Here is a 142,834-nt window from a genome sequence, read left to right on the forward strand (position 1 = left end):
CATGTGGCTGTTGGTGGCTGGCTTCTTAGCATAACATTTTCAAGGTTCATCCATGCTGTAGTGTGAACAGGTAAAAATCAGTAATGAATCAGTAAAAAGGAACTTCATTCTTTTTTCATGGCTGAATATCCCATTGTATGGCTATCCCACATTTTGTATATTCATCAGTTAATGGACATTTGGGCTTTTCCCACTTTTTGTATATAATGATTAATGCTAATGTGAATAAGTTTTTGTGAGGACGTATGTTCTGAGTTCTCTTCCTTGTATACTTAGGAGTGGAATTGCTGGGTTATATGGTGACTTTACGTTTTACCTTTTGAGGAACTGCCAAGAGTGTTTCCCAAAGCAGCTTTACCATTTTACATTCCCACCAGAATATATATGGAGGAGGGGTTCTGATTTCTTCACAACCTCACCAATAATTATTTTTGTCTGTCGTTTTTATCATAAACATCCTGGTGGGTGTGAAGTGATACCTCACTGTGGTTTTGATTTTCCTTTCCCTGGTGGGTAACGTTGAGCACCTTTTCATGTGCTGATTGGTTATTTATGTATCTTCTTTGGAAGATACTGAAATTGACGACACTGAAGCTCTCCCAGAACGTTCTTTGTGGAGGACAAGGGCCTGGAGCAATCCAGAATAAGGACATCGAGACAGTTTACATAGGCTAACTTCAAAAAATCCAAATGAAGACACCAAAATAGTGGATTTTTAACAGAGAACATAGTGAAGGCAGCAGGAGCTTGTGACTAGAAATTGACAGTTTGGCTGGAGGAAGTGTAGCAGTCCACACACACAAGATGTAAACCAAGGGGAATTTAAAGCCATCTGCTAGACCTCAAATGAACGTGAATTAAATAAAACATAAAAAATATATATGTATAATATATGTATGTGTAATATATATATTATATGTGTATGTATAATATATTATATTTAATATATGTATATAATATATACTTGTATATATGTGTATATATGTATATAATATATATGTATTATATATATACACACAATGGAATATTACTCAAGCATAGAAAAGGAGGGGATCTTGCCATTTGCAATAGCATGCATGGACCTGGAGGGTATGATGCTAAGTGAAATAAGTCAGACAAAGAAAGACAAATACCATATGATTTCACTTATATGTGGAATCGAAAAAACAAAACAAACAAAAAGCAGAATCAGACTTATAAATACAGAGAACAAACAGTTGCCTGGGGCGCCTGGGTTGCTCAGTCATTAAGCGTCTGCCTTTGGCCAGGGCGTGATCCCAGGGTTCTGGGATCGAGCCCAGCATCAGGCTCCCTGCTCCCCTGGGAGCCTGCTTCTTCCTCTCCCACTCCCTTTGCTTGTGTTCCCTCTCTCGTTGTCTGTCAAATAAATAAATAAAATCTTAAAAAAAAAAACCACACACAGTTGCCAGATGGAAGGGGGGTGGAAGAATGGGCAAAATGGGTGAAAGGGAGTAGGAGATACAGACTTCCAGTTATGGAATGAAGAAGTCATGGAAATAGAAGGTACAGCATAGGGAATACAGTCAATGCCATTGTGTTAGTATTGCATGGTGATGGATGGGAGCTACACTTGTGGTGAGCATAGCATAATGTATAGAGTAATTGAATCACTATGTTGCACACCTGAAACTAACGTAACATCATGTGTCAACTACCATCAGATTTTTAAAAAATCAATTCAAATCTTAAGGAACCACAGTGTTTGTTCCTTAGGTCTTACTCCAATGTCTTCTCTATGATTTCATGTTATTCAGTATTTATTGATCTTCTACTCTGTGTTAGGCACAGCACTATATACTAGTTGTATAATGATCAACTATAAATTATCTCACCCCTCATGTGCCTTAGTCTGGTGCAGGGGTGAGTAAACTTTTTCTGTAAAGGGCCAGAGAGTAAATATTTTAGGCTTTGAGGGACAGGAAGCCAAATCAAGAAAATTATGTGGGTACCTATATAACAAGAGAGAAAACAAGTTTTCACAAGTGTTTTATTGATGAAATTCAAGATATAATAGTAATTATATTTTTGTAAGACAGGTCTGCTAATGAGAAGAATAGCATTCTTTTATGGAGGGGGATAATATTTCACTTAATTAGGGTTCAAAGTGAGTGTTCTCTATCATCAGAATCATTTGCAATCTCAATACACCTTTACAGGTTTTTAAATTGCTTCATATTTGGTCAAGCTGAGTTTTTTAAGAACCTCATTTTTGGGGGCGCCTGGGTGGCTCAGTCGTTAAGCATCTGCCTTCGGCTCAGGGCGTGATCCCAGAGTCCCGGGATCAAGCCCTGCATCAGGCTCCTCCGCTGGGAGTCTGCTTCTTCCTCTCCCACTCCCCCTGCTTGTGTTCCCTCTCTCTCTCTGGCTGTCTCTCTCTCAGTCAAATAAATAAATAAAATCTTAAAAAAAAAAGAATCTCATTTTTTATTTATAATAAGTTTACAATTTTTTTCAAGAGTCAACAAAATGAAAGCACCTGTTAATAAAGGTCTTCTTAAAAAGATTTATTTATTTATTTTTAGAGAGGTGGGAGAGGCAGAGGGAGAGAGAATCTTAAGCAGACTCTGTGCTGAGCATGGAACCCAAGGCAGGGCTCAATGTCATGACCCTGAAATCACGACCTGAACCAAAACCAAGAGTCAGACGCTTAACCAACTATGCCACCAGCACCTGTTAATAAAGGTCTTAATGAAATAAATCAGTTGCAAATATTCATCCGTTAATACTTATCTGTAATGAGATTTTACATATATCATCTTTGAAACAAATTTTTAACACAGATAAGTACTGCCAAATACTGATAGCAAATACCTGATTTTAATTGAGCATATTCATCTTTTAGAAGGCATTTATGAAATTCAATTAGATTCTTCTCTCTCAAATATCAATTAGATATTTGCTTTTTAGCATGTCATTGCATACAGAATAATCACGTCCAATTGAAACAGGTGGAAGCTTGTGAATTGCACAGTGAAAATGATTTTTTTTCAATCAGAGAGATCACAAGCAGGGGGAGCGGCAAGCAGAGGGAGAAACAGGCTTCCTGCTGAGCAAGGAGACCTAAGCAGGACTCAATCCCAGGACCTTAGGATCATGACCTGAGCCAAAGGCAGCCGCTTAACCGGTTGAGCCACCCAGGTGTCCCTGAAATTTTTTTTAAAGATTTTATTCATTTATTTGAGGGGGGGGACAAGCAGGGAGACTGGGAGCAGGAAAGGGAGAAGCAGGCTCCCCCGATACGGGGCAGGGGCTCAATCCCAAGACTCTCGGATCATGAGCTGAGCTGAAGGCAGAGGCTTAACCGACTGAGCCACCCAGGCACCCCCGGTGAAATTGATGTTTAAATATTGAAATTTCCTTTGCACTTTGCATCAAGTTCCGAAAAAACACCACTGGAATTGTAATTTGAGCTCAGAAAAGATATTCATTGCAAATTGGTGTGGGAATGTAAATCTTGATTTTTGTTTTCATTTTTGACAGCACAGGAAGAGATTAAAGTAATGACATTACTTCCAATTCAAACAATGTTAGTTGTCATTGAAATGAATTTACTGAAATGTAAGTTTCACATATAAGCAGTGTTTTGCCTTGTAATTTTAGTTTAAATGCATCAACATTAAGTCTACAGCAAAAGTTAATTTTAAAAACCATCCAGTGTTCAATAATAGTGGTTGCAGGTGGTTCTCATTCAGAAAACTTTCAATCTCAGCCCTAAGCTCAAAAAAAATTTTTTTTAACTTAGAAAAACTTCTCCACTGCCAAGCTATTGAACTGCTGTTGGTTGGGCAAGTCAGAATCTTCAGCTTCTATATCTGACAAAAATTCACGTGACAGCGGTCTAGTCCATGAATAAACGCAGTGTTGGCACTAATGGTTGAAATACACAAGATAGACTCAAATATTTTCCTGCAAAATACCTGCAGTTTAATAATACAATGAATAACCAGAGAATTTAAACAACTCACGTTCTCACAAGCTTTGTAAACTAAGCTTTGTTCTGCTCCATACATATTTGTAACACAGCCTAGCAGGGTCTACTTGAGGTTGTACTGAATTAGTATTTTCTTGACTTCTTTGAAAATATTCTCATCTGGGGCGCCTGGGTGGCTCGGTCAGTGGGGAGTTGGCTTCTCCCGCTACTCATGAGCTCACTCTCTCTTTCTCTCTGCCTCTCAAATAAATAAATAAGGGTTATGGTTAGAAGATTTTACTTATTTATTTGAGAGGGGGAGAGAAAGAGAGAGAGCATGAGTGGGAGCAGGTGCAGAGGGAAAGGGAGAAGCAGACTCCCCACTGAGCAGGGAGCAGAGAGCCAGACATGGGACTCGATCCCACGACCCTGAGATCATAACCTGAGCCGAAGACAGACTCTTAACGGACTGAGCCACCCAGGAGCCCCAAGTAAATAAAATCTTTAAAAAAAAAAAAGAAAGAAAGAAAATATTCTCATCTGAGTTATTCCACACAGGCCAATTCTTCCATCACTTTGAACTCAGCATTGGCTCTTTGAGTAAAGTACAACTGAGTAGTATCGGTAACATCTGTCACCTCATTGCGAGCCGGGGAAAATCACTTGAAATCATTTTCCCTGTTTTATTTTTTTAAGATTTACTTATTTATTTGAGAAAGGGGGGATGGGCAGAGAGAAACTTAAGCATACTCGGTGCCGAGTACAGAGCCAGACATGGTGCTCAACCTCACGACCCTGAGATCAGGGCCTGAGCTGAAGTCGAGTCAGTCGCTCAACCAACTGCGTCACCCAGGTGTCCCTGCACTGTTCTTTTTTTAATGACTGTTGGTGTTGCTTCCAAAGTCCTCAACTCTTTGAGTCACTATTCTTGCCGAAAGGCATTAAAATAGTCTTTGAAAAGTTTATTCTCCCTGGACACATTTCTTTGGCTTCTGCAATCAAACACGATTTAATTAACTCATCATCAGTAAATGGCTTTCCTTGCTTGGCTAACAAAGGAGCCACTCAGAAAATTACTGTGGTTGCAGCCTCATTTTCATTTTTGTATTTTTGTGAAGAATTTTGCTATGATAAGATATTCCATTTTAAACTTTCTAGTTTTTCTAACCACTGCTTTTCTGGGAATCAGGAACATTGCAATGAGCACTTATTTTGGTAATGTTGTTGCATAGTGTATTCTTTTAGCAACACTACAGTGCCATTGTGTAATAAACACAGTGCTTTGACATCTAATGTGATAACCAGGTAATCTACATTTCACTGTGCCTTAAAAGCATGACATGATAGTAATGCACGTGCAATAAAACAAACACGGAAATGCCATAATCTGGTGATACACATGGCATTCAAAATGCTGTCGAGTTATAACCACATCACTGCGATGCATGGTACACCCACCAACAGTGTGTAGTGGTGACAGCACCACATACAGTCACAGGAGCTGTCACAGCTCCTCAACTCGGCTCCCAGAGCACAGAAACAGGCACAGACAACCCATGATGGAAATAGCATGGCTGTGTCCTGGTGAAACTTTATGGACGTTGAAAATCTGAGTTTCATATTATCCTCACATGTCCTGAAATATTAAATACTCTTCTTTTGATTTTTGCAACCATTTAAAAATACAGAAAATCACTTTGGGTTTGCAGGCCCTAGGAGAAAAGATGGTGGGCTGGATTTGGGTGTAGTTTGCTGGTGGATGTGGCCAGTTTGATTGAATTCCTGTACCCGACGTCGAAACCATGTGTATTTGTTTTCTGTTGCTGCTGTAACATGCTACCACAGACTTAGTGGCTTAAGGAAACACAAATGTATTATCTTACAGTTCTGGAGATCAGAAGTCCAGAATCAATCTCACTGCTTTAAAGTCAAGATGTCAGCAGGGCTGGCTGCTCCTAGAAACTCCAGGGGAAGACCCATTTTTGCCTCATGCGGCATCTAGAAGCTACCGGCATCCCTTGGCTCCTTGGCTGATGGTTGTATTGCTCGAATAGCTGCTTCCATGGTCACGTGACCTTCTTTCTGACTCCAGACTTCCTTCCCTCTTATAAGGACTCCTGTGATTACATCAGGCCCCCTGGTTTTATCCTGGATAATCTCCCCATCTCAAGATTCTTAATTTAACTACATCTGCAAAGTCTCTTTCACCATATAAGGTAACATATCCACAAGTTCCAGAGATGAGGATGAGAAGATCCTGGGGAAGGGGTGCATTAGTCAGCCTACCACGCCACGCCTTTGTTTATGATTCTGCAACGTAGCAGGTAGTGAAAGTCTATGTTCATGGCCCTCATGTCCCTATTTCTCTAAACTTCTCTCTCCCTCTCTTTCTCTCCTTGTGTGCTAGGGTCTACAGATGGGCAGCTTACTACTGTTACTGCTGAGAATACATATTGTGACAACTGTTGTTTCCTACAAACAATTCTCTTGACTTGGCTTCTGAGGCTATTGGAGTAGAGAAAGACCTCTGTAGTTTCTTGGTGGCCATTTGTACTCAATGTTAGCGATAGAAGCGGGAACTATAGGAAAATAAAATTCCTTGCCTTCTCTGGCTAACAGAAATACAAACTCACAGCCTCATAAGGCAGGAAATGATAGTTTATTCAGTCTCTCTCTCTCCGATCCAAAATAGTTCAGGAAAATCACAATCCAGTGTGCATTTCGAAAGCCTCATGAATGAAATCCCACAATTTCCCTAGTTATATATTCCCGTACCTCGCAGTCCTCCCTTTTAGGAAAATTCTCAAGTCCTTGCCTGGGGATGGTTTGGAACTTTTTACCTTCCCGGCAGCTGCATCTCTAACACACTTTTCTTTCCACTGAAAAGGGCTTCTATTCTGGACCCCCTGCTTTTGGGGAGGGGAGTGGTGCTTGGCTGTGAAGAGGGTATTTCTTCAAGATGTTAAGGTGAAGGGGCGCCTGGGTGGCACAGCGGTTAAGCGTCTGCCCTCGGCTCAGGGCGTGATCCCGGCGTTATGGGATCGAGCCCCACATCAGGCTCCTCTGCTATGAGCCTGCTTCTTCCTCTCCCACTCCCCCTGCTTGTGTTCCCTCTCTCGCTGGCTGTCTCTATCTCTGTCGAATAAAAAAAAAAAAAAAAAAAAAGATGTTAAGGTGAAAAGGGGATGGAAGGAATGCTTGGCCAGCTATGCTATAGTTAGCATGTTCTAGCCTGGTCCTCGTCTATGCTAGAGAACAATCTTCCGTGTTGCCGCTTGCTATGACAACGCTGCTTCCGGGGAGGAATGTGGGGGCACAGTATTTCTGCAGCGTGATTCCACCATGCAGTCAGGGCATGCTCTCCCCATCCCCTGCTGCCACAGGGCTTCCAAACTGCTGTGGTTCATGTCCCCGAGGTTTCTTGATCAGACGGTGAGAGAGCTACTCGTGAGCTAAGGCGAATGAATTTCATAAAATCAACAAGCCCACAGCAAACTCAGATACATCTCTGGCCTTCAGTGAGTTTCAGACGTTTCTATCCAATGGCAGGAGCTTCCCCTCCCAGCCCCTTCCCTGCTTTCCAGTGCGGTATAGGCAGCTTCTCAGCACCTATGCGAGCTAGGCCTGGAAAACCTATAAAAGCTGCCTGTCAAGGGGCGCCTGGGTGACTCAGTTGGTTAAGCGACTGCCTTTGGCTCAGGTCATGATCCTGGAGTCCCAGGATCGAGTCCCAATTTGGCCTCCCTGCTCAGTGGGGAGTCTGCTTCTCCCTCTGATTCTCATAAATAAATAAATAAATAAATAAATAAAATCTTTTTAAAAAAAAAAGCCGCCTATCAAGCCTAAAGCCCTCATCCTTGCGTTTGAGGGCATCTAACCAACTTCTCCCGCCAGTCTGCCCAGTATCCCCAGAACATGCTTGAGCTCCACGTGCTCCTTCCTTTCCTGCTGGTGCGCTCATAGAAACTGCTTGACTTCTCTCCCAGGAAGTCGCTCCCTGCTGTCACTTCTGTTTGAAACAAAACTGAAACAAACCCATTCCAGGAAGCTCATTCTAACCCCCACCAGACTGAGGGTTTCCCCCGCTGTGCAGCCGGCCCTCTGCCTGTGTAGACTCACACACTTCTGCTCTGGCAGAAAGAATTCGAAAACCCCTGGCCACGGATGTACACACACCTTTCTCCCAGTTATTCAATCAAACACTGGTCTACGTTCTGCTGTGAGGGAATTTTGCGGATGTGATTAAGGTCCCAGATCAGATAATATTAGGAGATGGGGGGGGTTACCCAGGGTGGGCCTGACCTAATTAGATAAGCCCTTAAAGTGAACTGGGCTGTTCCTGAAGAAAGAGTCCAAGTGTGAGGGGGATTTCATGAGAGAGAAGTTCTCTGATGCTGGCTTGAAAATGGAGCAGGCCACATGGCAAGGAATGTAGGTGACCTCTAGGAGCTGAGAATGGTCCCCGGCTGGTAGCCAGTGAGCAAATGGGGGCCTCAGTCCTTACAACTGCAAGAAACTGAACTTGGCCTACAGCTTGTGGTAATTTGTTAAAGAGCAATTGAAAACAAATGCACTTGCTTTTGTAGATTACATATGTGTGTATTAGCAGACTGCCAGTCACTAGATGAGAGGGAAAGGAGGTTTTAAACTCATTTTTGTACCCCCCGCCCACCACAGTCACAATGTGATGCTATTAGGAAGACCTGCTTTAACTCCTGGTATGTTGGAATCAATGCGAGATAGAAATCCTTTCCCACGAAAGTTCCTGTTAAGCAGTGGCTAGAATCACGGCCATTGTCAAGGGTCTCCCGCCTCCCACCTTAGAAACAAATTTCTGCACGACTGATATCTTACAGACATCTTTGCTCGGATGCCTCACCAGTCCCATGCACTCAGTAAGTTCCCAAACTTCCTGTCCCCAAACGGCCTCCTCCCCACTCTGAACCCGAGTCCTGTCCGTGGCACCTTCAAAGCCCCAGTTATCTTAGGGCTTAGAACTCCAGCCATTGTTGACTCCTTCCTCTCTCTTGCCTCCAAGTTCAATCTGTTGCCGAGTCCTCTCCCTTCATGCCATCCTCTCCATTTTGGTTGTCACTGCCTGGTTCAGTATTTCCCACCTGGACTATTTCAAGGTTCTCCTGGCTGCCCTCCGGGGACCCATCTGTGACAAGCACGGCTCTAATTACATGCAGGCTCCTTGCAAGGACGCTGTTAGCTTGACATTCAAAACTCTGGGTGCTGCGATAACCAACGCTAGACTCCTCTCCTTGCCTAGTTCTTAAAAGGTCTGATTCTCCTTTTTTCTTGGTAAAGGGACTGACCTGCACCCTCCCATCCTGCCAGACCCCTTGTACAAATACTTCCACTTGAAGGGTCCCTTCCCCTTGTCCAGAAAATAAACAACACCCACCCACATCCGCCCCATTGTCACAAACACCTAGCAAGCAAACACAAAAGCCAGCGGGTCTCCTTCTGCGGCGTGACTCAACCCAACCTTACCTTTCTCACATTTTCAGAAATTCTTAAAATGAGTGTTTTGCCTACCTTCTGAGTTATTTGGGGATGACCTTTACAAATTATCCTTTAAAACTGTTATTGCTTTTGCAGGTCCACATACTAACTGTGACTCTTCTCTGCAACCTGCAGCTTTTTCGCGTGCATCTTACCGTTACTTTTACTTCAGACTCTCTGCCCTTCCAATTCTCCGCAGTCGGATATTCTCATACCTTGGACTCTTCTGAATATATAGTAGCCGCTTGGCTTGTTGAACTGCCAAGGGGAAATGTGGTTCCAGAGCCAAATTGTGAGTGTCCAGAGCAAAAACCTCATTGTGCTTCCCTTAAGCTCTCATTCCCTCCCCCAGGACACACACCACCATTTTATCCTGCTTGGGGGTGATCACTGGCCTAAACATTGCGACCCGAATCCCGCACGTTCATCTCATAGACGAGGGACCCACAGCTCCCTGTTATAGCCGAGGCCGATTTATTCTTTGGATTTTCGGTGATTTGAACCCGTCACATGCCCTCCTCCCCAGCCTCCAGGGTCCCTAGAGTTCCCGCTTTCTGAGAACCAGATTTGCCTCCACCCACTCTCTCCTCCCTTCTACTTAGGGACTTCCACCTTTCTTCTCTCCACCCCCCCCCCCCCCCCCGGCCACAGTGCGCACCGTCATAAGTGATCTGATCTCCAAAAAAAAAAAAAAAAAGAGAGAGAAAAAAAAAAAAAAAAAGAGAGAGAGAGAGAGAGAGACGTGCTCTNGCATGTGGAGACGGACCCCGTTCCAGCGCTCCTTCTCAGTGAATTACAGGCTCCCGCTCGGCCGGGCAGCTGGCCTCTCCCTCGCGCGCGAGCCCGGCGCTCCCCGCCTCCCGCTGGGGTTTAATGACCTAAGCAACTTTCCTTGCCACCCCCCCGCCCTGTCTTGGTACGGCCCGTCCGGCGTTCGGCGTTCGGCGTTCCACACCCCCCATCTCCTTCCAGGTTGGTTCAGCCCCCGTCTACTCCGGGGTGGTGCTTAGCCGGCGCCAGACCGACCCTCGACTTCGGAGGGGCAGTGCCGTTCCTCTGGGCGCCTCCTCCGCGGTCGCTTCGGCTCCTTCAGCCTCCTCGGCCTCCTCAGCCTCCGCCGGGACCCGAGACCTCGGTGTATGCCCCACCCCTGACCCCGCTAGAGATATGTCTACCCCGGCTCGGCGGCGCCTCATGCGGGACTTCAAGAGGTAAAGCGACGGCAGCGCCGAGGCCGGGGGCTGCCAGGCGGGGCGCAGGGCGGGTCCCGAGGCGGGCCGGGCGCGGGGGTGGGGGCGGNCTGAAGGTTGCAGGAGGACCCTCCAGCCGGAGTCAGCGGGGCTCCGTCCGAGAACAACATATTGGTTTGGAACGCGGTCATTTTTGGGTGAGTCTGCGTTCCGGGAGATGGCGGGAGGTGGGGGACTCGAGCCGGCCCAGCCTGCCGTCGGGGACCGGCCCCTGGCGGGACCGAGAGGGAGAGGGGGAATGTTTGGGTCCGGCCGGGCCTAGGCGCCTCCCCGGAGCCTGTGCCTCGATTAGCTCAGTTCCCGCTGCCAGGGGAACCGTTTGGGGTTCTGAGGGGGGCGGAGCGGGGAGTGGTGGCGGTTAGGCGCGGCGGCCTGCGCCGGGTTGCTGAGCCCGAAACATCTCTTGGTAGTGGCTTTCTGACCCAGGAAGCGGTGGTTTACCAGAGGTAGAGTGGGCAGAGCTGGGAATAGCCGAGTCTTAGGGTGAACCTCTTAAGGGAGCAGGGAGCCCCCGAAGCGGGAACTGACTGTTTTTCTGTGTGTTGCAGGCCTGAAGGGACCCCGTTTGAGGATGGTAAGAGCGTTTCTTTACCCACCTTTCAGCAGCCTGACCATCTGGGGGAGAGGGTTCCCAGTCATCCTGGAAGTGCTTCCTATTTAAGAACCCGCTTCTCCCTAGCCTCTGCCTGCTAAAGGCTTGAGTGGACTCCCATATGTGGCAAGTTGTTCTGGCCATTGTCCACTTGACTAGACCTGCACCTTCTTGCTTGCCTCTTTAAAAAAAAAAAAAAAAAAGATCCTGGTAAGGCAATCCCTTTTTAGAAGGAGCATCATAGACAGCATTGGTGTTGAGGATTTTTGAGGTTTGGGCTGTGAGCCTGCTAAATTCAGCACCCATACTGACTTAGTATCAGCCCAGCCACTTGCTGATAGACTCAGAGACCCCAGAGACCGCCTAGTTCAGAATTCTGCCACCAGGGCAGGGACTCTGTTCAGCAGGTGCTTAATATGTGTGTTGATGTTGGGTGGGTGCGAGAGTCGCTTGTGCAGAACAATCTGGTTTCTACAATCTGGTGTTGAATGCCTGTCAGCCTCACTGCTCTAAGGTGGTCTTTAATGGCACCTTTAATGGCCCGTTTGAATATAACAGCGTTTCTTATTTTTAAGTAAGTTTTCAGTGTGTTTTTAGCAAGACTTGATGGTCACTGTTCTCAAAGCAGCTTCAGAATTGAGGGGAGCCTTAATGTACTCTCTTGACAAATGTCCAGCCTTCTTAAAGGTACTATATGTGTTGCAGTTACAGGATCTTTAATGGATTTAGGCTTGACTTTTAAAAACACGTTACTTGCTTTTTAAGTTGTTTTTTAAACTTTCTATTTTGAGATAATTAGAGATTCATGTGCGGTTGTAATTAATAATAATAATAATAATAATAATGCAGAGAGACCTTGTATACCTTTCACCCATTCCCCCACCCCTTTGGTAACATCTTGAATGACTGCTATAACATCACAACCAGGAAATTGACATCAGTATAGTTTCATGTGCATTCAGTTGCGTGCATGCGTGCGTAGTCGTTTTTGGAAAGCTTAATACATTTCAAACACAATTAAAAGCATTTGAACTACCGATTGACATCTTTAATATCTGAGGTATTTAAAAAAGAAAAGGACCTTTGTTATTTTCTTCAGTGACCAACTTCGTTCCTCATTGAGCATTTGATACACACACATGCACACACACATACACAGCACTCCGTCTGAAGGTGGGAACCCAAACACTTTTGCAGACAACTAAGCAGGTACTTACATGGCCGAGTCGGATTGCTTTCTGACGCTACCCGTCCGCAGGGTATGATGAAGGAGGGCGACTGCAACCAACTCTCTAATTTGTCTGAAATACTCCGATTTCCCTAGGAGACGGTGGACGGTCACCCGAATACTTTTAGCTTCCTCCCTGTCTCCACCCCCTGGGTAAATGTCACCCCTTCTCAGTGCCGCCATAAAAAGAATGACAGCAAGGGAGTGATTCTAAAGGCATATAGTACTTTGGTGCAGTAAATCATTTGAACTGATCCATAGCAAAGAGCTGGTTCGACTTCATTTTCCTACGCTAGGCTGGTGCTAGTTGTTTATGCCTCAGCACTGTGTGCACATTAGCTGTGTGTTTGCTTCAGCTCTGGTAGGCTTTATTTTCATTGGCTTCTTCTTTTCCTCCCGACTTTGCTCAGATGGCTTTATGCTGGACACAGCTTTATTAATAGTACATCACTTTGCTGGAGGACTGGCTACTTAAATATTTCAAGGGTGCTTCACTCGTTTTAAGTGGTATGAATTGAGAAGGTACTTACGGAATCCATTATCTACCTGGATCTTCCCCGTTGACATCACCGGTTCTATTTTTGATGATGTGTATCTCAATACCGGCTTTACTGAAAGGAGCTACTCCGGCTAAATGGCAATACCCTTTTCTGATTCATTCTCTTGAGCAGTCTGCTATCCATGGATGCTTCCTCGGGTGTCTAGAACATGGGCTGTGGCTACCAAAAAATATTTTGACCATTTTTTAATACCCTTTATTTACACTTAGGGAATTCACTAGAAAAGACTGATTTAGGGACAAGTGGCATCATTGATCCTGCTGTTCGCAACGTGTTATATAAATCAGCAACCCCAAAACTACTTTTGCTGTTTCCTTGTAAATCATTTGTGGTGGACATTTCTGGAACAGCCAGGCCCCAGTTAAAGAGATGAAGACTTAAGGAACTCTTGAAGGTATTTTGATTTAACTTCACAAACTTAAAGCGAGAGGAACATGTTCTCAAGAACTTACACTACCAGACAGAACACTGGGGGGCAATGCTTCCTCATCAAAATACCTTGGCATGTAATGCTAGTACAAAGACTATGGAATAAAGTATTCCCCGACACATCAGCTAAAAATTGTTAATACACACAGTAAGATACTAGTATTTGCTTTTTGTAAGAATTTGGTTGTAAGTCTTTTAAAAATTCATCACTTAAACTCCACTGAGGGTGTTCTTAAGGTAAATACATCCTATGATGAAGAGTATTTGGGTATTATCTTAAAAATTAGAATTTCCAGTCATCAAAAAAAATTTTTTTAGGTGCACGTACTTTGTTTTCTCCTCCAGGGTCACAAGCTGGTGGCCAAATGGCAGAAAACACACAGGTGTTTTCTTTGGCCAACACAGTATTTTCAAAAATTTGAATTTGTGAATGTCTTTAGCAGAACATACACTCTCTAGTCTAACCATATCACTCCTTATTGCCATCCCCCTGCCATTGAACGCATAGAATTTTCCCAGTCCCCGTGTATGGATGGATGGATTGATACTTTCCTTACAATGCTTTGGTCTCCTCAGAAGGATGAACAAAAGCAGTACAGTTGGTGTACAACGATGGTGAGGCTTAAGCGCTCTGTTATTTTAAAGCCTAACCTAAATATCCAGCGGATTAACTCTGGTCTCAACTGCATAATATTCTAGGATTTTTAATTTCCTTAACGTTTGTTTTGGGTCTCAGAAATTGCATTGAGGGTGGTATTAAAAAGGTTCCAATAGTACAATGTGGCTAAAAGTATGAACTCTCCCCTTCTAAATATGCATTTGAAATAAGATTTGGGGTAAGCCCTAATTGATATTCAAGCAGACATAAGCATGTTGTTTCACTTCCCAAGATAGTAAAGGAGCTGTTCGAGAAGACTTGATTCACTTATCTGGTAGCTAGCGTTGAACTTCTGGGCAAGTACTAGGCAGAAAGTTCAAGTCAAGGGTTTCGAGAGCCACCAGCCTACATACTCAGCTTGAATTCAGCTGTGAGCATTTGATGTCGCTCAGAAAGAGTCGTATTTCATATTTAAATTCATTAATTGTATATTTCTTACAGATAGTCAAGTTGGGATGTGTGGTTTTTGCCTCCTTCGGTTGGGTCTAGGGATGTGAAACTTTAGGGTTATTATAGCTACCGTGTTTCTGGAGCACTGACTTTGTGTCACTGTGCACATTTCCCTCATTTAACCCTCACGACAGTGTAATGTGGTGGCTGCTACTATTAACCCCATTTGACAGACGAGGAACTTGAGGTTTAGTCGAGTCGAGTGGCTTCCGCAAGGTCTCGCAGCTAGTAAGCAGCAAAGCAGGGAATGGAGTCCGGGTCTGACGGCAAGGCTTGTGCTCTACCGTTTCCACTTAGGCCTGTCTTACTGTTGCTTTGCCACTTTGGGATATCATACTGAATGATGGTCTTGATTTAAGGTGCCCGGGACTAGTACCTGTGTGCTATTAAATCCACCCACTTTTAGAGCAATGCCGTGATGATAAATGTCTTACCTGTAATTTAATCAGATTTCAGCATTGAGCCCAATGTGTTTATACTTGAGATGCATAAGGAAGCTCAAAGTTTTGAACTCTCTGACACTCAACCCCACTTTTTCCTGCGTATTATAATACCAGCGGCACTGAAGACGAAGAACCAATATTTCTTCCTCAAAAAATAGGAAGATTCATGACCAGGTGGTAATAAGGCGAAGTATGTTTTGATAGACTGTAGCGTGTTTGTCCATTCCAAAATATTTCACTCTTGGCCCTGAGTTATACAGTGTCTTCAGATCTGGCTTTCACGCAGTTAAGGGAGTAACAATAGTTTGGGGACTGTGTTTTTATATGTTGCCCTTTAAATTATTCTGCAACTTGAACATAGGTTCACCGTACTAAGGGCAACTGTGTTAGCAAATGGTTTCCTGCGCGTTTGCCCATAGGAAACAAACTTCGGTGTTGATATGTAAGGGATCCAGCAGTAGAATGTGGTCCCTTTTTCTTAAGTGGCAATAAACCTGTTGATGGAAGGAGGAGATTGCCAGCTCTGAAGGAACCAGTAACAAAGTATCCTCGACCTCAGGCGTGGGCTATAGCATTAGAATAAATTTATTAAATGGACCAGAGTAATGCAGTGGGACGTCCATTACCTTAGGCCGGACAGTGATTCCCTAAGTTTATCTGAAGAGATTTCAGTCAGGAAAAAACAATTGCCCGATTGTTTTCTTGGATTTATTAAACCCAATTTTAAAAAATATTTTGAAGGAAACAGTCTCCCCAAATCAGAACATCCTACAGTCCTCGAATGAGATCCAGTTCGTTCATTCCTTATAAATAAGTCTATAACCTAGTATACGTCAGAGCCTTCTGCTACCTGAGTTGACACGTATTCAGGGAAAGTAAATTCATTTCAGTAGTAGCCTAAACAAACATCATTAGAAAGATAAATTTGTTGGAGACACGAACGCAATCTAATGTGATTTTTAAATTATTTCTGCCATTAATTCCCTCCATTAGTGTGAATGAGTTGATTTTATAGTGAAGTGCCTTGTGAGTCATCCTTAAGGATTTTTGAGAGAGACTATAAAGTTTTTTCTGGCTTACATTCAATTATGTTTTCATTATAGAGTCGCTATTCTATGAAAAGGAGCCAGTGAACACTTTTATACTTATTCCCTTCCATTTTTAAAGATAATTTGGTTATCGATTTGTATTTCTAGCATTGATTTTGGAACCTTTGTACTCTCGTTGTCTCTAGCCCACGTCAAAATCACTGGAGAGTTTAAGATGGCGGCTGGTTAAAACAGGCCTCTGAGGTCTCTCAGTCTTCTGAGGCATGAGTGCCAAATTTTGGCTCTAGTTTCTTGTCATTTTAAGGACATCTTCAAAGTGGACAGTGGCTCAAGTTATCCTGCACGCAGTATTTTTGAGTTTAAGACAACTGTATTTAAGTTCAGGGGAGAATGATGGCAAAACAAAAGAACAAATCCCCTTTGGAAGTGGCGGTTCTTGTAATATCTGCTAATTTTTAGAGCCGTTCCTGGAGCTCTTACCTTACCTTGTCTCTTACCTGGTCTTTCTTTCCTCTCTACCCTGTATCTTTGCATTATTTCATTTACTACTGGGGAAAAAATGTCATGAAGCATTAAAAAGAAAGTACTACTGAACAAAGTGATAAATCTGTTTCTTAAACCTTTCTTTTCTAACTCCAGGAACATTTAAGCTTATAATAGAATTCACTGAAGAATATCCAAATAAACCACCTACGGTTAGATTTGTCTCTAAGATGTTTCATCCAAATGGCAAGTATCACTTTTAATGCAATATTTGAAACCACACTGTTAGTTACGGGAGGTGGTCCACATTGCCTGTGTATGTGTCCATAGTACCTGAGTATTTGTCGGGCATCTTGCCGTTCCCTGAAAACAGCGTGTTCACGATGGCCCCCTTGCTGTCTTGATCTCTAGTCCTAGACCGCAAGCGGTGAAGGCCCTCTGCCTTGGCTGGGGGTCTGCGGGCCGCCTGGTTTGGGTGACCTTTAGCATTTACCTACTGCACAAAAACAAGGACGCTCTTGACGTTTCCTTTTAATGTCTTGTGTTGTGACTATGTTCACAATTTGGAACTATTTCGAACAGTAGTTTTCAACCCCAGGTGCAGATCACAACGACCGTGGAACACTTTAAAAAGAGAGAGGCCTTGGCCCCGCTCCAGACCTCCTGAGTGGGAGACTGCGTGGCTGAGGGCTACGGTGTATTGGAAAAGCAGCGCAGGCGATTCTAACTTACATTCTGCTTTTTTGGCTAGTAGTAAGCCTAGAACAGCTTGCTTTTTTATTCAGGTTAATAAAGTATTTTCCGGGATATCAGACATTTTTTCGTCTTCGTGCCGAAATGAGACCTCGTGAACTCCGAGCTCTCTTTTGTTATTTCAGATAGGAGATAAGAGTTTGCAAATTTAGTGGAATAAATTTCCCACGTGTCTGGATGGCTAGGGGCCCTGGTGGAAAACGTGTACGATTTCCTGGTTAATAGGGCAGTCTTTTCAGAAGAGCGAGCCCTGAGTATCTCCTAGTTTTATACCAATTATATTTGACGGTCTTTGATTATTTCGCTGGCAATGATTAGGACTCTTAGGAAGGTAACTGAGAAGCAGTTTAGGAATCTTTTTAAACCTCACAAGCCAAGTATGCTTGACTCTGTTTGTCTCGACTGTGATGTTAAACATCTTAATGGTTTTATTACACGTAACGTACCTTCTTCTGTGCCCTTAGTCTATGCAGATGGTAGTATATGTCTGGACATACTTCAGAACCGCTGGAGTCCAACCTATGATGTGTCTTCCATTCTAACATCCATACAGGTGAATTTCCTTCATGTGACCAACTATGGCCTTTGATACGTTTCTGTTAGCACTTGAATTGTTTCTGAAAGTCCTAACTTAAGGTAAAGGGCAGGTCACTAAGACCCAAGCCCCCAGAAAACATGCGTTTGCCTGGCTACTAGCAGATCGATGTTACTCTAGGTTAGTATGCTAAGAGATCAACTTTTGTTTTACTGAGGACCATTCAGTTGAGTGTTTTGAATATATATGTATATGTATATTTTACATTGAGGAACTGACCTTTTACAAATTGTCTCTATAGTCCCTATTGGATGAACCCAATCCCAATAGTCCAGCAAACAGCCAGGCTGCTCAGCTGTACCAGGAGAACAAGCGGGAATATGAAAAACGTGTTTCTGCGATAGTAGAACAGAGCTGGCGTGACTGTTGACCTGGGTGCAGCAAAAGAAGAAGCCGGTCATAAGAAAAATATATATTGATGTGTTTGTCACCTTCCTGTTCCTCAGTGTCATTACATTACTTTATTAAAAGCAAAATAGCTGTTGTGCTGTTTCCATCTTCCCTTGCCGAGCTTTTCTGACCCCTTCTCCCCTCTCCTTGAACATCAGAAAACACCCTCTACGAGATCAAATGTACTGTACCTGGGTTACGTGCGAAAATTACTAATGCTTCGTTCCTTTTCTGTTGTGTCTCATCTCCAGTTTTAGGGCAGTATTGTGTTACTGTACTTTACACTAAGCTTTTAAAGTGAATTGTTATACAAGTGGTGCTTATGCATAGCTTGATGACCAGGATGTTATTTTTAACAAAAGGATCGCTAAAGTGTTTCATCCTGGCTGGTCCTTCACTTGTGTTGGATTTAGAAGTGAATGTTTGGGATATGGCCTATGGAAAACGGGGACAAACCCATATAAACACCCATTCTGAAAGAGCACTGGAGGCTAAAAATGCTATTATACTAAGATCTAACCAATGTGAATTACAAGACAGTTTCTACTGGTACAAGGAAAAAGTTAAACAACTCAGCCAAAGGAACGCAGCAGTAATTTTAACTGACACATCCTCTCCTTGCAAGATACTCACTGGGCTCATCTATGCTAAGTTTCAGAATACTGAAGTCTTCTGGGTTTTGGCTTTTTAAAGAGGTGTGGGAGCAGAGGATTGGAAACAATCACTAGTTTTTAAGCTAGGGAAGGTGGGAGTTCCTTTAATCTTTTCGAGGGAGCGGTGCCCCCCTAGATAAACTACAATCCCCCATCGTTTCTTTAGTTTTCATTCACCCAAGGAAGGGAGCGTATCTGTGGCAAACTATTTTCCACTCAAACCCTGAGTTAATGCTGCATGCTTTAGTTTCGTCTTCCCTTTCAGTATTATAAGAACCTCGAAGTCACATTTGTGATTTTTCTTTGGCTATTTATACTTTAGATAGACAGTACCTTTAGTAGCCGTGTGGGACAAGCTTGTACATGTTTTGTCTAATGTTCCATCGTCACCTTTTGTGCATTTGTCACTCTTCTAAATCTAACTTTGCACAAGTAACCCATGTAAAAAATGTACATTTTTCAAAACTTGTAAATAAAAATAACCTTAAAATTTTGTAGTCAAGGTATAATTATATTTTAGCTCACTATGAACTTTTAGTATTAACTTATTGGAATCTCACATCTACTCACTTTCCCCCTTGAAGCAAACATGGTTAAAGAAAAATACACACGCTGGGAGAGGAAAAAGAGTAGATACTGTTGGAGAGGACCTCCTTTCTTGTCATAAGTGTTAATGCTTTGTCTTTTTTTAACATTTTAACAAGAATGTAAAACTTAAATAAAACAAAGTTCCTTCAGCACATAGTATGGTCAATCAAGCGAATGAAATGGCTTTGGGAAGGGGGGCGATAAACACACCTGGCTATTTACTGGTGCCCCCAGAGACCAAGATCGCCCTTGTTGATCCTGACATTCCACCCCTTGAAGAAGCCCTAGCTTAAAAACAAACAGTACCAAACTATTACAAAACGGTATTTTAACTCCCGAGTGAAGTTTGAGAATACAGGTACCCTCAATCTTAAACAAAACTGCTTTCTTCTGGGGAGCAACCTGTCTCATTTTAAAGAGCCAAGAACAGTGACTTTGTAGAAATTTTCACCTCTCGTTTGGGGTAGGGTCTAAATGAAATTAAGTTTTTATATGGGGTGCCTGGGGAGCTCAGGTCATGATCTCGGGGTCCCTGGGATCGAGCCCCCACATCGGGCTGTCTGCTCGGCAGGGAGCCTGCTTCTCCTTCGCCCTCTGTGCGCGCTCTCAAATCTTAAAGATAAAAATGAAACTAAGTCTTTATGGTGTATGTACTCCACTCATCCTCTAAGACATGGCGCTTGAAGGAACCTCAATGTGGCAGAGTTCATTTAACGCATTGATTGGTTGGTTCCACCTAGAAGCATCATCCCGAAATGTGCTTAATATTTTCCCTCAAGTCCATTTCTGCTTCCAAGTAGAACCACATTAAATTGGTCTTTATGTGGTAGATTAGTTTTACATTAACTTTTTCATCCTGCTGTGGCTGGGTACCTTAAATAGTGACACTGTTAGTCACACTTTAAAAAATTAAAGTGAGATTGGTAACAAGTGCAGATTTAATTTTTTCTTTTTATACACCGCCTGAGAAACACCATTCCATCTTTTTCATGGGATAATCCCTTTAAAACCTTACAACAAAGTCAACAAGCTGATATCTAAAAGCATCATATCCACAGTCAAGGCACTACAAAATCCATTCATTCAAACATTTAATGCTAATTTGCCTTTTTTTTTCTTTACAATGTTTTTTACAAATGCCACAGGCTGCCTGCAGATAATTAGATCGATAAAGTTAAAACAGATTTGTGAGGTCCCCTTACAAACGGCAGTCTGATTTGAACTGGAGTCTTCAATTCTGCACCTGCTGATACGGGAAAGGGGGCATGGGGGAGAACCATGAGAATTGTAACCAAGTTATAATCAAGAGTCCTTTAGTTAGGACTCCTCTCCAGCTTCAGGGTACTCAGCAAAGTGAATGCACTATATCCTACTAAAAAAAAAAAGTATCCCAACAGAATGCATGAAATTCCCATTCATTTGGCCATGAAAGGAGAGGGAAAAAATCTAAAAAGTACATCTGTGAGATTCGAGGCTACATATGTAACTGAAAGAGTTACTTCCGCAGTGTAACTTTTTAAATTCAAATAAAACTTGAAGCGGCTCATTTATCTGTGGTTTTATAGCAAAGTTACTGGGTTACAAATGACTGCTCTTTAGAAGAAAAGGAAAATACAGGAGCCAACAGAATGGGGACAAATAGAACAGCGAGGCTGTCAGCAGCTCATTCTCAACATATTTTATTGTCAAGCAGAGTTAAGTGATTTCACTCTAATTCCACATCGATACCAAAGCCGATCTAAGAAGTCAGGAAATCTGGACCCTCAAATCCAGAACCAAATATATAGTTGGCCCAATTATTTGGGAGCCTTAATTAACTGTGACTACGTTAATATTCTGTTCTGTTAAACTTAGCTAAGAAAACCAGATTTACGTGTTAACGTGTCCCTACTCCCCACCTCCCTCCCCCTGCCCAGTCATTTTGGGAAGATAAAAAAAATGTAAAGAGAGAAATGAGTTTTCACCCCGCCTTGATCCGCAACGCCGCTCGTACTCCAGAGAACTGAAGGCTGCCTTTTCTGACTTGCTAAATGAACCACAGCTTCTCAAGGCTGGCACGAGCCCTGTAGGTCTTTTTTTTTTTTTTAAATCCTATAAAATCTATAAACATCCTAGCTTACGTTCCCTTTGCCACTGTTAAAACATTAAGTGCCAAAATAAAACGCACACCTCATTTCTCTTCCTACCAACAATAGGAAAGGCCACACACTGTAGGAAGAAAGGCAGTTAGTGAAAGACAAACATCACACAGTTAATCACTGCAGGTGACTAAAACTTACAGATCCAGGTATAAAAGCCAATCCCTTTTTGTTTTTAAAATACTGATTTAGCGACAACGGACAGCTTCTTTCATGCAAAATATAGAAGAGAGGGGAAAGGGAGTTACTGATTATCGTGGGCCAATGACGTGTCAAGCATGGTGCTGAATGTTGGCAGACACTCTCGGCAACCTAATTGTTCTATCATTTCACTGGCGTGTTTAACTATCGATATTACTATTTGTCTCTGAATATTGATACTTGATTTATCAGAGCTACAAAACCGAAGTCATGTCAAAGCACACAGCTGCAGACGGGGCTGCAGCATGCTGGCCCCCGGGAGACAACCTGGCGGGTGACCGACCAGCTGCTCGCATCCGCTCCATCGTTACGTCCACCTCCATGTGCTCTGGTGGTGAAATCTCTCGGGCAAACACCACTTCCCCTCTTCAAATACGCCGAAGTGTCGCTACCAGGCTGCTGCCCAGAAATAAGCACACTGCCGTTCTGACCAACGTCAGCTCCTTTTTATTCAGGAAGCATACACTAATTCTTTTTTATACATTTTTTTTACATTCCAGAAATAAGCGAAAATAGCAGTTTTAAATATGTTACAAAGTTGGCTTTGGGGGCTTAATAAGCTTTTTGAGAGAGGGACCAGCCAACTGACCTTTTCCTCAAAGCACCAATGTGTCTTCAGTCTCTTACCGAGCTGTGCCCCAGCTGTGGCCGCCCTGGATGTGCTGTACCCCAAACCACGTGAAAGCTGTAACGGAGAGTCACTGTGAGTCTCTCTGCAAGGCACCAAGAACAAGCAGCTCCAGCTTCCTTTCTTCACATCGAATCAAAGTTTTTGAAACTTTTCAACTGCTCTCTCAAGTAGTGCTCTCTCAGCATGAAGACTAGAATTTGTTAAAACTCATATATATCACAAGATAACAGTAAATCACTTCCAATATTCCAGAAACCACATGGTAGAAGTTATAAATAAATGAACACTAAAATCACTTTAAGAAAGTTTTACATCATTTAGTCGGTAAGGACATTTACACGTACAGCACAATTTATTGTTAAACATTCTTCAACTGGCTTCACACAAAGATGAAAATAGTAATACAAAATGATCTGACATTTTCAGGAAGTCTGAAATTAAGACTGTAGTTTATCATAATCAATATCAACTTTACATATTGTTGCAGATTGCTGTGCTATGCCCTTTAAAATGGGAATTTCTTCTCGGGGTGAAATTCCATTTGGATAGGTGTTCTTGCTTTGTACAAACTACTAAAATCGGAGGGGCACAGCAATACCAAAGACACAAACAGTAACTGCACGATATCATCTGCTGGATTTAAGCTAATACAAGTGGACAGAATTCTTCAGGTTCCAATATCCAATATCTAATAAAGTACTATATGAAATGAACAAGGTGAAACATCTTAAGAATGAATATACTCTGCAACCAGGACATGTGGCATTTCTTTAATTCACAAATCTGCCTCACTGGGCATTTACAAAATAAATTAGTTAAGAGCTCAGTTTGCTTGAGGCATCACAAGCTCGTAATGCCCCACTTGGCCTTCCTGCTTGAGCTGATCCAGTAGGTCTTCCTTCCGTCTCTTTCTACCTACCACCAAGTACCTATCGTGGCCTACCCCATGTGACTTACTCTTAAGACCGTACTTCTGGGCAATCTGGTGTATTTGCTTCCGCTCGTCGTTAGTCAGCTCCGTGGAGAAAGTCAAATCCGTGTGGCTCTCCGAGCGGGCGTAGTTTCTGATGATCTGTTCAATATCTTTCTTGGCGATTTTGTTTACCCTCTCTACATCAAGACCGAGCCCTTCTCGCTTATGCTGTTCTTTGACAGAGATCGGCTCCCGAATGCCCTCGCCAGATTTACCTAAGCCACCACCCGTCCAGCCCATCTTTCTCAGCAGCTGGTTTCCTATGTTATCTTCTTTGATCTGTTGTTTGTAAGCCTCCTCTGCTGAGCGGCCCTGAATCTCATTTCTGGAAATCACATCTTCGATAGCTCCTTTCTTCAAATTGTTAATGACGGTCGGCTGGGTCTTTTTGAGGGTTTTTACAGCTTCCCCAGCAGCTTCGTACTTGACCGTTTTCTTCACCCCGACTGCTTCTGCGATCACTTCACTCTCTAGGATCACCTTGCATTTCCATCGGAGGCCTGTCATTCTTTCGTAGACGTATTCGACAGTCATGCGGTTAAACTGAGCTGTGTCGTTCAGGGTGCACACTGGATTGGAAGAATTCTCGTAAACTACAAGATCCTTTATATCTTTCTTCTTTCCAGATCCCCTGGGTGAAGAGCCTGTCTGGCATTGTGAGCTTTTGACCGAGGGGTAAGTGGGCTGTGTTTTTTGAAGGATTTTCAAAGCCTCATCGGCAGCTGCGTGTTTACTGGTTTTTTTGGTTCCATAACCTTCAGCTAAGCAGTGATCTTGCAGAAACACTCGGCACCGCCACGTGCGATTTGGCATCATCTCGTATTTGTATTCGACTGACATTTTGTTGTATGAGGCAGAATTGTTGAGGATGCCGATTGCATCGTTTGCATTCTCTGTAAGGACAAAATTGGTCCAGTGTTTGGCGGAAGCGTTAAAAATCGGCTGCCCGGAAGCATCTTTAGCCAGCACCACCAGCTCTTCCGGCGGCTTCAGAGCCGGAGGAAACTCATACGCGGGCATGCCAATCTGACACACCACCAGGTCCTCTCCAATCGTGTGCTTGAATTTCCGCCGCACAACGCGAACTTCGATACGTTTCTGCAAGAGTTTTACAGCTAGCTCAGTAGCTCGATCCCTGGACCCATTCTTGCTGCCAGCATAACCTGTGGTTAAGTAGATATTTTGGCATCTAACTTCACACGCATAGCCGTCTGTTAGAAGTTTTTTATTTTTGGGGATGTCGGCAGGAGGGATCTCTTTTAAAGGAGCGTATATGTACTCAGGATTTGTCTTACACGCCTGAATACACCGAGTTAACATATATGTATAATTAATTTTATCAGAGCCAGAAGTCATCTCTGGGTTAGAAAGGTTCTTCCAGATAGTCGCTGTTAATTTTTCAATAAAATACTGCTTCTCGGCTACCACTGACTCAGGAAATGTCTGTGACGGTGAAGGCTCAGGAGCTGACTGAGAGTTTGCCTGCTGTGACGTGCTGCTTGGGGCGGGGTTCCCACTGTCAAAATACATGTTGACTGTTACGGGCTGGTCTTTTGTGAAAATAAATCCTGACGAATCACAATACTGAGAATCCCCATCTTGCACGCTGAAAGAGTCTTGAGTATAATCTTGGTAGCTGTCTCTTGGCGTGCTGGCTAAATGTGCTTGTTCATTTACTTCTTTTGTCTGAGGGCCGTAAGGGTCTTCCTGTCTTTCATCTTTTGAACTACTAGCTACAAAATGTACAGGCTCAAAACGAGGTCTCGCATGGAATTTGGAACCGGCTTGCTTTTTAGGAGGATTTTGACCTACAGAATGAGTGAAATTTACAATTCATTAAAAAGGGAGTATTTCAAAAGAAGCAAACAGGAAAACAGTACCGACCATATGACTCGCAAGTTGCACTGTTGGTACAAGATACTTCCCATCACAAAAACTGCAGGTCATTTAGGTGAAGGGACTCAAATATCAACGTAGGATTCCAGTATAAGAAGGGATGTTCCCTGTCCCACGTGTAAGGGAAGAAACTTGACAGAAAATATGCCACTGAATCGGGTATGCAGGTCAGCACCACACGTGACTGGCAGGTGCTTTTGTATGGAATGAGCTGAAGCGCAGGGAAGTGTACGGAGTAAGAGGCTGTCCGGTGTAATCTCATAGCACCTGTGCTGGAAAGCGCCCTTCTTAAAAAACTGCAAATGGAAGAGATGGCTCTAATGCAAAAGAGGTGATGGCCAGGGGCGTTTACACAGCCCCTCTCTCTCTGGTAGCAGAGGTAACTCTGTCACAGTTCTTTATGGGGTTGGGACAAAAAATCAAATAAAAATAATTACCAAAAGATCCCACAGGTTTTCAACTTCAAAATCTTAGTTCTGACCTATTCTGCACAAAAGGGTGGTTTGCTGTATTTTATCTCTAGAACAAATAGCAGCTGGAAACTAATGACTTATGGGGGATATTGACTTGAATGCTGTGAAGAACTCTCTGTTGAGGTTAGACCAGACACTAGAGCTCCCTCCCTACAGCACTGTTCAGTAGAAAGCTGGTCCATCTTGGGCCCATCCAAGAGGATTTAGTTACTTAGATGTTCAAATGATCAGAGTATAAGGTTGTTCTATTTAGAGGGAGGTTCCATGGCATGGACTTCAAGGATGGCATTATCGTGTGACATCAGTATTCTCAGTTTTCAGTTCTATTTAGCATCCTCAAAAAAAAAAAACCTGTACATAACTAAAAGTTAAAACTCTTTTATATTTGTTTAAGATCTAATGTTACCAATGTTATTTAAGACCACATACCACACTCATATCATTTTTTAAAAAGTCATGTTGTTTCTTCAAATCCCACCTTCCAGAAATAAGTATACTCACCATCACATCCTGAGAGGTGACGTTTTTGACCTTTGGAAGGTTTGGACAGCATCAGATCATATGAAGGCATCTCCCCAATATCAATACCTTCAGCCATTTGGAGAATTTTTTCCATCAGGCGTGGGCTGTACCTATATAAATTAATATAACCCACAGTTAAAACAGGTAAGAATACAGGTTTTATAAAAGCTTCTAAATGAGCTAATCTTCTAATTGCTCCCACAGGACTTTATCAACAGAGTATCTTGGCTATAAAACTGAAGAATGTGCCCTATAATACTTACCTATCAAATGAGTAATTATGTTACTGTCACTAGAAGACATACGAACATAAAACCAAGACATTTAAGTGAAGATCTTATCTTTAATTTGAATTAAAAGCAGCCATATAAACTCATGATTTTTCTCTATCATATATGTATATTATATGTAAATAATTACATCTGTATATTTACAGAGTACTAAGAATGTTAAGAGTGTCTGCATTGTTAACATCCAGACTGTGGTTTTTACCATTTCCCACAGAAAGGAATCAGGCTCCTTAGAGAAATGGCTGAATCCAAGTCTGGGGGAGGAAATGTACAAGATGAACTTGGGAGATATTCCTGTGCTTGGAAACAAAGAAGCTGTGAAAGGCCTCAGGGGTTGTGTCAAATGGACTCAGAAGCCAGTCTGAACACACTCCTACTGGCAAAGTGAGCCAAATGGAGTATCACTAAGAATAAATAACCTGCGGTGGATTCAGACACAGCAAAGACGCTAACAATCCAATAGTCTGTAATGATACTTACAAACTCCTTCTTGGAAGATGGTAGGGAGTCAAGTCAGTATTCCAAAACCAGGTAATATTAAAGGAAGAAAGCAAGCATTTATCTGGCATTTTCCTGTACAAACTGTATGTCAGAGCAACTACGAGTTGATGAGAAAAATCTCTTTTACAGAAGCATTCCAGCTAATAAGTGAAGGACAGACTACTGCCATTTTGCAACCCATCATAAAATAATAAATAACCATCGATGGATGCTAAGCCTATGAGGTGAAAAGTTGATGGGGAAGAACCCAGAAAGAGACCCCCACAAATATGTTCGAGCTGCGAAAGCAACTCAATAGAGGAAGACATCCTTTTCAATGAACGGTGCTGGAGGAAGTGGGCATCCATCAGCAACAAACAAAACCTCAACCTCACTTCTCATAGATGGACCTAAATGTAAAATGTAAAACTATACATTTTTTAAAAACACACAGGAGAAAATCTTCAGGATCTAGAGCTAGGCCAACAGTTCTCATACTTGACCCAAAAACTAGACCCATAAAAGGAAACATTGATAAAACGGACTTCATCAAAATTAAAAACTTTTGCTCTCAAAAGCCCCCGTGAGGAGGACAAAAAGACAGGCTACAGACTGGGAGAGACAGTTACAAACCAAACATCTGACCAAAAAAAAAGAGCAACTAGCATCCAGTATAAATGTCTTTCGAAATACAACAGAAAAAAATATATATATATTTAAAAATGAACAAAAAGACATGAACAGAACACATAAGCAAACAGGACAGACATTGCAAACAAGCACACGAAAAGATGGTCAACATCACTAACTACCAGAGAAATGTAATTTAAAACCATAACGAGGTATCATTATGCACCCTCAGAATGGCTAAAGTAAAAAAGAGCGACAACATCAAATGCTGACAAGGACACAGACAAACCGGATCATTCATCAGCGGCTGGAGGGAATTAAAAAAATGGTATGGCCACTCTGGAAGACAACTTGGAAGTGTCTTATAAAATTAAACATGCAATTACCACACGACCTAGCAATGGCCAACCCCCTTTTTTTGGCCATTTATCTCAGAGAAACCAAAACTTACATTCACACAAAAACCTGTACATGAATATTCATAGCAGTTTTATTTGTAACAACCAAACACCGCAATCAGCTCAGAAGTCCTTCAACAGGCGGATGGTTAAACTCTGGTATGTACGCACCTCAGAACACTACTCAGCAATACAAAGGAATAAACTGCTGATACACACAATATCGTGTATGACTGGGAAGGAAATGGAGGTGTTTGGTTTTTGGGTTTTTTTTTTTTTAAGATTTTATTTGTCAGAGAGAGGGAGCGAGCACAAAGCAGGGGGAACAGCAGGCTGAGGGAGAAGGAGGCTCCCTGCTGAGCAAGGAGCCCATGTGGGACTCAATCCCAGGACCCTGGGATCACGACTTGAGCCGAAAAGAGATGCTTAACTAACTGAGCCACCCATGCATCCCCGGATGTGGTTATAAAAGGGTCATATGAGGGATCCTTGTAGTACTGGAACTGTTCGATATCTTGACTGTGGTAGTGGATACACAAATCTATACATGTAAAAAGCTGTATTCAACTAAATACACACACGCACGCACACACACACACACACACACGAGTACTAGTAAAACCGGGAGACTGAATAAAATCAGTGGATTGTTAACAATGTCATTGTCCTGGTTTTGACATTATACAATAATTTTGCAAAATGTTATCACTGGGGGAACTGGATAAAGAATGCGGGGCATCTCTTTGTGTTATTTCCTACAACTCTATGTGAATCTATAATTGTTTCAATAAAAATTTTGATTAAAAAAAGTTGATGGGAACTTTATAATCTTACTATCACTAAAAGATGAAATAAGCAGACATGTGCCCCCTTATATGATACGACAGGAAATACAAAGCACTATTTATAAAGTATTGTCCTTCAAGTAATTGAATCTAAGCAAGCGCCTCGCTCCCAGAAGTAAACATCACCATAAGAACCTAGACAGCCAAATCGAGAATGAAGGAGACACTATGTGACAATCCAATTTCTTCATCAAATTAACAGCATGAAAATAAAAGGATAGGGGAATGGGGTTATAGATTAAAGAAGACAGACCAATCAAATACAATGCATGGACCAGGTTTGGATCATGAATCAAACAAACCAACTGTAAAAATACACATGAGGGGCGCCTGGCTGGCTCAGTCCATAGAGCATGCATCTCTTGATCTCAGAGTTGTGAGTTTGAGCCCCATGTTGGGGGTAAGAGATTACTTAAAAATAAAATTTAAAAAAATACACTTTGAGACAAATGGAGAAAACTGAACATGGATTTTAAGAAATTACTGTTAATTTTGTTGAGTGTAAATAATGGCATTATGACTCCATTTGTTAAGTAGGTTCCACACTCAGCATGGAGCCCAACATGGGGCTTAAACCCACGTCCCTGAGATCAAGACCTGAGTTCTGAGCTGAGATCAAGAGTCGGATGCTTAACTGACTTAGCCACCCAGGCACCCCTATTATGACTCTATTTGTAAAAATTCTTACCTGTGGGGCACCTGGATGACTCTGTCCGTTAAGCATCCAACTCCTAATTTTGGCTCAGGATATGGTCTCAGGGTTGTGAGACAGAGCCCCATGATGGGCCCAACGCTCAGTGGAGCCTGCTTAAGATTCTCTCTCTTCCTCTCCCTCTGCCCCTCCCCCCACTAAAAACATAAAAATAAAAATTCTTGTCTGCTACAGATACATACTGAAGTATTCGCAGGTGAAATGACGTCAAGATTTTCTTTAATATACTCCAGACCATCTCCCACAAAAAAACTAGGGGCACAATAGAAGAAATGAGAAGGGCAGCATGACAAACTGTTGATATTGCTGAAGTCGACTGATGGGTACATGGAGGTCCACTAAACTCCTCTACCTTTGTGTGTTTGATTTTTTCCATAATAAAAAGCTTCAAAACACACAATTTTTAAAAGGGTTCCTTATAAACTAGATTGGCTCCTTGACAGAATATCTTATAACTGCAGAGAAACAAACATACAGGCTCAAGCAAGTTTTTGTTACCATGGGGACTACTCATCCTTCCTACCTTGAGAGCCTTTCCTGGCCTATGACCAAAAAAGAGACTCCTGGTGGCATTGGGAAGAAAGTTCTGAATACGAGTAACCATCACACCTTGACATGTATAGGTTCTGAACCTGAAGGTCACATTCTCCATTTTTGCACAACTGGTTCCACACCCATCAGACGTCTTTCCTTGCAGAGCAGGGAAGGCAAGACATGGCGGCCTTCCCTGACAGATTCGCACAAGCTAGCTCGGCTGTAACCTGCTCTTCCCACTGATAATTATTCCCACTGCTGCTGCTGCTGCTAACATCAGCATCTAAATGCCAAGAGTAATTTTATCTTCATTTATTCTTACCTGAACATCAGCAAGTATAGCCTTAAAAAATGCAGCCTAAAAAAAAAAAGGAAGTACAGCCTAAAACACTGTACTTTTTATATATCACTTCCATTCAGATTTGGAAGTCCAATTTCCAAGGTACAGGATGAAAACAAAAGATTATGAAAATGAAAGTCTATAAATCTTAAACTGCTGATGCCACTTTGGCCACCTGAATGCCACTTTGGCCACCTGAATTGGTACTACACTCAAGCCACTCACCTTGAGTTCCAGTCAAAATTCTCCAGACTTCAGTTCCAGCCTGATTCCAAATCTGGCACACAACTGTAAACGGCATGTATGCCATACACACAACGTGCATAAATGATGCATTTGGGGCTCATTCCGCTCATTTTTCTCTCACGTTTCTTCCAGCATTAGTAATGATTATACCTACTTACTCTTCCCTATTCATCGTATCTGCCACAAAATTCAACATCACCCATGGGCTATAAAAATCAACCTTTGCGTAGGTTGTGAACACAGTCAGCTTCTCAATTCTTTATTAGGAAGTCGTAATACTGAGGAAACGCATCCAACCTGCTCAAACAATAATGGAAAAGACTGTATAGTACCTAACTCTTGACTATTCAGAGAACAATACAAATATTAATCTAGAGTCTTTAATAAGACCACTAGGATTACATTCCTATTTCTAAAATTCTTCAGAGAGTAGCTATCCAAGAACAAAGAAGTGGTTCCACAAATTTTAAATAAGCCAAGCCAGTAAAACTTTCATTACTGGTTTCCATTATGTATTTTTTCGTCGTAGATTTATTTATTTTTAAAAGATTTATTTATTTTAGAGAAAGAGAGATGGCGCATCAGCGGGAGGGGCAGAGGGAGAGGGAGAGAAAACCCCAGGCAGACTCCATCCTAAACACAGAGGCTGAGGCGGGGTTCGATCTCACGACCCTGAGATCAGGACCTGAGATGAGGACAGGGCCAAAATCAAGAGTCATTCACTTAACCGACTGCACCACCCAGGTGCCCCTAAAGGTGTTACTTTAAAATCTACCATGAGGGGCACCTGGGTGGCACAGTCGGTTAAGCAGTTAAGCATCTGACTCTTCATTTCCCCTCAGGTCCTGATCTCAGGGTCATGAGATCGAGCCCTGCCTCCGGCTCTGTGCTTGGCGCTGAGCCTGCTTGAAATTCTCTCTCTCTTTCTCTCTCTCTGCCCCCCCCCGCCCTGCTCTCTCTCAAATAAACAAATAAATCTTAAAAAGATAAAGTATCACCTTTACTCCAGAAATTTTAGAGAACCCACCAAGAAAAGCACCTACAAACCCAACCACTGATAACTTCCTCAATCTTCTATAGATCGTCTATGTTAATTCGCAATCTGGTAGGGTGGGGGGTTGTTCTCAATTTATGAGATCATAAGTTTTTTCTGTCATTACCACGTGAGTTTTAATGGCTACACAATATTTTACCTTATGGAGAGACCATGATGCAAAGTATCATTAAGGTAAATCTAATACAGGAATTTTAAGATGCATGCATATTATATATTTAAGTCTGTTAATTTACCCATTTGATCACAAATGCTTAAAAAAAGAAAAACCTCAGCAGGCCTTCAGGGTTTTCAAAGATAGCTTATTATGTACCAAGCTTTTGGAAATCAGGATGCTATTCAACCGTCCCACCATGCCTGGCATACATAAAGATGATTTATAATGGACGAAGACATATGACTTCATGAATCTTACATTCTTGAAAAAAGATAGGCGCATACTTATGATCTACAATGGCACATGAAATTTACCAAACATTTAGTAATGCTTCCAAAATTTTAAAAAATTTATTAAACTGCTCTACTCGGTCCAAAAACAGCTGAGGTTTGAAAACTAAACAAAGATCAGGATTTCCAAGTATAAAATTATTTATTCAAAAGTAGTAATAAGACTCTTAACATCATAAATGACTAACACACAACCAGATTATTGATAAATCTTTTGAAAGCTCCCACTCCCATTTCTTCAGCAGGTGACTGATGCAGGCTACCTATGTGCAAAGTTAGTTTCACAACATGAGCTCCACTGGCATCTACTTTCCAAAAATCAGTCTCATAGCAACAAGGAAGAGACAATAATCAAGGCAGCAAACCTGGTTTCATTTTAAGATACATTTTTCCTATAACTATCTCACCAAAAATCAATAGGCCAGGATTCTGCTTCCAATCCTATTGATGAAGCATAATCGAAAACCTGAATGCTCTAGTTAACCAAACATTCTGCTTTATTAAATATAGGCACATTATCTACAGTTTTTAAGTAAAATTCGCAGTTCCCCAGGCATTCATATGAACAATTATGTGAGCGCTATAGTTGATTAGAAGACTGCACTAACTTCTCTTTTTTTATTGTTTCAGAGATAGAGTTCAGTGATTCATCAGTTGTAATATCACACCCAGTGCTCATTCCATCAAGTGCCCTCCTTAACACCCATCACCCAGTCACCCCATCCCCCACTTACCTGCACTAACTTTTCATTAGTCACAAGACATATCTTAGAAATCGCTTGCAGAAAGAATTCTTTTGACAGGTTTACTCTTATGAAGCAGACAAAACAATGAAAAGAAATAATTTCAGCTATTTGAGCTTCCTGGTTGCCTGGACCATGAGGGAAAGTGATCAAAAAGCAGATTGGAAAAACACTGCTTTATTTTATCCTACAAAGCAGTGGTTCTCAGGGTGTAATCACTGGACCAGCATCACCTGATCATCAGTATCACCCGGGAACTTGTTAGAAATTCAAATTCGGGGGCGCCTGGGTGGCTCAGCCGTTAAGCGTCTGCCTTCGGCGCAGGTCACGATCCCAGGGTCCTGGGATCGAGCCCCGCATCAGGCTCCCTGCTCAGCGAGAAGCCTGCTTCTCCCTCTCACGCTCCCCCTGCTTGTGTTCCCTCTCTCGCTGTCTCTCTCTGTCAAACTAATAAATAAATGAAATCTTAAAAAAAAAAGAAAAGAAATTCAAAATCAGGGGTCCTGCCTGAGACCGACTGAATCAGAAAGCCTGGGGTGGGGCCCAGCAATCTGTGTTTTAACAAAACTGAAAGTTGATTCTAATGCTTGCTTAAGTTTGAGAACACTTGCAGAATCAAGATAGTCAAGCTTGTTCCATGAAAATTGCTACTATCACCAAAAGGAATGAAACATGGTTACCTCCCTGCGCATGTGAGCTCCTCCTGGCTTGGTCTTATGATCAAGGAGTTTTCAAAGATACCCTTGACCTAGGAGTTATTTCAGCCCTAACTAAAACAGAACACAGAAAGCCCTTCATTGGGGGGAAAAAAAAGTGCTACTACTTACAACCTGTTCCCAAAGTCAAGGGATGAACAACAAATTAACAATTTAAATTTAGAATAGGCCGTTACACCACGTATTCTGCAGTTCCCTTGAGAGAACAATCTTCTGTCATAGAACAGACCAGAAAATGAGCTCTGGCAACATGAACCTTAGGAAGCACTGGAATGTAGATTTTACCCCCCGAAGCTGACAGCTAACATAAAGCCTGACTAGCGTGGAACACTGCACTTGGTCCCTAGCTTCCAAGATTCTTTATTGCCCCTTCCCTTTCTCCTGTATCTGTTATTAGATACAATGTAAACATTATTTTTCAGTTAAGCTATTTGATGTTATAGCAATTCATGTAGTGATGGAACTGACTTAACTAAAATGTGACATGATGACATGTAAGTGTGTGTGCGTGTGTGTGTATCTCCATTCATCTTGTTACACACAGACACACACACACAACACACAGATGTGCTTGGGTGAGTGCATACACACACAAAATGTCCTGGATGCTTGAGCTTTTAACACCAACTACCATTGGCCTGCTTTGTGTTGGTTAATGCCTTAGTTATATAAAGGGCTGTTGTTCTCAGAATGAAATCCTGAGATATAATAATGATGTGGCTTGTGTCAGTTACTTGCTTTCACTCCTGGTCCATCCTTCCCAAATATAGCAGCTGTGTCTCAGTGGAAAGAGCATTAGAAGACCTGAGCCCTAGCCCCGACTGTGGGACCTTGGAAAAGTCATTTAACTTCTTGGCCTCCATTGATTTAGCTGTAAAAATGAGATATCACCTAATTCCCAAGGTTGTTGTATTAAGAGAGATACATAATTAAAATATGTTGTACATTATAAAGCTATATTCATCTGTTCACCCCACACATATTTATTGAGTGGCTATCGTGCAGAAGACACGTTTGTAGGCACTGAGGATACAAGTGTGAACAAGAAAGCAAAAACCTCTTTCCCAAAGGAGCATACATTCTTGTGGGAAGGTAAGATTTATTAACACAAAGGACAGCTATTCTCCCCCACGTAAATTTTTTTTTTCAGGATTCAGATTTCCCACGGCCTTCTGTGATATCAAGGAGATGTATGATTATAGGATAAAGGTACTTTTTCAACTGCAAAAACAATATTGATAAGTGATGGTCAATTAGATTTATCTGACTTAATAACTGAGGCTTCCCCAGTTGTAACCAGTTCCTCCAGTGAAATCATCATTGTCTCTTGGGCAGAAATTATACTAACCTAGAGAAAACAGGAAAAAATAAATTTTTGTGATCACAGCAAAACAAAGTATACACTGGATGCTATGTTCAACAATTAAAGGTAGAAGTGGACAATCCTATTTTTCTGTATCTGTTATGGTCATTCCTAGAACTGAATTGGCTGAATTTGATTTGATCATTTCCAGAATTTCTCATTCTTCCTAATAAAAAATTCACTGTGAGGCAGGAGTGTCCAAAAAAAGAAGCCTCTCAGTCTATCAAAGGATTGATGAGTCTAGGACCGATTTGGGGGTGCAGAAGGACAGAGGTCCAAGTAGTCTGTTTTTTAAAAAATGTGTTGGAACCATACTGCAGTCTCCATTGAATGCAAAAAGCTCTCAAAGAGGCCTGTTTAGAACGTGCACCAGGTTCTAGGAATGGGGACACACACACCCACACCCACCCCTAAAACCTCACCCAGAGGCCAAATATTAATCCTTCTGATCACATTCAAGGTGAAAGGAAAGCAATCCATTTTTAGAGTAAGATATATCCATCTCTTTGTTTGCGTCCAGACATATTATGCGCAAATCTACAAGCAAGGCGGACCCTGCAGCTGAGAGACCTCATACAAACCGCCTCCCCAAGAAAAGACAGTAAAACTCCGCCGGGGGGCTGGTGCTGTTTTATTTAATGGGGATGGAAAGAGGGAGTGGTCAGGAGGAAACTAGCAGGGTTCCCTTCGCCCCCCCCCACCGCCCGCAGACCCTCAAAGCCCCGACTGTGGAGTATCTCTGCGGATACCGCATCCTTGCAAGGTCCTACGCAGGTCCGAGATTCTGCTATTCGTCATTTCCCACGCCCTCCAAAACCACCGCCACAATGACCACCCCTCAACAATCGCCTTCCAGGTGCTGCTTTATCTCCAACCCTGGTCCTGGAGGAGCTGCTCCCGCGATCCCCGCACCCTTCCTCCAGTTGTTATCTCATCCCCTACTACCTCGCTCGGCTGATCCCCCCAGACCAATACTGAACCCTCTGGTGTCCTCCAGCGCCTCCGAATCTCCAGCTTCTAAACCCTCGTCCGTATCCTGCCCTCGTCTCTATCCCGACCCCCATCATCGAGCCCCCTAACCCGACCCTCACACCTTCCTCACCTGCAGCCCAGGAAAACGTGGTTGGTCCAGGCGGCGGAGAGCGCGAGGAGCTGGTCCAGGGCAGCCCCGGGATAGCTGTGCAGGTGCCGACAGATGAAGCTGCGCCGCAGAGCCCACTGCCAGTCACTTTCGTGGCTATAGCGCCACTGCTCCAGCACTGGCTCGGGCGGCGGCGGCGGGAGGGGGGGCAGCGGCGGCGGCGACAGGAAGTCGCCCCCCAGCAGCAGACGTCCGCCAGCCATCTTCTCCGCCCCCAAGCAGGGACCCCAGGGATGAAGCCGGCTACCCACTAGGAGCGAGCGGGAACGAGGGTCGGTGGGAGGGGCCGGGTGAGGAGGGGCGCGCCAAGGCGTGAAGACCAACTCTCAGGGGACTGGAGTGTGTGCGTGGGGGGGTGACCGTTAAAAAGGAAAAGGCCAGCACGAGCTCACGTCCCGACGCCGGGGCGCAAGCCGGCGGCACTCCTCCAACTCGTGGAGGTGCAGGACGGCACCCGCAGTCACACGCGCGCCTGGGAGGCCGGGCCCGGCCAGGTGCACCGCACCTCCAGGGACCCGCAGACCCACGCACGGCGCGGTGACCAGGGGAGACACCAGCACGCTCTGCTCCCCCTCCTCTGGGCTCTAGCCTACCTACCCGCGTGCCGCCCCGAGGTTGTGAGGCCAGGGCGCGTGCGCCGCGGTTGTTCCCTAACTTCGAAATCCCGTCGCCGAATCTCGCGCGAGGTACATTTTTCGCTCCTGTGACGACTAGGACCCTTTGACGCACTACGGTGACAAGCAGAGGGCGGGGACTTTGGGAAGGGAATTTTGGAAGGTTCTCTAAGGTTCGGGAACATCTGCCTGAAATCCCTGGAAGGCGCCCTCAGATGACTGTTGGCCCCACGGCTCGCCTGACGCTTTTGCCTGGGTTTTGGAGCGGTACGACAGTGGGACCATGCCCTTTTGCAAAGGGGAGGGGGGGCGGGGGACTTCGGTTTGGATTTTACACTTATTTTTTTTTTAAATGTCAGCTCTCCGAGGCGCCTTTTCTTCAGAGGCTAGCTTGAAAACCTCCGCATCGTGCGTCATTAGCTTTGTATTTTATTGTGAAAACATAGGGAAAATGTAATACTTTGCAAAGAAAATCATCCACAGCGCCACTTCTCAAGTCAGCCACTTGTATCATCCATATGCCGTTCTGATTGCTGACAAATACAGACACCATGTTTACACAGTTCTGATCGCAATTGCAAATAATTCTGTATGTCATGTGTGAATTTAAAACGTGCAAAATATTACAAAATACAAAAAGAGCTCAAAGAAAAGGGTTAAAAGCTGCGCAGCAGCAAATGGCTAAATCACTGTTGCCAGACGTATCACTCCACCTGTGGATCTGCTCCAGGCAGTTTCCTCAGTCCCTGTCTGCCGCCAACCTGCTATATTCAAGTAATCAACAAATGTCTCTCAGCGGGAATTTACACAGCACGTACTGTACGCTCAAAATAGTAGAAATACAAAGGAAAAAGAAACAGGGTTTTCTCTGTTGTCCTGGAACTGATTACAGTCTTGGTGGGGAAAAATAGTCCTGCATAAAACTCAGCGATCCACTGGCAGCAGAACCACTGGACGAGGTGGCTTTGACTCATTGCCTTCTTTACCTCTTTAAATGACATATTTTTAAAAAATATTTTATTTATTTATTTGAGAGAGAGAGAGAGGCAGCGAGAGAGGGAACACAGGCAGGGGGAGTGAGAGAGGGAGAAGCAGGCTTCCCGACAAGCAGGGAGCCCGGCATGGGGCTGGATCCTAGAACGCTGGGATCATGACCTGAACGGAAAGCAGACGCTTAACAACTGAGCCACCCGGGGGGCCCCTAAATGACATATTTTTTAAATGACATATTTCTCGTTATATGACACATCTTCTGTGTAGGGGTATATTGGACTAAGAAGAGCAGAAGAAAACAGCAGGTTTCACACTGTTTCATAATGATTTATTTCCATGTCTGTCCCATTACACGGAGTGTGCTTTGTCTTTGACTCAATGGTAAGCATTCATGTTTACTGAAGTAATGGTCTTCAAACCATCAAATCAGAGAACACGATACTAGGAAGGAAGCTTAGCGATCATACATTCAAGTCATCCTTGAATGAGTGAGAAAAATAAGGCCAGAGAGGTGAATTGACTTGCTGAAGGCTGTAGAGACTGTTCCGGGCAAAGCTGAGATCAGAATCTCTGTCACCTGACCCCTTATCCAGTGTTTTCCCAGTCCTTTGCCATTGCATTACCCTGGGTTCTCTTCTCCACCTCCTCCTCCTTCTTCACAGCATGTATCAACTTTTGATACATGTTTGACAGTTCCCACCCCCCAAGAATGTCAGCTCCATGAGAACAAGGAACTCATTCATCTTGCTTTTAGCACCTAGACCTGGCTCCTGTAGACATTCCAGAGATATTTGTTGAATTAAATGAATCATTGAATGAATGAATGAATGCTCTTCTCAATGTCCCAAACTCGTGGAATTCATTTTCTTGGAGCCTGCATTTTAAGTCGATTTGTTATTTCTTTTTTTTTTAAAGATTTTATTTATTTGAGAGAGAGAGAATGAGAGAGAGAGCATGAAAGGGGGGAGGGTCAGAGGAAGGAGCAGACTCCCTGCTGAGAAGGGAGCCTGATGTGGGACTGATCCTGGGACTCGATTCTGGGACTCCAGGATCATGACCTGAGCCAAAGGCAGTCTCTTAACCAACTGAGCCACCCAGGCGTCCCACTTTGTTATTTCACAGCTGGATTAATTTCAGCCTAAACTGCCAACTTTGATCAAAATCAGCATTGTATTCAATACACATCTTTCCTAGAAAAAGATTTGAAAAAATAAAAACTACTTCCTCTTGGCTTGGATTAAAACTTTTCCATCACATAACAACAAATAATTGCGGTCTGAGTTTTGAACTTGGATTACAAAATGAAAGGCAGTGAAACTGATATTAGAGGCCATTTGCTCTGGGACAGCCATAACTGGATTCCACTTGTAATTCCTACTGTGGAAAAAACCCAGCTCCATCCTCTAGAAAACAGAACAAAAATTTGAATGGTTCTCCATGACCTTCTTTCCATGGTAATCCTTCTGATCAAAAAATCCTTCAGCCAACCTATCTTCAGCCCATTCCCGTCTCACAAGCCACAGATATTTTCTCACTAAGCAGGAACTGAGGCCTCTAAGCAAAAGTAGATTATCTGAATAATGATTGAAGAGAGGTGTAGGAGGGAGCAGTGATAAAGGCAGCCATCACAATCCTAAAATGATCCAGAAACTTCCTGTAATCATCCATCCTCCTCTCCTCCATCATCTTTCTCTGCTCTAACACAGGCTCATGCCACCATCTTTACACTACACACACAGACAGCTGTGAAATTCCCTCCCTGCCCTTTCCTATGGGGGAGTCGGTGAGTGTTTAAAAGACGGAGACCCAGAACCTGGCCCCACCCCCCTAAACTACCTAAACTACCCCAGAAATTAGATCACCAAACATTCTTGACCAGAGTAGTCTGCACTACAATATTTTTTTTTTTAAATATTTTATTTATTTGACAGAGATAAAGACAGCTAGCGAGAGAGGGAACACAAGCAGGGGGAGTGGGAGAGGAAGAAGCAGGCTCATAGCAGAGGAGCCTGATGTGGGGCTCGATCCCATAACGCCGGGATCACGCCCTGAGCCGAAGGCAGACACTTAACCGCTGTGCCACCCAGGCGCCCCTACAATATCTTTTTGAGAATGTTTCCTGGTGGATTAAAAGCAAGAGCTAGGAGCTCCCACTGGCCAAATCTTGGTAATTTGAGTATTAAAATTATTTAGGACAGCAATGAACTGTTGGAGAAATAGGAAGCCATAAGCCCACAGTGCTACTAAGTAGCTAAAGAAGTAATGTGGGAGAAGGGAGGGCCTTGGCTTACAACAGAATACTGTGGGCTGACTGGTGAAAGTGAACGGAGTGCTAGAGCTGGAAAATCCTCATTCTGTAGATCGGCTCAGGCAAGAATTATCAATAGATGCTAAATCTAGGGGGAGATTTTTGATTAGGACTAGGATATCTGCATGGATCTATAGGTTCTCCCCCACAGATTGTTTATTAGTAGAAAAGAAGGGGGAAAACCCAGTAATTATATAGTTGAGAAATTGGGCAACACCTTGACCCCAAATGAGAACAATCTATTTTTTAAATGGGATTCTTAAAATACCAATGTCATGGGGCACCTGGGTGGCTCAGTCGGTTAAGCGCCTGTGTCTTGATTTCACCTCAGGTCATGATCCCAAGGTTGTAAGATGGACCATGTCGGGCTCCACACTGGGTGTGGAGCTTGCTTAAGATCCTCTCTCGGGGCGCCTGGGTGGTGCAGTCGTTGAGCGTCTGCCTTCGGCTCAGGGCGTGATCCCGAGGTCCTGGGATCAAGCCCCACATCAGGCTCCTCCACTGGGAGCCTGCTTCTTCCTCTCCCACTCCCCTTGCCTGTGTTCCCTCTCTCGCTGGCTGTCTCTCTCTCTGTCAAATAAATAAATAAAATCTTTAAAAAAAAAAAAGATCCTCTCTCTCCCTCTTCATCTGCCCCTCCCCCTCTCTAAAATATGTGTGTGTGTGTGTGTGTGTATCAGTGTCAAAAAAGACAAAGATTCTATATTAAAGGAGAATAGAGATGGGACACAATGGGGGATCCTAGACAAAATCCTATATGGCAAGAAAAATAGTGCTATAAAGCATGCTATTCAATAGATAAAGGTGTAAAAATGTTAAATTTGCTGAAGTTGATAACTGTGTGTGGTTATGTAAGAGAATATCTTTATTATTAGGAAATGCCCACTGGAATATTAAGGGGTAAAGTGCCATGATACATGTAAATTACCTTCAAATGGTTCAGAAAAAATATGTATAGCATCTATAGATGACATCTGTATACATAGAGAGAGTGCACAATGGTAAAGCAAATGGGGCAAAATGTTATCAACTGGTGACTCTGTCAAGAGTATGTGGATATACTTTCTAGTATTCTCATAACTTAATTCCAAAATTAAATGTTTGAAAAGTGCAACAGCTCCCTACATTGCTGAAGAATCTCAATCTCTCTACCTCTTAATTACTTTTTGTTGTGTGGCCGGCTCTTTACTGGGCTCTCTGAAGGGCTCTAAATGATGTTCCTACCTGTAGGAAGCTTCACATCTCTTGAGGAGGGAAGTCTCTAAACAGGAGGCAGAAAAGATTATAAAAGTTCAACTAGGAAGTTTAAAAATGGAGAAGAGATCAGGATACATGGATGGGATCAAGAAAGACTTCAAAGAGAAGGTTGGACCTGAGCCTTGAAAGCAGGATTTAAATCAGTAGAGGGTATTTCAGACAAAGTCAACAAGTGGTTTGTGTAACTCCAGGAGAGGCTCGTGCAGACTGATGAGTGGACTGAAGACTGGGTATTAGGGGGGCACCTGGGTGGCTCAGTCGTTAAGCGTCTGCCTTCAGCTCAGGCCGTGATCCCGGAGTCCTGGGATCGAGCCCCACATCAGGCTCCTCCGCTGGCAGCCTGCTTCTTCCTCTCCCACTCCCCCTGCCTGTGTTCCCTCTCTCACTGGCTATCTCTCTCTCCGTCAAAAAAAAAAAAAAAAAAGACTGGGTATTAGGAAGGATTGGAAAATAGGGTTGAGTAGATAAGATGCAGCCCGTCCTAAGTTCCTCAAGAGCAGTATCTACCTAGATCTCATGCAACACTATCGCCCAAAGCATAGGGCACAGGGCCAAACCCATGGGAGGAGTTCAATATATCCTTATTATTGGCTCGAGGACAAGTAATCTAAGCCCCAAACCAAGATAAGGAGTTTGGCCCCAAGTCTATACATAACAGATAGACGTATAATTTTTTTATAGGTATTGAGCCCAGAGCAAGTGCCTTCTAAAGCCTAAGCCAAACGAGCTAAGAGGCAGTGCAGGGTCTGGATAGACACCTACGTTAAGGTAGCAGCAGGTGGCAAAACCCCTGTGAGTTACTACTGTCTAGAGCACAGCTCTTTCGGGGGGGGGGACCCGCATTTTAGAAGAATGGCTTTGCAAGAAAGCTGTGCTTTTAACAAAGGGATGAATCTCTCCAAGTGGGGGCATCTCAGATAGGAGAGGATACTGGTTCACCTCAGCGCTTACAGCTGGAGCCCTGGCTGCTAGGCTTTTCTGAGTGTTTTAGAGGCTGGGTTCTCTCCCTAGAAGGAATTGGCATTGTCACCTGCTCAGCAATGCCCCAGGAGCAGGCCCTCATTGCCACAGCAGGCCCCCGCCCCCATGTCTATTCTCCAGCAAAACTGTATGCAAATTTTAGTTAAGCCCATTTCCCCCCACCAACTTGCATGAAGTCTTCAGCCATTTGTCTTCATTTCTGATCTCTCTCTCTTTTTTAAAAATATTTTATTTATTTATTTGAGAGAGAGAGCACAAGCAGGGGGACCGGGAAAGGGAGAAGCAGGCCCCCCGCTGAGCAGGGAGCCTGATGCTGGGCTCCATCCCAGGACCCTGGGATCATGACCTGAGCCAAGGGCAGAAGCTTCACCCAACTGAGCCACCCAGGCACCCCCATTTCTCATTTCTTCTAACTGGCCAGTTACTTCTAACACCTTTAGGTTGAATGATACACCAACCAGCACTAAAAGGTGTTAGAGGTGCGGTGGGCAAACAATGACTGGTGGCTCACAGGCCAAATCTGCTCCCACTGCCTGCATTTGTAAGGCCCTCATGCTAAGAATGGTTTTTATATTTTCCAATGCTTGAAAAAAATCAAAAGAATAATAATTCAGGACATGGGAAAATGAGATTCACGTGTGAATTTCAAATTTCAGTATCTATAAATAAAGTTTTATTGGCACGCAGCCATGCTCATCCTCTTACCTATTATCTATGGCTGCTTTTGTGCTAGAGTGAACAGTTGCAGAGGCCACATTGCCCGTGAAGCCTAAAATAACTTCCAGCTGGTCCTTTATAGAAGAAGTTTGCTGACCCCTGGCCTACAACAATGGCTCTCGATATGGGCCGGTTGTGCCCTCCAGGAGGCATTGTTGGTTATCACACCTTGGGGTGGGAGGGAGGGTGCTGAACGTGCTGCAATGCCCAGGACGGCCCCTACGACAAAGAACTCTCTGGCTTCAAATATGTCAGTAGTGCTGAGGCTGAGAAACCCTGGATTAGAGGAACCTAAGGTACTTCGAGTAAAGGAAAAACTCCATCCTTAATAAGGGATGTGGTTTACTGAACAACCAGATTGCTCATTTACATTAGCTCTTGTGGCTGGCTCCAGAGCCTGTATTTTTCCACCCCTAGGCGCCGGCCACTGCTCCGTGACGTCATAAGCGAGTGTTTCTCGCTCTCTCTCTCTCTCGGCTGCCATCTAGTGTGCGAGCCGCGCAAACTCAGGTCAGTGTCGTTTCCTCCGGTCCGGAAAGGATAGGGGACGCTTCTCTGGTCTCCAGGTCTCCAGCCTCTGGCCAATCGGGAAATGAAACCGAGGAAAGAAAACCTACCTCGACTGCAACCAGAATTGTAGAAAGTTGAGCCTCCTCCCCTCTTGCCCACCTTAATGCTGGAGGCGACAGGAGGCTTCTCCTCCCCCCCCCACCCGCCCCCGGAGACCCAGGACATAAAGTCCTACTTGCTGTCTATAGAACACTTTTCGAGTCCTCAAGCACGGTCATATTCATGAATTTCCGGGATGCTCACATCACGGGATTAAATGAAAGAAGACATGCAGTGCGGAGTTCTTTTCCTTCAGGAACTAAAACTCACCAGAATCTTGTTTGTAGGATCTGGCGCTCCACTTCCTCCACGTTTTATCCTAGATGATAATCAGCTCAATGCATCAGTTAAATCCATGCTAATGAAGGAAAAGTAGAGGACTTCCTGCCCACCCCCCCCCCCNCCCCCCCCCCCCGCCCCCGTGGGAATTGCAGTCCCAAATGGGGAGAGGGGGGCACAGCAGCCCACGTACGAAGATTGTATATGGGCTTGCCTCCCTGAGCCACTTCAGTCACCCACTTGGAAGGTGGCCACCCACTCCACATCACCTAACGATTTAAGATCAGATCACACAGCCATTGAGCATTTCTTTGAATTTTATTGAAAATTGACATGGACATTAGAAAGGTATCAAGCTAAACAGTGCTGGTTTTGGGATGTTTCTCCTGGCGAATGAAAGCCCCAGAGGGGCGGTGACTGGTCACACTTCTGAGCAAAAAGAACAAAGGAGAAGAAAGGAAAAACACGCACAGATTCTGGAAAACATGCAAAGAGGCTCTCTCAGGAGGCACCGGACAGTGGAATGGCAATGGTTGTAGGGATACATGGGAATGAGCCCGCTCACATGGTATTTTGATGCAAGTTAAGCCAATGAATTCAAGGCAGATTTATCAACACGAAAGTTCTCCTTGCAGATCCCGGGTTGAGCAGAAACCTCTCACAAAACCCCAACTGGCTCTGGAGGGTTGGATGGAGTAATTTTGCTCTTACTAAGCTTAAACCCCCTCCTGTCTCTCCCTTCCCCACCTGAGTGAGTGGATCCATTTTCCCCCCTTGTTGGGAAGCGGCGGTGGGGGGGGGGTCTGCAGAAGGCCTGTGAATGCTGATGAGAGGACTGTCGCTTGACTTTCTCTTCCATATTCAGAAATGTTTAATAGTGGCTGTGGACAGTCAACCCATTGGACCGGAGGATTGGTGTTTTAAAAGGAAAACCGGGAAACTTGTGAACAGCACTTCCACACCCACAGCTGAGGTCTCCTGCCCCAGTCACTTACACTTGGGTGAGTCGTCCTGCAGTTGTCTCTCTGAGGTTACATTTGGTCCATTCTCCAGCTCAGAAGGTTCTTTTCCTACCTTGGGTAGGTTAGGACAAGACATTTCCATTTAAAATACCATGTGAGCCAGGAGAGAGCTTCTTGCCTGGACACAGGGACACGGGAACACTTGTGGAGTGTGTGGCGTGTGTTATGTGCGCAGTTTGAGGGGAGAAGGGGATTGGTTGGTTTCTGGTTTGAGACAATATAATGGCAGTCTTCTCCTTTAGACTTAGTGCAGCTGCTGAAGACAAGATTAAAAAAAGCTGGAGAGGGAGAGAGAAAGAGAAAGAGAACATGAAATTAGCTAAAGAAAAAGGACATTCAAAGTAAGACAAGGCAAGGGGAGTGGGCAGTGTGGGGCAGCACAGATTATGCTTGGAGAAGACAGGTTAGAAAGGGGGCCACCAACAGACCGTCACCACTGGGAAATCTGCTGAGAAGAGTTTAAGAACACCACACACCAGTTTGAAGCTTCTCGTTTTAATCAAAAAACAGCCACGTGTGAATGCCAAATGATTAAAAGCAAAACCAAAAGCCATCTGCACCGCAGCAAGAAAAAGCAAACCTCTTGCTTAAGAGAAATGGTGTGTGTGTGTGTGTGGTCACGTGTGGGGATTTTTCAGGAAAACCATTCCATTCCAGTCCGGGAAAATAAAAGCGCAGACCATTTCTAATGACTGGATTTGTTTCACCAGAAGTTAACAGAGTACTTAGGGTATTTTTAAAAAAAATAATAATTGTGCTAATTAAAAAGCTTCTTCACTGAAGGGGGAGAAAAAAAAATTTGTCTACAGTGAGAAAAGCTACCCAGTAAAATAACTATTTTCATCCTTTTAATCAACTTTCTAAAGGCCTTCTGTTCACTCGCAGGTTAGATGTTTTTGTTTACCAAACTTCCTTGAATACGAGGAATCGAGGAATCGTGTAAAGTACCTGTTCACCCTCGCGTGCCTGGGCCGCAGTCCAAACTTCCAGGGAAGCTGACCAGCCAACAGGCACCGTCAGCAGAAACACTGGGCTCGGGAGCTGGCCTGGAGTCCCCAGCTTTGCCTTCCCCACCCTCTCCATCCTCAGATAGCTTTCTATGGGGGCAGGGGAAACCCTCAAAGGCCCTGTAATGCCAATTATTCATTTTCTCAGAACAACATCCAAAGACCTTGGTCTCCAGCAACATAGAGAGGAACAGGTTGAATCCATTTGTGACACGGAGCCGGGGTCAGGAGACACTGAATTTTCCCTGGCTTCTGCCACAAAACAGCACTGGGACATCGGGGCCAGTCCCTCGACTTCTCCGGGTCTCCATTTCCTTTGGGTCGTAGCTGTTTGAGGGACCAAAATTTCTCCCTGGCCTGGACATTCCCGCCTAGGCCCGGATGTTCTTCCCAAGGCTGGCTGGCCGGCTACTACTTTTGAAGTTTTCAGAGCTCCTCAGGCCTCAAGTAGTTAATGTGTAAACAAATGCAAATGAGAGGGCCCCCCCATTTGTGATGCAAATGATAACCCAGGGGAAATGGTGACCGGCTGCTTGGTTGAGTCTGAGATTCTTGGGAAAGAGCTATAAAACTGGACACTGAGACATCAAAGCTGCCAGTGACATGTCTTTCCCAAGGAGACTTGCAGCCCTAATTTAGGATCTCTCTGAGCTACTGGCGGAGTATCCAGTTTTTGTTTTGTTTTGTTTTGAACCTCCGAGCATGGGGTCTCCTAACATGCTCCCCTAGGAGACTTGGATTTTTCTCAAGAAACTAGCTTATACTACATCCTTGCCTCTGGCCACTAACCGATCAGTGACTCACCCAACAATACACATCAAAACTGCACTCTTGCTCTGCCAACTAGAACATAGAAAGCGTGTGCGTAGCGTCGCTTGTTTCTTCTACTTTTCGCTTCCTACAATTTATGATCTCTTATGGAAGAGAGGACAGCCCCTCCCCATTCTCAACACTTCAGAAAGCCCTGAAAATTTGGCATAGCCTGGTTTAAGTGTGCGTTTTGAAAAAAAGAAAAAGTGATCCAAAAAAAAAAAAAACCACCTCAAAAAAACAATAAAGAAGAAGAAGGTCATGATCAGTGCCAATGGACTCGGAGGCAGAACTCAGAAGACGAGGTGGGACTCAAAGTGGAAGTACATGGCAGGGGGGGGTGGGGGCTGCTGCCTGCCCCCCCCATAGGAAAGCTGTCAGTTAAAATAGGAACCTTGGCTTAAAAGGCTAAATGGAGTCCAGTCCAGCTGTAGCGGGGGCTACTATTCAGTACACAGCCATGGATTACTGCAAAGGAAGGGCAGAGAAAAGGAAGGGCGCGTTAGCCACAGATCATTGCCAGGTGACCTTCAGCTCTCTCTCTCTCTCTCTCTCTCTCTCTCTCTCTCTCTCTCTCGCTGGCCAAACACCAAGGCCGCTGTACCTCATGGTCCTGACAGTGGAGGGCTCTCTACTTCAAAGGCATTCCCAAAGCCACTATCAGATGGGCCCGTTATAAAAATTGGGGCTGGAATATCTTTTAAATATCACATCCTGGGGCGCCTGGGTGGCACAGCGGTTAAGCGTCTGCCTTCGGCTCAGGGCGTGATCCCAGCGTTATGGGATCGAGCCCCACTTCAGGCTCTTCCGCACTGAGCCTGCCTTCTTCCTCTCCCACTCCCCTGCTTGTGTTCCCTCTCTTGCTGGCTGTCTCTATCTCTGTCGAATAAATAAATTAAAATAAATAAATAAATAAATAAATAAATAAATAAATAAATATCACATCCTTAGACCGGAGATAAAGTCGGGGACCTTCTGAGACACAACACCTCTCCTCTCCTTCCCAGCTGATGGTCTCACCTCTTCTAATGGGGGGGACACATGCAAAATACAGATTAAAACTCATCCCACGCACCAAATAAGCAGACTGGAAGACTCATCAGAGCAAACCTGAAAACATTGCTCCTTTGACCATGCAGTTGGGCAGTTTGCAACATGAACCGGCGACTGAGCCTGCCTGAGTGGGATGGTGTGGGGCCCTAAGGGAGATTACAGAGATACTGAGACACCTCAGAAGAATTCCAGAAGTCTATCATTGAAGACACTAGGCTGGTAATAATATTCAGGTTTATTCCCCCTTCTGCATTTGTGGGGTACCCAGAATTATAGAGAGCAGAAATTTATGCTATTTTCTTCAGCAGTCATCTTTTCTGGAAAGGGCTTGTTCTGTCAATAAACTCGTTCTGGATTTTTAACTCAACTTGAGTGCACTTACTTGGAGCAACTCAAAACTGGAAAAGGCTGGGCTGAGAGGCCAGAAGAAAAAGGCACCAGAGGATCTCCTTTTGGAGCCCTCTCAGAAGGGGCCATGGCTCCTGTCGGGGGTTGGAGGGGTCAGGGAAGCCCAGTGCGTGGGGACTGACTGGGACTAACTGGCGCTTACCCAGGCATGGTGGAGGCAAATACTTCAGGGAAACAAGCAGCAATCAGAATTCGAACAGGGAAGCTGGTGGTGGAGAATAGCAGATGGGACCCTTGAACATGTTACAGTCTGGCAAAGATGGCAGGGGAGTGGCTGGCGGGGGGTGGAACAGGGGGGACTGAGATGCAGGAGGCATCTCCATTTCCAAGCCATGTGACTGCTGGCTTCTTGACCAGAGGCCAGACACCATCCTCAGACTCCCAGGCTTCTATAAACTTTGGCAGGAAGAGAGGGGAGGGCATGGGTCGTGTGCCCCCTCAGGCGTGTTAAGGGGGAATTAGAGAAAGGGAGGCCCAGCTCTGTTGCGCAGGAAAAGGGCGTCTACAGGAAGCCCAAACTGAAAATGAAAAGAGAAGTTGGGTTAACGAATGGATGGATTAATGTACAACAACAACAACAACAACAAAAGGTTAGAAGAAAATTGTCATGATGACTAATGGATAAATTAGAATATAGCTATGTTAGAATAAGGTCTTATTGCATTGGCTCCTGGGAACATGCTTTCTCTCTCACGCACCCCCACACACCTCTGAGTGGCAGTAGAGTGCCATTAGCTAAGCAAGATAATTATCAACAGCCACGAGAATATTTTCTCTCTTCCTAATTACTGGGTCCTAATGCTCCCCCACCCAGACGCTGTCCAGGAGTCCGGTCAGCAAATCTCCAGGGGGCCTCAGGCCGCTGGGCAGAGCGCCAGGCTCTCAGCCACAGATTGCCTTGTCCCACAGGGAAAACAGAGGCGGTGGAGGGATCTCCTCAGGTAGACTTTGGAGCAGCCCCAGTTAGCTAACTGGTACCCCGGGGCAAGACTGAGAAGTATCTGGAGACGGCTGAGGGGTCTGCAGTAGGGTCCAGACCACAGTTTCCTGAAAATCTGAACTACGGCAATCCATTTTGGGTACACATTTATCTCATTACATCAAGGCTATTAGATGTCTGGGAAGGCTGTCAAAAGCACATGTGTATGGGAGTATGTTTGTACAGTCACTTCCTCGGAGCAAATACATCCACGCAGCTCTCCACACACGCACCTCTACTCTCTCTCTCTCTCTCATAGCCATTTATGCCAGGAATTAGTTCTGCACTCCTGTTCCAGCTCTGCCGCTAACTCACTGTGTGAGCCTTGGTAAGTCTCTGAAATTCCCCACTCCTCCATGCGCTCATCCTGCAAAATGAAGATTATTCCTTTCCTCTCTACCTCACAGGATTGTTGTAAGGTGAAAATAATGTCGTCTGGAGAAGCACTTTGAAAAGTATCAAAATGCCACATGAACGCTCACCTCTTATTCTAGTCTTTGTCTACTGCCCAGGGGAAGGGAGACCTAAACAACATGGCGACGGCCTATGTTCTGGGCTGCGCAGGAAGGCGGACATATTTTGATCTGTGTATCCTGTCCATATATGGTGCGCACACACCCCTCCCCAACGGGCCAAGGGGCCAGTAACCATTGAGATACAGTATCGGCAACTGCGCAGGGGTCCCAGAGGAATTTCTCTTACAATTGCGGAGAGCGGCCGCTAGCGCCTCCAGCAATTTCAAAACCAGTGGGGGAACAGAGAGCCTCCCTCAGCCCGCACTCCAGTTAATGAGGGGTGGCCTTTGTGATCCGCCCCTGGAATGAGGGCCTTGGGGAGGGGACAGGCTGCCTTTGTGGCTTTCAGGTCCCCTGGAGCCAAGGCCTCCCTCCCTTATTTGGTTTGGAACCGCTCTTGCGGTCCGCTGGGGAGAAGCCTGCCAGGAAAAGCCAATCTACTTGGGGTTTGGGTGGCCTGTTCCCACTGGTTGCCAATTGCCTCTCACTTGTACAGCATGGCTTTAATTATAGTTTCGCCAGAATTCATTTTTGTAATGGCTACTAACAATGATTGACTCAAGGAAACCTGAACCAAATTGTGTCTGGCCACGTGCATCGCCACCAGAGTCAACTGAAATCTACCAGCATTCACCTTTCCTGCGCTCCTCGCTGAAAACGGGGGAACAAATGAACAGAGCCCCTAGAGGCGTCAGACACTTTGTTAGAGACACGAGAGCCACGGCAGTGGACAGACCGAGGAATTCAAAGTCTTCCCAGATGGAGATTCGCAGTTTAATTCCTGTCAACTAACAGGGCACCAAGACTTGCCTTTAAGCCAGACAATAAATCATTGCATTGTTTTTTTAGGGTTGTTTCCCTTGGCCCAGTTTCAGGGGCCTGATGTTTCAGGAGCCTCTGTGAACTTCCTCTTGGAGATTTGCTTGAAAGTAGGATGTTTTGCCAACTGCCCGAAGTCCCCAGAGCCAACAGCTATAGCTTTGGCGACTAACAGCAGGTTCTCCATTTAAATCATAAATTACATTGGTGAGTGGGGAGAAGGCTGCTCGATAGTTTACATTCCCTGATCCAAACAAACCAAAGGTAAAAGGCATTTATGAGACAAACGGGGCATTTGGAACACCAACTAGAAATGTGATGTTAACAAATTGTGCATTTGGTAGGTGTGGTAATGGTGGTGCTGTGGTTATGGGTTTTTTTTTAAGAGTCATTATCTCTTAGAGATACAGGCTAAAGTATTTACAGATGAAATGATACGGCTTTTGCTTTACAATAATCCAGCAAATTTGAGATAATGGATGAGATGGTATTGGCCATATGTTGAGAATTGCCTGGGGGCTGGGTTGTGGGCACTCTCTTCTCTCTTGTCCCTGTGTGGAAGTTTCTATGGTAAAGTTTAAAAAATAGCAATAAGTCTAATTATGTGGAACATACTTATGTTCCCTCCCTACTTACTGAGTCTAGAAGGATAGATAAAAGGTGCTTAATCTTTGCTATAATCAACCTATAAACCACATGATGTCAAGGACTGCATGATTCACTCTGTAGACCTAAGAGCCCTCAGGAATCCGTGCTATCAAAGGTTACCCATTTACCTTCTTATCAAAGGTGTTCATGCAGCTGGTGAATGAAATGTAAGGAAATCTCTATAATGTTTGAAATCTCTTCATTTCCTTCCACTTTTATTATAGGTTTTTTGGGGGGAGGAGCACACAGCCAAAGGAAATTTGAGAACTTAAAACCCCTCGGATAAGAAACAGCCACCAGAGGCGCCTGGGTGGCACAGCGGTTAAGCGTCTGCCTTTGGCTCAGGGCGTGATCCCGGCGTTCTGGGATAGCCCCACATCAGGCTCCTCCGCTATGAGCCTGCTGCTTCCTCTCCCACTCCCCCTGCTTGTGCTCCCTCTCTCGCTGGCTGTCTCTCTCTCTGTCGAATAAATAAAATCTTAAAAAAAAAAAAAAGAAAGAAACAGCCACCAGAGGGAAATAGAGAAGCACATTTCCGTTGACTTGGAACATTCCCAAACCTGGGGGGTCAACGCCAACTGTGACATTACAGGACAGACTAGCAGGCCCATTGATTTCCCTCGTCACTACCTGCTAGTTGATTTTGAAAGCAATGATTAGGGCGCTTTTAAGAAAAAAGAACGGCCAAGAGTGAAACCTCAGCTACTGATCACAGGACCCACCTATGCTACTCAACCGTTCTAGTGGCAAGTCTGGAAACACCGCTTGTCATCACGCAGGCAAACATTCCACATGTACCCTGGCGACTACAGCAAACTGTCTCTTCATCCTGTCAGTCACAAGAGCTAGGACACTGAAGCAGCTTCTTTCGTGATTAGGTATGTGTGTTGGGTGGGGAGCGGGGTTTGGGGAGATGTGTTCTAGAAGCCACCGCCAGTTCTATTGAGAGTTAATAAAGCTTACCAGGACCTGGGTCTCATGCAGCATGCAGCAAACAGCAGAGTTAACTGTAAAACAGTAAGAGCTGATGAAGATGGAGGGAGCTTGAGGAGAGATCCAATATTATGAGTTGATACCAACAATGAAGGATTAGCCATCAAAGGAAATGAGGAAGAGTGGGGGCGGGGGAGAGGGAGGGCGGGCTGGTAGGGACCCCGGAAACACCAGTACTCTTTCTTAACCTCTGGAGAGACACGTCTCCCTACATAGGGTCTTCTGCCTGGAATGGGAGTGGGGGGATCAGTCCATGTGAGACCACTGGGAGAGAGAGCCTGGTCTGGGAGGAACTTGCACTGAACATCTGACTAGGGAATATTTATAGTTTAGTGTCAGTGGGGTCCAAACAAAGGCATCTCCTAATTCCAGCGAGCAGGCTGTGAGGCTGCCCCAGGGACTGAGGTAACAAATATCCCAGGCCAAGAAGGCGGCGGGTTAGAGCTGGAAGACAGATTTGGTGTTTTCTGATCTTAAAAAGAGGAACCCGTTCCTGCTGGTGTCTCACACACGACGCCAGGTCAGTTAATATACGGTGTGTCCAAAGAGGTCTTTTTCTGGCTAGTTAAACCCATCCATCAGGTTACCACCGAAACAAGTTCATTAGTCAGTGAATCTGACACAAAGCGTGGTGACTCAGTAGCAAACATCTCTGGACTCATGGGTGAAAATGTTCAAATTACACTTCTGAATAAATGGATTGCAAAACCAAGTGCCTTCAAATAGTAACTATTCTACTGTTATATCCAAGTCACTGTTTTATTTCTAAGAGATTAGCCAGGCACAGAGGAAAGGAAGAGGTTTCCTCCTTCTGGCAGCCATCCCAGAGTTGAGTCAGGAACAAGTCGCTAAGAACAGAAGGCAAAGACCATGGACACCTTTCGGATCCTCAGACCCCTTTGGTAAGGACATGGCCCAGCGCTCCACGTGAGGGCTCCCCACGTCACACCGCACAAGCGGCTAGAGCACAGGGAACCCCTGGACGGTTTCCCGGTGCTGCACAGGTCCCACGGGAAATCCTTTCCTCTCCTCTGGCTCTGGATGAGGAACGGGGAGCTTGGGCCAGCAGAGCCTGGAGTCGGCTCAGGGTTACGGACCCGCATGGAAGCAGGAGTCCGCGCTGTCCTGCCTTACCAGATACCAGGGGGGACGGACAGACTCTACAGCCACTGCCCAGCCTGAGGATGGGGCACGTGAGTCTACTAGCATCTGGGGGCTCCCCATCAAGTCCTCAGCACCCCAAGCCAGGAACAATGAAACGGCCAAGAGAGAGGAATGCCACAGAGTGGGAGAACCCGACTGGGCTGCAGCCTTCAGTAAGAGCTGTTCAACTGCTGGCTGCAGCTAAGTGAGAATGGGGTTGGGGGGCTACAGGCACGGGGAGGTGAACACCCCAGACACGGGATGAACACGCAGGCCAGTAAGCCAGATCAGCGCCAACCTCTTGAGGGAGAAAGAGGGTGTCCAGAGGCTTCTGCTAAGGCTCCCTCTCCCCTTTATCCTCTAGCTGTCCTTCTCCTTCACCTCTTTCTTACACCTCCACAGATCTCATGGTTTCCTCCTTTCTTTCTCACCTCCCACGTTCCCTTTGCCTCTCTTCTGTCCCTCCCTATCCTCCTACCTGGAGCTTATAGGGCTTTCCCAAGCAGCCGAGTGGAGGGTCCAGGCCCCCGGGACCACAGGCCCCCCTACTCTCAGTTCCCCAAACTCAGGGGACACAGAGACCAGTTATAGGGACCCAAATGCAAAACGCACCTGTCAGTCCACAGATCACCTCTGGCCCCCAGCCCTCAGCACCCCCCACCCCCCCCAGTCTCTAGGCCTTGTGCTGAGGGGACGAGCAGGAGGAGGAAGCCAGAACCCCAGAACAGCCTACCACTTACTTTTTCTTCTCTTTATCCCTCTTCAGAGTCTGTGAGCCTCCAGCCTGGGAGCCCTGGGACTGGAGCAGCTCAGCCGCCGTCTTTCTCTGTTTGAAGGCGTTGACTTCATCGTCCAGGCATTTCTTCTTATCCTCCAGCTTCTTCTTTTCGTCCTGGTGCAGTTTCTTCAGACGGTCAAACTTCTCGTGCAGCTGGCAGGGAAGCACAGGGAGTCTGAGGAGCGGCCTCCCTGGGAGCAGCTCTTCTCGGAGCAGAGCCCAGGGCGGCTGGGGACCGGCGGGACCCGGGGACCTCAGGAGACATTTCTGCCAGGGACCGCTCTGATGGCACCAAAGGGCACAGTGTTCGGGGTAGGTCCCTTTCCTGCCACTTCATCTTCACGTTTCTGCTCTCGAATGTGGTCAGGGAACTGTTATTAATGAATACTAATTAATAATTAGTATCAAGAACTATGCTGTTATTATTGGTATTTTATGAGGGAACAGAAGGTCAGAGAAGCGAAGGACTTTGCCCAAGGTTAACCCATGCTTCGGAGAATTATATAGCGAGACGGCCCAATATGAGAGGGGGCCCCTGCCTTTCCCTACCCACTGTGGTCAAGGAGCATCGCCATGGGTTGCAGAGAAAACTTCAGCAATGCCAAAGCTGGTCAGAGAAAATACTTGTCCTCAGACATGGAAGGAGATGAAGGCATTTTATAAAATGGAATGAGTGCAGAGACCTCAGCTTTGACCAAGGGGAGACTCAGCTAGCCCTGAATAGAACCAGACACCCCAAGGAGAACGGTAAGAATATTCTGGCATGCCGCTGTGCTAACAAACTGGAACGTGATAAAGTACCCTGAAGACTAAGAGCAGACCAAGCATAACCTCACTTGCTTTTGAGGGTTCTGGAGAGAATTTAGGATTCCATGGCACTCGAAGCATATCATGGAGGAGGGCGGGTCTCTGGGTCCTACAGGTATTTGGGACTGCCACTTAGTAAGGGGTGGTGGACGACAGGCTTGCCGCATAGACCAGCTTCTACTAGTCCCTGGGGGTAGGGTGGTGGAAGCTGTGGCCCTCCGTTGCTCTAACCTGGCTTTTGTTCACTGGACTTTCACTCATTTACCTTTAAGATCCCCTCACGTCTCCTCCCAAAGTACTGGGTGACATTTTTCTTTTGAAAAGTGAAACTGAAAAAAAAATCAATATCCATGCCATGGACTTTGGTCTTGACTCTTTCTTGTGCTGCGTTGCCCAATAGAACTTTCTGCAGTGATGGAAATGATCTATGGCTGTGCTGTCCAATACGATAGCCACTAGTCGCAGGGGGACAGCATTTCAAATGTGGCTAATGCGACTGAGGAACTGAGTTTTAAGTTTTATTAAATTGTAATCCGTTTGAGTGTAAACAGCCACATGTGGCTGGTGACTACTGTGTAAGAGAGCGCGGCTCTAGGGAATGAAGTAACAGGGAATGAGAACACATCCACGCCTTGGGGAACGAGGGATCAAGAAGATAGAGATCTCACCACGCCCACCCTCGGTGCCAGCCAAGGCAGGGCTGCTCAGGCCGGCCCCATTCCTGCCTGGAAGCTTCGAGGCTCTGACTGGCTGTGCCCTTGGGGCAGAAGCCCCTGCCTCATCCAAGCTCAGCCCCCTCTTCCTGCTTGCTGGGCAGTCAGGGTCACATTTACCTCTTTCTCTGCCTCTTTAAGTTCAGCTTCTTTCTCTTTGACCCTCTGGACGAACATCTGTCTCATCTCCTCTTCTTTTTTCTGGAGCTCCCCTAGGAACTCATTCCTTTTGGCCTCGTATGTCTCCTGTAAGCTGCGAATACGGTCAGGTTAATTCCCCTCCCTTTGGAATGGCTCCTATTCAACGAAAACTGGCCCCAGTGATCCTCCCTGGGTCCCCCTCCCCCCCTTCCCCAATTCTGGACATGCAAAAACAGAAGCACAAAGCTGCAGGCAGCTGGCCTGGCACGTGACAGCAGGGTCATGGGCTGCTTGCGGGGGCCGGGGCAGCCCTGGGGAACTGACAAGATCCTTGGAACTGGAAGTGACTCAGAACATCTGCTTCTCTGCCCTGGTCATACAGATGAGGAAAGAGGACCAGAGAGGTGAGGTGATCTTCTCAGGACCACACGGCTAGGTAGAGGTAAGGCAGGGACCAGAAGCTGGGTCTCTCATCTCTTAATCTGGGTCCTTCCTCTGCACCGGGCTCCCAGGTCCTGTCTCTGAAACCGGCCACATTAATGAACTATTGCAAAAAACACTTGGTGAGACTCCATCGCGTGCTAGACACAGGACTAAGTGACACTATGCTAGTCATTCAACATCTAGAGCCAACAGCCACTGGGCGCACCATCAAGGAATGCACGGTCTACTGGGAGATGCCCGGGCCGAGTCTCCCTGCCCCCAGCCTCAGTTTTAAAGCAACAGGAGTCAGCCCAGTGAAGAGGAAGACTCATGCTCTGAAGAGGGCAGCAGGTGGAAGGGCACATGTGGAGCCAGGACGATGTACTTGGGGAGCCAGGCATTAGTCCAACACGGCTCCAGACGATGGTGGAAGCTGTGGAGTAGAGGGAGGTGAGGTCTCGAGTCCAGCAGGAGAGAGCCGGTGTCGGATGTCATATTACAGACCTGGTCATTTATCCACTGCAGGGTTGCAAGCAGGAGGACTGACTTCATGCAGTTTGAAAATGAGAAAGACCACTCCGGCTGTTGCGTGAAGGACAGACTTCCCCACAATCCAAATAAGAAATGATGGGATCGCTCACTCCCACAAGAAAGATGTAAAACAGAAAGAGATCTCACCATTTGCCATGATATGGATGGAGCCGGGGGGTGTAAGGCTAAGTAAACAAGTCGGTCAGAGAAAGACAAACGTCGCGTGATTTCACTCATATGTGCAATTTAAGAAACAACACAAACGAATGAAGAAAAAGGAGAGACAAACAAAAAAACCCAGGCCCCTAAATACAGAAAATTATCCGTGAGTGGTTGCCAGGAGGGGAGGTGTTGGGGGGAGGGGAGGTGTTGGGGGGAGGTGGGTGGAGGAACTAGAATAAACAAGAAACGGTGGGATCTGAACGTTAAGGGCTGGTGGGGATGGAGGAATTTGGGGGAACTTAAGAAACAGTGAGGGAGGGGCGCCTGGGTGGTGCAGTCATTAAGCGTCTGCCTTCGGCTCGGGGTGTGATCCCAGAGTCCTGGGATCGAGCCCCGCATCTGGCTCCCTGCTCCGCTGGGAGCCTGCTTCTTCCTCTCCCACTCCCCCTGCTTGTGTTCCCTCTCCCGCTGGCTGTCTCTATCAAATAAATAAATAAATAAATAAATAAATAAATAAATCTTAAAAAAAAAAAAAAAAAGAAGAAGAAAGAAACAGTTAGGGAAGCAGAACTCCTAGGACTTGGAAGGACTTTAAACTACTTCGGGTTTTTTGGCTCCGGCAACCAGGTGGACGGTGGACCTGGGAACACTGGGAAAGGGGCGTGTTTACGAGGGAAGAAGATGAACTGAAGCTTAGACTGCTGCACTTGGAGGTACGTCCTCCGTGGGATGTCTGAGTGAGAATATCCGGTGGGCAGTTGGAGCAGTGGGTTTGGAGCTCAGAAATATGATTTTGGCGGGGGAGTCATCTCTTTCTAGGTGGCAAGTAGGGCTGATCGTAGAAAGAACCTGCCGCCAAGAGAACACAGAGTGATAGGAGCAGAGATCCTAGGAAGGAACCCTGGGGCACACCAACGCTTAAAGGAGTAAGCTGAAGAAAAGGCTCCTGCCAATGAGGCCCAGAAGGGGTAGCGAGAGAGAGGGACTCGACACAGCCAGGCCAGTGCGAGAAAAGCCAAAGGCAGAGAGAATTTCAGGACAGAGGTGGTGGGAAGGAATATCGAACGAGACGCTGAAATCAAAAAAGATGGGACTCAGAGGCCCCATCATAACTGGCCCTGAGTATGTGATTATTGACCTCGGAGGGAAGCATTTCAGAGGCGCAGTGGGGGCAGAAGTCAGTAAATACAAATCACTCTTCCTCTTTCCCACCAGAGCCAAGCTTCTGGAAAGGGCAGGGGATGGCGAGGAGGAGGAGTTAAGGGAGCATCTCTTCGGGATGAAGGAGCCAGGGCAGAGGGCGAAGACTCCGGTAACAGGTGTTTGGGACGGAGCAGGAGGCGAGGAGGGGACTAGAGAAGAGCAGACAGAGGCATACCTCCTCTCCGCAGATGCAGATTAAAGCTGTGGGACGGGGGCACCTGGGTGACTCGGTCAGTGAAGCCACTGCCTTCGGCTCAGGTCCTGATCCCAGGGTCCTGGGATCGAGTCCCGCATCGGGCTCCCTGCTCAGTGCAGAGCCTGCTTCTCCCTCTGCCTCTGCCCCTTCCCCTCCCCCTGCTTGTGCTCGCTCTCTCTCTCCTCTCTCTGACAAATAAATCATTTTTTTAAAAAAAGGCTGTGGGAGGGGAAGGAGAGAGAAAACTGAGGGAGTGCCCACCAGAGAGGTGAGCACAACTTTCTCCACCCCCAGGAGCTCCAGCAGCCCCTGTTCCCGAAGGTGAGCGAGTCCACCCCCTCTAGAACAAGGCATCCCTGCAGGACCGGCCACACTCTGCCCCCAGGCCGGCTTCGTCCTGGGAACAGGTACTGCGGGATCTCAGGGGCCATCTGAAAGCCTTCTTGGCCCACAAGCGTCCCCCTCACTTCCTAATTGAGGCATGACACTTCCTGACAGGGGGCTCAGCTATAATAAAGGTCACCACATGGTGATTTCAAGTGTGGGACTTATGTCACGCATCACGCAGACAGATCAGACGATGGTACTTGGCTGGCCTATGGCTCCCGTAGGCACAGTGAACTGCTTTCGAAAACATTCCTCTTGTCTGAAAGCATCTCAGATTCTGCTTTGAGAAGTATGTTAACATCCGGCAGCCGAAACAAAACGTGCCCCTGAACCCAGACCCTAAGGACAGTGCCTGAAGAGCATGAAGGTCACTGACACGTGTGCAATGACTGCTACCCGCTCCCATCATCTGGGCTTGACAAGGGGAAGGAGGGGAAGGAGCAGATTGGAAATCTGGCAGGGCAGCCGGAGTCTGAAGAAGAAAGTGGGCCGGAGGATGGGCACAGGCTGCCCCGTTGTAGAACAAAAACTCAGCTCAGGGGTCCCCTCCGGCACAGGTGACCACAGCCCGTGTGCGCTCGTGTGTGTGTGTGTGTGTGTGTGTGTGTGTGTGGCAGGGAGCCCGTGGGCCTGGTGCTCTGGGCCTCCTCCCTGGCCCAGCGCTCAGCGAGCACATCCCCCACCACCACGACCGCGGAGGGGACGGCAGGTGGAAGGGGCGGGGACAGCCCTGCGGCTCTAGGTCCTGGTCCCTGGGTCTCGCCTCCCCATGGGAACTGTCCCGGGCCGGCCAGCAGGGTACCTGAAGGGTTTGCTGTCGGGGTCGGTGTCCTTGAAGCCCATCTCCTCCAGCTTGCAGCGGCGGTAGAGCTCGTAGTGCCGGCTGTGGGTCTGCTCCCGGAGGTCCTCCATGTTCACCCGGATCAGCATCTCCCGCAGCTTCACGAAGTCGCAGTGCGCCTCGTTCTCGACTGCGCGGCGGGGGAGGGGGATTGAAAGCGCCCTGAGAGGCAGGTCAGGAGCGGCGGAAACGGACGAATCCCTCACGGCCACACGGCCTTTCCACCTGTGTATGTGGAGCCTGCGAACGTGCCTCCCGAAGCCCCTTCCCATGGAAAACGCGCACGGAAAGTTACAAGGCTGACAGTAATGGGAAATCGCAAGACCATAAAAAAATATCTAAGAAGACCTTCAGCGGCACCTCAACCCAAACACACCGATCAGACCCTCACGGGAATGTTTATTTGCTCTGCGCCCCGTTTAGGCTCGTGGCAAAGGCACGTTCAGCCGTCTGTCCAATAAACAGTTGCGGCGTCTCCGCTCCCAGTATCGTGTGAGGCACCGGGAGTTCAGAAACGAAGTCATGGAGTCTGGCCCTAAAGAGCTTACAGCGGAGTGGAAGAATGGATGCAAAGAGGCGAATAAAATACAAGGCAAAAATGAGCACAATGGAGGTCTACGCAGTGCCAGCCCAGCAGAAGGGGGCCTGAGGTGCCCCCACAGAGCGAAGGCTTCACCAGAGAGGCAACCCTCAGGATGACTCTTGAGGGAAGGAGCAGAATTTACCAGGCAGATCAGGAAATAGTCCACGCAAGGTCTCAATACAGTTAGGCAAGGTTATGTGGCTCACGAGTTGCAGCTGGGCTCGAAATGCAGGCGAGCTGAAGGAGAGGCAGATGCCAAGGAGAGCAGGTGCCAAGTCTCCGGAACAAAGGGAAGGAACTAGGCCATCTATAGATAGCAGTGACCAGGAGGGGTGTGGACCCAGGTGTGGCCCATCTGGATGGTAGGTCGTGGCTTGAAAGGAGGTGTTTTTTAGAGGGTGGGTAATGGCCTGACAGCAGCAATAATGACCGAGACAAAGTGGACCCCACTTTCCGGCCCAAATGAACAAGTCCCCTTGTCAAAAGAGTACGGCAAAGGTCTGCATTTGGGGCAGTGGCCGAGAAGGACAGAAACAGAGACCAAATCATAGCAAAGTGGACTTCTGGTTGGAACACAAGACTGTGAGCAGTGCTCTGGCATGTGCCTCCAGGCATGGCGTCCCCAGGCTGTGGTGGCGGTGTCTGGCCTGACCATGTGGGGACAGTGGTGTCTGAGATGATGAACCGGCCTAGTCACCCTAGGTTCTGTCTTCCAGGGCCTGGGAGAGGGGCGTGGGGCCAGGGAGGGGGTCTGGGATGACAGGGTGGGCCACAGTAGCAGCAGACTGTCTCGTGGCCATCGGCGTGACCTTTCCAAAGCTCACATCGGCTCACATAGCCCCTCTGCTTAAGACCCATTCCCTTGGGACACTGAGCTGGCTCAGTGGGAAGAGCATGCAACCCTTAATCTTGGGGTGGTGAGTTTGAGCCCCGCATTGGGTGTAGAGATTACTTAAAAAGTGAAACTTTTAGAAAATTAAAAAAAAAAGACCCATTGCCTTGTGGATGAAGACCCTTGCTGTCATAGAACATAAGCTAATATGAAAAATCACATTGGTAACTGGCAACTTCTCGGGACCAGCTCTTCCTTCATCTCTCCGGACAGTGATGCCTGGTAGCCGGTCAGAAGGACTGACTCCAAGGTCACTCGAACAGAACAGTGAACTCCAACTTATACAAAAAACCTCGAAAAACCCCTTTGTTGGTTAGGTGTATGCAATCTAAATTGGAGGAAGTCACTGGAACCACGTCTGCTGGTTTCTCCTCATTTTCCTCCAGGTTCCTGTCTCTCAGACCACAAACTCATTCCCAGTTAGGACTGTGGGTCCAGGGACCATTCACAAATGTTCCTAGCAGAGCATCTCGGCCCCAGACAGCAGAGAAGACCAAAACCTAGCACAGCTCCGATAACCATCTTGTCCTGCCTATGGAAAAATCCAGCGATCACTGGAGAGGCTCCGGCGTGGCCTAAAGCTTGCCAGCCTTGTATGCAAGCGAAGTGGACAACTTCCCACCCACTTCCCAGGCCTTGCTTTATCCACAGAACTGACTAGTTCCACGGGTAACTAACCACGTGTCAGGCAGACCACGAAAGGAAGTTTCCTGAGTGTATATACATCTGTTTTGAAACTGTATAATAATTGTATATATATAGAAATAAAAAAGAAAAAATGAATACCAATGTTTCTACAAGCCCGGTAGCAGCACCTTGTGTCTCTCTGCCTGGTCTTGAAATGAGACTTAACCACTATCCTGACTTTGGGCTTTATCATTCTGCCTTTTTTAATATAGTTTCGCCACTTGCGTATGAATTCCTAAAAGGATAGATCTTGTTCATGTTGTCTACTTGGGGAATTCGCATCAGTGGAATCATACAGCATGTATTCTTCTCTGTTTTATTGAGCCCAATGTTATGTTTCTGAGATTCATTCTTGTATAAGTAACTATACTCCATTCATTTTCACCACTGTCTCTTATCCCATTAGATGAACATTTTGCAATTCATCCGGTCTATTTCTGATGGCTATCTGGTTTGTCTGCTACTCATCTGCTATATTCTTGTACGTCTCCTGGTGCCCTGGGGCCCTGGGGGGCCAATTACACATGCTTTCTTGAACATTCCTTCTTACCTGGCTCCAAAAAACATTTTTTTTTTTTAGGAATGCTTTCTCCATTAGAGACAAAGAGAGCTTGCTCGCAGCAGAGAAGCCGGGGGTGGGGCCAGAGCTTGCCTACAGCTGCGGGAAGCCCAAGCCGAGTGAGTACAGACCGGGGACAAGTTAGGGACTGGCCACACAGCGGCTGGAGGCAGGGAAAGGGGCGCCGTCTCCTGGGTGCTCACTCACCCTGCACCGTGCCCCACGGATACTGCCGCGCCTTCATCATCTTGTTGCCTATCTTCAGCTCCTCTGTGCTGCCGATGACAGCAAACGGCAGGTGCGCCTGGAACAGAGGGCACACGGAGGCTCAGAGCAGAGTCCCTGGAGAAAGGCACCGAGCGTCCCCCAATACAACCTTTGCCCGGCTCTGGGGCCTCGCGCCCATCACACTGTGGTGGTATCCCCTCCCTGTCGCGATTGTCAAGAGGCATTTCTTAAGCTCTGAGCTGTGTGGGGCTAAGAGGCCTAGCCCACGCTTCTGCCATTCAGAAATTCTCAATGACGTGGCCGAACACACAGGGAACAGACGAAGATGGGAAAAAGCCGAATACTGAGCAGATACCCAGACGAGCACGCTGTTCACAATGTGCAGGTGCTGAGGGGGAAAGCCTTAGGAAGGTGGGTGAGTGGGATGAGGGGGGTTACGTGTGGATAGAGAGAGGCCGAAGGGGACTGAGGGGGCCAGGGTTGCCTACCCTCCCTGGAGTGGGAGAGCCCTGGGAGCCGGTACATACTGCTGACTGAGCTGTGCGCTCCTCGTTCTCACCCTTCCCTGAAGCAAGAGCTCACGCGGAACTCTCGAGTCTAGAAGTCAAGTCCACAGGTGTTTTCCCACAGGCCCATAACTGTGCTGGGCTGTTTTTAGCGCCGGACGGGAGACAAGAGTAGACACAGCCCCCCTCACCCTCTAGGAGCTTACAATCTTGTTGGGAGCACTGGCATTACACACCCTGAATCGTATGACAGAATATGACCAAGGACTCAAATGTAGGAGCCAGTGCCTGCACACAGTAGCTGCTTAATAAATACTCCTTGAATGGAAGTAGCAGGGCCATGAACACAGTACAGAGGAAAGAAAGCGAAAGTACAAACAGGGGTATGAACGTGGTGCTTGCAGGGTAATGCAGAGCTACGCCTGGCTGATGACGGTTTTGGGGGTCAGAGAAAAGGCAACTGCCCCCGACTGGTAGTGTGGAGCTTGGCAAACACTTCCAGCACCCTGTCTCCCAGGGAGCTGGCCAGGTCGTAAGTACTGTGACCCCCAGCCAAGTGGAACCACTGAATAAACACTGTTTACAAGCTAGGTGATCCTGGGTGGGGCTTTACCTGAAAGGGCTTTCCACAGACAAGTGGAAGTCCACTGGAGCAAGCTTTCTTAGCCCGAATGGAGAAACAGGCCTCCATCACAGACACGTGGACTCATTTGCTGACTCGTCCGTGCCACGAGTGTTTACTGAGCCCCTACTGTGTGCTAGGCACTAACGGTACAACGTTGAAGAAGCTCAGAGCCTGCTCCTGGAGAGCGCACAGTCTGGCAGGGGAGAAAGACACGCCAGCAATGATAATATGGTAAAGGCTAGGTTATAAACAGAGGTTCAGGGGCTGGAGGAACAGAGGAGGGAGCAGCTCACTTCAGGAAATCAAGGCAGGCTTCACGGAGGCAGCAACAATTGTACCAGCAGCTGGAGTAGCTAGAGAACTGGTATGAGCAGCAGCAGCCGCTTACGTGGCTCGTTGCCTCCTCCCATCAGCACTGGGAGTTAGGTACTCTTAGCCCCACTTTATAGACAAGGAACCTGAGGTCCAGTTGCCAGCAAGCACACAGCAGTGAGGGCCAGCGCTAGGGATGGAGCCCGGGTCTCTCTGGCTTCAAGGCCCACCACTGGTCTGCCACGCCCACGTAGGGGTTCCGAGCCGCAGGCGGGGTGAGCACTCCAAACCCTGGGGTGATCTGGTTGCGCAAAGCCAGATGATAAGAAACAGGTCCATTCTGGCAAACCTACAGCAAATGTCTTTTGTTTGCCTAATCTGCGCGCGTGATGTCACCACCACTCCTCCCTCTCCATTCTCTTTAGCACCTGCCCCCCAAGAATGTTCTTCAGAGTGGAAAATCGTAGGACTTAATCGGGAGCTCAGCTCCAGGGCACCCGCAATTACCCTGAGGCGCTCGGCCAACCTGCCAAGGTGGCTCTCCTATCACCCTCTGCCCGCGGCTCTCAGAGTATCACCTCAGCAACCCCCTCCACCCCTTCCCACCCATGCCTGTGCCCGAAGTGGGGACATAGGAAAGAGGAGGTTATGGCTGTATGGAAGATGGGCCGGGGTGGCCGCGGGAAACGTTGCCTCGGTCCTAGGAGGGGACCGAACATGAGGGTTGTTGGGCGTGCAACACACACGGGGCATGAGGGGGGCACCGAAGTCTGGAAAAGCCCACCCGAGGGCCAGAGCCTCCCTGACCTCTGCCAGCCGGCTTTGTCGGAGGGACATCCGGGCACAGTTCATTCCCACTCAGGACCCCAAGACAGGTGGGGAACCTCAAATCCACTCCCAAGCGCTTTCTGGGAAAATGCTGCCCCTCCTGCCAAGACCCAAGCCTTCAGCCGCGTGACATAAAAGAGCCAGAGGGCAGCGATGGCAGAGGGCTAGACCGAGGGAGGAGGTGAGAAAGAGAACCTTCTGGTGCATCCCTGGCTCTCAGTGGAAAGTGACGGAGGAGGGCGTGTGAAGTGGGTGGGGACTTCTCTGGGCTCAAGTGGAAAGGAGAAAAAAAAAAAAACCCAAGAAGAGAATAAAGACATTTAAAAAAAAAATCAGTTTTGGATTCCCTTGCGCCTGTTAGATTTAGCCCCACAAGCCATCGTTAGTTAGGATGACAGGGTCACTTGCTTGCCTCTTTCTCACTGCGCGGTCATTCTATCCCTGCCCCCTCCAGGGCTTCCGAGACCTCCCACGGCGCACGCTTAGCAACTGGCATCAGAGTCTGTTCGGATAAGCATCCGCAAGCAGAATTTTTCTGGGTGCTGCCGGGCAGCTCTCATTGGCTTCTCGCCAGAGCGCTACGGAGCGGTTCTCATACACCCTATTAGTGATCTGGGGGAAACGACTTGCCCAGGTCCCTAACTCCTGGGCCCAAATCTTGCCAGGGAGCAGTAAGGCCACCGAGCTTTAGCCGCCGGGCCCTCCCCACCAGCCGCAGCAGCCGGCGCTCTGCCTCCTGGCTAAACGGCAAAAAGCTAACACTGAAGGGCAGGAAATCGTGGGGCCGGACTCCGGCCCTTGTTCCGCTGCTCTTGAGAGATGGGTGGCTTTTAACGACCGGGAGAGAGTCAAGCAGAGCAGGGAGATGCTACGCGCTCCAAGCAACCACACTCCCGGGGGTGACACTTTGCAGGTCTGGGCCCAGGGAGGAGACTGCTGGCGGCAGGACAGCGCTGCCCCTGAAACACGCGCAGATGTGCCCCCCCCCCGGCCGGCGTCAGATGTCCAGCCTCCGAAAACTCCGAGAGACACTCTCAAGCCTCCTTTTGGGAGTCTGTTCTCAGATTCACTACCTTTCCTGTCTCGTATCTATCTTAAATTCCTCTTAGTATAGGGGCGCCTGGGTGGCTCAATTGGTGAAGCGGCTGCCTTCAGATCAGGTCATGGTCCCAGGGTTCTGGGATCGAGCCCCGCATTGGGCTCCTTGCTCAGCAGGGAGCCTGCTTCTCCTTTTCCCTCTGCAAGCTACTCTGCCTGCTTGTGCTCTCTCTCTCTGTCAAATAAATAAATAAAATCTTAAAAAAAATTCCTCTCAATATATTTTTAAGTGTTGGATGATCCCATAGGCATGAACTGGTCTATTTCAGTTCCAGAACATCTGTTATAGTTGGGAGGCTGGATGACCTTTCTCTTCAGTCTGGTGAAATAGAGATGGTCAGCACTGTTCATTCCTTGTCTGATAATAACCCAATCGGGAGTGGCTTCCTCCCGACATAGCAATTTTTAGAATTGAAGTCTACAACCTTGAGAGTTATCAGAGCATGGGCTGAAGAAGTGTGCAACAATACCGCTCACTCCCTTCTCTTGCCAACCCCCAATCGGACATTGTTTTTCAGACCCACCCATAGGCTAAGGGGGAGGCTGTGACCTCATTAGTCTTATTTCCCCTCCATGGAAATCCCTAGTGGGGGGCGGCAGGATGGCTGGGCACTCTTCTCCACTTGGGCAAGAGGCTCCTTCCACTTCTTCCAATCCAGTCCCCATGACAATTGGCTGGGGTGGCTGAGGCTGTGGGGCTAGAGCCAGATCCGGAATTGAAAGGCCAGCCCCCATTCTTCCTACCACCCAAGCCCAGGTGTTCTGATTGACTTGGCTTCATACACCACAACTTGTCTGAAGACCTTGCGGACTTTCCACACAGTTGTTCGGGTGACAGACAGGCAAAACAATCCCGCCTATGTATGTTATAGCAGCGGCTCCCCGCCCTTTCCCCAACACAAGAGGTAACATGTGGCATTTGCTTACATGCCCCCTCTCCCGCGGGCATGCCCAATGCCAGCCACACTCTTCCCCACTCAGAAAAGCACAGTGGAATGTCAGGGAATGTTGAGTGATGTTATTATAGGGATAACCCTAAATCCACTCAATTCAGGGATAGCCCTAAATCCACTCAAATTTAGTTTTTCAAAGTGAAACACCAGCACACTTTGGACTGTTGGAAGAAAGGACCCAGAACCGCCTCCCAGCCAAAACAGCGTGGTTGAGAACTGCTGCTTTCACAGCATGAGAAGTTCCCAACCCTAAGGCTGAGCCTACCCTAGGTTCCAGCAGGAGGGCACAGCTGAGCTGAGAGCAGAGCCCAAAATGACTGTTACTCCTGATTCACAGTGTAATGAGCTGTCGTTTTTGGATGCCACCTCGAGACGGAGGAGAACTCTTTCCCCTATTAATTCTTAGCAAAGCAAACCACAAGCCCAAAAGCTACCTGGTGATGTAGGGGAACCCAAGTTTGAAGGTATCTATGGGGCCTGATGCTCTGAGGTGACTAAGCGCTTCCAGACATCATGCCAGTGACACCACATGACGCTTCTCTCTAGGTTCCCCTTTTTCTGCAGGCTAAGCCCCCTTTCAGGTTTTCTCATCTTGGCGGAGCCTGGTTGCCATCGAAACGCCCTGACTGCTCGAGAGGATAAGGGCCCATCTTTCTGTTCCCCCTTTATTCACACTCACGATGGGTAAGAGAGGCTAGGACTCCACCCACCCCAAGCCACGTAGCCTTACTCTTAGGCCAGATTGTCAAAGATGATGAGGGACTTCTCATAACCAACACATCTCGGGTGTACCGCTGAGTGGCACGGCGGGTGGAGATGATAACTCGCTGCCCCGCTATGCTAATTTGTTGGCCAAATTCTAGGAGGTAGCAGCTGATACCATAATGATAACTCAGGGGCGGCGGCAGCTGGAAAGTCTTCTAAAAATGGCTTTTATTACCAGGCTTTCCTGAGTTTGGCTATAACCGGGCATTATGTCATTAGGAAAAACTGATGCCTCTCGAGAGAGAAAAAAAAAATCCGTTCCCAAAGCAGAGGCTTTCTGAAAGCTATTAGCTGTCTCCTTGAAATCACAACATTGAAGATTTCGCAGCAACAGCATCAACACGTTGTAAAGAAGCATGAGGAAATGTTTGACTCCCGCCTTGCTCATTACTCATTCCTCTAGTGGCAGGGGGGGAGTGGGAAAGGACTGGAAAGATGGCAAGTCGGGGTGGGTTTTTTTTTGTTTTTTGATTCATTCACACTTAATAAAGCAAAGCATCACCCTGAAACTTAAAAATAACATTTCTCTAGTCACCAGAAAAATCAGAGGCTATATGTCATTACTCCCCCCGGGGGTAGAGGCCTCGATGATCTGTGTACGCACTGTCTTGGAGCCCCGGAAGCCCGCCAACTTTTTCTGCTGTGGGTTGTCATGGTATTGTTTCGGTCAGAGAGGAAGACTGTTAGCCTTTCTGGCAGTCCCAGGGGGGCTAGCTTAGACTGAAGCAGCATCAAAAAGGAAGGAGAGGTCCGAACCCCCCCTCCAGACTCTTCCTAAAGTTGGCCTGTCCCTCTCTCAGTCTCTGCTATCAATCTCTGCATCTCTGAGGCTTTGAAGCAGCCAACACTAAGGGAGAGGAGCTGTTTGGGTTCTGGATTCTTCCTCACAAACACTGACATTCAGATGATGGAGTTGACCGCACTAAAATGGATGGTGATGTTCGACGACCAGTTTGTAAAATAAAAATAATGATAAAAATAGGGGCGCCGGGGTGGCTCAGTCGGTGAAGTGTCTGCTTTCAGTTCAGGTCATGATCCCGGGGTCCTGGGATCAAGCCCCGCATCTGGCTCCCTGCTCAATGCAGAGCCTGCTTCTCCCTCCCTCTGCTGCGACCCCCTGCTCGTGCTCTCTCGCTCTCTCGCAAAGAAATAAATAAAATCTTTGAAAAAATATGATAAAAATAAACAGCAAATAGGAAGTTGAACCCCTGTGCTCCCACTCACGTTCATGGTTCCATTGATCTCTGCCACTGACTCGTCGTCTGTAGGGAATTGGTAGATCTGGACCCCGTTGCTGACAAGTTCGCTGGTGATTTTGATTTTGAACTTCGTTAGCTCGCTCTTCGAAATGGCATCTGATTTGGCAATGATGGGGATGATGTTCACCTGGGGGAGGGAGGAGCAAAGCGGGATCACTGTTGGTAATCTGCAACTGAAAGTAGCGTGACGGAGGACTTCCACCAGCTCAACCCAACAGCCCAGGACTCACCACCTCTGTAGCCAAATCACAACATAATAAATGACAGCGGGTGCCGCTTAGCGCTGGGTACTGGACGAAGCGCTTTACGTGGATTAACACAATTAATCCTGACAACACTCCTCTCATTTTGCCAATGAGAAACTGAGGCACAGAGAGGCTAAGTAACTTGTCTGAGGCCACAGAGCAGGTACGTAGCAGAACTGGGCTCCAGATCCAAGTTTAGCCTTCTTCCTAAATCCAGAGTCTTGGGGCACCTGAGTGGCTCAGCTGTTAAGCGTCTGCCTTCAGCTCAGGTCGTGATCCCAGGATCCTGGGATCGAGCCCCGCATTGGGCTCCCTGCTCAGCGGGAGGCCTGCTTCTCCCTCTTCCACTCCCCTTGCTTGTGTTCCCTCTCTCGCTTTCTCTGTCAAATAAATAAATAAAATCTTTTAAAAATAAATAAATAAATAAATAAATAAATCCAGAGTCTTAACCAGCTCAGCTCCAAACTGATGGGCTGTGTGATATCTTAATACTGAGATCACTGCTTGGGTGATTCCGAGCAGAAAGAGGACAGTTGGGAATCTGTGGCTGACAAGGAGGGGAGGTGGCCACTCCTTGTTAACAGTAAACTGGCCCAACCGATCTGGTGCAGGCTAGCCCCAGCGTGTTATGGACCCACCCCCATGGGCCATGGCAGGGAGGGGAGGCAGGGCAGAGCTCAGTGAAGGAGCTCAACTGGCCCCCTTTCTGGCAGCAAACTTATGAACCAACCCGGCTGGATGAAGAAGACCCTCTGTTACCAGTGTGATCCAAGACTTCATGCAAAAAAGAGTTTGACTGCCTGAGTTTCGTGATTAATTTCTTTTTTTTTTTTAAGATTTTATGTATTTATTTGACAGAGAGAGACAGCCAGCAAGAGAGGGAACACAAGCAGGGGGAGTGGGAGAGGAAGAAGCAGGATCCCAGCGGAGGAGCCTGATGTGGGGCTTGATCCCTTAACGCCGGGATCACGCCCTGAGTTGAAGGCAGACACTTAACGACTGCGCGCTGCCCAGGCGCCCCTCGTGATTAATTTCTGCACAAAGCAAGCAGGCATATATGCCCAGTTTCAGACAGCAGGACAAAGGCCTAACGCCACCCCAAAGTTAATCCACCTGAACTCTGCTCCTTGAAATGACGCCAAGCAGAGACAAGGCTTCTGCTGCGGGAGGCTGAAGAACTGTGCCCCGCCCATGCCTTCGTGGGACAGAGCACACCCGAGCTCACGTTCACGGGGCAGCAGAGGCGTTGCCGCCAGCAGACTCCTGCGGGGCATCATCCATAGTGCTTGGGCCCGGGAAGGAGCTCGACACTCGGAGGCCGCAGTTTGCCCGCTTTACGCGTTGCCTGCCGAGTACCCATAAAGGTTGCCGCCCGTTGCACATGCGCTGGGTCAAAGAGTGAGCCCTGCAGGTGCCTTCCTTGAAGTCTTTGCAGGAGGGGGGCGGGTCAGAGCCTTTGCCAAGGGGGAAGAGCGGGCAGAGTCAATTCTCCTCGTCACTTTTCACCGTGGACACACGAGGAGCCTATGCCACAGGCTGCTTAACTTAACCCCACCCACCCACCGGGCCACCGGCGCATGGCTCTCTGCTGCCCTATACAGGACATGCAGGGCATAGCGACTTTTCTGCCGCAGCCGGTACTCCTGGGTGGTGAGCTCATGGCTGCAAAAAAAAAAAAGAAAAAGAAAAAGAAAAAACTGCTCCTATTTTGATTTGAGCTGAATGTCAGTTTTTCTCACGGATAGGCTCCTAAATAACGCATATAAATTAGAATTTCATAAAATAAAATGCCTTGGAGTCAGAGCGAGCCAGGTCCAAATCACAGACCCCTTACAAGTTGTCCAACCTGGAGAAAGCTACTTGGCTCTCTGTGCCTCAGTATTCTCATGAGGAAGTGGGAATAACAGTACCCACCACACTGGATTCTTGGAAGGATGAAATAAAATAATGTCTATAACATACTCATCCCAGTGCCAGGCACACAGGCAATGTTAGAGGGAAATGTGTTCGGCTTTTTAAGGAATCCTGCATCAATTCTTTAGTACAGCAAACAATCCTTTCACAGGAAGAACCCTTGTCTGATGTCTATCTGGTGTGGGACTTACATTTTTCAGTTCCTTTTAGAGCAGGACACGACCGATTCCCACAGCCATCTTTCTCAGGAATGGAGGCCACAGAACATGGCGCCAGGGATCTGAGTTCGAATCTAGCCTCTGCCAGAAGCTAGCTACATGATAACAGGCAAGTCCCTTAACCTCTTAGAGCCTCTGTGTCTGCTAAGTGGCGATAATGACGGTGTTTGCCTCAGCGGGTTGTGAGAATTCAAGGAGATACTCCAGATGGTGCTTGCACAGTAGTGGCACAGATTGAGGATTTAACAAACGTTAGCCGCTGTTACTAAAATTCTTATTGATAATAAAAATAACCACTTTCAAAGCCCAGTTTGCCTGTTCGAGAACAGTCAATCTTGGGGCAAAGAAAAAACACCTTTCTGTTGCCAAAGGCTGCGAGCCCAGGCCCAGGCAGCCATCTTGCCTGCAGCCACCCTTAACCCCCAGAGCGATCAGGGCAGTGAGCCAGTGCCCAGGGCTGGGAAAACGGATCACAAGGCGTACGACGCAGGTGCTGGATCAATGACACCATCTTTCCGGAGGGACAGGGAATGAAGGAGAGGATGAGGAGGCCACAGAGCGTCTCCTGGAATCTGGCACCAGCGTGGCCCGAGAGACCAGTAAGTGTGGTCCCGGTGCACCCCGCCCCCCGTGCGCCCTCGGCCCTGCCTCCATACCTTACTGTCCAGCTTCTTCATCGTCACGAGGTCCAGAGACTTCAGGGAGTGGCCCGTGGGCGCGATGAAGTACAAGCAGGCGTGGATTCGGGAGTCGTGGTAGGCGTGCAGCACCCTGCGGATCTTCAGCTCCTCCTGCAGGTAGGCCTCGAACTGGGCGTCGATGAATTCCACGATGGGCTTGTAGCTGGGAAGGGCGGGGAGAGCAGGGACATGGCCCGACCGCTTCCAAACCTGGGCTTTCGGTACAGTCCCTTCTCGAAGTTAAAAATTCCCTGGGTCATCTGGCTCTCCCCATGCAGCTGGTTTCCTCCAGCTCCCTTTGAGGGGCCGGCCGAACTTCAGCCCCTGGGCACAGCTCGGCTCTGGAATGCCCGCCTCTCTCTTCTCGCCCCAGTCCTGCCCTCCCAGACCTCAGGGCCATGGAATGTCCCCCTCCTCTTCCACACGGTCTTCCCCACTTCTGCCAAAAACCCCTTCTGTGACCCCGGAGTATGCAAAAAATAATAATAATGCTATCAGATCGCTTACTCTCGCTTCACAAGGATTACTGTCCCCTCAAATACGCTGTGTCCCTCTAAGGGGCGGAGGCCGCGAAGGGCACTAGTCTCGCCCCCGTGGGGTATCTGCGGGTGGGTTGATCATGCTCCGGGCTGGTTCCCAGTCTGTGTTTCCTCGGTTTCTCTCCCTCCACCCCCAGTGCCTAGTGTGACAGCTGGGAACCCGGTGGTGGCTGGGAACTCTCCTTGACCCACTGTGGGGGAAAGCTGCCAGAGCACTCTGGGTTCTGTTCAGTCTTGCTGGATTTATGGCACAGCCCATATGGCTCCCCTAAGGTCCACATATTTTTCTGGTTCTCATTTCCTCCAAGAGTGTGACTTTAAAATCCAAGCACATTGACAACATTTGGTAGAGATCTCCCCCCTCCCACACACGCACACCCAGCTCACTGAGTCTCCACGCAAAATCCCCTTTATAACCCCAAGTCTTGCCAGGGTGTCTTAAACCAGAGCCAGTCCTCTGCTCCTCCCTGTCCCGGGAAGCTTCTCTCTTCTCTCCCGGGCCGCTCCTGCCACCCCTGCAGCCTCCGTCTGCTCTAACTAGGTCAGCGTGGCTTCAGCTCTGCCTCTGCTCTCATCACCCCATCTGTCCACTGCCTCGCCATCCAAGGCTTCCTGCCTTCAAGCCCAAGCAGCGAGCTTGCAGATAGCACTGCCAGACAGAAACATGATCAAAGGGATCCCCGTGGTAGAGAAGGGAAAATGGCTTTAAAAAAAATCCCCAAATCCTAGATTCTGAGAGCTAGATACAGAGGAGAGATCCAGGAGCAAGGTATCTCTGGAGCCCCAGAGAAAATTCCAAAAATAAAATCCTTTTTTCCCCCTTTCTTCCTTTGATCTCGCTGAGTCAAACATCATTCTGAAGGGTAACAGCATCCAAGAATCTCTTGGTGTCAGAGATCCTTAGAAGGTTCCTGAAGAATTAGGAGCAAGGGTGGGGGATGCATCCCTTTGACTTCTCTAATTAATTTTTGGATGATTGGCTCATTTGAATTATCGAATCATGGCACTGCTAGCTTTTTTTTTTTTTTTTGCTTTCTCCATTACATAACTTTTTTTTTACTTCATTTCTTTATTCTGCAAAAGGAACCAAAGGAGGAAAGAAAAGAGTGCATTTTGAGTTTTTTTATCACCAATCTCTGGTGATACCCTGGGCCTATCTTTCTGCTGCTGCCTCAGACCCTTAGGAGGCTCTGGATCAGACCAATCAAACGAGCCAATCAACCGACAGCCCTGGGTTTAGACTGGTCATAATGGGTGATTCATCTTCGTCTTACTCATCTGTTTATCCTCGGTGTCCAGCGTGGTTATCTGGAATATAGTCAGGATTCCACACCACTCTGTTGTGCTCACCACCCCCCACCCCGTCCATGAGGAACCAAACCCCTTACTCCCACAGGCGGTCTCTGCACAAATGTTTCCTTGTCCTGGGTGATACCTGACTCCCCTTCGAAGACAGGGCTTCCCTTATATACCTTCTCAGCTGGAAATTTCTACATCTCTCGCACCCAAGTTCCATGGAGGGGTGGAGAAGGCAGCTTTCTTCTGGCGCATTATACCCTGGCCTCCTACAATCTCTTCCATCTGCTACAAAAACTCAGCTCTACGGGGCGCCTGGGTGGCTCAGTCTGTTGAGCATTTGACCCTTGGTTTCAGCTCAGGTCGTGATCTCAGGATCGTGAGATTGAGCCCTGCGAAGGGCTCCACACTCAGCAGGGAGTCTGCTTGAGATTCTCTCCCTCTCCCTCTGCCTCCCCCTGCTCATGCGTGCATGCACGCACACACTCTCTCTCTCAAATAAATAAAGTCTTAAAAAAAATCCAGCTCCAACATAATCCACCCCTCCTTGTCACTACTGTTTGTCTTTCACAATTTAGGGCAGGAGCTCTTAACCTGGGCTCCACAGACTTCCAAGGGGTCTATGGGGAGAATTCGCAGGAACCATGAACTTGGATAGGAAAGAACCACATTGTTTTCACTGAGCTCTCACTGAAGCTTAGGAAACAGTTTCTTCAGGTACAAATGTAGGTGACAATCTACAGTAATTTTAGCAGTACCTGTGATTTCACAGTCAATAGAAATCACCGATATTTTTGCTTCCTATTACAGTTGTTGCAAATATCTCAAAATAGCATTTATACTTACACACCTTCTAAATTATGATAGTTATTAGGGCTGCATGTAGATATTACTTCAGGAACTAATAAAGGACAGGGATTTATGTCCTTCTGGAAGTGGAATCATACAGTATTTGTCCTTTTGACAAATCACAATTTGAAAATATTTTGGGAACTGTATTTCTAGTATAATGGGCGTATTTTAGGCATTTAAAACCGTTATTTGAAGAATGAGTCCATAGGCCTCAATGGATTGTTAAGGAGGCCAAAGGCACAAAACAGTTCTTGGTCTGGGGCACCTGGGTGGCTCAGTCGGTTAACCATCTGCCTTCGGCTCAGGTCATGATCTCAGGGTCCTGGGATCGAGCCCCACCATGGATGGACGGTCTCTCTGCTCAGTGGGGAGCCCACTTCTCCCTTCCCCCTGCCCATGCTCTCTCTCAAACAAATAAATAAAAATCTTTTTAAAAAATATTTTAAAAAACCAATTTCTGGTCTGGACACTACTTCTTATTCCTGTCAATAATGGTGATAAAAAGTGACCAGGAAGGCTTCCCTGACAACGTGACCTTTAAGCTGCACAGTCAGGAATAAGAGAGCCATGGCAGAATCTAGGAGAAGAGCATTCCAGAGAGGAATAAGAAAGGTAACAGTCCAGAGGGAGAAATGAGCTTGAGGAGGTTTGCAATAGGAAGAAGGCAAGGTTGCTGGGACCTAGTGCAGGAAAGAACTATTCACAATTGCTCAAAGGTGAAAACAGCCCAGTGGCCATCAAGCGACGACTGGCTCAACACAATGTAGGAGATCCAGACAATGGACTATTACGCAGTCTCTAAAAGGAGGCCAAGTCTCATGCATGCTACCCCAGGGATGAACCTTGAAAACACCGTTCAAGTGAAAGAAACCAGACACAAAAGGACAAATACTGTATGATTCCACGTACAGGAGGTGCCCAGAAGAGTCAGAGTCACAGAGAAAGAAAAGAGAATAGTGGTTCCTGGGGAACGAGGGGAGTGGGGAGTTAGTGCTCAGTGTTTCCTTTGGGGGCGATGACAATGTTTGGAACGAGGCAGAGGGGACGGTCGCACCACATTGTGAATGTATTAAATGCCACTAAGTTGTTCACTTTAAAATAGTCCATTTTATGTTGTGTGAATTTCACCCTTTTAAAAATAAGAACAGGGGCACCTGGGTGGCTCAGTCGGTTAAGCATTCGACTCTTGACCTCAGCTCAGGTCTTGATCTCAGGGTCGTGAGTTCAAGCCCCACACTGGGCCCCAGGCTGGGTGTGGAGTCTACTTTAAAAAGCGGGGGGGACCAAGAACAGTAAAAGATGAAGTAAGCGAGGGAGCAGGGGACAGATCACATAGGGTCTGTGGGCAGGATAGAGTAAGGGGTTTTTACTGTGAACGGGGTCTTCTGTTCCATAATGTTTTCTAGCTAGTTATTGTCGGTTGATAAGAAGTCCATGGTTTTCTTCGTGTCTCTTTTGAAACTGGCCACCTAACTGAACTGGTATTCATTAGAATTGTTTTCCAGATGATTGATTACCTTGGGTTTCTTTTCTTTTTTTTTTTTTTTAAAGATTTTATTTATTTATTTGACAGAGATAGAGACAGCCAGCGAGAGAGAACACAAGCAGGGGGAGTGGGAGAGGAAGAAGCAGGCTTCCAGCAGAGGAGCCCAATGTGGGGCTCGATCCCATAATGCCGGGATCACGCCCTGAGCCGAAGGCAGACGCTTAACTGTTGTGCCACCCAGGCGCCCCTACCTTGGGTTTCTTAAACAGTCACATTAAAAAACTAATGATTATACCTCTCAGCGAGCACTTTTCAATTGTCATCTTTCTGGACACTGTCGACCAGTCCCTTCTTGAAACACTGCCCTCTGGCTTCACTGCCGCCAGTATCTCCTGCGTCTAAAACTCTTCTTTCTCACTCACCCTAAATCTTGGCCTGTCTTGAAGGTTCCATCCCGGACCCATCTTTTGCCGTCATTCTACACAATGCCCACGCATTATCCCTGGGTGCTCTCGCTCATTCCCACGGCTGCAGTGGTCACCACCCTCCACTCACGCTTCCTAGACACCTCCAGGTCATCCCAGTCTCCTCCCTCTCCCACAGTCGGTCCTCTGTGCAGCCACAGCCATCCGAGCACCCCTCCTCCCGCTGGAAACTCACAAGGCCTGGTCACAGACACCGTGTTTGAGCAACAGCATCTCGGCCAGCAAAACCAAGGAGGCACAAGGTCAGGTCTACAGGAACAAAGCCAAACGTGTGGGTTTGTTGGAAATGCAGAATCCCCGGTCCTCAACCTAGACCTACAAGATCGGAGTCACCGTCTTCTCAAGAGCCTCGGGGGCTTGTAGGCAACATGAAAGTTTAAGCAGCACTGGCCTCTGTCACAATCTTCCTTTCCACAGAACTTGCCTACCTCTTGCCCTAATGGAAACCTAATCCCTCCCCCTGCTCCCCCACAAGGATACCACAACCCTGAGGACATCATTACCCAGCAGCCCTCTCCGGAGTAGGCTACTCATTCTCCCACAACCTGTGCACCTTGGGGTCAGTGGAGTGGGCACTCGTGTAGCTCCCCACTGCCACTTCTAGATCATTCCTCCTCTACCTCAGTGTAAAACCTTTTCTTCATTTGAGACGTATTCCATCGTCTTCTGGTGGCACCTGACCCACGCGGTCTCTCTCTCCATTCTGGGTGATGGCAGTGTGCTCGCAGACAACCCATCAACCTTCAGCCTCTTTATTCCCTGATTGTCTACACTCCACAACCTTCGGGCTTCCTCTACTTCAGCCACGGACACACCTTGCCATTGGCCCGATCAGCTTCCCCCCAACACATCCTCTCTCTAACTCCCCACTCTCTGGCCACAACCTCTCATCTTTCCAACCCTCTTACACATTGGATCCTCCTAAACCTGACCTTTCACCTCACAGAACCCTCGGGTACCTTGACCTCTCTATTGTCTCAAAGGCTATCAGCCCCTCACTGGCCTCATCCCCTTCTCTGGCCCAGCTGAACCCCAAAACTGATTACCTGAACCACTCTTTTATCAACACCTTCATCTCCACCACGCCCCTGCCTTCCACCCTCCAGGCCCAGCAAATTGTGTGATGAATACATTTCAGGGTCTGCCCTCTGCTCCCCACATCGCTGCTGTTGAAGTTAGCTAGAGGCCATCACAAAAGTCTTGGCACCCAAAACCATGGCCTCCAACCTCAGATAGAGCAGGACAATCCCCTTACTTGACCTTGACTGGCTGACTTCCCATTGCCTTCATTGACCATTCCAAACTTTCACTACTTTCCTCAAGCTCCAAAACTTACTCGTGATATCTTCACTCTCATGAAATGGTCTTACCTCCTACATTACCAACAAAACTGGGGCCACTAGCCTCACACCGGTTCAACTTCCTGCCTCACTCCCTCCTCTCTAAAACTCAATCAGCCCTTCCCAACCTCCTTCTATCATCACCCTTTGTGAACTCGCTCTCATTCCTTTCAGGCTCTTTGAGAATCTTGCTTCATCTATCAGCTCCCCGCCCTCTATGACTCTTCCTCAACCTATAAACATGCTGAAGTCTTCCCTCATCTCAAGAGAAAGATCCTTCCTCAACTCAATTCCCCTCAACCATGCATTCTCCCCAACCACTGCCCTAGGTCTTTTCTTCCCTTAGGAATAGAGTTTGTCTTCTGCACCTACCACAGGGCCTGGCATATAATAGAAGTTCAATAAATATTTAATGGATAAATGGAGATATTTTGGAAAAAAATAATCCATTCATTCATTCATTCATTCATTCTCATTCACTCTCATCGGCATCCTCATTAACAAATTCAATGAATATGTTTGGTCTTGAAAGATATAAACCTTAGAGGTATTTTTTAAATTTTATTTTTGCCATCAACGTATATTTCATTCATTCAACAAATAGGTACTGAATACCCACAGTATGCCGGTTAACTTGTGCGCATCCTACAAGATTTCAAGACTTAGCTCAGTCATTCCTGACCACCTCGTTTCCACCTTACACTCCCACCGGGCTCTGCCAATTGCTACGTTTTCTTTTCCCCACCGTTCTCTCCATGTGCCTTTGTTATGGTACTCACTACATGACGTAGAATTTGTATGCTCCGTATTAGTCCCTTCCATTAAACTACAACTCCCTTATTTATTAGTATTCCTGGCACCTCACACTGTATCAGGCACAAAGTTGACATTTAGTATAATGTTATCAACTGAACTAGATCCCTCACACCAATTCGGCTACTGGATGTCGTGGATTCTTTCTCTTATACCTCCTCCTCCTCTCTGTCCTAGAAGCTTTTGCTCCTGTTCAAGCCCTCATGCTCTCTCTCAACCTCAAAAACATCACCCCTGGGGGGGGGCCTAGCTGGCTCAGTCCAAAGAGCATGCGACTCTTGATCTCGGGGTCATGAGCTTGAGCCCCACATTGGGTGTAGAGATTACTACAAAAAATTAAAAAACTTAAAAAAAAAAAGTTGCTCCTGACATCTTTGCCTCCCTCTACACACTACCTTATCTCTTTTTCCCAGTTCAGGAAAGCTTTTTAAATGAGCGGTCTACACCCACTTTATCTGCTTCCTTTTTTAAGACTTCATTCTTTTTTAAAATTTATTCTTAATTGCATGACCCATACATGTACTTATGCTCCCCTCCTCAGAGGTAACTACTATTTTCAGTTTGTTGGTTCACCTTGAAGGTCTTTTTCTATGCATTTATATGGAGGGGTGTTTGGTGTTTCATTGGGAAGGGTGGATTTATGCAAATGGCATCATGATCTGTGTATCATTCTGCAACCCTTCTTTTCTTTTTTTTTTTTTAAAGATTTTATTTATTTATTTGACAGAGAGAGAGACAGATGCGAGAGAGGGAACACAAGCAGGGGGAGTGGGAGAGGAAGAAGCAGGCTCACAGCAGAGGAGCCTGATGTGGGGCTCGATCCCATAACGCCGGGATCACGCCCTGAGCCAAAGGTAGGCGCTTAACCGCTGTGCCACCCAGGCGCCCCCTTCTTTTCACTTAATAACACACCCATGTGAGTGCACACAGATCTGCATTCTTTTAAACTGCCAAATGTATTTATTGCATGGTACGGTTGCACCATAGCTCATTTTGTTGCTCTATTGGTGGAAATTTCAGCTGTTTTAAGAATTTTTTTATTCCATATCCAGTGTTGCAGTGAACATCCTTTCTGTATGTTTTTCATGAATGTGTGCAATTGTTTCTCTCGGCTGTATTCCTAAAAGTCGAACTGCTGGGTCATAAGGTGTTCACATTAAGGATTTTAATAGGTCCCACCAGATCTGCCCTCTAAAACATCTGTACCCATTTACATTGCCAGAAACATGAATGAAATTAGCCGATGTTAGCGGCCACTGTACTTTTATCTTTTATTTTTGCAATCTGATGGATAAAAAGTATTCCATTTTTCCTTTTGCACTTCCCTAATCACTGGTGACATTCTGTTGGTATGTTATTTGTCAGTTTCTATTCCCCCCCCCTTCTGTCAATTACATGCTTATTTCTCATTGCACTGTAGAAGGTCTCTTTACAATTTAGAAAAATCCTTTGTCTGTAATATAGGTTGCAAATATCTTCTATTTGTAGTTTGTCTTTACTTTTGTCTAGAGCATCTTTCAGTTTGCAAAAGGTTTTCTTTTTATTTTAATGAGTTTAAATCTGTCGATCTTTTCTTATATGGCTTTGGGATTTTTGTGTCATGATTAGAAAAACCTTCTCTACCCCTAAAGCTATAAAAACATTCTCTTATATTTTCTCCTTATATTTTTAGTATTTGTTTTTAATCCATCTGGAATCTATTTTTGTGACTAGTGTTTGTGTGGGACGGTCTCATTTTATTTTTTTCTAATGGATGGCCTATTTTCCCAGCACATTTTCTTGAACAGTCCATTCTTTCCCTGCTGACTTACATATGCCAAATTCCCGTGTAAACATGAACTTGAACTTGGTCTCACTTCTCTGTCCTGTTGCTCTTTTTGTTATTCTGATGCCTTTACTTACTTACCTTCCATTCACTCATGGCAAGTTAGCTTCCACCCACAACTTCCCTGGAATTATTATTCCTTGGTGTATTCATGACCTTCATGTAGCCACACCCAACGGATACTTTTCAGGTCCATTTATCATTGCCTCCGTTATGCTACACAGCACAACTCTCCCTCGACTCTTCTACCAGTAAAAGTCATCATCATAACAGTATCTTCTGTTCGTTAGTTACTCTGTGCCAGGCAGTGTTTTTTTTTTTAAGAATTTATTTATTTGAGGGGCGCCTGGGTGGCAAAGCGGTTAAGCGTCTGCCTTAGGCTCAGGGCGTGATCCTGGCGTTATGGGATCGAGCCCCATATCAGGCTCCTGGGCTATGAGCCTGCTTCTTCCTCTCCCACTCCCCCTGCTTGTGTTCCCTCTCTCACTGGCTGTCTCTATCTCTGTCGAATAAATAAATAAAATCTTTAAAAAAAAAAAAAAAGAANAAGAATTTATTTATTTGAGAGAGAGAGAGCACGAGTGGTGGGGAGCAGCAGAGGGAGAGGGAGAAGCAAGCTCCCTGTGGAGCGAGGAGCCTGACGTGGGGCCGATCCCAGGACCCTGGGATCATGACCTGAGCTGAAAGCAGACGCTTCACCGACTGAGCCACCCAGGCGCCCCTGTGCCCGGCACTGTTGAAGCATTTCATATACCAGGAATGTCAAGTATGCCTCACCACAACCCTCTAGGGTAGATATTAGTATTACAATCATCGCCACTTTATAGGTGAGAAAACTGAGCCATAGAGAATTTAAGTGTCTTACAGTGCAAGTTCTGAGAGTTGGTTTTCCTTTTTTGCCATGCAAGTGACTGATTTAAGTTTGATGGCCGAGGCATCCACTTCAAAGACAACTGACTATCTCGAATAAACACACTGCCAGCCACCTAAAGGTAAAGAGTCAGCCTTCCATCCTCCCACCGCCCCCGAGGGGCTCCTTTGTTTCAGAAATCTTGGTTGGGGGCGCCTGGGTGGTGCAGTCGTTAAGCATCTGCTTTCGGCTCAGGGCATGATCCCGGCGTTCTGGGATCGAGCCCCACATCAGGCTCCTCCGCTATGAGCCTGCTTCTTCCTCTCCCACTCCCCCTGCTTGTGTTCCCTCTCTCGCTGGCTGTCTCTCTGTCACATAAATAAATAAAATCTTAAAAAAAAATGAAATCTTGGTTGACTTCCCTAAGGGACTGTTTGGGCCACATGTTTTTTCTCTTCCACTGTTTTAAATTTTCCTTCTTATGTTTTAAATTCACCCATCTAGGGGTGCCTGGGTGGCTCAGTCGGTTGGGCATCTGCCTTTGGCTCAGGTCATGATCCTGGGATCCCGGGATGGAGCACCATGTCAGGCTCCCTGCTCAGTGGGGAGTCTGCTTCTCCCTCTCCCTCTACCCTCCCCCTCCCCCGGCTTGTGTGCTCTCTCGCTCATGAGCTCTGTCTCTCTCAAGTGAATAAATAAAAACCAATAAATAAATACATAAATTCTCCCATCTAGAGCAAGCCTACCAAATCCTAGACCTAAACCCTCCATCTCAAAAAAAGCAGAACCCCAGACTTATGCCCGCTCTCTCTCTACCCTGTGACCTCACTGTGTAGTCCCAGCTGTGCCATGTGCTTTCCAGGACCTGTGAATAATAAACCTTTCTGGTCTCCAAGTTCCCTGATGTTTACTGCTGAGAGCATCTTGCAATCCTAAGGACCTCAAGGGTCGGACCAGCCACAATGTTAGTTATCAATAGGCTGAGAGCGGCACAAAACCCTTGTCCCACATTGCTGGGCTAATCAGTGGCAAGATGCAATCTGAACCCAGGTCGGTCTGAGACCAAAGCCTAAGTTCCCAATCACATCTCTTTCCAGCCTGTCCTCAGTCTCCCTCTTGAGTTTCTTTTGCTCCAGCACCTTTTTTTTTTAAAGATTGTATCCATTTATTTGACAGAGAGAGAGAGAGAGAAAGAGCACAAGCAAATGGAGGGGAAGAGGGAGAGGGAGAGGGAGAGGTAGGCTCCCTGATGAGCAGGGAGTCAGGCAGAAGGGGGGTGGGGAACATGACCCTGGGATCAAGACCTGAGCCAAAGCAGATGCTTCAGCAACAGAGCCAGGCAGGCGCCCCATGCTCCTGCCTCTTTTAAACAAGTGGCTTTCCCCAGGGTCTGGCCTTAATCACTGCTCTTCTTAGAAGACCACGCACCGTGGGTGAAGGCTGGCATTCCGGCGCTCTGCCTCAGTGTGGCTGCACTGACACGTATCTATGCCCAAATGATCCCATCAGTATGGAGAAAACACTGCTTTTTATTACGAATCCCTGGGGCTTGCCCCACCCCTGCTCTCCAGCCCAGTTTCTGAGAGGCTTTTCATTTCTACTTACTTGAGTTTGTATTATTTGATTTTGTATTAGTATGCATCGTGTTTATAATCAGGAAAAACAATAACAATATTACCAAAGGAATGGAAGTAGGTTAGGCTCTAAGGGGCCGTGTCAGCTCAGTCCTCTCAAACCGTCATTACCAAAGCCGTTTCCAATGTCAGATATGTTAAACGTATGTTGCCGAGAAATGTGAGAAAATTAATTGAAAAGATCCTGAGCCGTCTGCGGCTGAGATGACCCCAAATACCCACCCCCTCTCCCCAGGGTCCAATTTATTCTCAACCAAACACAATTAGCATAATACGCAAAGTGATAAAAAGCAGAGGTGTCCGTCTAGAATTTCAAATGAAAAACAAAATTCAGTTCAATCATTAAGAAGCTAAATGTATTTATTCATTATCAGGAAATGAGTACGGCTGTTGGAACTTCAAGGGAGAAATAGGAGAATTGGGGATCCAGTTCAGCTAAGAAGCAAGAGAATCCTCAAAGGATGGGCAGACACTGTCTAAAATGATGAATGGCCTTTTCTGAGATGGGCATTGTGATAACCACGTGATGTCTAGTTAAATGCGTATGGTGCCTGACCCCCTCCCTGACCCCAGCCCTCAACACATCCCGGTGTCTGAGCCGCCCCACCCCTCACTCACACTCCATTCTCAACCCCCACCCCCTGTAGTCTCTCCTCCTACCTCTCTGCATATTCCTGTTCATTCTTTTTCCAGAATGTGTCATTTGCTCCATCTGCTGACTTAACATCCTAAGATTTTTTTCTGTAGCCCCGTGTTCACCACCCTGCACTCTGATACCCGGGTGATCTTACATGGGTCTGCAGTTGGAACATAGCACCTATACCTCGATAATCCAAATCGCTATTTCCAGCGCAGACCCTCTGCCGACCTCTAACCCCTGTGTATTCGGCTGCCTGCCACCGAAGGTCGTCAGGGGTCTCGGTAGTCCACGGACAGCTCGACCTCAACAGGTCCAAAACACAGCTGATTCTTTTAGAACGTGATTCTCTTATATGAATTTTCCTACAGAAAGCCACCACCATTTGTCTGTCCACTCTCCAAAGCCAGAAGTCTGGGCCTCTTTCTAGATTCTTCTTTTGCCTTCACAACCCCACACCAAGTCTCTGTCTAGAGTCCTGTTGATTCTACCTACTCGATATTTACCAAACCTGCCTCCTCTTTCCCATCTCAGCACCTGTGTTACCTCTGGCCTTGACCTAACTGGTCCAATAGTCTCTTAATGGGGCTTCCTGCTCCCCCTACCTTCCAAAGAACCTACTTCAAGGCCAATCAGACTATCTCATTCTTTTTTTTTTAAAGATTTTATTTACTTATTTGAGGGAGAAGGAGAGCACAAGCGGTGGAGAAGAGCAGAAGGAGAGGGAGAAGCAGACTCCCCACTGAGCAAGGAGCCGGAGCCCAACGAGGGGCTTGATCGCCAGACCCCGAGATCATGACCTGAGCAGAAGGCAGACGCTTAACTGACTGAGCCACCCGGGCGCCCTGAGACTATCTCATTCTACTTCATAAAACCTCTCAATGGCTCCGTGTCTGCACATTCTAGAAATGCCCCCCTGTTCTGACTCCTGCTTCCCTCTTCAGGCTCATCTCCGCCTACCTTCCCCTCACTCACGCCAAGCAGCAGCCCAGGGGCAGACACGGGTACTGTGGGACCTTAAGCTTATGCAATGAGAAGGGCCCTCCAGAAAGACAGCACAACATTATGACTAATAATTAGTTACAGGACCTCGGCAGGGCAGTCAATCCCCTTCTGCACTCGACAGATCCCTAGAATATGCCATCACCTTCTATACCTCTTTGCCTTTGTACAAGCGTTCCCCCAGCCTGGACTGCCCTTCCCTCCGTTGCCTTGTCTGGCCGGCAAAAGAGTTCATCCCTCAAGGGCCCACTCAGGAGGCACTTCCTCTGTGAAGGCCTCCTGACCTCCCCACACGGAACTGACTGTTCTCTCCTTTAGGTGCTCGTTGTCACTTGTCCTTCACCTCTTCGTACCCCGTCCTTTCCGAAGCACATCACACTCGATGGAGCTTATTTGTTCAAAACCCGTCTCCCCGGTGAGCGCCTCAAGGGCAGAGACAAAGTCATTCCTTTTTAGATTGTCAGGGCATAGCAGCGCCTGGCACAAGGCAGGAAGGAGCTCAATACATGTCTGCCACACGGAACGGAGACCTCACCCACGTGCACTGGAAAGACGCCTTTCTTTAAGAGAGCGCGTGGAGTGGAATGGTTGGTGGGAACTGGGACCCTGGGCGGAGGCGGCACCCTGAGGTGTCTGCGGCCTGCACACGCCATTTTGGGAGGAGGTCCAGGCAGGACCCCATGGTGAGCTCCTCCCCGTGGCCTCCCACCAGCCTCCGGGCCCCATCGCCTTCCTTACCTGTCCTCCTTGTTGATCTGGTCCCCAAAGCCCACCGTGCTGACAATGGTCAGCTTCAGCCCCACGTTGCTCTCTTGGAGGTCATAGGTATTGGACCGGAGCTGGACACCTGGCTGTGTGTGGGTGGCCGGCTCCCCCTCAAACTTGGTGTTGAACAGGGTGTCCATGAGGGTAGACTTGCCCAAACCTGTCTCTCCTGAAAAGCAAAAGAGGAAATTATGGTCCGTTCACGCCACGGCCGTGCGGCCATCCCCCATCATGGTTTGGACGTATGTTCATTGGCGTGGGAGCCCGTACGCAATAAGAGCGGGTAAAACTAGATAGACTGTGGGCGCTCAGGTAAGTGAGAGAGACTGAAAGGAACTGCATCAACGTCTCAACAGTAGCGTCTCAGGGTAGTGGAACTGGGGTAATTTTCCTCTTAGTCTTCCTATTTTTGTGTCATTTGAAGGTTGAGGATGCATGGCTTTTATCGTCAGAAAAAGAACGTCTGTTGCAGGCAGTGCTAGAGAGGTAGCAGTTACGCCTGAAAAAAGTCCCGAAGGACACACAATATACTCTTACCCAGGGGGCTAGCACTGCGTGGTGGGGGTGATGTGCGGTGTTCATTTCTCTCTTCAGGCTTCTGTGTATTTTCCAAGTTTTCTACGTGGAACATGCATAGCTTTTGTAATAAAAATTAAAGGGCTGTTTTCGATTTTAAAAGAAAGGGACAGAGGTCCCTTGTCAAATAAATATCCTCTCCATTTCATCGCCACCTCACCTCCCCGCCAGGCCCAGACTGTGCTCTGCACATGCCCGGATGTGTCTCCCAGTGGGTAGGCCATTTTTAGCTAATGGGGAGGGAAGTTAGCAGGCCACAGATTCTTCTTCTCCTTAAATTTCAAACAAACCAGTCATTTGTTTGTTTAACTAACAGGCTGCGGGATACTAATAAATTAAACCATTGGAATTCCAAGTCTTGACTTTCACACCAGGGAGAGGAGTGGGGGAAAGCCTGTGGAGACCGGTGAAGGTTTTTTGGAGGTCATTCCTGGGAGACCCGAGGGAGGTCAAGCCACTGCCAGGAGCCAAGGGGTCTCTTCAGGGAAAGAAGGCATTGGAGGAGAATTGGTGGCCTGGGAGTTGGGCAGGAAAGTGACAGGAGGCCACAAGCTGGGCTGGGCACTACAGAGGCTTGTCATCTCCAGGGATCCAAACCGTATTTGGGCTTCCACCCCGCCCCCCACCAAGCGATTCAGGAATGCCAGGAATAAAGGATTCAGTAGCTAATCACCCCCAGATTGCCTTTTGAATACCTAGACCACCTGGCTCTTCAGCTCTCAGGCACACGGACGCACAACGTGTAAATGCAAATGGCCCCCTCCCCTTCTGCCCTCTGGGTGTGTCTAGCTTTGCATCTTGCTGCCTTTTATCTCAAATAATGAGCAACGAAAACAGGAGGTGCTTTTTCCAATCTCTGTCTCCAATGAGAGCTTTCTGTGTGTGTTGAGATTGGTGAGCAAGAGAACAAGAAGAACATTCAACTCAGCCTGGCTCCCCAGCCCCCCAGCCCCCCAGCCCAGCTTCATGGCCAGGTCTGACGAACTAGCCGGATTGCCAGGGTGCAGGGAAATGGTCCCTTACACAGATCACGTTTCCAGCCAAGGTCTGCTATACCTATTAGCAGCAAAGATTCTCCCAGAAGAGGCCCCCCCTTTTCCCCCTCCCTAAAGGAACAGGAAGTATTTGGGTCTCAAGAAAAATTTGGTGAGGTGGGGCCTTTGCAGTGGGAAGTGACAGACTTGGCCAAGCAACGGAATGTAGCACCCCCTCCCCGCCCAAGGGGGGGTGCAGCTCAATTGCACAGGGGACCAGCCCCTCTGAGGTGGGAACACGGGGGTGGGTCCCTCACCCCTAACTCACCTTCCCTCTGGGAGCGGAGATTCCAGCACCATTCGAGCCCATCTTTGTGTGTGCCTGATGAACCTTCCACAGACATCCCCACCTCCCCCCTTCCGTGAGCTCTTGGCTGGACGCCCCGCAGCTCCTAGAGTGCTGAGCCCTGTCTCCCCAGCATCCAGAGCTGGCTCTTGAGCCCCTGATCCCCAGGATCCTCAGAGAACCAGGGATGGGGCATCTTCCCGTACTCCCCAGAGGGCCTAGCCCAGGTGCACACAGAGGCCTGGGGCCAGGCTGCTGTGTTTGCCGGCCGGAGGAATGCAGACCGGCCAGGCAGGGCAGGGCAGGGCAGCAGGGAGGAGCGGCAGGCCAAATGACCACGAGAATGCCTGCCAACACCAAAGGGCTGTGGAAATTAGATGCCCAATGATGAGTGGAAGGAAAGAACCCGCGGGTGTCCCGGGAATTGTGACACATGCAACATGAGAAGAGGGCAGAGAAGCAAGCGAGCTGGTCCCGTGGCCGTAGAGGGCTCCCGTCCCACTCTGCCATCAGTGTGGAGCCTGCGGGCTGCAGGGGCCCCTCTTCATGGTTGGCACGGGCCCAGCCTGAGCGGAGGACGCAGCCCCCTCCCACGCTGCCCTGGACCCAGCATTGAGGACTCCACACCCCTGCAGGAAGGTGGGGACTTGGCAGATTGTAGCAGGAAACCTGGGGAGTTCCCAGGGGTCAATTTCTCTCCCCTTCTCCCTCCTCGGACAGACAGCAGGATTTCTTAACCCTTTTCAGGTCATCACCACCGGCCCAGAGGATTCCATCTCGCTTTGTTTAATGGAGAAAAGATGCTGGAAACACCCGGTTTTTTAAATAGCATTTCTATTTAAAATGTGTAATGTGAAATATGCTTTTTCAAACTACACTCCCTGGGATAATCCACTGTTGACCTCTCTACTCAGCCTTTTTCCTTATCTGCTGCTAACGTCCGAATCTTCTGGCACCTTGTGTCATTAAGTCCTTGCAAGCAGGGGTGGGGAGGGGGAGGGCGGACACAGAGACCCAGCCAGGTGATGCCCAGCCAGACGCGGTCCCCTCGCTGGGCCCCGGTCTCTTTCCTCAGAAAATGAACAGGCTGGACTCATAATAATAGCGATGGCTTCTGGAAGAGCTACGATGTGCCAGGCACGGCTGTGACAGTAGCTCCCCTGTTCCCCACAATAGACCTAGGAGGTAGGTGCTATTATTTGTCCTTCAGTAATGGAAGGGTCAGCCAAGCCACTTGCCAGCTGGGTGAATTTGCCGCACTCCCCGGTCTCTCTGCACCTTACCTTCCTCATCTGTAACCTGTGGAGGAAGGAACTGGTCTAGGGTCGCAAAGGAATCGGTGGCAGAGCGGGCCCTGAATCGAGTCAGACCCTGGCGCCCAGGTGTATAACCAGTACGCCCCAGTGTGTCCCACTTGCTACGTCGGCTCACTTGGGCCTTTGACAGATGTTCGCAGGGCCTCTAGTCGGAGCCACGTGCAATTTTAGGGACTAAAGATACAACAGGGAACAGGACAGCCCCCATCCCTGTCCACAGGGAGCTCCCGGTCCCTGAAGCCAAGGTCTCTGCCAGCTCCGAAATGTGGGAAGCCACCAAGAGAGACGCCTCCCGAGTTCAAACAAGGAGGTGTTCAAAAGGAAACACTCCAGGAACTCCAGGGAGCCTATCGACAGAGACAAGGTCATGGCTGGCTCTCTAACCTTGCCCTCGTCTCCCTCCTGACCTTGCCGAAGCCTGGCCCACAGGGGTGCGATGGAGCCGGCCCCCCCACCCTCTTGCAGATCTGCTTCTCCTGTGCGTCTTATTCCAAGTTCAACACGGCCCAGTTGAGCCTGGAATCCTGAGCAGCTTCAAAGTAAATATTATCGTTATGACGCCCTGCGCTCCTCACAGGCATTACTGTGGCTGGCACATTCGGAGCGCAGCATCTCTCCGGAGCTCTTTCCCAGCCGTGCAGAGCGACAGGCCCCGGGACGTTTGTCCTGCTGGCTCCCGGGGCTCCTCGGAGGCCTCCTGCGCTAGATCTAGGATCGAGGGATCTCTGCAATTTCCAGAGCGAAGCGATTAGCCTATGGTTTTTGTCGGGGGTGGGGGTGCTGGGGAGGGAGAGGGCAACGTCACCCCCCTCAGTAATTATTGTCAACATAGAAAATCTGTTCGAGAGGAGTCATGATATGCCCACACCCATGTGCCTAGCCCTCTAAAAATAATAACTGTGGGTGCCATTTATCGGTACCCTTACATATGAATTAGGCTCTGGATTCATAAACCTTCTCTCTCTCAATCCCACCGTGTACTGTGCGCACAGGCGCACACCTCCATCAGGTTGGAGGGTACTCACCCTGCTGGGGCTTGGACCTCTACGGTCAGCAGCCCAGCACCCGGATAAAAAATGCTGTGATCAAAATGTCTTAGGTCTCTGTTACACTTAACATGCCCTACGAGAAAAGAAAAGAAAATCCTTTGGGGGAACATAGTCTCTGCCCAAACAGACTCGTTTGAGAACAGTCATTACGGGAGTAAACCTGATAGTTACACACAGGCGGTCAGCATGAAGGAACGGCCACCGAAAGTCCTGCGAGAGAAAAGATCACCTTCAGCAAGCAAGCTACGGACCCTTGGCCAAGCCAGGGACAGCACCCAGCCCCATGGCTGGGCTGAGATTGCAGCCTGAGAGCCCATCTCAACCGCTCGTGACCTTGGCCCAAATTGTGGGTTCTCTGAGCAATGACAGGGTTGTGAGAACAGACAGAGAGCAGGATTCGAAGGCTGCCGGCTTGTTTGGATCAGGGATGGGGAATGAAAGGATCCCAGTCCAGCTGGGGGCCTCCACCGAGCGAAACCACAGGGCCAAGAAGGGGGCTACTGGGGCGATTTCCTGGGACTTGGCAGGTGTGGAAAGAAAGAGAGGGGGTGACTCTTTGGGGCAGAGGATCTCCTTCCTACCCCTCCCCTCTTGAAGGGTCTGGGGCAGTTGAGTCATCTCACTCCAGCAGGTGCATGCCAGAGCAGTTGTAGCTGTCCTGTGCCTGGGTGGGAACTCAAGGACAGGCGTTTACTATTTCTCCCACTCACTTTGCCTTGCGCTTGGCTGCCTCCTCTTCAGGGCCCTAGGGGAGCCCACGGTCCCCAGGTCCAATTGCACTACACTTCCGGCCTTTGGAGAGCCATTCTGATTTCTGTGGCCTCCCTCCTAAAGCCTCATTCACCCGCCCAACTGCACTTAGTTGAAAGGTTGATGAGCGTGGGCCTGTCACGTCACTTCACAACTCCTCAACTTCAGTGCAGGTCATACTGAGCTCTGGGAGGAATGCCAAGGGAATCCAATATGTTTATGCAGAAATTTTTCAGTAATCAAATATTATGCAAAACAAGTTGGCCAACGGCCAAAGATTGGAGCGATTTGGAAGTGCTAATATTGGATGTGATGGCATCTCCATGTTGATCAGCTTCGCTTCTATTTCTTTTGTATCCTTCTCCTAATAGCATCTCATCATCACCACGAGTAGACTTGCTGGCCTAGCTCTGAATGCCGAGGCCCATGACATGTGATTCTGTGAAGCACATATCACCATCTCCTGGGTTCCCAAGCTGATGTGTGGAAGGGAGTCATTCAGCCAGTGAGTGAGCCTAGCCGACTGCCTGTCATCCATAGTGAGAAGTGGCCTCCCTGTTCTCTATTCGTCCCTGGGTACATAGTTACTCTCCTACACGAAGTGATCAAGAAAGAGCACTAAGGATGGAGGAGAAGAAAAAGAAAGAGTCCAATAAAATGAATGACTCTAGTTAGAAAACAGAATTTTAGGGGCACCTGGGTGGCTCAGTCATTAAGCGTTTGCCTTTGGCTCAGGGCGTGATCCCAGAGTCCTGGGATCGAGCCCCGCATCAGGCTCCTCTGCTGGGAGCCTGCTTCTTCCTCTCCCACTCCCCCTGCTTGTGTTCCCTCTCTCACTGGCTGTCTCTCTCTGTCAAATAAATAAATAAAATCTTTTTAAAAAAAAGAAAACAATTTTAGATGATATTAATGAGTAAAATATACAACTCAGCCGTGGTCAGAGCCTCAACATGAATGAATCCCCATATACTCCCTAGAAAAATAAGAACGGCAATCAGCAAAGCGTCTGAGTGTTCCAACCAGCAGGAAAACGGGCTCTATTATAGTGTTTATACAATCATTAAGGTTTGGAAGTAGGGCACTGAAAATGCACAGGTATACTTTGCTGCACAAGAGAGTGAAAATCATATGCTATGATCGTGTTTGCAAATTCGGGACTTTTGAAGGTCTAAGGAGGGATTCTTACAGAATGTCAAGGAACTCTTGTTCCTCCCATTTGTTGGGTTGGTGTTTGACCCTTTCCAAAGTGCCTTTGTGTTCTTAAGAGACGTCGCTGGAAGCAGTTAGGGAAGCGGGAGGAGGGCCAACGGATCAGCCAGACCTGGGGCCTTGTCCGCACTCCAGCACTGCCTCTGTGCCGCCCCGATCACGTCTCTTAGCCTCCCCAAATGTCTGGGTCTCCATCTGCTCTGTGAAGGTACAAACGCTACTCACTCTGCTCATTCACAGAGTCCTAGTAAGGACTCAAACTACTACTGGGGAAAGGGTTTGAGAAAAAAATGAGTGGTTCCCATGGGGTTAACTCATTCATTCATTTCGCAGACACTACTGAACTCCCTTGGCGCTGTGATTAGCACACTAGAGGTGACTAAGCCTTGGTTCCCACATTCCAGACTAAAGGTCTGGGTGGAGATATGGTTTTTTTTTTAAGATTTTATTTATTTATTTGTCAGAGAGAGCGAGCACGCAAGCAGGGGGAACGGCAGGCAGAGGGAGAAGCAGGCTTCCCGCTGAGCAGGGAGCCCGATGTGGGACTCCATCCCAGGACCCTGGGATCATGACCTGAGCTGAAGGCAGACGCTTCAGTGACTGAGCCACCCAGGCGCCGCTGGATGGAGGCATGTTTAAAGGGAATAAAAGAACTTTTGCACCCTTGAGCTCAAACTGTACGGAGCATTGCAGGGCTAAGAGCAAACGGCCCCAGCCCACTGCCCAAGCCCACACCTGGTGGGCAGGCGCCTACCACACCCATCAGTCGGCCTTCCCATTCTGCCCTGGCTCCTATTTGTTGACGTCCAAGTGAACTTGACCGCGGTAGCTGAGCCAGCCAGCTCCCTTACAAAATTTCCACTGGGTGTCACATGGCTCAGTTTCCCCCCAACGTACGGCCCTGTATTCTGGTCTGACCGGGGAAAAATATCATCACAGCCGGCTGCTCGCAAAAGCAAACAGAGGGATAAAAGAGGAAGAGGGGGGAAGACACTTTTGCAAATAGACCAGAATAACACAGTATTTAACCTAATTACCTGCCAAGCCACATCCAGCCATTAAGGATCCATATTCTGTAATAGAATTTCCTGCTAGGGAAATACTCACCCACGCACAGGATGTTGAAGCTGAAGCCCTGGCTGACTGACTTATTCACCAGCTGGTCGGGCAGGCTGTCAAACCCCACATGTCCAGCCAGGGGGACGGTTCGGCAACCTTCACCCTGATTTGGAAGGGGAGGGAGGGGAGAAAACGAAAATGTGCTTAGAAGCAATCTGGATCCTCACTTCTCATCCAACCGACTTGCGAGCGAGGAAGTAACCCCTGCCCTGGCCCAGTGTGTCCTGCCTTCCCTCAGCTCCTCCCTGCTCCGAAGCAATGGCCCGCCAGCTTAGAAGTCATGGGCTCTTGGGGACAGGCATCTGCAGGCTGCGACGGTCGCTGTAGGTCCACACACAGCAAACTGCCCGGGTGGCTTCCAGGACCGGGGTGGGTGGTCAGGAGATGAGGTTCACGGACTTGGGGTAACCCCACGCAACCACTTATAAGCCGGGTCACCTCTCTGTGACTCTGTTTCCTGGCACGTCTGTCTGATGAGATAATATCACCTATCTGACAGGTGGTCGCAGGACTCAAACGAGCTTAGCACAAGGCCTGGTCCATGCCTAAGTGTCCAGTAAACAGTACAAAAGGACTTCCAGAAGCAAGTCCTCCTCTCTCGAGGCCGTCTTGGGCAACTACAAAGGTGGCACAGTGTACGGGTCAAGAGAATAGGCTTTGAACTGAGACAGGTCTCAAGGAGGGTCCTCCCCCCTGCACCTCCTGACCTCGGACAAGTTACTTAAGTCCTCAGAGTTTGCCCGTCTGTAAAGGCCGGGACAAGCAGTGACTAGCTCATAGGACTGGGGTGTGGGTCACACAGGTTACTGTTCCGCAAGCCCTGAGCATGGCGCCTGGCACATGGGGAGCAGCCCATCAACAGAAGCTACCCCTCCTATNGAATTTAAAGAGAATAGGCTTTGAACTGAGACAGGTCTCAAGGAGGGTCCTCCCCCCTGCACCTCCTGACCTCGGACAAGTTACTTAAGTCCTCAGAGTTTGCCCGTCTGTAAAGGCCGGGACAAGCAGTGACTAGCTCATAGGACTGGGGTGTGGGTCACACAGGTTACTGTTCCGCAAGCCCTGAGCATGGCGCCTGGCACATGGGGAGCAGCCCATCAACAGAAGCTACCCCTCCTATTGCTCTGCGAGGGTACCCCTCTCCTCGGACTCCCCAAATAACACGTGATGTCATGGGACACTCGGGGCTCCCCCCAGCTCGAGAGATCTGCCTCCGTGCTCCTCCCACCCCTTCCCTGCTCTCCACGGGGGGCAGTCAAGCCATTCACACATCTGGAAAGCAGAGGGCCCTTGCTTCACCTGTTAGTCCCAGAGCTTCTTACTGTTAATGGTTTTATAAAAAACGGGGAGAGCCTCAAACTGGGGCAGGCTTCCAAGGAGCCAGGGGAAAGGAAAAAGAGGCCTGCGTGTACTCAAGACAAGTGCTAGCTGCCAATGGCCCCAGGGGAAGAGAGAAGGGCTAGACAAGAGGTAAGGGCTATGTAAGTGGTCGGGAGTTTCTGTTGGGTGGCGGTTACACCAAGATTTCGGGGAACCAGAAAGGTGCCCAGAGCAATCCAGGAAAGGCACGGTCAGTGTCAGGAGGCCCGCCCCAGCATCCTGGGCTGTGCCAGCGGGCAACTCTTTCTGCTCACCTGGACCTGCTTTTAGGCTAGGGCCCTAAGGGTCTCCAGTGCACCCGGAGAGGGATGGGCAGAGCCACTCAGCAGTTGCTGTCGCCAGAACTGGTTCCCAGGTAGCCCCTTCACCCAGTCATGCCATCGGTCTTCCAAGAGCAGGAGACAGGGCTAGGGCCGGGACTGCCATCTGGCAAGTTCGTTACCCTCACGTCTCACCCCACACACTCCCAGCGGAGAATATTCCTGACACACACCCATATGCCATCGTTCAGTCTGAGTTGACGTCTTCCGGGCCCCCAAGGGGCACCTGAAAACAGCTGGGTTTCACACGTGGCCCACGGCACTCAGGGCTGGCTCTACATACACCCCTCTCTGCTTCCCCTCACCCCTTCCTCCTTCTTTTTCTTAAAGCAAACAAAGGAAAATGTAAGTTCCCCACTGGTTGCCCTTGGTCCTCACCCCTACAGGGGACACAGCCACTTAAGAGCCAATATGCTTTCTCGATGGGTCCTCCTCCGTAGCAGGCATCGGAAACTGGGACCGACTCAGAGCGGAGGGTTTCCTGAGCCATAGTTTATCGCCCCTGGCTGCCTCTTCCTGTCTCCAAATTCAGCACCATGAAACTCTGGCCTCTGGTCCAAGTGCCAAACAGAGAGGAAAGGGAATTTTCAAACTGAACATAGAATATATATATATATATATATTCTTGCTTTGTTCAAGAATATATATATATGAATTACTAAATACTACCCCTGAAACTAATAATATACTATATGTTAACTACACACATACATATTAAACAAAGCAAAAATGTAATATATATATATATATATATTCTTGAACAAAGAATACCGCATGATGGAGGCATGGGGAGAACTCCACTCCTTTTTTTTAAGATTTTATTTTTATTTATTTATTTGACAGAGAAAGAGAGCGCTCACAAGCAGGGGTGGGGGGAGCAGCAGAAGGAGAAGGAGAAGCAGACTCGTGGGGTTCGATCCCAGGACCCCAAGATCATGACCTGAGCCAAACTGAATCACCAGGCACCTCTTCTTTTTTTTTTTAAAGAGATGGAGAGAGGGGCGCCTGAGTGGCTCATTGGCTTGAGCGTCGGACTCTTGGTTTCAGCTCAGGTCTGATCTTGGGATCGTGGGATCCAGCTCCACGTCAGGCTCCGCGCTAGGTGTGGAGTCCGCTTGGGTTTCTCTCTCCCTCTCCCTCTGCCCCTCCCCCAGCACTCTCACTCTAAAATAAATGAATGGCTATATCTTTTTAAAGAGAGAGAGCAAAAGAGAGAGAGTGGGGGAGGGGCAGAGGGAGAGAATCATCTTTTTTTTTAGAGAAAGAGGGAGAGGTGGGGAAGAGGTACAGAGGAAGAGGGAGAGAGAGAATCTTAAGCAGGCTCCACACCCAGCACAGAGCCCTACAGAGAGCTCGTTGCAGGGCTCGATCTCGCAACCCTAAGATCATGACTTGAGCAGAAATCAAGAGTCAATGCTTAACCGACTGAGCCACCCAGAAGCCCCTCCACACCTTATTCTTAAGGACGTCCTTCATTGTCAACAACTCACTAAGAACTTCCCATATGCCCCCCCCCACTGTTACCTCCCACCCAGCACCGTGCTGTAAAGAGCCCTAAATAGCAGAAGAAAGAGTATGGGCTTTATTCCCTAGGCAACAGAGTTCGGGGGCCCTTGGAGTGTTTCGAGAAGGGAGAGCCATGATACAAGTAGCATTTTTCGAACATTCCAGCTGCGGGACATTTGATTGATTGGAGGAGGGAGCAGAGGCAGGAAGACAGATGACTCCACTAACACGGACCTGGCAGAGTGACATCCAGACGCGGTGCCAATAAATGCTGGTTGAACTGAGCTGCTCTGACTTGGGACTCAGGAGGGAGGAACAAACATGAGAGATGTCCTAAAGAAGGGTGATCCCTCAATCAGTGAGGGGGTAAGTGGAATGAAGGGGCAATCGAAGCTCCAAGGCTGCAAGGTTCTGAGCCTGGGAGCTTGGAATGGTGGCACCATGGCCAGAAGAGAGAGAAGCCAGGAAAGGGGGCTTGCTTAGAGGGGAAATGGAGGATTCTGGCTTTAAATAAGCTATCCTGAAAGCATTACCTTTATCGGTGTTTTTATTTTCTAAAAAGTAAGCAATGTTAGCTGTAAAAATTTTAGAACACAGGGAAAATGATAAAGGAGAAAACAATAACCACTCATGATATTTATATGTGTTTCCCTCCAGTCTGTATACCTTTTGTTTCTTACAAAATAAGGATAATTCTGTATATTCCTTTTCATAGCCCGACGCTTAAGAGAGTATGGATGTTTTCTTGAGAAATTAAGCATACTTCTAAAACGTTATGTGTATTGGCCACATAGCATTCCACTGAACCAGCCGTCCACTGCTAGACATTCAGCATGTTTCCATGTTTTAAACCATGTAAACAATAATTTTCCTTCCTACAGGTTTGCATAGATCTTTGATTATCGTCTTAAATTCCTAGAATGGAAGCCCAAGGGCACACACACTTGAAAGACTTTGGTACATACTGGAAAATCATTCAACAGAGAATAGTACAAATGTCTATTTCTGCCACCAATATGCGAGAGGGTCTGTTTACCTATCCTTAGACCAACACTAAGTTTCTGAGGCTTTTAAACCACTGTGAAAGGAATTATTGAAAAATGGCATCACAACGTTTAATTTGCATTGTATCGGCGAAGGTGAACATTCTTTTTATTGTTCAACCCTATACATGTATTGTGTATACATACACATATATGTGAGTTGCCTATGCATGTCCCTGCCCATTTTTTTAATTGGTGTTTGTCTCTGTCTTCTGGATCTGTAAAAGCATGTTTTTTAAAGATTTTATTTCTTTACTTATTTATTTGAGAGAGAGAAAGAGCGAGAGCACGAGCTGGGGGAGGAGCAGAGGGAGAGGGCCAAGTAGACTCCAGGCTGAGCACAGAGCCCAACACAGGGCTCGATCCCAGGACCCTGAGTTCATGACCTGAGCTGAAATCAAGAGTTGGGACGCTTAACCGACTGAGCCACCCAGGTGCCCCAAAGCATTTTGTATGTTAAGGAAAATAAGATGTTTTTGGTTTCCTGGTGAGATATGCAGGAGAAGAAATCCAACAACTCCTTACCCATATGGGATTGTAGGCTCAAGGAGAATTCGGGACTGGGGTATGAATTTAGGAGTGGGAGGTATGAAACTGGATGTGTTCTCCAAGAGATAGTACAGGGAGAAAAGAGCTGGAGATTGAATATAAGAAATGTCCCCAAATAAGGAATGGAAAGATTGAAAGGATTCTTCCAAGAGGGGAAAATGATCAGAAAAATTAGAGAGGACCCAGTAGTTTTCTGGCACCAGAGGCCAAGGTCGAAGTCAGGAAGAATTACAGAGAAGTAACTATTAATCTGGAATTTGGTGAAGGTCACTTTAAAATCCCTATTTCTTCTCTATCTTTTTACCCCGTGTCCATCCAATACACAGAAATTAACTGGAAGGTTTGGGGACAAGGGGACATGGGAGCCAACAATTCCTTACCCATGTGTTTTTCTTGCTAAGGTTTAAGGAGCAAACTCTGTCTCAGTGCTTAGAGCCGAGAAAGCTTCAAAAACGTATTTGTATATATATTTCCTGCTTTAGGAAATCCTGTCTAGCAAGCACCATTGACTCTTGTTTTGATAAATCTTATAAGATGTCAAGGTCATCATTATGATTATTAGTCCTCATTGTTCAGAGATAAATATGTAGAGGTAAAAAGGACATTGGACTGAATGTACACTGACCCCAGGACAGTCCCTGGAAGTTTCTGCCCCCTCCCTCACTAAAGCTCTGCTATCTTACCTCTTTCCTCTTTCTCTTTAAGGTGGCCTGATTAACTGAGGTCTTAATTACTGTGATTGCAGTTAACTGAAAGTTCCCTGGATTACAATGTGCACAAAAGAAGATGGAACTGACAACCTGGCCCAACACTAATACCTTAAGTTATCATCTTGAATAGCAGGCGGTGGGTGCCATGTTTAAGGCTGGAACTGAGATGCCAGAAAGGCCACGGTCACCAAATGTTAAAGGGCCCATTTCCGGGGCTCCTGGGTGGCTCAGTCGGTGAAGCATCTGCCTTTGGCTCTGGTCACGATCCGAGGATCCTGGGGTCGAGCCCCACATTGGCCTCCCTGCTCAGCGGGGAGTCTGCTTCTCCCTATCCCTCTGCCCCCCTCAACTTGTGTGTTATCACGTGCTCTCTCTTATATCAATAAAATCTTTTTTTTTTAATGGCCCATCTCCTGTCACCCTGCAACCTCCCCTAGGAATCTATTCTATAGAAATTCAATGTCTGTACAAAGATCCATGTACAAGAAAATTCATTGCAGCATTGATGATAATACTGAAAAACTAGGGGAAAAACCCATGTCTGATAATAGAAAAATATTTAACTAAATTTTGGTAAATGCATGTTCTAGAATATTCTGCAGCCATTGAGAAGAATGTGGTAGGTCTTGGGGCACCTGGATGGCTCAGTCCATTGAGCACCCAACTCTTGGTTTCAGTTCAGGTCGTGACCTCAGGGTAGTGGGATCAAGCCCCACATTGGGCTCCACACTCAGCGGGGAGCCTGCTTGAGATTCTCTCTCTCCCTCTCCCTCTGCTCCTCCCCCCACTCATGTGCTCTCTCTCTCCCTCTTTCTCTCTAAAATAAATAAATAAGGGTACTGCGTGGCTCAGTCAGCTAAGCATCTGCCTTCAGCTCAGGTCATGATCCTGAGGTCCTGGGATCAAGGCCCGCCTCAGGCTCCCCGCTCAGGGAGAAGCCTGCTTCTCCCTCTCCCTCTGCCCGCTGCTCCCCCTGCTTGTGCGTGCTCTCTCTCCCTCAAATAAATAAATAAAGTCTTTTTTTTAACAAATTAAATAAATAAATAAATCCCTACAAAAGAAGAAGAAGAATGCAGCAGGTCCGTATGTTCCGATGCAAATATCTCCAAGACATCTAATAATGTAGAAAAACGAACAACAAGCCCAAGGGGAGTCCATGTGTGCAAAAGCGCCCGACATATGTGTGTCTGCACCTTGATGTATGTGAGCACATAGAAAGGAGCCAGAGAAGATCCCGCCAAAGCAGGCACATCGGTGCTACCTCAGGGGAGTGAAGTGGAAATAGGGGCTTACTCGGGGTGGGGGGGGAGTCAGTATGCTTCCGTATTGTTTGATCCTTTTACAGCATGAATGTATTCACACATTACCCGTGTCATTTAAAAACATTTTTAATACAAGAAAAGAGAGTTCTCGCTCAGCTTTGCAGCAGGGGTAATTAGGATGCAGAGCCTGAGAAGAGCTAAAAGGAAGGCAAAGTGAAAGAGTGCTCCTGAGAATTGAGAGGGCCCCCCTCCCCCTCCCCTGCCCAATTACATTTCCTGTTTTCTCCCCATCTGCAGTCACCTGCGGTTTGAAATACGTTATACCACATTTCATATCACGGGCAGAAACATCGGTCTCTTTCTCTTCCGCCTCCTCCCCTGGGGACAGACCGATTTCGTTTGTTAATTGAATATTCAAAGGTTCATGTTACGAAGAACGAGTTATGGCGGTTCCGGCTGTACATCTCGCTCCCACTGCTGTTATTCTGAAAATAAAGAGTCCCATAAGCGCCCCAACGGGCAACCCCTGTCCCCCTCTCTACCTCCCCCGCCCCTCTTCCAACCTTAGTGGTACAGGAAGCAAGCAGTACTTGAGGCCTCTGGGAACTGAGGGTGCTTCTGTGTCAATGGCGTTTCCTGCCTCCGCCCCGCGTTCGGGGTGGCTAAGTTAGTAGCTGACATGCTGAAAAAGGAAACCCAAACGAGGCGCCTGGACTGCTCAGTGGGGAGAGCATGGGACTCTTGATCTCGGGGTCATGGGTTCAAGCCCCACATTGGAGGTAGAGATGACTTAAATAAATGAATAGGTACATAAGTATGAGACCAAAACAAAAAGGTTGGAACTCATCGCTGACGACTGGCCTTTCCCTAAACTTTCTCCTCTGGCCTCTGCACATGTGTCACTTACTGCTGGGCCTGGTCTCTCACACCTTCCTTTCTCCATCTCCATCCCAGCCCTGAATGCTGATCTTTTGGGGAGGGGCAGAGGGAGAGGGAGAGAGAGAATCTTCACCAGGCTCCACACCTAGCATAGAACCTGACTCGGGGCTCGATCTCACCACCCTGAGATCATGACCTGAGCCCAAATCAAGAGCTGGACGCTTAACCGACTGAGCCACCCAGGCGCCCCTGAACACCGATCTTTGATAGACCCTGCAAACCGTCAGGATGATCAAAATCAATTAATAGTTCAATGATGCACAATGGAATATTAAGCAGCTGATAAAAATATTTTCTAAGAATATTTAGTGACATGGGAAAATGATCACCAAATAGGCAAATAACAAAACAAAACAAAACAAAACCCTGTATATACAGCATCATTCCAATCATGGGGGGAAATGTATATGTATTTTTTAAAGCTTGGAAGGATATACAGTTGACCCTTGAGCAGCAAGGTTTGAACTGCCTGGGTCTACTTATACATGGATTTTTTTTCATAAATACAAGACAGGACTGTAAATGTGTTTTCCCTTCCTTATGGTTTTCTTTTCTTTTTTTGATGATTTTATTTATTTATTAGAGAGAGAGAGATGGAGGTAGGTGGGGGCAGGTGGAGACAGAGGGAGAGAGAGAGAGAGAATCTCAAGCGGACTCCAAGCTGAGCGAGGAGCAGATGCGGGACCTGATCTCACGACGCAGAGATCATGACCTGAGCCAAAATCAAGAATTGGACGCTTAACCAACTGAGCCACCCAGGCGCCTCCCCTTATGCTTTTCTTACTAACATTTTATTTCCTCTAGCTTACTTTATTGTAAGAATACAGTATGTCATACATATGACATACAAAATACATGCTTGTCCTACTATTTACGTGATAGGTAAGGCTTCCAGTCAGCAGTGGGCTGTTAGCATTTAAGTTTTGGGGGAGACGAAAGTCATACATGGATTCTTCACTGTGCGGGGTCGGCGCCCCTAACCCCTGTGCTGGTCAACGTTACACCAAAATGGTGACAACAGTTACTTTTGAGTGGAAGAAATGTAGGTGTTGTTGCTTTTCTGCGTCTTCCAAATTTTTGACAATAGGCATCTTTTACCTTTTTGGGGGGCAGATTTGACTTTTATAATCAGAATAGAAATGTCAGTTTTTAAAAAAAGATTCTACAGCGATACTTTCTTAGGCAAGAAAGTAGCCTCTGATGTTTTGGCAAAATCTTCCACCACAACTACCAGAAAGGTGCTTTACATACAGATGATCAGAAAATCCGGTTAAGTAGTCTGTTTTGGGACAGTTTTATTGTACGTAAACATTTATTTTACCAATAATACAACAAAGCCCTATTATTACCCTCATTATACCATTATATATACATAACTTATTATTATACGGTATAACGTATTATTATAAGGATTCATGGGAACCAGAAGTCAAATCACATATCCTGAAACATGCAGCAAAAGCGCTTGCTGAAGGAATCAGGTGGCTGATGGCCCTATCTGCTGCCTCCAGCCAGGGGAGTGGATGCCACTGTATTATCTGCCGTAAGAACCACAAAAACACTGAGAAGTTCCCAGAGGTTAAAAAAAAACAACAATCCTCCAGCGCGCCTCACACACCACATGTCAGGATTTCCCTCCTGCCGATTAAGCCAGACTAAGAGGAAACTGACAAGAGTAGCAATGCCCTGAATTGGGAGAGAGACATTCCGGGGGCCTGTCCGAGGAGAAAGAAGCCTTGCCCACACTGGCCTTTCAGTGGGAGAGCAGCTTCGGGGACCCTGGGGAAGCGCAAAGGAACCCATCCTTACCATACAGGGAGCAGGCCCGTTTCTGGCAACTCCAGTAGATGAAACTCGGGATTTTAATACACCAGATCAATTCCTGAGTGGCTTTTCATTCTATAAAAGGATTCACAGCAGGATTCCATTACATGGCCAGCTCTCCCAGTGCATTTAAAATCGGATTCTAATAGACAGAAATTCAGCTGTCATGGATCTTTATAGGAAGACAATCGCTATACACACCCACATGGACAGACTATGGGAAGGCTGTTTCTATTCTTACAGAGCCCCTGCCGAGCTCAAAGCACAGACTTGCCTTTTCCACAACTCTCTCCCCCACCCGGCTCAAGGAGTCAAAGCAGGGAAGAGGTGGAGTTCAAGTCGGCCACCTCAGTCGCAAGCAGAAGCAGAAGCAGGCAAGAGCCTGCAAGAAATTCAGCTGGAGAACAAGGAACCAGAAGGACCATACAGCCTTAGAGGTGGTCACGCCCTTAAGGCTCACCTACTCCCACCCGCTCATTTTACAAAAGGGGAAACAGAGACTCGGAGAGAGGAAGTGACTTGTCTGGAGTCACAGAGGGATTTCGGGGCTGAGAGCGGTTTGGGGCTCCGTGGCCCCGTCAAGCCGACTGCCGCCTTCAGATGGAAAAGCTTGATTCCAAGTTGGCAGGTGTACTCCTTCATGCTGCTCAGGTTCTGGGGCTCTGGGCTTATGGCTTAAGGACAGTCACGATGGACAAGGGTCATGGATCACGACCTGGACCCCTGTGTGCTCACCAAGGTGGCTCTGGCCCACCGAGGGCGACAGAGGCAGCGGATGCCATGGAGAGGCTGGGACGTGCTCCTGCCTTCTCTGTCATTTGCCTCTCTTCTGACTTGGGCCTAAGTAAGCCTGAGCCCCAGGGCGACCTCACCCAACTAGCCAGACCTAAGCAAAAACCAGTTCCACCTCAGGCCAGGGGCAACTCCTGCTGGGAGTGGGTCACCTTTCCCACATAAAGCCAGAAAGATTCCCTTCAAGCCAGGCTCTTTAAACAGAGTTTTCGAGGTGTCCTGGCCACTGTTATCTCCAATCTGCTTTAAAAAAAAAAAAAAAGAAAGAAAGAAAAGAAAAGAAAAAAGGTTTACTCACAGGCCTCTGGATGAATGCCCCACTGTCCTCTAGGGAGCCTGAATTTGCCTCTGCCTCCATCTGGTCTCATTTAAAGTGGATCCGAAAAAACCCAGTTCCTGCCTCCGCGCCGGTGTTCAGAGCCCGGGCCTCCACTGGGAAAGGAAACTCAGCACCCCCTCACACCTCATCAGAGTCAGAAAGCAGAGATCTGCTCCTGTTACCCCAGGGCCTTCGTTAGGGGTCACAGGGGGCCCTGCCAGGGGAAACCTGAGCCCTGAGCCCTGTCCCCACCCCCCTCGAGGAGGCCTGCAAATCTTTTCCCCAGTCACCTTTCAGGGAGTGGAACGGATGACCCAAGCCCAGGGCCAGCAGAGAGCACTCGGCATAATTCCACAGACGGCTGCCTCTAATGGGGAAACACAGAACAGGACGAGAACATTATTTCTCACCCTCCTGAGCATGTGGCCTCCTTCCTCTGTGCAGGCAGCGGAGAAACCCACGGTTTCAAATCCCAGCAGCAGAAGCCGCCTCCTGCCAAACCGAGGAGGAAGGGTCTGTGTTTCTAATTTATTCTGCTCCCCCCCAAGTTGTTACTTAAAATAATCCATCATTACACGGCTGGTGGCTCCAAGATTTTTATTTAAAGCAACATGGGAAGAAAGAAAAAGAAAGAAAACCCACACATAACCCATGACTGCGCTATCTGGGATCGAAGCTGAGAATCTTTTTACCATGACGGGGTCTTCAAGGCACCCAAGTATACCCTTCTCTGACCCCCCCCACGGGTGCGCTGGGGTGGGGGGGAATGCAGTGAAGAGGGGGGAAGTTAGGGTCTGGCAGGATTTGTATTTCTTAGAAATGTCACGAAAAGGTCAGGTTTGGTTGTTTTGAACGCATCTTTGTCATCCGGTGTGTGTCTCATTGTTTCATCCCCTGAGCAGCAATAACCCTTTGGACTAAGTCCCTTGGTCTCCCTGTACCCATAAAAGAAGAAAACACGAATACTTGTGCAGGAAATAGAGATGAAAGCATTGTGAGACCGTCGAAAAAAACACGTTACACTGATCCGTGGTATTCTCTTTCCTTGCTTTTTTCTCTTTCTCTTCCTTGAATGTGGTCTGAAAAGTACACGCAACTTAAAAGCCCTTCTCCATTGTTCAGGCTAACATGAAACCACTGCTCTGATAATCCAGAAACCCAGGCAAGTCTAGAAATCAGTCCTATTTCGTTCTGGAATACCTTTTTCCAGGGGACTTATCTTCCTAATTAGTTTTGCTCCGACTCATGCAACGGGTTTGCTCCCTTACAGCACACAAAGGGAGGGACCGTGCTGGGTAACAAAGCCAGCAATTAACAGAAAATTTACAGACAAATTGCTCAGTTGTAATGCAGTTTTGTAATAAGAACACTGCTAACACTCAACCTTTCCAGGATTTAGAAAATAAAAGGAAACGGGGTGGGGGGGCTGATTCCTCCCTGTCATCTGGAAGCTCTCAGAGGGCCCGGTCCTGTGTGCCTTGGCACCACCATATCCCTTAGCACCTGGCACGGGGCCTGGCAGAGTTGGTGCCCAATCAACACGCATTGAAGGAATGAATGAGAATAAAAGCCTGTGAATTAACAAATGAAATGTTCCCCGCCCAGGAGCAGAGTGAGTCCTCACCCATCTTCACACCTACCCCCTTTCTTAGCTGAAGCCCTCCGGAGTCCTTTCCTGTCACCCACCGCCCCCACTGGAGGCTGGATTGGGTCCGCTCGTAAGGAATTCTTACAGCAGACAGCAGCTCTGCTGTGCAGCACCGATCACAGTGATAATTATATAGTTATTTAAGTCTGCCTCTACTACTAGATCGTAAACTCCCTGAGGGAAGGGGCCCGGAAGCGCTTGATGATGGGGGGGAGGGGACATTGTCATTTCCCGCCCAGCTTTTTCTTTGGAAAGTTCTCGAACACATAGAAAAGTTAAAAAATGGTAACCGTGATCACCAGTGTAACCTTTGTTTAGAGCCAATAATTTTTATTACTCGGTGCCATGTAAATTTTCTTTTTATGTTTAAAGATTTACTTATTTATTTATTTGAGAGAGAGAGAGAGTGCAGGTAGGCAAGGAGGAAAGGGGGAAGGGCAGAGGCAGAGAGAGAATCTCAAGCAGACTCCCCGCTGAGCACGGAGCCCTCCCCCCAGGCAGGGCTTGATCCCAGGACCCTGAGTTCACGACCTGAGCCAACCCTGAGATCACAGTAGACCCTGAGTTCACGGACTGAGCAGACCCTGAGTTCACGGACTGAGCCGACCCGGAGATCACGACCTGGGCTGAAAGCAAGAGTCAGGCAATCAGCCGCCTGAGCCCCCCAGGCGCCCCAGACATGTAAATGTTCTGCGCTGTATCTTCAGTGGAGGTACGGGTACACACTGGGGTTTTGCTCTCCCTGCTTGGGGTAGAACATTACTTTTAGTATGAGGTGGTACAGATGGCTGAGGCAGGGAGCTTCCAGGGGAATCAATGGGGCAGAGTTAGTCCCCGCCGAGATCTTTCATTTGGGAGAAAGACCGATACGGCTACCACCAGAGGAGAGCATCACTGTCCACATTGTGGGATCGGTTGAAGCCAGAATCAATGAGCTGTTCTTTCTATGGGCCAGCGCTTACAGTCTGACCCCAAAATGCAACATGGAAAGAAACAGCTCAATGAAAAAGCCAGAAGATGCAGCCCCTGAGGCCTGGCCTGTGCCTTGCTAGGTGACCTTGGACAAGTCATGTAATCTCGAAGAATAAATATTAATAGCAGCCCAAGCCACCTCACAGGCAGGAGCTGGGAGTGGAGACATCCCAAGAATCTTCTATAGTTCTCTAATTATTTCACAGTGTCCACAATCTTTCTCTCCAACTAGACCATAAGCTTAAAAGCCAGGAACTATGTCTACTATATTTTTCTTTCTTTTTCTTTCTTTCTTTCTTTCTTTCTTTCTTTCTTTCTTTCTTTCTTTCTTTTTTTGTCGAGTTGACAAGGGCGGGCCATAGTGCTAGACACTTATCAGTCAAAAGTCAACGTGTGGACTCAACGGAGGAATAGTTTTGCCATACAGAATCTTCATGGTGTTCATTCAGGTGGGATGGGATCATATTGGGTACACAGGAGCTGAACTTCCAACGCATGCATGTCCAAATAAGGGTCCTATCCAACAACTCCATGGCCTGTCTTAAGTCTCTAAGGATGTTACCTTACCAGCCGTGGTGCCCTTCAACTGCCTGGAAAGAACACGCCCCCCACACACACACCAGAGCACTGCTTGGATGGTGCCACGTGTCAGAGCTCATTCAGAAGAACTCCTATGCTAGGCACACGTAGGTCTATTCTCCAGTCTTCTCTTCCCAGACACTGGATATGCGTTCCTTGGAAGAAACAAGCCACAACCAGACATCCAAGGTCTCCTGAGCTAATTCCATCTTCCCCTGGTGAATTACAACTTCTTGCAGACACAAAAGAGAGCAGAGAGACAAATGACACATAAACAAGAGCTTTACAGACTGGGGGAGGGGGGCAGGGAGAGTGACGTCAGTTTTCCCAGAAACCCATTTATCCTGATAACAAGGTCTCAAGTGCTTGGGCTGCTCCTTCAGCTTCAGAATCTGGCATACAATTATGTTCCTCATCGTACAATATGGACAAGGCCAGCCAGAGCAAACTGGAACCACGCAAAGCAAACCAAATGGCCCTAAATCACCCCCACCCCCCATCCACCGAACAAAGGGGACCTCTGGGTTGCCTGAATCTGCCTGAGGTGAAACACAACCTTCTGGAATGTTCCGCGTTACAACATCTGCCCTGCAATCCTAATCCAGGCAAGGGGGACTGGTGACAGAGCATGGACAGGTCGATGCAAATTAATTAGTGACGAGAAAAATCATTAGCATCCTTTTAGGTCACTAAAGATGGGAGCAAGTGTAATCCAAGAGCCTAATCCCTCTCCTTAAACCACGCCATCTCTAAAATGCAGGTAACGGGGAGCAGAAAAGCACTCTGGTAACCTCAAAATGCCACAGCAATAAATATGACAGTGCCAATCTTAGAAGAGAATTCTCTCAAATTCCATTATCACAGAGCCCTGTCTGTCTATTCCTGGTCCTTCCACATCATGACTGCATAACCAGCTCGGTGCTGGGGTCTGCAGGGGTTGGGGGGGTTCAAAAGAAATCGACCCTTCCCTTCCAAACAGGGACAAGAGGGTGGACTAAATTCACATATATCCTGTAGAGAAAATACTACACCAGATACTGGATTCAGATTTTGAAAACAAAAACAAATCAATTTCAATTACACCAAATACCTGGAGCCTTTTTTTTTTTTTGCCCTGGAATTGCAGTGCATGGACTATTTACCTAAATTAGTAAGCCACGAGGTTTAAAAACTTTTGTGTGTGTGTGTGGTTGAGAGATTTTCATCCAGTAGAATTTGGTGTTATGGGGTTCACCTAACTCTACTTCGCTCTCCCTCACCACAGAGTGAGAGTAATTGTGGGCTTCTGAAGACCCCAGATACCCACGGGGAAGAGAAAGCCTAGGATGTTCCCCCAAATGGAATCATCCCCTCCCTTTACAACCAAACTTCTGGTCTAAAAAAAACCCAAACAAATATGGAGGCTCAGGTCACTTCGGTATGATTTCTCTGAACATCCCAGGCTGGAAAACTTAAGTTCTTTAAAAGAAGGTTTTGTGTGGTTTTTTTTCCCCCTAGAGTCTGCTGCCAACAAAAAGAGAGACGGCACCGCTTTTGCAAGACTCGCACTTATTTTCCTGAGTCCCCATAGAAAGAAACCAGCTCCAGCTCCACAGGTTTTGGCATTCAAGCCCAGGTACACTGAACACGCATCCGAGGCGGACCCCCAGAGGCCCACAAAACCCCGGGCAAGGATCCAGAAACATGCCAAAATACGCAGCCAGCCACCCCCAGACCAGCAAGCTGCACACACACACACACACACACACCCGCCACATACACACACACACACGCACACACGCACGCACTCACGGGACCCAGAGGCACCCAGCTCAAGCAGAGCGGGGCCGGGACCCACGGACACACGCCACGGAGGTGAGCGCCCACAGAGAAACAGGCGGACTCATCCAGGGTCACAGACAGCCCCGGCGCCGCCGCCCGCCCGGGAGGCACGAGTGCGCGCGCGTGCACTCAGACGCACACGGCGATACACACACACAGACGCAGTCACATATGAAATGCACATGGAGAAACCCTACCCCAGCCAGACCCCTCCCCGCCCCCCCTCACCACTCACCGCCTCCTGGCCCGGGCTCACCCCAGCCCCGCGCCCCTCTTCCGCAGGAGGCCCGGGTCCCGGGGGGCTGCTGGACGCAGGGGCGCGGCCCGACGGCAGGAGGAAGCGAGACCGGGGGGTCTGGGACCCCGAGGGCTCGGCGGCCCGTTCGGCCATTCATTCGGCAACGCCCCAGCGGCGCGGCGGCAGCTGCGGCGAGGGAGGCGGCGACGCTCACTGCAGCTCTTGGGCAATGCAAGTTCAGCTGCCGGCCCGCAGCCTCCGCCAGGCCCCCCACACCCGCCCGCCACCAGCGCTCTCGGGGACAGGCTGGGAGAGTGAGCCGCTGACCCCGGGAGCAGAAGTCCCGCCGCGCCCTGGCTCCTAATGCTGCCCGCTGCCTTCGCGGCGGCCGTGGCGGCGGCCAGGTCTCCTCCGCCCTTCCCAGGCCCCCGGCCCCGGCGCCGGCACCCCAGCCCTGCACTCACCACCTGGCGAGCTATATCGGTCGCTGCCATCGCTCCTGCGTCCGCCAGGGCTGCCACGGGTGCCGCCGCAACCGGAGCTACAGCACAAGAAACAGCGGAGCTCCTCCGACAAAGAGAAAGTGTTACACTTCGGGCGCGACCAAGTCCGGTGGGGGGAGGGGCAAGGGAGGGGCCCCCGCTCTCCTGCTCCAACCCCAACCTCCCCTCTATCGCCCACCCCCTCGGAAGCGGGGTACGGGGAGGGGGCAGATTTCAAACGCCGGTTCCCCCTGCGGCGAGCCCAGTTCCAGTTCTCCCTGCAACCTCAGCTGTAGGCCTTTGCGAAGGGGGGCGGGGGCTCCCCTCGGTGACCACGTCCTCTGCCCCCCCCCGCCACTGGGCTCTGTGGTACGTCCCGACCTCTGCTGAATTGTCACACCCCCCTGCTCTCGCCTTACATCCCAGAGTCCCCAGACCCCGGAGGCTGGAAGGGAGCCCCTGCCCCTCCCCCTCCCGCGCGCAGCTCGGCGGCTGAGCTCTGCAGTCCTCCTCCCCCTCGCCCCCTGCACCCCCTCTTCCTCTCCACCGAGATCTCAGGGTGCTCGGATGGGAGGGCCCGCGGCTGGAGACTCGAGGCTCCACTACACCTCCTCCCACCCCCCATGGCCCGAGAGTGCTGCTGGGGCGGGAGGGAGGGGGCAGCTGCGGCACCTGCCGCTCCACAGTGGAGCTTAGAGAGCGGGCAGTTTGGGGGGGAGCCGCACTGCGGCCCCGCAGCTGAGCTGTGACGTGCGTAGTCCGAGGCCGGCGGACTCGAGGTCCCCTTCTGCCCTGGGGTTTCCAAGCTTCGGATGCTGTGGGCTGTAATTTCGTGGAGCCAAGCTCATCACTGTTAGGTACTTAATACAGAGGGACCTCCACGTCTCCTCTCCCCACCAAGCCCTAGAGGCTCAGCGTGTGATCGAGGGCTCAGATCACGGCTCCCTTCTAGTGCCTGGGTGGCCGGGGAGTCTCAGAGGAGGAGCTTGGGGATGAAGACCCCCAGCTCTGTCGAGCGGGATGTGGGAGTGACGCGGGGCGGCCTCCGGTGGCTCTGTCCCGCCCGGATTTCCCCTTCACCTTCGCTCAGCCCCGGAGAAGGCGGCCGGCGGTGCGCAGTGAGAGCCTCCGAAGGCAGAGGCTGTGCCAGGCTGCTTTCCTTTTCCTCCTGGCCAGCCGCGGCCGCGGGTCCTCTCCCTCGCCCTCGGCACCTCTCCCCTTCTCCAGCCCTGACGCCCCCCACCCCTCCCGGGGAGTGGCCCCTTGCTAGCTCCCTGGCACTAGCGAACCCTGGCAGACCTGGCGTGCCCGAGGCCCTAGCGGGCGGACACTGCGCTCCACTAGTGCTTCGGTAGGGCTGCTGCCCTGGTCTCGGAGGGGCGCCCAGACCCTCAAGTGGAACCCGGGACCGCAGGGGGAGGCAGGCCTACGGGCAAAAGCCAGGACAGCGAGGTGGCCCGAATGGGGCAGGGCACATGGCCCCGAAGCGGCCCAAAGGCGGGAGCGGCTGAGGGGGAGGCAGGAGGGAGGAAAGGAGAAAAACAGGAACCAGGGAGAGAGAAGAAGGGACCCGATGCCGAAGCCCAGGACTGGGGAGAAGGAGGGATGGCAGAGAAAGGGGGTGGCCACATGAAGTGCTTCGCTGGCACTCGGTTCCACCTGCCGGCAGTGCTTCTCCCACTGTGTCAGGGAGCTTAGACTCTACGTGCGGTGCGCACCTCGAGAACAGGGACTCCGCAAATAACATCCCCAGTGCCTAGTTCGGGGTCTGGCATCCAGGAAGCGCCCAATTAAGCGTTTCCTGAGCAAGAGGGCAAGGAATTGGGATGGGGGGAGGGGCGGGTACAGAAGAAAGAGACGCGCGGAGGGGGTACCAGTCGGGACAGTCCTGACGAGCCAAGTATTGAGGGTACCCACCATGTGCCTATCATTGCGCTAGAGACCCAGGAGAGGCCAAAAGAGAAGAGCCTGGCACAATCAGGGACCAGTAGTGCAGGCGAGTTCAGTAGACAGCGCGGGCCCTCGGGGCAGATGGCGATGGCAGGGAAGAGGGGCCGCTGTAGTCTCCGAGGCCCGCCAGGGTGCTGGGGCAGGGCCTGGGGGAGGCGCCGGACCCTGGATTGGGGTGGCAGCGACACTCCGGACTAGCGCTGTATATGAGGAACCGCTGTACGGCTGGGCCCAGACCGGATGGGGGCGGGGAGTCAGAGGTGACTGGCCGCTTCCCGGCTGGGTGTCTGGGAGGAAGACAGGTCTTCCCTGGCAAAGCCTGGGGCGTGGTGGACGCAGAAGGGCTCGAGGTCACTAAATGATCTGGACATGGGACTTGGGTGGTGACGGGACGAGAGGGGCGCATCTGGAAGCCAGAGGCGAGAGCTGATGCCCAGAGCGTCGCGAGCGGAGCCCGGAGGAGGGCCTGGTGCAGCTGGGCTTCCCAGGAATCCTGCCTGCTCTGGCATACTGCCAGCCCCGCCACCCCCATCTCACCCCACCCCCAAGCCTGAGCGCTCCGCACTGACCAAAGCTCCGTACATTTCAGCCCCTCCAGGGGGTACCTTGGCTCAAAATCCTTGGTGCCCCTCCCATGTGACCCACTTCCCCCGCCTGTCCCTAGGGACCCTCAGAACCTGGGAGGCCCTCTCCTCCAAAAACCTGGACCTCCAGATTGGAACCAAGTGTGTAATTCAAGTCTCCTGCAATCCTTTGGTCCCTCTAGGACCTGCTGCCTGCTGCCGCAAGCCCTTGCTGGGTCCTGGGGATCCCGATTCCCCTGGGCTGTGGGTTGGTATTGACATGGGAGTCGGTGTGCATTCATATGTGTCAGTGTGTGCGTCAGCCATGTGTCTGTGCGTTTCAGCATGTGTCAGTGTGTGTGTGTTGGCATGTTTAGTCCTATGTTTGTGTTTGTTGTGTGTCTGCCAGTGTGTGTCTGTTTCAGTGTGTGTCTGTGACTGTGTTGATGTGTGTGTCAGAGTGTATTTTCAGTGTGTGTTGGTATGCGTATAAAGGTGTGCATGCCAGTATTGGGTGTTGGTGCGTGTGCCAGTATGTGTGTATGTTGGTATTTGTGTTGTCGTGTGTGTGTGTCGGTATGCATATGTCCGCATGGGTGTGTGTATGTGCAGAGAGTTTTTAGCTCACTGTGTTCTCGACTTTTCATACCTTGGCCTCACTCCATACAGTGGGCCAATGACTGAGAGCTGCGGATTATGTTTATTTCAGCAAAGAGGTTTGGAAACTCACTGGGTTGGTGTCTCCCAATCTTTGGTCCTGGGTCACCTGCCCAGGCCCAGGGCAGGCAGAAAGGCTGAGGCAAGAGGCCTCATGAAGGGTCAGTTGCTGGGGCGCCTGGGTGGCGCAGTTGTTAAGCATCTGCCTTCGGCTCAGGGTGTGATCCCGGCGTTCTGGGATCGAGCCCCACATCAGGCTCCTCCGCTAGGAGCCTGCTTCTTCCTCTCCCACTCCCCCTGCTGTGTTCCCTCTCTCACTGACTGTCTCTCTGTCAAATAAATAAATAAATAATCTTTAAAAAAAAAAAAGGGTCAGTTTCTTCCTTGAATGTCTGTCCCCATTGAGTGGAGCAAAAGATCCCCTTCGCAAAGAGGCATCGTGGACCCTCAGACGCTGCCATGAACACGTGCCCATGTTCCATGTGTCCTGCGGGGATCCCTCGGGCCCAGCGCAGTGTCTGGCAGGGGCTCAATCAATGTCTGTTGAGTGAATGAATGAACGGAAGCATTTAAACGTGCTGTTTTCAGTGTTTCCACTGTCCTTGAGGAAGCTGGAGCACGCAGCGATTTCCCAGGGCCAGCAGGTGACTGTCATTAGCATGCTAATGTTGTTTGTGGAACCAGACTCCTGGGGAGGGGAAATGGCTACCCCTGCTAGATGGGAGTGGACCCTAATTGGAGCCGAGCTTTAGAAAGGGCACTCACTGCTGGAGCAGCTAAGACTGAATGGGGAAGCGGGGAGGGGAAAGAGGGCGATGAAATGGAGCTAAGAGCTCAGGAAAGTCTTTGTCCTGAAATGGTGGCTTTCTGAAAGGAGGAAGAGAGGGATGGCAGTGTTGGGCTAAAGCAAAGAAGCTAGAGAACAATCGGAAAAGATCAGAAAGTTGGAGGAGGAGGACAAGGCAAAGCAGGGGGAAAATGATCTGGGATGAAACAAATCCACAGAGTGCCGAGGGAATCAGAAACTCAGTTCAGAGGCGGAGTCAGGACCAAGTAAGTGTTCTTTTGTGCATCATTACCTGCTGCCCCTGGTTTCACACTCATTCACCCCAGTGGTTGTCAAAACGTGGTCTTTGTCTAGCAGCAACACCTGGGACGTTAGTAGAAATGCAAGTTCCCAGGCCCCACCGGAGACCTACTGAATCAGCCCCTAGAGGGCTGGGACCCAGCAACCTGTGTCTGAACTTAATGCTGAAGTGTGAGAACCACTGATCATCTGAAATCTAGCCCATGGAGGGATGGTACACAGGACAGGTAAGGTACGGTGGGATATCGGGGAAAAGCTTGCAGCCTGGGCTTCAGCAACGATGGCAGATCCTGGTGGATTTCTACATGGACAGCATAAGGTTACAGAGTGCATTGGGTTGGGGAAGTGATGCCAAAAAGGTGCAGATGGCACCCCTGTAGGGAGCTGGAGGATTCTAAAAATAAACTTCACTTCCTTTGCAATGGTACTCACTCATTCCACAAATAGGCACCCAGTCCCCATTGCACATCAGCCACCCTGCTAGGTGCCAGAGAACTCACGCAAAGGTGGGCGACAAGAATCCCTCCTGCCACCTGAGGAAGCTCCGGGCCAGCTGGCAGGTAGCTCCACAAACAAGCAGTGACCTCATCAGTCCGGAGCAAGACCTTGGGGAGATAGAGAGCCAGAGAGGTGAAGATGGCACCTGAAGGAATAGTCATCGGGTGGAGTCTTGAAGAATGAGTAGTAGGTTATCTGGCCATCAAGGCGGGGGCGGGGGGGGGGTGGGAGGCAGTAGAAGAATGGTATTTGTAAAATCACAAGACAGCCAACATTTAGCGAATTCCAAGTCTTGGCCCTGGGGGAAGGGGGGTTCAGTGGCTATCAATGAAGCTAGAAGATAAGATGAGGTCAGATCTGGAAGCATCGCATTGGTCATGTCAAAGAGTTTAGGTTTCATGCTCCAGAGTAGGGGTTCTCAAGTTGTGCTCTCCGGGGACAATGCCTGCTCAGTCTGGAAACACGCCCGCCACAAACGGATGGAGGCTCACAGTGAAAAAAAGAAAAAAAAATCAAATAATGGGTAGAAATGTCTCAACTTTTTTTAACCATAAATTTTTCCTAAATCTTTGACAGATGCTCCTGTTTATCTGCTAGGAAGCAACAAAATGAATGAACAAGAAGCAAATGAATATTAAACAGACAATCCCAGTATTGATCATGCTTAATTCAACAGTTTATTTTTTTCGTGGCATCTGTGCTTGTGCTATGATTTCATATTGCACACACACAATGTGGACGTATTTTCTGCTAGTAGTATTCTTTTGAAAAGTGTTTTATTTCTTTTTTAAAAGATTTTATTTATTTATTTGAGAGAGAGAGAGACTGAGCGAGAGAGCGGCAGAGGGAGAGGGAGAAGCAGGGTCCTGCCAAGCAAGGAGCCCGATGTGGGGGCTCAATCCCAGGACCCGAAGGCAGATGCTCAACCGGTGGAGTCACCCAGACACCCCGAAACGTGTTTAATTTTATACGGTACGATTTAATGTATCGATTATTCCATAGCATTCTAGAAAGAACACGGTGACCTCACCTTGGACCTGCTGAATCAGACTCTTTGCACGGGAAAAGCACAGGTTTGTAAGGAGCTTCCCAGGTGCGTCACTGCTGGAGAACCACTGCATGAACGGTTATTGAGCCGTGGCACTACAAAGTGACACCAGTGTCCACACAGGTCACTTGAGTCACCACCCGAAGAACTGATCACACGAGGGCAAGACGAGAGACCCGAGGGCCAGCTAGGAGGCTGCCCCAATAGTTCCAGGCTGGCTTTCGACATTGGGCATGAGCCAGAACTCAAGAGAAGGCTGGGCTGACCGCCCACATCGTGATATACTAGTTGTCCTTATATCCTGATCTGTGCACACAGATTTAGACAAATGATACAATTTTGTATCCCTCAAATAATTCTTGTTTGCCAAAATTAGCCCTCAGTGGTCTTCCCGGAGTCACAGAGTTCATCTAAGATGCAGACTCACGTAAAATGCGCTGCCCACCTGCTCCATCTAGGGCACTCCCCGCGCTAGGCACCGTGGGAGGTATAAAAAAATACGAAGTATGATTTCTGCTCTTAGGGAGCTCACTGAGGAGGCTTGCTATGTGACTGAAAGTCAAGTAGTAAGTACCAAATGTACCATAAGACAATATCCAACACGCACCACAGACAATAAATACCAATGCTTTATTTCTTAACCTGGTGGTGGTCACGTGAGCGTTTGCTTTATAAACACTGATTTTTGCTGTATTTGCTTTAGGAACTCTTTTGAAGTGTGTTACATCTCGCAAGATAAAAAATGATTTAAAAAGACAAGGGGCGGGGCGCCTGGGTGGCTCAGTCGTTAAGCGTCTGCCTTCGTCATCCCGTCATCCCGGCGTTCTGGGATCTAGTCCCACATCAGGCTCCTCCGCTGGGAGCCTGCTTCTTCCTCTCCCACTCCCCTGCTGTGTTCCCTCTCTCGCTGGCTGTCTCTCTGTCACATAAATAAATAAAATCTTTAAAAAAATAAAAATAAAAATAAAAATAAAAAATAAAAAGACAAGGGGTGCCTGGCTGGCTCCGTTGGTGGAGCTCACGACTCTTGGTCTCAGCGTTGTGAGTTCGAATCCCATGTTGGGTGTGGAGATTAATGAAAAATATAAAACCTTGAAAAAAATTTTTAGGGGTGGCTGGGTGGCCCAGGCAGTTAAGCATCTGCCTTCAGCTCAGGGCATGATCCCAGGATCTTGGGATCGAGCCCCAGATTGGGCTCCCTGCTCAGGAGGGAGCCTGCTTCTCTCTCTGCTGCTCCCCCTGCTTGTGCTCTCTCTCTTTCTCTTCCAAATAAATAAATAAAATCTTTTTTAAAATTTTTAAAAAGACAGTAAGTTCTGTGATTTGAATAATATTAATCAACAGCCCCTAGACATGGTACAGAATCTAGAGAAACAAGGTCCCTACCCAGTGTCCTTACAGTCCACACATGAGCCACAAGCACTGTGAAAGGTTTGAAATATGAGACAGAGGGGCGCCTGGCTGGCTCACCTGGTGGTTAAGCAACCAACTCTTGATTTTAGCTCCGGTCATGATCTCAGGGTCCTGGGATCGAGCCCCACATGGGGCTCTGTGCTCAGTGGAGAGCCTGCCTGAGGATTTCCTCTCTCTCTCTCTCCCTCGGCCCCTGCGTGCACACGCACTCTTTCTCTCTCTAAAATAAATAAATAAATCTTAAAAAAAGAGGTCTTCATTTGTTTCGATCTCTCAACGTTTTGCATTTACGTACTGATTTATCTTTGTAGCCATATGTATGTTCACATGTGTGTGTGTTTGTGTGGGCACACACAGCATCTTATTCCAAAACACATTTTATGGGTCAATAAACTTGGAATAGAACATCAGGATTAAAAGAGATGATTCACATATTTTACTTATAGATGGTTGATATGATTACTGTGATTAAGCTTCCTGGAAGCCTTAATAAAAGGAGAAATACTAGCTGGCCTAGTTTAATGAATTTCCTATCCACAAGAATCATTAAGTGATTCATTAATCCTGCAAGTATTAATTATGCACCTACTGTGTGCCAAGTCTTAGACTAGGAGCTGGAGATTAATGACGAGCAAAAACAACTTAGTCCTTGCCTTCATGGAGTTTATGGTCTAGTGGGGAAGATAGACAATAATCAAATAATCACACACATAAATGCAAAAATAAAACTGTAATAAGAGCAATTAAGGAGATATTTAATGTACCCTGAGAACCTATAATGGTGGGGTGGGATTGGGGGGATACAGATTAGATTTAGTCTAGCATGTCAGTATAGGAGGCTTCATGGAGGAAGTGATACTTGAATTGAGAAGACAGATTAGATAGATAGGAGTGAGCAAGGCGCAGGGAGAACAGGAGGGGAAAGCGCATTCCAGGCAAAGGGAAGAGCATGCGTGAAGGCTCTGTTCAAGAAACCAGAAGAAAGTTGGCGCACCTGGAGAATAGGGGGACTGGAGTGGTATGAAATGAAGCTGGAGACATGGGCATAGAGCCAGATATTTCAGGGCCCTAGGCCATTGCAAATTTTTTTTCATTCCTAAGCAATGGGAAGCCATTGAGAGGTTTAAGGCAGGAGTGTGATGCGATCAGACTCCTGTTTTGAAAAGTTCCCTTGTGGGGGCGCCTGGGTGGCTCTTGTTTTCAGCTCAGGTCATGATCTCAGGGTCATGAGATCAAGCCCCCGATCAGCCTCTGTGCTCAGCAGGAAGTCTGCTTGAGTTTCCCTCTCCCTCTTCCTCTGTCCCTCCCCGCTGCACACATGCGTTCACCTCTCTCTCTCTCTCTCTTCCTGAAATAAATAAATAAATCTTTAAAAAGAAAAGACTGTTCGTTGTGGAGAGCATATCTAAGGGAAGAAAATGGAGGTAGGAAGACCAGTTAGGAGGCTGTCCAGCTGAAAGATCATGGAGGCTTGTACTAAAGCAGAGGAAGTGGACACGGAGAGAAGAGAACTTACCTGAGGAATATTTAGAAGGCAAAGACAACCCAGACTTGGGATGTGGGAGATGAGGAAGACAGAGATGCCGGAGTTGGCTCCTAAGTTTCTGGCTTATATCGTGGTGTATTTTATTGAGATGGGGAACACTAGAAAACATCTGATTTGAGGAAAAGAGAGAAACTCTTTGGCTCGAGTTTGGGATATGCTGAGTCTGAGATGCTTTTGAGACACTGAAGGAGAGACATTGTCAAGTAGGCAACTGGAACTCAGAGGAGAGGCGAGGGCTGGAGATACAGATCTAGAAGTCACTTGCATGGAAGTCGTGTTTAAAGTCACGGGAATGGGGGCACCTGGGTGACTCAGTCGGTTAAGCATCCAACTCTTGGTTTCGGCTCAGTTCATGATCTCAAGATCCTGAGATCAAGCCCCAAGTTGGGCTCCGCACTCAGCAGGAAGTCTGCTTCCCTTCTCTCTCTCCCTCTGCCCCTCTACCCCTGCCCCCGATCATGCTCTTTCTTTCTCTCTCTCTCAAAATAGATAAATAAATCTTAAAAAAATAAAATAAAGTCACAGGAATGGATGACATCACCTAAGGAGAGAATAGAGAAGAGACGAGGACTCAAGACTAATCTCTGGAAAACACCAACATTTAGATGTGGGAAATGGAAAGAAGAATCTGAGAAGGGAACCGAAAAGGAGGAGCTAAAAAGATTGGAGGAAAACCAGGATCATGTATTACTCTGAAGCCCAAGGACAAGAAGATTTCAAGAAGGTAATGGTCAAACAGAGGTGAATACCTCCAAGAGGTCAGAAAGGTAAGGGAAATTCCATAGAATTTAGGGTTCATGGAGGTCATTGAGCTGGGGCAAGAGCTCTTTCAGGGGAGCGGTGGTGGCAAAAAATGGCTCAAGTGTGTTGAAGAATAATTAGGAAATGAGTAAACGGATTCAGCAAGTCTAGGTAATTCTTTGAAGAAGTTTGATGTGAAGGAAGACAGAAATGGTATGGCAGCTGGGGAAGGACAAAGTATGGGTTGGGGCTTCTTTAAAGATGGCAGAGAAGACTTAAGAGTGTTTAAACGTAGTTGGAAAGGAACCAGGTGAGAGAGAATGACTGAACATGCATAGTGGTTTGCTGGTAAATGTTTAACAACCTGTTCTCCGAGGAAGAAAACCAAACTCGGATACGCAGTGCTTGCTGGTTTCCATGGTGGAAATACTCTCACCGTGACTGACTTCAAGCTATTGGTATGAGGTCTCAAGCCCTCAATTAGGCTCCAGCATTCCACTAACAAGAGAAAGGAGGATTGAAATGTTCAGTTATTACCCAACTGTATTTTTTCTTTTATGAATTTCCCATTACATCCTTTGCCTTTTAAATTGAAACACTTATTTTTCTGTTAATTCGTATGAGCTCTTTATACAATATGGATATTAATCCTTTGTCAGTAATTTTATGAGGGATTTTGGTGAAAAGAAGTTAAAAATATTTATACAGTCAAAATCGATCAATATTTCCCTTTATGATTTTTCCCCTGGGGTTCTGGATTTCTTTGTAAATTGGTAAACTGGCACTCTGCTTTAATGAATGTGAAATTAGCTACCATGAGTTCATTTTCCTGGGTTGGAGTGTTTTATTTTTTGTTTGTTTTTAAATTTTTTAGTATTATTTTTTAGTCCTAGAAAAATATACATAAAATTTACCATGTTAACCAATTTTTAAGTGCACAGCTCACTAGCATTGAGCTCATTCACATGGTTATGCAACCATCACCACCACCCATCTCCAGAACTTTCCTCATTTTCCAAAACTGAAACTCTACACCTATTAAATAATAACTCCCACCCCTTGTGCCCCCAGCCTTTGGCAACCACCATTCCACTTTCTGTCTCAATGAACGTGACGACTCTAGGACCTCGCGTGAGTGGAATCATATGGTATTTGTCCTTTGGTAACTGACTTATTTCACTCAGCATAACGTCTTTAAGATTGGTCCATGTTGTAGCATGTGTCAGAATTTCCTTCCTTGTTCACACTGAAAAAATTCCATTGCATGTATATAGCACATTTTGTTTATCTAGAGGCCTAAGTGTTTTAAGTTGCAAAGGTGAAGGATAGACTGTGGATCTTAGCAAATTCACCAAGGTACTACCATCCTGTGAGTTCTTTTGGTGGCCGGGTAACTTCTCTGATCTCATCTTTTCTACTAATTATTTCCAATATTGTCGTAGGTCGGAAAGCACCTGCCAAGAGCCTGCCTTCTTGTTTTAAAATTTCTCCTCCAATAATCTGAATCTGCATTTCAATCACCATTTCAATTCTCCCCTACCATGGCAAATAGACACGGGGACCTTTAGTAGCCTGGTGACATGATTCTATCATCACCTGTCAAGAGGTATCTCAAAAGATAAGTGGTCATGGTATTTCACTCCTATTAGAATTAATGAAGATGAAATTATAATCATTGACTTCAGCCATATTTTCTATACTCAATTGGTCAATATTAAATAACTTTACAAAGAAAGTTCAGTCACCTGGGGGCATATTGACTCGCAGCTAATTCAACCAAGCCAACTCTTGGGGAAGTCATGTTACTTAAAATCAGACATTTCGTAGTGTCAATCTCCAGCTAAGGGTTCAAGTCAAGGACACAGGCAGGGTTTAAAGGAGTGGGTAAGCCAGTGGAATGAATTCACTTAGTTTATTCAGTAAAGGTTGATGGGGCCCTGCTGGTCACTGGTGCAGCAGGGAACGGGTGCTATTATGGCACTTACATTCTAGGTGTGTGTGGACAGAGAAAAAGACATACAGGCTCTTGTAACAGAATGATAAAGAGAACAACACAATGCTCTTGAATACCTAGTGGGACAGGTGTCTAATTCAGACTCAGATAATTCATTCAGCAAAGCTTCCCAGAGGTGGGGTAATGAAGTCGAGGTCTCCGCAGCAGTAGGAGCTGGGTGAGTGAAGAAGACAAAAGAAATGATCATCTTATCAGGATGAGGTCTAAGAATGGAACACTAGGAACCAGAGATGGGTTGAGAAATGCCAGGTGGTCAACAAAGGCTCAGGAGCAGACTCCAATGGTACGAGTCCATTACCTCGAGCTGGAATCAAAACTGAAGGCGAGTGTGGATGTGTATCTGGGAGGTAGGGGGCGAAGGTTCTAGAATTAAGAACCCTTGGCTCTCCCTGCAGAGACATGGGATATGGGAACTTTGAAGAGACCTCTAAAGTAAGTAAGGCTGAAATCATCATGCCTCAAGTGCTGGTGGGATCTGGTCAGAAAAGACAAACACCCTTTACTGAAGCGCACTTTCATACGGGGTGCCCCGCCCCCACTCCCCAAAGGGGGCGTCCGTGGTCCTTCCAGAGCTGAAATAGTATTGAGGTTACTGGTTAATTCCATGCTTCATATTGTGAAACTCGGAGACTCGATAAAGCACTTTTTGACATGCTGGCAAAGAACCAAAGTTGCTTCCTGAGGAAGATCCAGGCGTCATTGTACATAGCTTCCTGGCCCACCTCCAGAGACGCTATGACCATCCATTTCGGTGAGATCAGAGGTTAAGCTTCTCAGCTTCCATAACAGAATATCTCCCAACCACCTGCTCTATTGGCTTCCAAAATAAATGGATTAGCCCTCAATAAACAATAGAGATAAAATACTAGCTCTCTAAGCCCCTTATCAGATATTACAGGTTTAAATGACTTCCCATGTAGCTCTGATCGCGAAGCTAGACAAGGGAACTGAAACGTCAGTAAAGTTTGTTTAAGGCAGGGCACCCACATTTTTTCCATCATAGGTCACATAATAAAAGATGCAGATATGTACAAGCCACATAAATGGAGAGTAATAGTGAAATATGACTTATTGGCTCTTCAGTGATAGGGACTATAGGGACAGGAATACAAAAGCATCCAGAAAAAGTTACATCAACTGCATTCACTCAAAAGTGCACGTTTATAGGCCTATTGTTGGTCATTGGTCCATTTCCATTGGTTCAATGAGAATAGAACACTGATATTTACCAAAATGAACTGGAAAAGCGGAAGCTATTCAGTCTGGGCCTGTCTCATGCTGACTCCAGAGACAGACCGTCCAGGGCTTCAGTTTTGGCAGTTTTAAGAAAGAGGGCACACTTTCAGCTGCATCGGGAAGACCCTAACCTTGTCTAGAGATTGACTATCCAACCGGAGAGGTTGAGATAATGTTTACCCGCAAAATTCTGGACGGATCCAGTTCACTGGCAACCTAATATCTGTACTCTCAAGACAATCATAAAAATGTCTTTTAAATTATATTTTGTGTGTTTATGAAAATTAAGGACTGTCTGTACTCATCAAAACATATAAGCCTGATGAATTGTGTGGTATGTGAATTACAGCTCACTAAAAATGCAATACTGGAGAAAACAAAACCTAGCAACCTCTTCTGACCATCCCACCCTCGTGCCTTAAATTCAGCTGGGCCCTCTGCATCCTATCAAGCCTGCTACACAAAATGCAACGCAATCAAGCATGCTTGCAGCCTGCCAAGCATGGCCCAGGCCTGGAAGTTGGCTCTGATCCTGCTGTTACCGCTCTGGCCTTTTTGGCTTGCACATCGCTGGCTCTGTGTGTCTAGTCCAAGGTAAGGGACTCCCTCCTCCAGTCCTGGGCTCTCAGCATACCGTGGTCTAAACTCTCCTCTGCACCTCTCCCCCGGCATCCAGGGAAGAAAATTCTCACACACATTGACTTATCTTCCACCAAAGGGAGTGCAGCATTCTTCAAAATCTATGGATGCATTGAACTCGAGATAACTTGGTAATGGAAAAGGAGCGGCTTCCTGTCACCATCTGCCCAGTCCACACATCCAGTTGGAGTCTTCATTGCCTTGAACAAATCAACGGAGCTTTTGTTTGTCCCCTGCAGTTTCAAGTTCAACGTGTTTAGATGTCTTGTCACATCCCTATGAAAATATAATCTTGTGAATCACTGGAGGTCTAACAAATTGGATTTGGGAACTCTCATTCCAAAAGCCCTTGATTGGAGATGGCAGCTCAGTAAATCTCCATACTTGAGATCAATCTCTTCTAAATAGCTCATAAACTCCTCATGATTAAAGGCATGAGCACACATAAAATTCGTAATCTTTATTGCTTTCTCCAGCACATCGTGTGGTGAACCGGACTTGCAAAATTCATGACATGAGCCATGAGGCAATGACAGCTGGGCCCACCAAATTTCTCTTGGCTTGAATAAATTGCTTAAACGTGGGTTTAAATTTCAGTATGTCTCTTACTAGTTATGTGATCTTAGGCAAAATGAACCTCTTCGTGCCTTGGTTTCTTCTTTCCCTGTAAAATTCAGATAATGATAATAACAGTACCTATTTTCAGGGGTTATTATGAAGATTAAATTAATTAATTAACCAATTAATTAACTAACTAACTAATTAATTAATTTAGAGAGCATGCAAGCACAGGAAGGGGCAGAGGGAGAGGGAGACAATCCCAAGCAGATTCTGTGCTGAGTGTGGAGCCCAACATGGGGCTCAGTCTCATGACCTTCAGATCATGACCTGAGCCAAAACTAAGAGTCAGGCGCTTAACCAACTGAGCCACCAGGCGCCCCTAAATATATTTAAATTTGCAAAATGTTTAGGACAGTACTGGCATACAGTAATGTTATATGTCAATTATATCTCAATTGAAAAATAAAAGGTAAAAAAATAGGCAAATGATCTGAATAGACATTTCTCCAAAGAAGATGTAGACAGGTGGCACGTCTGTGAGAAGATGCTCATCATTAGCCTTCAGAGAAATGTAAATGGAAACCACGAGGGACACCCACTTCACACATACTAGGATAGCTACAATAAAAAAGACATACAATAGTTGTTAAGCGTCTGCCTTCGGCTCAGGGCGTGATCCCGGCGAACTGGGATCGAGCCCCGCATCAGGCTCCCTGCTCTCCTGGAAGCCTGCTTCTTCCTCTCCCACTCCCCCTGCTTGTGTTCCCTCTCTCACTGGCTGTCTCTCTGTCTGTCAAATAAATAAATAAAATCTTTAAAAAAAAAGAAAAAAAAGTCATACAATAGCAAGAGCTGGCAAGAAAGTGGAGAGACTGGAACCCTCCTTCACAGCCGGCTGGAATGTATAAGGGAGCAGCCCCTTTGGAAAGCAGGCTGGCAGTTCCTAAAATGTTAAGCAGAGTCATCATATGACCCAGGAGAACAACCCAAAAGAAATGAAAACATATGTCTACCCAAAAACTTGTACGTGAAAACACATAGCAGCATTCATCATAATGACCAAAAATTAGAAACAACCCAAATGTCTGTCAATGGACGGATGGAGAAATAACATGTGGTACGTCCATACAATGGAATATTATTCTGCCCTAAAAAGGAATGGAGTTCTGATGAACCTTGGAAACATGCTGCTAAGTGAAAGAAGCCAGTCACCAAAGACCACTTATTGTATGACTCTGATTTTACTAAGTGTCCAAAATAGGGAAATCTAGAGAGACAGAGAGTAGATTCGTCTTTGCCTAGAGCTGGAACGGTTGGAAGGAGGGGGTGGGGAGTGACTGCCAATGGCTATGGCGTTTCTTGTGGAGGTGAGGAAAATATTCTAAAATTAGATTGGGACAATGGTTGCAAACATCTGTGAAATACTAAAAGCCACTGAATCGTACCTTTTAAAAAGGAGAACTGGGTGATATGTGAATTACATCTCAATAAAGCCATTATTGGGAAAAATCTTTGGGAGGCTTGGGTGGCTCAGTTGGTGAAGCAGCTGCCTTCGGCTCAGGTCGTGATCCCGGGGTCCTGGGATCGAGCCCCTCATTGGGCTCCCTGCTCGGCAGGCAGTCTGCTTCTCCCTCCCCTTCTGTCGTCCCCCCTGTTTGTGCTCTCTCACTCTTGCTGTCTCTCAAATAAATAAAGTCTTTTTTAAAGAAGAAAGAAAAAGCTTTGTGGTGACAGGTGCAGAAAAGAAACTGGAGGCGGTGAGCCTGGAGGCCACAGAAGTGACTGGTGCATGATCGGGGCAGGAAAGGATGAGGTCTGAGCTGGAACACGGTTGATGGACTAGATTCAAGAGAGAGACTCCAGATGGAGATAGGCTAGGACTCGGTGATGATTGGGTTTTGTCTTGATTCTCGGTTGCGTCGTATCTGTCCTGACGCTACCAGAGTTTGTATCCATGCTTTGCTCGTTGTGTATGAAGCTGCCACACTGCTCCAAGCCAGCAGCAGCATCGTTCATCTCAACTACTGCCCTCTTGGATGGCCTACCTGCATCCACTCATGCTCCCTGCCAATCCCTCCTCTACATTGGAGCCCCAGTGATATTCTCACGCTGCAAATCTGATCACGTCATCCTCCTGCTTTCAACTCGTCAATGATTTCCCTTTGCACTTCAGATAAAGACCAAAATCCTTAACCTGCTTGACCAGCCTGAATGCCCCGGCCCGTGCCTCTCTCTCTGAACCTGTCCTTTACTCCTTGTGCTCCGAGTCCGCTGACTGCTTTTCAGTGCCTCCCCATGCTCTCTCCTACCACAGGGTCTTTGCACATGTTGTTTTCTCTCTGGACTACTTCCTTGCTTTGCTTGATGACTCTAATGCTCCCTTCGGTTACCAACCTCACCATCACTTTCTCCAGGAAGCCTTCCCTGATGGCCCAAGTCCCCTATTTTATGTTCTCAAGCTCTTTATACTTCTCCTTCATGACCCTTATCACAGGTGTGTTTATTTACAGCATCCTTCGATTAATGTCTGTGTCTTTCATTCAGTTGTAAGCTTCTCTAAGATCGGTATCTGTGGCCATTTTTGTTCACCATCGTGTCTCTGGCACCTAATGCAGTGTTCAGCACATAGTTGGTCCTGAATTATATCTGTAACATAAATAAACGTCAGGAACAATTTTCAATGCTAATTAAAGCCAACAGTGATCTACCCTATTGTGCCCATCGATTGGCAAAGTTGAAAAGGATTTAAAATACTCAGCATAGGCAAGGATTGGACCCCACAATTCTACCCGTGAAAATTTATTCCAAGAAAATGATCACTCATGTGCATAATGGTGTACACAGCAGGATGTTTACTGAAATGTTCTACACTAGGGTATTCGTTCAATAAATCATGGTACATTCATACAATGGAATACCGGGCAGCCATTAAAAACAATCATGTAAATTGTGTTTATTGACATGATAAGGTGTTCGTGATAGAATCTGTAGTACAAATAAGCAGTTACTAGGAAGTGTGATAGAAGGATGCAAGGTTTTCTTTTTTAATAGTATGTAATGCAGATTTCCAAATTCAGAGAAAAACAGCCGCAGGGATAAATGCGAAGCTATTTACTATGAATTGCTTCTGGGGTCTTTCACATTTTACCCTATATTGTTCTATATTGTGTTGAAAGCTTTTGTGAAAATGTACTCAAGCATCACTTGCATCATTGAGGAAGTTTCAAATCAAAAAAAAGAAAAAGAAAGAATACCAAAGGTAAATATCCACATATGATCATATGCATACCTATTGTAGATAAATGTACGTGTTAAAAGGATCCGAGCTCATCACAAAAGTACTAACACAAAATCACAAAGGCACTAACAGTGGTGGTTCGGGGTTGTGGGGCTTATGGGTGACCTTTATGCTCTCATCTTGCTTGTCTGTATTTTCTAGAATTAGCGTCTAGTGCTTCTGTAATAAGAGAACATCGTGAAATAGATTTCATTTTGAAAAAACACTACAATGAGAGATAGAGGCCAAGAGAGAAAGACTATTTTTGCGGGCTAGCCAGCCCCTTATGCCCTCTGGGCAGATCTATTCAAGGGGCCACATTTTAATGAGAAGGTTGCTTAGTGACCATAGAACTAGAGCGAAGGCTTAGCTGGAGGGCTTTAATGTCCAAAGACAGCAAGAAACGGTAGCGGGCTAAGGGCTACGTTCGCCTCCACTGCAGGGGGAAACTGCCTGCCCCGAATACACTGCCTTTAAAACAGCCTGACATACCTAGTGCTCCAAGAACCCACCCCAAGATTGTTTGATCCCATTGCACTGGACCTCCTTGCTCGTATATACATACACGACTTCGCCTCCCCTGACTGTGTCTTAGAGGCCGACAGTCATCCCGCAGCTGCATGACTCAGCTTTGCATGCATTCGAGGTCTGGCGTTGGACCCTCTGTTTTGCCCTTGGACTTCTTGAGGCTTCATTCGCAGCCTTTCCCCAGTGGATTTCACGTTGGACTTGCTCCTTGGCTCTTCCCGCTAAGCTTCTCTGGCTCGGCCACCCGAGTAGTGGCCCTGCCTCTACCTGCCCCACTCCTGGGATGGGGGCAAGGCTTGGGGATTCAGACACACACCTGACAAGTGACCCAGACATCTCAAGAAGCTGAGTGAGACCCTCAGACGTGAGAGCACGGGGTGGGCCCTGCCAACTCGTTTTCTCGTTCCTGCTTCTCTGTGTCTTGTGTGGACTGCTTCCCTTCTGACCAACACATCCTCTCTTCAGCTTATAACTCTCTGTTAACTTACAATTTCTTATTCTCCCTGCTTTGGGTCTGGGAAACATTTTGCCCTTAAAATATTATTTTTAATGTCTGATCTTCTCCATCATGTGCTGATTTTATTACCTCGAGGAAGGGATTGCCTGCAATTCTCCTACACAGATTTAAAGCCGCTACCCAACAGAGACCAAATCATATTTTAAATTTCTTATGTACCCTTAGTGTCTAACACAACGCCATGCATACAGCAGGTGCTCAGTAATAACTGAGTGGAAGAATGCATTCAATGAAAGTGGATGCGAAACATATGGACAACAGAGCGGAGATGTGGAATAAATCAGCCTTTTACAGTTTGAGTCTTTTTTTTTTTTAAGATTTTATTTATTTATTTGACAGAGGGAGACAGCCAGCGAGAGAGGGCACACAAGCAGGGGGAGCGGGAGAGGAAGAAGCAGGCTCCCAGCGGAGCATGGAGCCTGATGCGGGGCTCGATCCCAGAACTCTGGGATCACGCCCTGAGCCGAAGGCAGACGCTTAACAACTGAGCCACCCAGGCGCCCCTAGAGTCTTAAAACATAAATGTTTGAGTCTTAAAACATAAATGTATTATTAACTGCACAGATAATACATGAATCCAATGTTATAAAAAAGAAAACAAAAGACAAAGAATAAAGTCAAAGTTCCCCAGGGTGCCTGTGGCTGGCTGGGTCCGAGGAATGTGTGACTCTTGAGCTCAGGGTTGTAAGTTCGAGCCCCACTTGGGTGTAGAGATGACTTAAATAAATAAATCCTTTTTTTAAAAAGTCAAGTTCCCTTTCATCAACTATCCCCAAACCTAATCTCACCTTCTGAAGCCCTTCACCTGCATATCTCTATGTCCGCTGACACAGAGTGAACTCAAAGATACGTTGTAAAATGAAAAAATATTGTAAAGCCATATTTACGATCTGGCACCACATGTTTTTTAAAGCTCTCCTAACTATGACTTTGGTTCTGGACATGATTCCAATGTGTAGTGGGGGGGGCAGGGAAGGGGCTCCCCTCACACCAGAAAGAAACTCTCGGATACCGGCAGGGGGACTGAGGATTCAATTCAATACTCCGCTATGTCATGGGGTCAGGTGTCCCAGGTCAAAGGTTCAATCTCCCAAGACTGTCCCCCCCACCCCTGCCGCCACTTCAGATATCAATGGCAAGTACGGGTTATAAGGGCTATAAATCAGAGGTTCCCACAGCCCCCTCCTCAGGTGCAGTTCTTTTGCTAGAGTGGCTCATAGAACCCAGGGAAACACGTTTGCCAGTTTGTTGAAGGGTATGATAAGGATGCAGATGGACAGGGACGCCTGTGTGGCTCAGTCGGTGAAGCATCTGCCTTTGGCTTAGGTCGTGGGGATCGAGTCCCTGCTCGGCGAGGAGCCTGCTTCTCCCTCTGCCTGCTGCCCTCTCCAGGAACGCCACTGTCCCCAATCTCCACATGTTCGCCAACCTGGAAGCTCTCTGAACTCCGTACTGGGGGGACTTTATGGAGGCTCACTCACACAGTCATGATTGATCATTAATTCCATTTTTAGCCCTTCTCCCTTCTCAAGGAAATAAGGGGCAGGGCAGAAAATTCCAAGCTTCTAATCAAGGCTTGGTCTTTCTGGCAAGCAGTCCTCATCCAGGAGTCACCCAAGAGCCCACCCAGAGTCGCCTCATTAGAACAAAGGACACTTCTGTCACCCTGAAATGATAAGGGTCAGGAGTCCTGTGTCAAAAAATTATCAAACCCCAACATTAGAGCACAAGAGGCCCCTGGTTCTCTTACCATGTGGGAAATCACAATGGTTCAAGAGTCCTGTGCCAGGAACCGGGAGCAGAGACAAACACATATATTTTTTTCTCTTATCTCACAGCTGGACCCCTGGTCTCTGGCCACAGAGCCCTTACAGCAAAATGACTCCCAAGTCAAAAGATACAGGCTCATTACTAGAACCTCATGCAGTCATCAATACCTATCCAGTCCATCATCATATTGTAGGAAAATGCCTCCCCGCGCAAGGCCGCTCAGGTGAGCCGGGTTCCACTCGGTCTCGTCCCAAAAGCAAGAGTGGTTTCAGCAAACATATGGCTTCACGATTTCAGGCATCTGGTATAATGAGCTAAGAGCCAATATCATCTTTTGCTCGGAGCTTCTTTGGAAGTGTTAATGTAATATTGGATTTCCCTTTATTACATAACCCATGTGTTTATTTTCTTACCCTCAATGACCCTTTTTCCTCCTCTCCACTTACACGCAAACTTTTTCACCTTGGGGAGGGAAATCAGGTCCAGTCACTGTACTGGTCTACACTGCAGGCAGCACTCTCGGCCCAGCAAGTACCCACCCTCGGTCCACTGCTGTTCACACAGGGTCCGGGTCACAGGTACAGAGCTAGCGGGCTCTCTTCCCCACCAGGTGGTATATGGCTGCATTTGCTGTTCATTCCAGTTTTGTCAGAGAAGGTGAAGACACATCCTGCCCCATTAGGCCCTTAGAAATTCTGTCTCACACACAGGTTACAAGCATAGTTCCGGTGTCTCGTTCAGAAACCAGCCCTGCTTCCAGCCCTTGTTAATTGTGGCCCAGGTCCCAGGACCACTGCTCCAAGTTGGGGGGGGGAGGTGATATGGGGAAGAAGAAAGAAAAAGTATAGCCATGATACTTGTGTCTTCCCTTGGCAAGAACAGCATAGTCAACCGTGCATGATGCTAAGTGAAATAGGTCAGACAGAGAAAGACAAATACTGTATGATTTCACTTCTATGTGAAATCGAAAAAACAAAACAAAGGAACAAACCAAACCAAACCAAACAGAAACGGGCTCGTAAGTACAGAGAACAAACTGGCGGATGCCAGAGGGGAGGGGGTGGGGGGATGCATGAGGTAGGCGAAGTGGTCAGGAATATCGTAATGACTTTGTAGGGTGACCCCACTTATCACCGTGAGCATTTTGTAACGTATATAATTCTCTAATCACTATGGTGTATGCCTGAAACTAAGAAGTATTGGATTTTTTGCTTTTAAGACTTTATTTGTTTGAGACAGAGCACAAGCCAGGGGAGGGGCAGAGGGAGAGGGAGAAGCAGACTCCCCGCTGAGCAGGGAGCCTGACTCGGGGCTCGATCCCAGGACCCCGGGATCATGACCTGAGGCGAAGGCAGACGCTTAACCAGCTGAGCCACCCAGGCGCCCCAGAAAACCACTGTTTTATTTATCCGTTCCCTTCTCTGTCAAGTCAGAACTCCAAGGACATCCCTCTGCCTGCACGTGGACATTACGGCTGCAAACTGAGTCCCAAGGCCTGAAGAAATGGCAGTCATCTGTCCAAACTGCTGCAATGTCCTCTGTTCTGGTTCTTTTAGAGTGCTCAGGGCATTGGCATCTCCCACCGGGCAAGCATCACCCAGGCTAGAGTCAGCATCTATTTGTTTCGGGACCCATCAGTGGCCCCCAGCACTGCCACCATCAGTCTCACTTGCCAGCTACGTGCAGGGCCTTCCCACCCTCGGCCACACAGCCTTCTGCAGTCTCTGTCTCTCTTGATGGCAGACAGAACCGTTTTTGTTGGCATTTTGTGCCTCAGAAGGTGCAAGAGGAACAGGTCTACGCTCAGCCCATCTCTGCCTTGCTGGAGACCTCCAATGTCCACTTACTTCATGGGCCCAGGTGGCCCTCTCCAGGGAGCACCCGGGGATAGCTGCTTGTCGATTCCCGTCATCTTCCACACCTGGAAGCGAGCTCTTCTGATGGGCATGGACAAGTCCTTCTTCAATGCACCCGTCTAATTTCCATAGAGCTGTGCCCCATACAGGCATCCTTTTAATAGGCCAGATTTTCATTGTCCTCTTGTCCGACCATATGACCCGACCATTGGCCACTTCCTGTGAGTTGGTAAAAACCCCAACATAGGGGCTTTTTCCATCGTTCAATTCTTCCATCACTGCAGGGAAAAAGTATGCATTTCAGCCCCCTGAGCCAATTTGTTTTGACCTTCTTTGATCAGAGTGGTGGCCATCCAAGCAAGATGTTGCCCATTCACCGTGGAACTGTCACCCACAAACCAAGCGGCTCTTTGCTGGTCCCTCGAGAGCTGGGTGGAGGGCACTGTCCAAGTCCAGGAGACGCCAGCAGGTCCTCATGCAGTTCCAGAGTCAGTCCTAGGGGTGGGGGGAAGTCTCCTTGCTCACGAGCATCTCCTCCTCACCATCCCATATAAACCACTTCCATTTTCTTACGGAACTCCTCTGGGCGCTGCCATTTCCATGAGAGCTTTGCTCCAACATCACCCAAGACATTGCAGGTATTTAAGGTTTCAAGAACATTTTACCTCCTTCAGTCATCGGCACAGCTTTAATTACTGTCCGAAAGCAAGGTAGTGAATGCCCCTCAAATCGAATTCTCTAGCTCAAAGTCCTAGTAGTCATCGCTGGGAGGCACTCACAGACTTTTGCCAAAAGTCCCCGTCCACTGTCCACACGGGGTTATTGCCCCGAGAAATGGTCCCTACCAACACTCCAGCTTATGTCCCCCACCGTGCGGGGTCACGTGGTCTTCCGGATTCCCATTTAGCATGCCCACGTAATAGCGCATGAAAGGCCAATTTGCACACCTTCTGTTTATAAAACAGAACATTAGGTGGGGGAAACATTCCCCAGTCTGATACAGCGTTTGTTTTCAAAATACAATCAAGTAATGACCCAACCACTTCACAGAAAGACCTTTCAAACGTACCAATTCTCCTACAGACTTCTACCTGAATTCCATCAACTCTTACATTCCTAACTGCAGCCTCCATTAAGGCTTCGTCAGCACGTTTTGGTTTTACAGATAGGAAAAGGGTTTCGGGGCCAGATATAATATCCAATTATGGGGTGCTGAGACCTCCCTGTAATAAAAGACTGATTAGCAGGAAAAAAAACAAACAAACAGAAGTTTAATAACACATACACCTCCTGTAAACACAGGACATACCAGGAAAACTAACTTCTAGAAATGGCCCAAGTTACCACCTTAAATATCTCCAGCTAAACACAAAAGACGGGGGTGGGGGAAGCAGTTATAGGAGGTTCCCAGGCAAAGCACAGTAAAGGAGGGTAAGTCTCAGATTTCAGTGTCTGCCTTTTCCATTGATAAAAATTTCTAGAGATTTCTCAGTCCTCCTTCTTTTTCCAGTACACCAAAGGAGACACCCTTACAGATGGAGATTAGATGTCCCTTACAAAAGGGTAACTTCTCCTTGTTTTTCAGAGCTTCTCCTATGTCTGCTGTTTCTTAAAAATAACCAGCTCAAGATAATCCTTATGCCAAAGAGGCCTTTTGGGGGTGGCTGCTTCTGCTCCCTTTCACCCATAAAACATTCCGGGGGCACAACTTCTTTACACAATGCCTGTTGACACGTTCCAACCCTCACAATCCTATCAACCATTTTAAAATTCTTTCAGTCTAATTGTAGCCCGAATCAGGGCTTCACCAGTGTTTTGGTACCACAGTGTGCGAGGCTCCTGTATGGATGAGTCCTGGAAACTTCTCTAACCTGCCTAACCACTGCCCCCAGTGATTGCCGGTCAGCTTTCTCATAGTACTCTCCCCCTTCCAGCTTTTAAAAATTTAACACCAGCGGTGCCTGGGTGGCTCAGTCAGTGAAGCATCTGACTCTTGGTTTCAGCTCAGGTCATGATCTCAGGGTTGTGAGATCAAGCCCCACGTCGGGCTCTGTGCTGGGCATGGAGCCTGCTTAAGATTCTCTCTCTCTGGGGGCACCTGGGTGGCTCAGTCAGTTAAGCATCTGCCTTCAGCTCAAGTCATGATCTCGGGGTCCTGGGATGGAGCCCCATGTCCAGCTCCCTGCTCTGCAGGGAGTCGGCTTCTCCCTCTCTCTCTCTGCCCTTCCTCCCTGCTCATGCTCATTCTCTCTCTCTCAAATAAATAAAAATTAAAAAAAAAAGATTCTCTCTCTCCTTCTGCCCCTGCCCCCTCCCTCTCTCTAAAAAATTTTTTACACCATAAATAAATAAATTTTAACACCAAACAGGAGTAAATAGAGTACATTTATTTGGGTCACTTTAATGTTGGGGGAACCAATAGGGAGTCCCTTTGTTTCACACAGCCTTTGGTAACACCAATTAAAACCTTGGTTTTGTTAAAAAGAAAACCACAGGCCCAAAATGGCATTCCTTGGGCCAAGCCAAGTCCCCAAACCAGGGCTTCAAACCTAACCTAATTGCAGTCTCAAGCTCCCCCTGAAATGTAAATCTTGATGTGTCAATCAGGAATTTTCTGATGAACACCAATGAGGTCATCTGTCACACAGGCCTCCTCCATCCCGCAAAGGAAGATAAGGTGATCCGCATATGACCCTTGCCTGTCTCCCAGGGGAAGGTGATCCCACCTGAAACATTACTGGCTTTTCTTTCGCTCATAACTTTCTTGCCCCTTCCTACAAAGTCCCTTTCATTTTGTTCTTCTGGGAGTTTGCTCTTCCTCTGCTTGCTGGATAAGGGGCAGCGGTTCATGAATTGCTGAATAAAACCAGTCAGATCTGCAAATGTACTCAGTTGAATTTTTGCTTTTTAACAGATTTAACCCTGTCCATGTCCATTTATTCGTCCCATTTCTTAATAACCACGTAAAGACTTCCACCCTGCTGGGGAGAGACCAGTGACTCTCTCCTTTCTGTTTCCTCTTGGTTTTGCCCCATCACTATTTGCCTTACCCACCGTATTTCTTATTAGCCATTTAAAAACGTCCACCTTGGGGCCCCCTGACTGGCTCAGTCCGTAGAGCACACAAGTCTTGATCTCGAGGTCACGAGTTCAAGCCCCACACTGGGTGTAGAGCTTACTTAATCACACACACACAGTTTTAAAATTTTTAAAAATTTATCACCTTGGTGATAAGAGTTCCACGACTCTCCCCTGGGGCTCTCCATATTTCCTTGTTAATTAACTTACTGAGGTTTTTGTTTGTTTTTTAAAGATTTTTTTAAAAGATTTTATTTGGGGCACCTGGGTGGCGCAGTCGTTAAGCGTCTGCCTTCAGCTCAGGGCGTGATCCCAGCGTTCTGGGATTGAGCCCCACATCAGGCTTCTCCGCTGGGAGCCTGCTTCTTCCTCTCCCACTCCCCCTGCTTGTGTTCCCTCTCTCGCTGGCTGTCTCTCTCTGTCAAATAAATAAATAAATAAATAAATAAATAAATAAATTTTAAAAAAATAAAAAATAAAAAAATAAAAAGATTTTATTTATTTATTTGAGAGAGAGGGAGAGACAGTAGGAGCAGGGGCAGAAGGAGAGGGAGAAAGAAGCTCTCTGCTGAGCAGAGAGCCCAATGGGGGGGGGGGTTCCATCCCAGGACCCCAAGATCATAACCTGCACCGAAGATAGATGCTTAAGGGACGGAGCCACCCAGGTGCCCTGAGATTTTGTATTCTTAAGTAGTCTCTGTCAACATTGCCCTGTCATGCAGCTACGTGTCTTCAGGGAGAAGGTGTTTCTGGCAATAGCTCTGCTCCTTTCCAGTGGACTGTTAGGCAGTTGAGGGGGGAGGTAAAGAGCTTTTCCTGAACCTGCTGGGGTCTGATCGCCTTTAGCTCAAAATCATCCTCATGCCAAAGTGACATATTTGGGGGTGCTAAGTTCTACTCCCCTTCACCACGGATCGAAACAGCTGCTTCATGCTATCCCCCCTGGTTTCAACGGTTTCTTGGTTTTTGCCCCTCCCCCACGTTGACTACCCCTTTGGGGACCAGAGGTCCTAGAGGTACATTCTGTGGCCCCTACATAACGGTTCTCTTTGTAGGAGGCTTCGAGGCTGGTCACTGAGGCTTGGGCCAAACCCCATCTGAGCTTGGTTTAGCATCAAGGATGGTCAGGCACTTTGACTTTCATTTTAGCTTGTTCACTTTCAAAATAAAACTGCCTGTTATTTTACCAGCATCAATGGGTTTATTCCGGAATAGCAATTCGGGACAAGAAAGCTGCACAAAACCAGAGGCCAGTCCGGAGAACAAAGGAGAGGACCGCTCTTTTATAGAGGAAATGGGGGGAGTCGGGGCGGGGGCTTTTAGAAGCACATTGCTAGGGCCCCATGGCTCCTGCGGTGACGGGTCAGAGGCCTGGCTTTGCCCGGCTGCTGCTCAGCTTCTGCTGTCACTAGGAAAAATAGTCCCCTTGCCCGGGGTTAGGCGCTAATTGCCCCCAAAGTCTTCGGAGAGCTATTTGGCTCAGCAAGGTGTAGCCTTGTGCAGGCCGAGCACTCCCAGGGAGTCCTCCCGGAGAGTCCTCCGAGCTCTCAGAATCTACAGTCTAAATGTCCCTTTGCCACAGTTGCTTCTTCATATGTTTTTATTCATGAGCCCCAGTGGGGCCCCTCAGCAGCTGAGCTACTGAGTTCTTTATTTTTTTTAAGATTTATTTATTTATTTGAGAGAGAGAGAGAGAGAGAGTGAGTGCACGCACACATCCCGAGGTGGGGAGGAGCAGAGGGCGAGGGAGAATCTCAAGCAGCTTCAAGCTCAGTGCAGAGCCCGACGTGGGGCTCGATCTCACCACCCTGAGAGCATGACCTGAGCCAACATCAAGAGTCGGACACTCACTCAACTGAGCCTCCCAGGCGCCCCCTGAGCTACTGAGCTCTCATCGATGAGAACACAGAAGACAGTATCCGAATACAACTTACTTCATTCTTGTATCAGAACAACTTTACTTCCAAAAACAACTTTGTTTTTTGGTCTTTGCCATCAATAAGTAGATGCAACAACTTCACTCACATCATAAACAAGCGGATTTGTAATCACTCTGTGGTGTCTGCTTGTTCCTTAGGGCTGCTGTATAGCAAAGTACCACAAACTAGGTGAAGGAAAACTCCAGAAATGTATTGTCTTACAATTTTGGGGCCTCCAAGTTCAAAACCAGGAGTCGTCAGGGCCACACTCCCTCTGCCACCTGCACAGGAATCCTTCCTTGTCTCTTTCTAGCTTCTGGTGGTTCACCGGGGACCATTGCTGTTCTTTGGCTTGTAGAGGCATTGCCCCAGCCCTCCAGGCTCCCCTGCCATCCTTGCCATCCTCCCTGTGTGTCTCACGGCGTCTTTGCTCTGGCCATGTCTCTGTGTTCAAATTCTCCCTTTCCATGAGAACGCCAGCCATATTGGATTGGGGCCCACTCTATTGACTTCATCTCAACTTGATTACACTGTAAAGACCCTCTCTCCAAATTAGGTCACATTCTGATGTACTGGGGGTTAAGACTTCAACATCTCTTTTTTTGAAGGGATACAGTTCAGCCAATAACAGCCCCCAGGAAACCATGTTAAGATTGCCATGGTCGCCCCCCTGCCCATGGCTGATTGAACTAGGGTGACTCAAGGTGAATTAATCGGGCTTTTTCTCTCAGGATTTTGGATCTGGAATCGAGACACATTATCTTCAGGTGTGAACTGGGGGCTGAAAAGGGCTACTTTGCACTCTGTGGACCAGAAAAGCAGAAAAAGCCATCTGGAGAAAGAGTATGGAAGCAGATGCACATAGAGAAATAGGGGAGGAGAGTATGCAATTCCCATGTACTGAATACGGATGATGTGCGAGGTCTAGGCAACTGCTTTCTACCCATTAGCTAAGTGCCTCATCTTAACAGATATTATCTCCATTATAAAGACGAGAAAAGTGAGGTTCAGAAGGGTTAAGCTGCTTGCCCAAAGCCACCCAGCTATTCAACATCAAAGAAAGTTTCAAATCTGCCTGGACCTGCAGTTCTATACTCTCACTGATCACACTCGCTTGCTGCCCTGGCTTCAGTCCCATCCTGAGGCCCAACTACGTTTCTGCCCTTGAATTCCAAGACACGTTATAATAAAGTACACACATCGTAAATGTATAGATCAATAATTTTTTACATATTTTGGGGGCGCCTGGGTGGTTCAGTTGGTGAAGCATCTGCCTTCGGCTCGCGTCATGATCCCGGGGTCTGGGATCGAGCCCCGTGTGGGGCTCCCTGCTCAGGGGGGAGTCTGCTTCTCCCTCCCCCCACTCATGCTCGCTCTCTCTCAAATAAATAAAATATTTAAATAAATAAATAAATAAATTTTTACATATTTTTATATACACCCGCGTACAGGTACCTAATTCATGATGGAGGACATTTCCGGCGCCCCGGAAGCCTCCCTCCTGACACCTCCCAGTCAATCCCCCCCAAAAGGTGACCCCCTCTCTTATCTCTCTAGCACCGTAGACAAGGGCGGGTTTGGTTTTGTTTTTTACCAGCTCTTGTGATCTTCTCTTACCTACAACCTGAGAGTCCTCTGATTCAGTGGGTTTCACACTAAGTTGTGACCCATCAGTGGCTTTTGAAATCGAGCATTTTCTTTTTAAGAGAAGAGAAAACCTCAGAGCACCTCAGAAGTAGTAAGGGCGTTGTTATTTTGAAACCTGTACAATAATGGCGCATGTCTGCGTGTATGAGTGTGTGTTACTGGGTCGTGAAGGAAAATGCGTTTCTCTGTAGCGGTCATATTAAAAAAATGTTTCCAAAACACGGCATTAACTCCCACAGGGGGCTGGGGAGAATGGTGGCCCCTTCTCTGTCCCAGGCCTGGTGGCGGGGGCGGTGGGGGGACCCATTTCAGCTGGTTGGCTACCAGGGCCTGAGAAGACACGCCTCCCCGAGCCCCGGGTCTCTCTGTGGGCTGACTCTGGCTCACTCCTGGCGGGCCGTTTGGCGGAGGCCAAACCCCAAGGAGGTGTATCTGGGCGTCAAGAGACACAGCAAGCAGGCTGGCTGCGAGCTAGGTCGTGCAGCTGGCTCTGTGGCCCTGACCTACGGGCTGCCCTTGAGTCTGCCTTACGCTGCCTCTCAGATCCCGTGGGACGGGCTGCTGTCCCACTCACCTAGTGTGTTGTCTTGGGGCTCGAGGTCCACAGTGGCCCGGAGGAAGGCAGCCCGACGCGCTCAGAAAGGGCTGGCGGCACCCGAGGAACAGCCTTTTGAAACTGGAGCTATACGGGGCCTCTGTGCACAAATCTTGCTGCTTTCTGGAAGCTAGAAATCATTTCCAAAATAAAACATTTTAATTTGAAACCATTTTAATTGCCTTCTGGAGACTCCTTCCCGTTAGAAACAGCTCACAGAAGCCAGGGTGGTTCTCACTGGATCCTAGGTGGCAGGTGCAATGGTAGAGGTTCAAAAAAATAAAAACACACATTTTCATTCTTCATTCCATAAATATTCATCGAGAAGCTCCTCTGTACTCAGCACTGTGTTAGAAACTGAGGGCACGGCTGAGGGAAGGCCTGCCAGCACCCAGCCCTCATGGAGCTCACAGTCTAGTAGAGGTCAGTCACGAAGAATCACATACAGGGGCGCCTGGGGGGCTCAGTCGGTCAAGTGTCTGCCTTCGGCTCGGGTCATGATCCTGGGGTCTTGGGATCAAGTACTGTATCGCGCTCCCTGCTCAGTGGGGAGTCTGCTTCTCCCTCTCCCTCTGCCTCTCTCCCCTGCTCATGCTCTTGCAGTCTCTCTCCTGAATGAATAAATAAAATCTTAAAGAAAATAAAAGAATCACATACAGGGGCACCTGGCTGGCTCAGTCAGTAGAGCATGTGACAGTTAATCTCAGGGTTGTGAGTTCAAGCCCCATGTTGGGCATGGAGCCTACTTAAAATTTTTTAAAATCACGTACAGGGGTGCCCGGGTGGCTCAGTTGGTTAAGTGTCTGACTCTTGGTTTCAGCTCAGGCCATGGTCTTGGGGCCCTGGGATCAAGCCCCATGTTGGGCTCTGTGCTCAGCAGGGAGACTGCTCGGGGATTCTCTCACTCCTTCTGCCCCTCCCTCTGCTCAGTCTCTCTCTGTTTCTCAAATAAATAAGTAAAGCTTTTAAAAAATTAAAAAATAAAAAAATTACATACAGACATGTAAAATTACAACCATAATCAGGTCAGGGAAGGAGAATTAGGTGAGAACCCATAATAAGAGGAATTCTCAAGCCCTTTCTGACGCAATGATCATAAGATCAAAAGGATGATTAGGTGTTAACTAGGCAGAGTGGAGGAAAGACTTGTTTCAAAAATGTGGGGGGGGCACAGTATGTGCAAAGGCCCTGAGATAGGAGGTAGCTGGCTGTCCACAAGGAACTGAAGGCATGCCAGTGACACCAGAGTCCTGAGAGCAAGGGGGACCTTGGGGATGATGAGGCTGGAGAGGAAGCAGAGCCAGACCACACAGGACCTTGGAGGCCATGCCAAGAACTATGGCCTTTATTTTAACGGGAAGGGAAACCATTGAAGTATTTTCGGCAGGGGTGGGTAGAAGCAGGGAAACCAGTTAGAGGACCATCCAGGATGGAGATGGAGACCCGAAAAAGATCCGTAGCCACAGGATTTGGTGGTGGGAAATAGAGGGGGTGGAAGAAGGGAGTACAGCTATGGAACCCACTGGAAGACAAGACGGCCAAAGGTTTGGAGGTGAGCGATGATGTTGAGTTGGCAAGGCCTTTGAAACATTCAGGCTGAGATATTCGAGAAGCAGCTAGATACGTGGTCTGGAGTTCAGGGGCGTGTCTGGGTTAGCCATATAAATTTGGGAGTCATTGGAACATAGATGGTATGGAAGCTGGGAACGGCGCAGAGAGGAGCCAAGAAGGTCTAGAGTACAGAGACCAGAAGGACCAGAAGAAAAGGCGTTCAGGAAAGAGGCTTGAGGCGCACCTCCTTAATGGCCAGGGAGAGAATGTTGAGCCCGAGAAGGAGATGGAGAAGGAGCAGAGAGGAGGCAGCAAAGCCAGGGGGAGAGTGGGCCGCAGAAAACCTGGGATATCAGCAACGTCAAAATCAGAAAATTCGCAATCTTCAAAAGGGGGCTGAAAAATGACCTTTGGGCTGGGTGACACAGAGACCCTTCGTGACCTTGCCCATCGCCGTTTCTGGGGAGTGGCAGTGGCAGGAGCCAGGCCGGCGTGGGTGGAGGCAGAGGCTAGCGGGAAAGGAAGTGAAGGTAGCCGGCATAGACGCCCCAGGTAGGGCAGTTACGAGGGGGCGAGGGGAATGGCAGCGGCTGCGAGGGGGTGCCGCGGGGTCGAGGCAGAGATGGTGTGTTGTGTTTTACATGAGGATCCTGAGTTGACTTTGATGCAAACTAGCCTAGAAGCAGCAGAGGGTGGTCGAAAGAGCTTGCTCTTGACCTCGGTTTAAATCTTATCCATGCCACGTGGCAGCTGGGCAGCCTCAGCTATAACCCGACTCCGCGTTCAGACTCCCTGCTGTAACCGTGGGCCAGTTACGTGCTGTGCTTCGGTTGCCCTTTCTGTCAAATGGGCATAGTAACAGTACCCACCCCATAGGTTTGCTGTAAGAAGTGAGGTCGTTTCTGCAAAGTGCTTAGAACAGGGAGTGCCCGGTGCAGGTTAGCCCTTCCTGTGCATTAACTGCTCTTAGTGTTGCTGGCTAATTGACCTTGGCCGTGTCATTTAACCCTCCATCTGCCTTTCAAGCTCTCATTTATCTTCTCATCATTCCTCACTTGATTGCTCTAAGGATTCAAATCACCTGGTACGTAATAGGTATTCAGTAACAGTTCCCTCCGTTATTTATACAGTAGTAATACTATTTCACATTTGAATCCTTACTATGTGCTGAGCATTTTACCTATTGCTTCAATTATCCAACCATATGAGGAAGGTGTGTGATTGGGAAGCAAACATCCCTAGTTCACAGATGAGGAAGCAGAGGGGCGTAGAGGTTGCGACTGGCCCCAGGGCATATATAAAGTGGTGGCGCTGTGATTTAAACGATTTATCTTTCGAATATTGAAAGATATGGTGAATTCAGTGGCTGGTCCTTTATTGCTATATGGCTTCAGACGGATAGTCCTTACAGGTTGGTGAGGAAAGGCTTCCTAGCTTCCCCCTGAGCAGGAGCGCTTTGCTGCCCCCTTGTGATTCATTAAGGTCTTACTTCCAGGTTCGGCTTCATTAAAAAAAAAAAAAAAGCAACTGTCTTTTTTTTTTTTTTAAGTTTTTATGTATTTTTTTGACAGAGAAAGAGAGCACAAGCAGGGGGAGCCGCAGGCAGAGGGAGAAGCAGGCTCCCCGCCAAGCAGGGAGCCCGATGCGGGGCTCGATCCCAGGACCCCAGGATCACGGCCTGAGCTGGAGGCAGTTGCTCAACCCACTGAGCCACTCAAGCGCCCCCATTCGTGTATTTTATATACACACATACAGGCGTCGATTGTTTCGTATACACACGTGCACATGGATCAATGCCCACACGCATACCAGGGGAGGTTATGTCCAGATATTGTGTTCAGCGTCAAGGATACAGGACTGTGGATGGGTTTTTCTCTACACTTACCTATATTTTCTAAAAAAAGCAAAATTCAATTGAGTAAAATGGATGAAAGACTTAAATGTGAGATAGGAATCCATCAAAATCCTCGAGAACACAGGCAGCAACCTCGTGACCTCGGCCGCAGCAACTTCTTGCTAGATGCATCACCAAAGGCAAGGGACACAAAGGCAAAAATGAACTATTGGGACTTCATCAAAATAAAAAGCTTTCGCACAGCAAAGCAAACATTCGACAAAACCGAATGATAACTGACAGAATGGGAGAAGACATTTGCAAATGTCTTACCAGATAAAGGGCTAGTATCCAAAATCTATGAAGAACTTACCAAACACAACACCCAAAGAACAAATAGTCCAATCAAGAAATGGGAGAAGACATGAACAGACATTTCTGCAAAGAAGACACCCAAATGGCCAACAGACACATGAAAAATGTTCCACATCACTTGGCGTCAGGGACATACAAATCAAAACTACAGTGAGATACCACCTTGCACCGGTCAGAATGGCTACAATGAACAAGTCAGGAAATGACAGATGTTGTTGTGAGGATTTGGAGAAAGGGGAGCCCTCCTATACTGTTGGTGGGAATGCAAGCTGGGGGAGCCAGTCTGGAAAACAGTATGGAGCTTCCTCAAAAAGTTAAAAACAGAACTACCCTGTGATCCAGCAATTGCAAAGGATACAAACATAGTGATTCAAAGGGGGTGCATGCACCCCAATGTTTATAGGAGCAATGTCCACAATAGCCAAACTATGGAAAAAGCCCAGATGTCCATTGACAGATGAATGGATAAAGAATAGGTGGTATATATATATATATATATATATATACACACACACACAATGGAATACTATTCAGCCATCAAAACAATGAAATCTTGCCATTTGCAACAACATGGTTGGAACTACAGTGTATTATGCTAAGTGAAATAAGTCAGTCAGAGAAAGACAATTATCATATGATCTCACTCATATGTGGAATTTAAG

General features: G+C 47.6%; 3 protein-coding genes across 7 annotated transcripts; 1 reads left to right on the forward strand and 2 right to left on the reverse strand.

Annotated features, from left to right (window-relative positions):
- Positions 1-10,401: 10,401 nt before the first annotated feature.
- UBE2A (ubiquitin conjugating enzyme E2 A) lies at positions 10,402-19,712 on the forward strand. 2 transcript variants are annotated; one of them, XM_034649996.1, is made up of 6 exons: positions 10,402-10,653; positions 10,749-10,829; positions 11,241-11,266; positions 16,741-16,830; positions 17,802-17,890; positions 18,174-19,712. In XM_034649996.1, the coding sequence occupies exons 1-6, from the start codon at positions 10,610-10,612 to the stop codon at positions 18,300-18,302; spliced, it is 459 nt and encodes a 152-aa protein (XP_034505887.1). In that variant the 5' UTR covers positions 10,402-10,609; the 3' UTR covers positions 18,303-19,712. The 2 variants fall into 2 exon arrangements, with proteins under 2 accessions (XP_034505887.1, XP_034505886.1); XM_034649995.1 differs by lacking the exon at positions 16,741-16,830 and having other exon boundaries at positions 10,415-10,653.
- Positions 19,713-21,749: 2,037 nt separating this feature from the next.
- Positions 21,750-36,980, reverse strand: NKRF (NFKB repressing factor). Its single transcript, XM_011229080.3, has 3 exons — positions 36,298-36,980; positions 26,377-26,507; positions 21,750-25,314 (listed from the first exon to the last, which is right to left on the reverse strand). The coding sequence occupies exons 1-3, from the start codon at positions 36,537-36,539 to the stop codon at positions 23,357-23,359; spliced, it is 2,331 nt and encodes a 776-aa protein (XP_011227382.2). The 5' UTR covers positions 36,540-36,980; the 3' UTR covers positions 21,750-23,356.
- Positions 36,981-44,393: 7,413 nt separating this feature from the next.
- Positions 44,394-109,564, reverse strand: SEPTIN6 (septin 6). 4 transcript variants are annotated; one of them, XM_034649930.1, is made up of 11 exons: positions 103,512-103,586; positions 92,877-92,991; positions 85,523-85,718; positions 72,002-72,188; positions 68,934-69,095; positions 62,602-62,698; positions 59,635-59,803; positions 55,910-56,042; positions 54,232-54,422; positions 52,319-52,362; positions 48,204-48,912 (listed from the first exon to the last, which is right to left on the reverse strand). In XM_034649930.1, exons 1-10 carry the CDS (start codon positions 103,569-103,571, stop codon positions 52,359-52,361), a joined length of 1,314 nt encoding a protein of 437 aa, XP_034505821.1. In that variant the 5' UTR covers positions 103,572-103,586; the 3' UTR covers positions 48,204-48,912; positions 52,319-52,358. The 4 variants fall into 4 exon arrangements, with proteins under 4 accessions (XP_034505820.1, XP_011227388.1, XP_034505819.1 ...); XM_034649929.1 differs by lacking the exons at positions 48,204-48,912; positions 52,319-52,362 and adding an exon at positions 44,394-45,394; XM_011229086.3 differs by lacking the exons at positions 48,204-48,912; positions 52,319-52,362; positions 103,512-103,586 and adding exons at positions 45,596-47,401; positions 109,255-109,564.
- Between the last annotated feature and the right edge of the window lie 33,270 nt (positions 109,565-142,834).

Source organism: Ailuropoda melanoleuca, chromosome X (genome assembly GCF_002007445.2).
Source record: "Ailuropoda melanoleuca isolate Jingjing chromosome X, ASM200744v2, whole genome shotgun sequence".
Taxonomy (NCBI): domain Eukaryota; kingdom Metazoa; phylum Chordata; class Mammalia; order Carnivora; family Ursidae; genus Ailuropoda; species Ailuropoda melanoleuca.

Bases quoted from the DNA above. Each gene is read 5' to 3' on its own strand.
- SEPTIN6 (XM_034649928.1), bottom strand. From the start codon at position 103,571: ATGGAGGCAGAGGCAAATTCAGGCTCCCTAGAGGACAGTGGGGCATTC. The intron at 56,043-59,634 runs GTACCCTGCTGG...CCGTATTCGCAG, and splicing joins CCCGACAGCAAACCCTTCAG to CTTACAGGAGACATACGAGG. The intron at 47,402-54,231 runs GTAAGTGGTAGG...CTTCCTTTGCAG, and splicing joins AGGGATAAAGAGAAGAAAAA to TAATCCATGGCTGTGTACTG.
- UBE2A (XM_034649996.1), top strand. From the start codon at position 10,610: ATGTCTACCCCGGCTCGGCGGCGCCTCATGCGGGACTTCAAGAG. The intron at 10,830-11,240 runs GTGAGTCTGCGT...TGTGTGTTGCAG, and splicing joins TGGAACGCGGTCATTTTTGG to GCCTGAAGGGACCCCGTTTG. The intron at 11,267-16,740 runs GTAAGAGCGTTT...TTCTAACTCCAG, and splicing joins AGGGACCCCGTTTGAGGATG to GAACATTTAAGCTTATAATA.
- NKRF (XM_011229080.3), bottom strand. From the start codon at position 36,539: ATGGCTGGCGGACGTCTGCTGCTGGGGGGCGACTTCCTGTCGCCGCCG. The intron at 26,508-36,297 runs GTGAGGAAGGTG...TAATTTATATAG, and splicing joins CACGTTTTCCTGGGCTGCAG to GTACAGCCCACGCCTGATGG. The intron at 25,315-26,376 runs GTGAGTATACTT...CTCATTCTGTAG, and splicing joins TCACCTCTCAGGATGTGATG to GTCAAAATCCTCCTAAAAAG.